Source organism: Ranitomeya variabilis, chromosome 4, assembly GCF_051348905.1.
Source record: "Ranitomeya variabilis isolate aRanVar5 chromosome 4, aRanVar5.hap1, whole genome shotgun sequence".
NCBI lineage: Eukaryota > Metazoa > Chordata > Amphibia > Anura > Dendrobatidae > Ranitomeya > Ranitomeya variabilis.
The window spans coordinates 664,908,093-665,052,271 of record NC_135235.1 but is presented as its reverse complement, the minus strand read 5'-3'; the positions used below and the strand labels follow the sequence as shown (position 1 = coordinate 665,052,271).

General features: G+C 44.5%; 1 protein-coding gene across 2 annotated transcripts; it reads right to left on the bottom strand.

Annotated features, from left to right (window-relative positions):
• Positions 1-38,211: 38,211 nt before the first annotated feature.
• LOC143766241 (uncharacterized) lies at positions 38,212-140,667 on the bottom strand. Of its 2 annotated transcripts, none has more exons than XM_077253758.1 (7): positions 140,637-140,667; positions 61,078-61,228; positions 60,774-60,953; positions 60,567-60,690; positions 60,386-60,483; positions 60,096-60,186; positions 38,212-41,950 (listed from the first exon to the last, which is right to left on the bottom strand). In XM_077253758.1, exons 2-7 carry the CDS (start codon positions 61,147-61,149, stop codon positions 40,662-40,664), a joined length of 1,854 nt encoding a protein of 617 aa, XP_077109873.1. In that variant the 5' UTR covers positions 61,150-61,228; positions 140,637-140,667; the 3' UTR covers positions 38,212-40,661. The 2 variants fall into 2 exon arrangements, with proteins under 2 accessions (XP_077109873.1, XP_077109875.1); XM_077253760.1 differs by lacking the exon at positions 140,637-140,667 and adding an exon at positions 91,577-91,634.
• Between the last annotated feature and the right edge of the window lie 3,512 nt (positions 140,668-144,179).

Here is a 144,179-nt window from a genome sequence, read left to right as displayed (position 1 = left end):
ATCCACTCCGATCTAGTCACCTCAGTAGTGAGCCGTCTAGACTGGAGTTGATATAATGAGACCTCAAAAAATCAACTCCGATCTAGACGGCTCACTAGTGAATCAGCTAGAATGGAGTTGATTTTTTGAGGACCACAAAAAAATCAACTCCGAACTAGACGCAACCCTGACAGGACAGCATCCGCGCGCACAATCACGGACAGGGGCCGCGCTCACGCACTGATGCGGGCCGACGCGGCCCTTGTCAGCTCCTGCAATGAGAGGGAGAGCGCACACAGGGCATAGTCAAAGGTTTTAAAGGGCCCAGTTCATAGTTCAGAGCCGCCGGCCCACCTGGAATCTGCCCTGCTTGGCAGATTAGCAATCTGGGCCTGGTTCTTGTGCTGAATAACAAATACTTTTGCCACTACTCCAGCTCATTTTATTACAGTGCTGGAATGGTGATACAAATGTATTTACCCTGACCTACTGAACAGCCGCCATCTATATTTATTCCTGGTGATCTTCCCACCCTACACCACCATCTTTTGACCAATACTTGTGACTGAGCAGAATCAGTCACAATGAAATCTAAAATGGATGATAGCCATGTCCTAGCCTTGTTATGGCTGTCATGGACTTACATTAAAGGGAACCTGTCACCCCCAAAATCGCTGGTGAGGTAAGCTCACCGGCATTAGGGGCTTATCTACAGCATTCTGTAATGCTGTAGATAAGCCTCCGATGTATCCTGAAAGAGGAGAAAAAGACGTTAGATTATACTCACCCAGGGGCGGTCCCGCTGCGGTCCGGTCGGATGGGTGTCTCCGGCCCGCTCCGGCGCCTCCCATCTTCGTTCCATGACGTCCTCTTCGGGTATTTACGCCGCGGCTCCGGCGCAGGCGTACTTTGTCTGCCCTGCCGGAAAGGTCAGAGAGGCCCGGTGCCTGCGCACTGCAGTACTTTGCTCTGCCCTCAACAGGGCAGACAAAGTACGCCTGCGCCGGAGCCGCGGCGTAAATACCCGAAGAGGACGTCATGGAACGAAGATGGGAGGTGCCGGAGCGGACCGGAGACACCCATCCGACCGGACCGCAGCGGGACCGCCCCTGGGTGAGTATAATCTAACTTCTTTTTCTCCTCTTTCAGGTAGCATCGGCGGCTTATCTACAGCATTACAGAATGCTGTAGATAAGCCCCTGATGCCGGTGAGCTTACCTCACCAGCGATTTTGGGGGTGACAGGTTCCCTTTAAGATCATGGCCGGCGTTATGGGCAGGCAGACCAGGCAGCCCATCTCCTCTAGGGGCACCCAGCATGCCTCTATGGGGTCCCTGAGAAAGAGTGTCCCGGCGCCGCCCCTCACCCCCCAATAGTCTATTCAATTTATCGGCATCATAGAAGCTGATACAGTTAGAAAGCAGTGATGGAGGAAAGAGAGTCATGTGATGCTCCCTCTCCCTTCACTCATAATTAAAAGCAATTAAAATAAAATAAACACAAAAAAAATGAACATTCAGTTATGGTTTATTTATGAACATGAACACAGATAATTAACAACGTTGTTTGCAAAACCCCAAAAAATATTTTCTTAGGTATCTTTCTTTTTTCAATTTACTTCCGTCCTTGTCTGCTGGTCAGGCTGCACATCACCAACACAGGAGTATTGCCAGTGCACGGCACCTTCCGGACTCATAAAATGGTCAGTAAAGGTTTCTCGCACACAGGCACCAGAGTTGGATGGCCTTCCCAGACCCATGTTGACCACTGGAGTAAATACTGTCTGCTGTGACTACTCATCTACCTCAGCACTGTACTCATGAGCATAGTTATGGAGTACACAGCATGCCTTAATCACAGTGTCAACTGTGTCTGTATCCAACTGGATGGGTGCGTTAAAGATCCTTCACTGACTACTCATGATTCCGAAGGTGCATTCCACATATCTGCATGCACAACTCAGCTGATAATTAAAAATCCTCCGCCAGGAACCCTGTCCCCTTCGTGGGTGTGGGCGCAGCATGGTTGGTCATTAAGGGAAATGCCTCATCCGATACCATCACAAAGGGAACTGGATATGTGTAACCTGGCAAAGGTCGTGAGGCTGGAAGCGTTCCGCAATCTTGTCCCCAGTACTGCCATAGGCACCAACATCAATGGCAACAAATTTGTAATGTGCATCAGCCACCGCCATCAGAACCACAGAAAAATACTTCTTAGGCCGGAGACACACTGGTGCGAGATACGGCCGAGTCTCGCTGGTTAAAAGCAAGCTGTGGCACCGGCACTCCGGAGCGGAGCGTGCGGCTCCATGTATTGCTATTCAGCAGCACGCTCCGCTCCGGAATGCAGGTGCCACAGCTTGCTTTTAACCAGCGAGACTCGGCCGTATCTCGCACCAGTGTGTCTCCGGCCTTATAATTAAAGAAGCGTGATCCTGATTGTGTTGGTTGCTGAACCTTTACATGTTTTCCATCAACGTCACCTATGCAGGGTGGGAAATTGGCCACAGTCTGAAAGCCTGCTGCAACCTGCAGCCAAGTCTCCTCGGTTGGGAAAGGCATCACGATGGGCTGCAGCTTCTGGCAGATTACGTTACATGTGCACCTCACAATTTGTGAAATGGTGGATTTACCAACTCTAAATTGGAGGTGTAGGGATGTATAGCTCTCTCCTGTGGTCAGAAATCTGCAAAGGAAAAGAAAAGGTGATTAGAAAAGTCAACAAAATATTGGCATACAAACAAAAAAATTGTACTTACCTCAAGGTGATGAGCAGCCTTTCTTCAGCAGAGATCACCTTTCTCATGACCGTATTGGAATAGTTGAGCTCAGGTGATAAGATCAGTAACAGCCTGTCAAATCCTTGGATGGGTATGCGGCAAAAAGCGATAAATTTATCTGGATATTTGTAAAAAAAAATTGACATGAAAAAAATGGTTAGGTAATATATGGTGATATTTTTGGGGGACACATTTTACGTACAGTTAACTTACCTCCTTAAATCTCGGTATAACACATTAAAGTGCCCCTTCTCACTTGGCGCCGAAACTATAGGGTGCACCCACAGCTTATTGTTTCTCCTTCTGGACCGCTCATATTAAGATAAAATAATTGGGTAGTGCACAACACAGTGAAAAAAGAAAAACATGTGTGATATTATTTACATATATTTTAGCTTACCTGCTCTCTGCGACTATGCAGAATATTTAGCACCAATCCTAAAAGCATGTTTCTATAGTGCCTACGGAGCCGTAATGGCTGCTGTGTGTCATCTCTTTGCCCATCTTTCCAAAATGGAAAATTAAACAAAAAGAGGTTGGACAAGGAAATTACATCACAATTCTTTTTTTTTGCTAAATAATATATCTATATTTAGCTTACAAATCCACAGAGAAAAACGCATGAAAATCCGCAACAAAAATGCATCAAAAACGCATCAAAAGCGCATGGATTATCAACTGCGTTTTCTGCAAAGAGATGTGTTTTCTCTTCCCCCAGATGTCCCCTCAAAACATGTGAATGAAAATAGGCCCTTCACAGTCTGGTTTCCGCCCTCTACATTTGACAGAAGGTCGTTGGTCACTTTGATGAGTGCAGTTTCTGACAGCAAAATGTAACGGTGACCACTCTCTGCTCATTCTTCTTGACCTATCTGCAGCTTTCGACACTGTTGACCACCGTCTCCTACTCTCTAGGCTCCAGTCACTAGGCATTAAGGACACTGCTCTCTCCTGGTTCTCTTCCTATCTTTCGCACCGCTCTTTCAGTGTTCTGTTCTCTGGCTCCACTTCATCTCATCTTGCTCTCGCTGTTGGGGTACCTCAGGGCTTAGTCCTTGGCCCACTTCTCTTCTCTCTCTACACGGCCCCAATAGGTCAGACCATCAGCAGATTTGGCTTTCAAAACCATCTTTATGCTGATGACACACAACTATACACGTCATCCCCTGACCTTACCCCCGCTGTACTACAGAACACCAGTGACTGTCTGTCTGCAGTCTCCAACATTATGCCCGCTCTCTATCTGAAACTCAACCTATCCAAAACCAAACTTCTTTTACTCCTGCTGTCTACTGACCTCCCTAAAACTGACATTTCCCTCCCCGTGGGTGGCACCATAACAACGCCCCGGCAGGAGGGGCGCTGTTTGGGTGTTATGTTTGACACCAATCTCTCCTTCACCTCTCATATACAATCTCTTGTATAAGCAGCTCATGCTGCTTATACCTCACGATCATTTCTAGAATCTGTCTTTTTCTCACCATGGAAACAACAAAAACCCTCACTGTTGCCCTGATCCACTCCCGCCTGGACTTCTGTAATGCTCTATTAATTGGCCTCCCCCTTACTCGACTTTTCCCTCTCCAGTCCGTCCTTAATGCATCAGGCAGGGTCATCCACCTGGCTAATCGTTACTCGGACGCGTCCGCTCTTTGCCAATTGTTACACTGGTTGCCCATTCATTATAGGATCCAATTCAAAGTACAAAGTACTTGTTCTCACCCACAAGGCTCTCCACAGTGTGGCACCCTTTACATCTTCTCTCTCATTTTTGTCTATCGGCCTAGCCGATCCCTGTGCTCTGTAAACGACTTTTGACTAACCTCTGCACTAATCCATACCTCCCACTCCCGACTCCAAGACTTCTCTGGAATGCTCTACCCCAAGAAATTAGGACCAGCCTCAACTTGCACAGTTTTAGGCGCTCCCTCAAAACACATTTGTTCAGAGCGGCCTATCACGTTCCCTAATCAAAGTCATTTTATGTGTAAGTGTGCGTGTGTAGCCCATTCACTATCTCCACCTATCCCCCACCCCCTGAAGATGGCCGGACCTTCACTGTAAATACACACATGTACTTTGTATCTCATCCACCTTATTGTAGATTGTAAGCTCTCACGAGCAGGGTTGTTTTATTTTGCTTTAAACGTTATATTATTGTTAATGCTGTTACTTATGACTGTTGTGTTTGAAACTGTTTAACTGTAAAGCTCTGCGGAATATGTTGGCGCTATTTAAATAAAGATTATTATTACTATAAGGGTATGTGCACACGACAGGATTTCTTGCAGAAATTTCCTGAAGAAAACCGTTTTTCGTTTCGTTTTTTTCCCGTTTTTTTCGCGTTTTTTTTAGCATTTTGCAAGCGTAATTAGCTTGCAGAATGCTAAGTTTTCCAAGCGATCTGTAGCATCGCTTGGAAAACTGATTGACAGGTTGGTCACACTTGTCAAACATAGTGTTTAACAAGTGTGACCAACTTTTTACTATAGATGCAGCCTATGCAGCATCAATAGTAAAAGATAGAATGTTTAAAAATAATTTAAAAAAAATAAAAAAATGGTTATACTCACCTGCAGACAGCCGATCTCCTGAGCGGCTTCCATTCCTATAGATGGTGTGTGTGTGCAGGACCTTCGATGACATCGCGGTCACCTGACCGCGACGTCATCGCGGTCATGTGACTGCGACGTCATCGCAGGTCCTTCACACACACAATCTATAGGAACGGAAGCGGCAGCATGCACCGATGAGAGGTGGGAAGACTCCGGGGGCCATCGAAGGTGAGTATAAGACTATTTTTTATTTTAATTATTTTTTTTTTACCAATTATATGGTGCCCAGTCCGTGGAGGAGAGTCTCCTCTCCTCCACCCTGGGTACCAACTGCAAATTATCTGCTTACTTCCCGCATGGTGGGCATAGCCACATGCGGAAAGTAAGCAGATCAATGCATTCCTAGATGTACGGAATCCCCGCAATTCCGCAAATTTAATGAACATGTTGCTTTATTTTCCGCGATGCGATTTTTTTGCGGAAAAAAATGCAACATTTGCACAAGAAATGCGGAAAACACTGAAAATAATGGGAGGCATATGTAAGCGTTTTTTTTGCGGTTTTTTCGCGTTTTTATAGCGAAAAAAAATACTGAAACTGTGCACATGGCCTTATTATTATTGTCTAAAACCCTCCGCTGGTAGGGTCCTGGAACCAACAGCTGCTCCACTATCTCCCCTCCCCTCTGTGTGCTCACCCAATACAGTAACTCCCCATTGACTGCAAAGTGTGTGAACCTGATGTCAGCCCCTGGCTCTTGAGTAACCTCATCCTTCACAGATACATTTTTTAATGCCCCTTTTAGGATAAGATCCCTAATTTGAACAATCCGAAAATTTTTCCCAGAAACCCCCAATCCAGGAACCTCGGCTTCACTGGCCACCGTCTCTTCCTCGTCACCCGCGTGGACGAACTAATTGTGAGACTTGGAACCGCAAGGTACATTACAACCCTCAACCTGATGAAGGGCTACTAGCAGATCCCCGTGTCCCAGAATGCCAAGGAGAAGACGGCCTTCTCAATGCTGATGGGTGTTTCCAATACAACAGACTGCCCTTCGGACTGCAGGAGGCCCCAGCAACCTTCCAGAGGGCTATGGATCAGATCCTAGCTCTGCAAAAGTAGTATGGCATGGCCTACCTAGATGACATTGTGGTCTTCAACCCTGACTGGGGTAGTCATCTATGAAAGGTACAGGCAATCTTGGATGCGTTGAGAAATGCGGGGTTCGCCATAAATCCCAAAAAAGTGCCATAGGCAAGGAAGAAGCCAAGTACTTAGGTTATGTCATTAAGAGGGGCGAAATCAAGCCACAAGTAATCAAGATTGAGGCGATTTAGAAGTGTCCACAATTGCTTTCGAAGAACCAAGTGAGGGCATTTCTTGGAATTGTGGGATATTACTGGCAGTTTATCCCAAGTTTCAACATAATTGCCACACTGTTGACGGATCTCCTTAAAGGCACAAAATCAATGATGATTAAATGGTCTGCTGAGACTGAAGGCCCCATCACACACAGCGACGCTGCAGCGATACAGACAACGATGCTGATCGCTGCAGCGTCGCTGTTTAGTCGCTGTGTGGTCACTGGAGAGCTGTCACACAGACCGCTCTCCAGCGACCAGCGATGCCGAGGTCCCCGGGTAACCAGGGTAAACATCGGGTTGCTAAGCGAAGGGCAGCGCTTAGTAACCCAATGTTTACCCTGGTTACCAGTGTAAAATGTAAAAAAACCAAACAGTACATACTCACCTTCGCGTCCCCCGGCGTCCGCTTCCCACACTGACTGAGCGCCGGCCCTAACAGCAGAGCGGTGACGTCACCGCTGTGCTGTACTTTCACTTTACGGCCGGCAGTCAGTCAGTGCGGGAGGCATACGGCAAGGGACCTGACGGACACCGAAAGGTGAGTATGTAGTGTTTGGGTTTTTTTACATTTACGATGGTAACCAGGGTAAACATCGGGTTACTAAGCGCGGCCCTGCGCTTAGTAACCCGATGTTTACCCTGGTTACCAGTGAAGACATCGCTGAATCCGTGTCACACACACCGATTCAGCGATGTCAGCGGGACCTCAACGACCAAAAAAAGGTCCAGGCCATTCCGACACGACCAGCGATCTCACAGCAGGGGCCGGGTCGCTGGTACGTGTCAAACATAGCGAGATCGCTACTGAGGTCGCTGTTGCGTCACAAAACTTGTGACTCAGCAGCGATCTCGCTATGTGAGACGGGGCCTTGAGATGATTTTCCAGGAACTGAAGCATGCTCTGTGTAAACATCCGGTTCTGGTCGCACCAGACTTCAGCAAAAAATAAGTGGTCCACACAGATGCTTCAGAAGTCGGCTTGGGAGCCATGCTGTCTCAAAAAATAAATGGGGAAGAACATCCCATCCTGTATCTGAGCCGGAAGCTCTCTTCATACGAGAGAAACTATGCAATCATCGAAGAGTACTTAGCCATAAAATAGGCAGTAGACACACAGAAATATTACCTGCTATCAGGGCCGGACTGGCCATAGGGCACTTCTGGCAAATGCCAGAAGGGCCGGTGCCAGTGGTGGGCCGCTCAATCCGCCGCCCCCGCCGTCGCATTCAACTATACCGGCGTATAGACGCCGGTACAGTTGAATGCAATGATGGAGGAGAGAGCGTCTACAGACGCTCCTCTCCCATCATTCCCCGCTCTGCCTCTGACACTGCGGGTGCGCGATGATGTCATATCATCGCGCACCTGCTGTGTCCCGGGCAGACTGCAGCTGCTGAGACAGGAGCAGGAACCAGGAAGCAACGCTGGGCACGAGGAGAGGTGAGGAGAGTTTTTTTTTTTCTGGACTGTGGGGCCATTCTCGGAGGAGGTGAGGGGAGGAAGAGAAGAGATGTGGGCTGTATATAGTTCTCTGTGGGCTGTGCTCTGTGCTGTATACTGCTGTGGGCTGTATATAGTTCTTTGTGGGCTGTGCTCTGTGCTGTATACTACTGTGGGCTGTATATAGTTCTCTGTGGGCTGTGCTCTGTGCTGTATACTGCTGTGGGCTGTATATAGTTCTCTGTGGGCTGTGCTCTGTGCTGTATACTGCTGTGGGCTGTATATAGCTCTCTGTGGGCTGTGCTCTGTGCTGTATACTACTGTGGGCTGTATATAGTTCTCTGTGGGCTGTGCTCTGTGCTGTATACTGCTGTGGGCTGTATATAGCTCTCTGTGGGCTGTGCTCTGTGCTGTATACTACTGTGGGCTGTATATAGTTCTCTGTGGGCTGTGCTCTGCTGTATACTGCTGTGGGCTGTATATAGTTCTCTGTGGGCTGTGCTCTGTGCTGTATACTACTGTGGGCTGTATATAGTTCTCTGTGGGCTGTGCTCTGTGCTGTATACTACTGTGGGCTGTATATAGTTCTCTGTGGGCTGTGCTCTGTGCTGTATACTGCTGTGGGCTGTATATAGCTCTCTGTGGGTTGTGCTCTGTGCTGTATACTACTGTGTGCTCTGTGCTATATATAGTTCTCTGTGGGCTGTGCTCTGTGCTGTATACTGCTGTGGGCTGTATATAGTTCTCTGTGGGCTGTGCTCTGTGCTGTATACTGCTGTGGGCTGTATATAGTTCTCTGTGGGCTGTGCTCTGTGCTGTATACTGCTGTGGGATGTATATAGTTCTCTGTGGGCTGTGCTCTGTGCTGTATACTGCTGTGGGCTGTATATAGTTCTCTGTGGGCTGTGCTCTGTGCTGTATACTGCTGTGGGCTGTATATAGTTCTCTGTGGGCTGTGCTCTGTGCTGTATACTGCTCTGTGCTGTATATAGTTCTCTGTGGGCTGTGCTCTGTGCTGTATACTGCTGTGGGCTGTATATAGTTCTCTGTGGGCTGTGCTCTGTGCTGTATACTGCTCTGGGCTGTATATAGTTCTCTGTGGGCTGTGCTCTGTGCTGTATACTACTGTGGGCTGTATATAGTTCTCTGTGGGCTGTGCTCTGTGCTGTATACTGCTGTGGGCTGTATATAGCTCTCTGTGGGCTGTGCTCTGTGCTGTATACTACTGTGTGCTCTGTGCTATATATAGTTCTCTGTGGGCTGTGCTCTGTGCTGTATACTGCTGTGGGCTGTATATAGTTCTCTGTGGGCTGTGCTCTGTGCTGTATACTGCTGTGGGCTGTATATAGTTCTCTGTGAGCTGTGCTCTGTGCTGTATACTACTGTGGGCTGTATATAGCTCTCTGTGGGCTGTGCTCTGTGCTGTATACTACTGTGGGCTGTATATAGTTCTCTGTGGGCTGTGCTCTGTGCTGTATACTACTGTGTGCTGTATATAGTTCTCTGTGGGCTGTGCTGTATATAGTACTCTGTGGGCTGTGCTGTATATAGTACTCTGTGGGCTGTGCTGTATATAGTACTCTGTGGGCTGTGCTGTATATAGTACTCGCTGTGCTGTGTATAGTACTCTGTGGGCTGTGCTGTATATAGTACTCTGTGGGCTGTGCTGTATATAGTACTCTCTGGGCTGTGCTGTATATAGTACTCTCTGGGCTGTGCTGTATATAGTACTCTCTGGGCTGTGCTTTATATAGTACTCTGGGCTGTGCTGTATATAGTACTCTGGGCTGTGCTTTATATAGTTCTCTGGGCTGTGCTGTATATAGTTCTCTGTGGGCTGTGCTGTATATAGTTCTCTGTGGGCTGTGCTGTATATATTACTTTGTGGGCTGTGCTGTATATATTACTTTGTGGGCTGTGCTGTATATATTACTCTGTGGGCTGTGCTGTATACTACTGTGTGGACTGTGCTGTATACTTCTACGTGGGCTGCGCTGTATACTACTGTGTGGTCTGTGCTGTATACTACTGTGTGGTCTGTGCTGAATACTGCTGTGTGGGCTGTGTTATCTACTACGCGAGCTGTGCTATAGTATGCAGGCTGTGCTGTATACTATGCGGTTTGTGCTATATAATATGCGGGCTTTGCTATATACTATGGGGAGTATATTATATTCTATGGGGGAGGCCATGTTATGTACTATGTGGCTGTGTTATATACTATTGTGGGGGTATATTATATTCTATGGGGGAAGCTGCGTTATATACTATGGGGGGCTGCATTATATTCTATGGGGGGCTACATTATATATTATGGGGAGGTGGGCTGTATTATATTCTATGGGGGTTACATACTCTGGGGTGGCTGCATTATACTCTGTGGGGTGGCTGCATTATACTCTGGGGTGGCTGCATTATACTCTGGGGTGGCTGCATTATACTCTGGGGTGGCTGCATTATACTATATGTGGGCTGCATTATACTGTATCGAGGACTATGGGGAATACGTTATACTATATGAAGAACTATGGGGTGCATTATACTATGGGAAGTGAATTGTACTACATGGATGACTGTGGCGGTGCATTATACTATATGGAGCACTATGAGGATTGTATTATGCTATATGGAGGACTATGAGGATTGTATTAGGCTATATGGAGGACTATGAGGAGTGTATTATACTATGTGGAGGACTGAGCAGTGTATTTTAATATATGGAGGACTATAGGGAGTGTATTATACTATATGGAGGACTATGGAGCACATTATAATATATGGAGGACTATGGGGTGTATTTTACTAAACAAGTAAAATGCTGCATATTCGGATTGTTTTTGCTGGAACAAAAAGCCTTGTTGTCAGCAGCACATTGCCAGTGTAAACTGTAGATGTGCTGCTGAAAACATGATACTGTATGGTGATCTATTAGTGATCGTTCTGTCTCATCATTATTCCTCAGCTGGTGGAAAGAGGCCGGGAAACAAGCGTTGAACAACTTCAGTATTGTCGATCAAACTCGTTTAGCGGCCTGAACTCAGCGCACGTAAATACAACAGAAAGGCTTCTGTGTGATGTGCAATATGTTAGCATTTGGGGACCCATTTTAAACTTTGCCTAGGGCCCCACTTTGCCTAAAACCGGCCCTGCCTACAAGTGTACAAAGATATTATACAGTCACCATGTGACAAGTGGGCCTGTGTAACTTCAAAGGCCAGGGCTGAATTTTAGTCCCAGTCCGGCCCTGCCTGCTATGTCATAGGTTTAAGCTAGCCTCACACCATGTCCATCTGAGATGATTGAGGGAAAAGAAGACTAAGAATGCCTTGGTGACTATGTGGTTCTTAGGCCTCCAAGATTTAAATTTTCACGTCGCGCACAGGCCAAGGAAGCTGCATGGGAATGCAGATGCCCTGTCCAGACTCCCCAGATTAGGCTACGTTCACATTTGCGGTCGGCACCGCAGCGTCGGGCGCCGCAGCGTCGCCGCATGCGTCATGCGCCCCTATATTTAACATGGGGGCGCATGGACATGCGTCGCACTTGCGTTTTGCGCCGCATGCGTCCCTGCGGCGCCCGCGTCCGGGCGCAGAGGACGCAGCAAGTTGCATTTTTGCTGCGTCCAAAATCAATGAAAAAAAGGACGCATGCGGCGCAAAACGCAGCGTTGTGCATGCGTTTTGCTGCGTTTTTGTTTGCGTTGTGCGTTGCGGTGCCGACGCTGCGGCGCACAACGCAAATGTGAACGTAGCCTTAGGGTACCGTCACACATTGAAATTTCCATCGCTACGACGTTACGATTCGTGACGTTCTAGCGATATCGTTACGATATCGCTGTGTCTGACACGCTACTGCGATCAGACACCCTGCTGAGAATCGTACGTCGTAGCACATCGTTTGGAACTTTCTTTCGTCGCTTGATCACTCGCTGACATCGCTGGATCGTTGTGTGTGACAGCGATCCAGCGATGTCTTCGCTTGTAACCAGGGTAAACATCGGGTAACTAAGCGCAGGGCCGCGCTTAGTAACCCGATGTTTACCCTGGTTACCCGGGGACTTCGGCATCGCTCCAGCGCCGTGATTGCAACGTGTGACCGCAGTCTACGACGCTGGAGCGATGATCATACGACGCTGCGACGTCACGAATCGTGCCGTCGCAGCGATGAAAATTTCAATGTGTGACGGTACCCTTAAGGCCCCGTCTCACTAAGCGATTTACCAACGATCACGACCAGCGATACGACCTGGCCGTGATCGTTGGTAAGTCGCTGTGTGGTCGCTGGGGAGCTGTCACACAGACCGCTCTCTCCAGCGACCAACGATCGGGGGAACGACTTCGGCATCGTTGAAACTGTCTTCAACGATGCCGAAGTCCCCCTGCAGCACCCGGGTAACCAGGGTAAACATCGGGTTACTAAGCGCAGGGCCGCGCTTAGTAACCCGATGTTTACCCTGGTTACCAAAAAAAACAAACAGTACATACTCGCCTTTCGGTGTCCAGGTCCCTTGCCGTCTGCTTCCTGCTCTGACTGAGCAGCCGTACAGCGAGAGCGCAGCGGTGACGTCACTGCTGTGCTCTCACTTCTCACTGTACGGCCGGCAGTCAGTGAGAGCAGGAAGCAGACGGCAAGGGACCTGACGGACATCAGAAGGCGAGTATGTATTGTTTGGGTTTTTTTACATTTACGCTGGTAACCAGGGTAAACATCGGGTTACTAAGCGCGGCCCTGCGCTTAGTAACCCGATGTTTACCCTGGTTACCAGTGAAGACATCGCTGGATCGGTGTCACACACACCGATTCAGCGATGTCAGCGGGACCTCAACGACCGAAAAAAGGTCCAGGCCATTCCGACACGACCAGCGATCTCGCAGCAGGGGCCTGATCGCTGGTACATGTCACACATAGCGAGATCGCTATGGAGGTCGCTGTTGCGTCACAAAACTTGTGACTCAGCAGCGATCTCGCTAGCGATCTCGCTATGTGAGACGGGGCCTTTAGCGAGTGAAGGTGCCAAAACCCCCAGCTTTGGGCAGAGGGGGAGGAGATATATTACAAAGTCACTGGTAATGTTCTGGTGGGGAGATATGTTTTACTGCGCTTAATGGAGTCAGTGATGTGAAACTCAGAGATTTTCCTCCAGCACACTAAGTGCTGTGAGGGATTAACAGCTAATTTACACAATGGGCTGGGCTTTTGAGGACAACCATAGAGTGGGTGGAAGGTTGTTCACCTTATCTCTGCCCCTGGGGCTTAAATAGCTGGACTCCTAGGCAGTCTGTGTTCAATAGGGCTGGAAAGAGGATCTCCAGTGGTTTCCTAAGGAGGAAAGATTGAACCCGTGTTACTCCAGAGCGTGAAGCACCCCGCAAATGTATGAACTGTGTTACATCTTTTTTTTTTTTTGCTTTCCTGTTTTGCATGAAAGGCTGTGTTTACTTTTCCCTTCATGTAGGTCTATGCAATCTATATAAGAAACCAACAGAAGATTTAAAAATACAGTGTTCCTGTTTACTAAATCTGTGTACCACCGAGTGAGTTGAACTAACACAATACACACAACACTGCACTTTTTAAAATTTGTTTAACCCTTTAACATCTTTTAACTGTCACTGCGTCATGATGAACTCCAAGTCACCAAGGTACAGAAAGCTTCTGAGACCATGCTCACAGCATGGTGTCAGAACCTTTCAGTATAGGTGTAGTGCACTGCATAAAAATAGTGAAAGTCCCATAAAGGGACTAGGTAAAAAAGGAAGATTTATTAAAAAAAATCTGTAGAAAAAAATTACAAAATAATAATAATAATAATAATAAATCCACTAATAAATACACATTTTTATGTAAAAAAAATTTAAATAAACAAAAGAAGCACACGTTTGGTTTTGCCACGTCAGGAACAATCTGATCTATAAAAGTTTCATGCTAGTTAAGCCCTTCAGTGAATGCCGTGGAATAAAACGCGATCAAAAAGGCAAATGCAAATAAAAATAGTATCACTGAAAATACCATCTAGTCCCGCAAAAAACAAGCCGCCATACACCTCCATAGGCAGAAAAATAAAAAAAGCTCTCAAAATAAAGCTTTTATTGTGTAAAAGCGTCAAAACATAAAAAAACCTATATAAATGTGGCATCGTTGCAATTGTAATGACCCGAAGAATAAAGCTGCTTTATCAATTTTACCACAAGTACAACAGAGAAAAAAAACAACAAAACAACAATTCATGAATTGCTTGCTTTTGTTCATTCTGCCTCCACAAATATCTGAATAGAAAGTGATCAAAAAATGTAATGTGCCCGAAAATGGTACCAATAAAACGTCAACTTGTCCCGCAAAAAAAAATCCCTCACATGAATCTGTGGGCCGAAATATGGAAAAATTATAGCTCTCAAAATATGGTGGTGCAAAAACTTCTTCTTGCAAAACAATTGTCTTTTAGTGTGTGATAGCAGCAAACATAAAAATCGGATATAAATCTGGTATCTCTGTAATTCCACCAACCCGAAGAATAAAGGTGCCTAATTACTTATACCACATGAGGAACGACGTAAAAAATAAATAAAACCAATTCTTCAGCTGCTGTGGATTTGTTCATTCTGCCTCCCAAAGATCGCAGTAAGGCTCGGCGCACATTTATCTTGCTCTCTACACTGAGCGCTTTCACTGGGGTTTCCGTGTAAACCTCTGAAATATGTGATTCAGACAGAACCGCCGGCAGACAATTCCTTATAATGAGGCAGATGGAGGCACTGTGAACACCAAAGGACCTGTGATCCAGTGGCGTCCGTCTTTTTAGGTGTGCATAAATAGACGGTCAACCATAGTTTTGTGCACCTCTGAAAGGAAGGACAAAACTCAACAGAGGCCAGATAGAGTCCAGAGTAATTCTGCTGCCTCATTTTAGTGATTGTATCCCTTGGGGATTTCATATGTCACGCCACTTGTGAAACCTCAAAGTAAGTGCCCAGCATAGAGCAGAGCACCAGATAAATGTGATTCCATATGTTATGAAAAATGTACCCAATAAAAGCTTCAACTAAATCCACAAAAAAAGTAAGTCCCCACTCAGGTCCATCATCTGTTAGTGGAAATATAGGAGGCTTCCATGTTACTGGTAACACAGAGGCTCTGGAAAAACAAAATGGCTCCTTGCCCCCCAAAAGAAACTCAACGAATTCTGCGCTCCCAAATCCAACTGCCCCCTCCCTTCTGAGCCCCAGTATGCTTAAGCCACCTTTAGCGTTCACATTTGGCAGGGATGTAATCTCCAAAATGGGATCATTTGAGGGGGGAATTCTGCTCTCTAGCACTTAGGGAGTCTGTATATGGAGTCTGCAAACTATTCTAAGAAAATCTGAGTTCCAGGAGGCAAATAGCGCTCCGTTCCTCCCGAGTCTCTCCGTATAGCTAAGCAGTATTGTGCTGCCAAATATTTATATATTCAGCAAAAATTGTGGGACAAATTCTGATGCCAATTTTCCCCACTTTTTGTGTGAAAATGTAAAATCTGGGACTATAACACAATTTTTGTGGTAAAAATGTAATTATTTTTTCTTCACTGCCCAATGATATAAAATTCTGTGACCCAACGATGGTGTCAAAATGATTACTGCACCCCTAAATTAATTCATCGAGAGGTATATTTTGTAAAATGGGGTCACTTATGAGGAGTCCTGCTGTTCTGGCACCTCAGGGGCTCTCCAAGTGGGTAATGGTTCCCTCAAATCATAATAGTAAAATCTGCACTATAATATGACGCTCCTTCCCATTTGAGCTTTGCACTGTGCCTCAAAGGTAGTTTTCACCCACACATGGAATATCAGCGTATTCAGGAGTTATTGCACAACAATTTTTGAGGTCCATTTTTTCCTGCTACCTTTGTTAAAATAAAAAATTGGTGCTAAAAGATGATTTTTGTGGGAAAAAAATTGATTTTTAATTTTGACGGTTCTACGTTAGAAACTTATTTGAAGCACCTGGGGGTTCAACGCGCTCACCAAACATCTAGATAAGTCCCTTGAAGGGTCTAGTTTCCAAAATGGGGTCACTTGTGCGGGGTTTCCACTGTTTAGGCACATCAGGGGCTCTCCAAATGCGACATAGCATCCGCTCTCGATTCCAGACAATTTTGCATTCAAAACATGAAACGGTGCTCTTTCCCGTCCAAGCCCTGCCATGCGCCCAAACAATGGTTTTCCTCCACACATGGTGTATCGGCGCACTCAGTAGAAATTGCACAACAAATTTTGGGATCCATTTTCTCCTGCTAGTTTTGTTAAAATAAAAAAATTGGTGTTAAAAGATGTTTTTTAAAAAAAAAAACAAAACTTTTTATTGAAAGATTCCACAGAATAAGGTTACAAACATATAATATCGCAGGGTAAGGTCAGAATGATCCATACAGTCACCTTCCACAATAACATGTAAATAACATTACACTCTCAATAATAAACAAATAAAGAAAAGCGAACAAACAGAATGGAACTGAGCCTATTGAGACAATTTCCATTACAAAGCATTGCACACTCAGATTAACAGGTTCTTTATCAGAATTCAGAACTCGTACCAGTTTGGGTCATAATTAGTGATGAGCGAGTATATTCGTTGCTCCGGTTTTCCCGAGCATGCTCAGGTGGTCTCCGAGCATTTGTGACTGCTCGGGAATTTAGTTTTTGTCCACTGCAGCTGCATGATTTACGGCTGCTAGCCAGCCTGAGTACATGTGGGGGTTGCCTAGTTCCTAGGGAATCCCCACATGCATTCAAGCTGTCTAGCAGCCATAAATCATACAGCTGCGTTGACAAAAACAAAATCTCCGAGCACTAACAAATACTGGGAGACCACCCAAGCATGCTCGAGGAGATCCGAGCAACAATGCTATTCGTTCATCACTAGTCATAATACATAAAAACACACTCCTTAAGTCTACATATACCATATATTGGAAGGTATATACATCAGGGTTCATGTCGTAAGATAGATGAAGTCATGGCATTAGAAGATAGGTGCGTTAAGCATCTCTCCCATATCCTATGGAACTTCTGGGGACAGCCTCTATTTCTATATAATATATTCTCATATGGTATTACGTCATTCACTAGTTTTTTCCATTGATTAATAGTAGGAGACTTCCCCCTATCCACCTTAATGCTATTGCTTTCCTAGCAATAAATAGAACCTCCCAGAGAAATATCCTGTCATAGTGCAACCATAGTTCTTCATCCACAAGTTCCAAGATACATAACTCTGGACGTTCAATTGGTATCCCAAGTATCAGGTCTTAATGTAGTTATCACTTCACTCCAGTATCTTCGTATTATGCCACAATTCCAAATAAGATGTCAGAAGTCCGCTCCCGAGTCCCCATAACTATGACATTCATCAGTTAGTAGTCTACCAAATCTATGTAGTCTAACTGGGGTCAGGTAGGATTGATGTAGGATATATAGTTGAATTATCTTATTATTTGCAACCGGTGACACCATTGTATGTGTCTCTAGTGCATCATTCCACTGATCATCAGTGATAGAAGGGAATAACTGCCACCATTTACTCTCTACAGCAAATTGAGTAGAAGCAATTCTGGAATTTAGGAGAAAGGTACATAGGCAGGATATTACGCCCATAGATCCTTGAGTTGCTAGCACTCCTATCAATGGATATCTGGATATTCACATCCTAAGAAATGGGAACTGGTGCGTTATGGCATGTCTCATTTGCAAATATCTATAAAAATCCCTATGAGGGATCCCAAACTTTATATGAATTTGATCAATTGATAATAAAACTTCATTTTCAAAAATCTGATTACCGTATTTTTCCGACCATAAGACGCACTTTTTTTCCTCCAAATTTGGGAGGAAAGTGTGGGTGCGTCTTATGGTAGGGATGTAGCATGTGGGGAGGGAGGCAGCAGTGAGTGGGATCGCACTGTTATCACACTTCAGGATGTCCCTGCTGCCCGGAATCAGCTGGGAAAACCATGTGGTCCCGATGATTAAGTGCAGTGAATATTCATTAGCGGCTCCCCACCCACCGATCAGCTGAGCGGTGAGCCGGGAGCAGCAAATGAATACTGCACTTAAGCAGGGACACGCATGGCTTCCTCACTGCTGATTGCTGCAGCAGCTAGGGAGATTTGTGTGTCCTGGGGAGGAGGAGGCAGCAGCAGCAGCAGGGGCCAGAGCGGAGAGGAGATTGCTGTATACCTGCCTGCCATGCCTGGATGCCCAGTGCTGTGCACAAACAGGACCTGTGTGATGTCAGAAGTGGGCGGGCTGGAGCATCACATGGCAGCTCAGAGCCCTCTCTTTTCTTGACATCATCACAGGTCCTTCAGACTCCCCACTAGAATCTGCTGGCTTCCATTACCTGTGCTGTGGAAAGGCAACAAGAGGGAGGGCTCTGTGTGCAGCCATGGGACGCTTTTACCTCACCACAGTGGCTGGCTGCCACAATTAAGAGGTTAGTCTTTACAATACACAATAAAGCACTCTGCCACTCCTGTGGTGAACTATAACTCCCAGCATGTCATAGGATCTGCAGGACATGCTGGGAGTTATAGTTCTCCCATGGGATTTTAAAGCAGCACTCCAGTGCTATTTTGCAGTGCTGGAGTGGTGCTTTCAATATCAGCCCTGTGCCCCCATTCTTATACTCACCCTCCAGCATCTTCATATAGTACTTCACAGACACCACACTGGTCCCGCAGCTTCCAACATAATAACATACTATTATATATAATAACACCACATATGATAGTATGTTATTTATGTTATTAAATATTTTACCACATTTTTTTGGCTTCAAATATTTTTTTTCCCTATTTTCCACCTCTAAAACCTGGGTGCGCCTTATAGTCTGGTGCGTCTTATAGTCCGAAAAATACGGTAAGTGTTGTTATTCCATATTGCTTCCAGAAAATTGGGTCTTGTAAATTTTTGAGGTGTGAGAATTCAGGATTATCCCCTATCTGAGTCTCTCCTACTTGATCAGTGAATTTCATAATACGCTTACTTTCTCGCCACACCTGTATCGCCGAGCTGTGTGCAAATAATAATCCTTGCGATGGTCTGTAGGAACCCTCTAATATTGCCCATGGTGTATTCCCACCCAAAAAGTGTATGAGATGAGCTTCTGCATTAGTAAGCTTGTCACTAACTAATAGGTCAGGTACTGCGTATCCATCCTGATATTTGGGTCTCTACAGGGATCCAATACTTAATTTAGACCCTGAGGAACCTCATATAAATGTCGCCATCATGCAATGCATTTTCCTAAAAAAACTCTTTGGGGACCTTAATTGATGAATGTTCCAATACATATAAACATTTTAAAAGAATTATCATCTTGATTAAGCCAATTCTGCCCCACACAGATAGGGGAAGCTGAGACCAGACCTCAAACCTTTTATTCGTCATATCATATATAAGGGGTATTCATTATCCCTAAGGTCTTTAATTGGATTTTAATTATAATGCCTAAGTATTTGAACTTCTGCACTACTTGTTGTCCACACAGCACAGGTTCAGTTATGTTATCTATAAGTGGCATGACCACAGATATGCTCCAATTAATTTTGAAACCTGACAATTCTCCAAAACAGTTAATGAGGTCAATTGCTCTCAGGATTGTTCCACTTTATTTAGGAAGAGTACCAGGTCATCTGCATATAATCCCACCTTGTCTATTCTGGAATTTATATTGATGCCCTCTACCAAAGGTCTTGTCTAATCTTAACCCCTTAATCCCGTATGATGTACTATCCCGTCAAGGTGACCTGGGACTTAATTCCGGGTGACGGGATAGTACGTCATACGCGATCGGCCGCGCTCACGGGGGGACATCCGGCACTATGTGCCAGGAGCGGTCACGGACCGCCCCCGGCACATTAACCCCCGGCACACCGCGATCAAACATGATCGCAGTGTACCGGCGGTATAGGGAAGCATCGCGCAGGGAGGGGGCTCCCTGCGGGCTTCCCTGAGACCCCCGGAGCAACGCGATGTGATCGCGTTGCTCCGAGGGTCTCCTACCTTCTTCCTCCCTGCAGGTCCCGGATCCAAGATGGCCGCGGCATCCGGGTCCTGCAGGGAGGGAGGTGGTTTACCGAGTGTCTGCTCAGAGCAGGCGCTGGTAAGCCTGCAGCCCTGCACAGCAGATCGTCGATCTGACAGAGTGCTGTGCACACTGTCAGATCAATGATCTGTAATGTCCCCCCTTGGGACAAAGTAAAAAAGTAAAAAAAAATTTTTTCCACATGTGTAAAAAAAAAAAAAAAAAATCCTAAATAAATAATAAAAAAAATATATATATTATTCCCATAAATACATTTCTTTATCTAAATAAAAAAAAACAATAAAAGTACACATATTTAGTATCGCCGCGTCCGTAACGACCCAACCTATAAAACTGCCCCACTAGTTAACCCCTTCAGTAAACACCGTAAGAGAAAAAAAAAAATAACGAGGCAAAAAACAACGCTTTATTACCATACCGCCGAACAAAAAGAGGAATAACACGCGATCAAAAAGACTGATATAAATAATCGTAATAATGGTACCGCTGAAAACGTCATCTTGTCCCGCAAAAAACGAGCCGCCATATAGCATCATCAGCAAAAAAATAAAAAAGTTATAGTCCTGAGAATAAAGCGATACCAAAATAATTATTTTTTCTATAAAATAGTTTTTATCGTATAAAAGCGCCAAAACATAAAAAAATGATATAAATGAGGTATCGCTGTAATCGTACTGACCCGTCGAATAAAACTGCTTTATCAATTTTACCAAACGCGGAACGGTATAAACGCCTCTCCCAAAAGAAATTCATGAATAGCAGGTTTTTGGTCATTCTGCCTCACAAAAATCGGAATAAAAAGTGATCAAAAACGGTCACGTGTCCGAAAATGTTACCAATAAAAATGTCAACTCGTCCCGCAAAAAACAAGACCTCACATGACTCTGTGGAGCAAAATGTGGAAAAATTATAGGTCTCAAAATGTGGAGACACAAAAACTTTTTTGCTATAAAAAGCGTCGCTGGTTTCACACTTGCGTTTTTGTCTGCAGCGTTTTTTGCACAAAAAAAGCATGCGTTTTTTCCCTATATTTAACATTGAAAACGCATGCGTTTTTTTTCTGCATGTGTTCATTTTCAGAAATACAGCCTGCAGTATTTTCTTGCGTTTTTAAACACATGCGTTTGTTTGCGTTAAAAACGCATGCGTTTTTATCGGAAAAAAACTGAAAACACACTGAAAAGCCACCCACCACCATCAAGGTGATAAAGGGATCCAAACCCTAACCCTAACTCTAACCCTAACCTCACCCCTAACCGTTTAATGAACATTTTCTGACAGTCATAGTGCCACGTATTTCAGTGCCACGTATTTCAGTGCCACGTATTTCAGTGCCACGTATTTCAGTGCCACGTATCACGTATTTCAGTGCCACGTGTTTCAGTGCCACGTATTTAAGTGTCACGTATTTCAGTGCCACGTATCACATATTTCAGTGCCACATATTTTAGTGCCACGTATTTAAGTACCACGTATTTCAGTGCCACGTATTTCAGTGCCACGTATTTCAGTGCCACGTATTTCAGTGCCATGTATTTCAGTGCCACATATCACGTATTTCAGTGCCACGTGTTTCAGTGCCACGTATTTCAGTGGCACGTATTTCAGTGCCACGTGTTTTAGTGCCACGTATTTCAGTGCCACGTATCACGTATTTCAGTGCCACGTATTTCAGTGCCACGTATTTCAGTGCCACGTATCACGTATTTCAGTGCCACGTATTTCAGTGCCACGTATTTCAGTGCCACGTATTTCAGTGCCACGTATCACGTATTTCAGTGCCACGTATCACGTATTTCAGTGCCACGTATTTCAGTGCCACATATTTCAGTGCCACGTATTTCAGTCACGTTTAGGGTTAGGGGTAGGGTTAGGGCTAGGGTTGGAGGTAAAGTTAGGGTTAGGGTTGGGGCTAAAGTTAGGGTTGGGGCTATGTCATGATCTCAATGGCAAGAGAACATAGCATAAGCAGATATAGGAACTAGCTCTTGGAAGATGGGAACTGAGCTGACCATGAACTAAACCTAACGCACAACTAGCAGTGGCCGGGTAGCATGCCTACGTTGATTCTAGATGCCCAGCACCAGCCGGAGGACTAAATAAAGCTAGCAGAGGAAAATATTAGTCCTAGCTCACCTCTAGAGAAATACCCCGAAAGGAGACAGAGGCCCCCCACATGTATTGGCGGTGAGTTGAGATGAAATAACAAACGTAGTATGAAAATAGGTTTAGCAAATTTGAGGTCCACTTACTACATAGCAGAAGACAGAAAGGACACTTTCATGGTCAGCTGAAAACACTATCAAAAACACCATCCAGAAATTACTTTAAAACTCTGGCATTAACTCATAACACCAGAGTGGCAATTCCTGTTCACAAGAGCTTTCCAGACACAGTAACGAAACTACAGCTGTGAACTGGAACAAAAATGCAAAAACAAACATGGACAAGAGTCCAACTTATCTAGTAGTTGTCTAGGAGCAGGAACAAGCACAGAGAGGCTTCTGATAACATTGTTGACCGGCAAGCAACTAACAGAGCAGCAAGGTTATATAGCGACTCCCACATCTTGATGGGAACAGGTGAACAGAGAAGATGAAGACACCAGTTCAATTCCACCAGTAGCCACCGGGGGAGCCCAGAATCCAAATTCACAACAGTACCCCCCCCTCAAGGAGGGGGCACCGAACCCTCACCAGGGCGATCAGGACGGGCCCTATGAAAGGCACGAACCAGATCGGAGGCATGAACATCAGATGCATTCACCCAAGAATTATCCTCCTGGCCGTATCCCTTCCACTTGACCAGATACTGGAGTCTCCGTCTGGAAACACGAGAGTCTAAGATTTTCTCCACAACGTACTCCAACTCACCCTCAACCAACACCGGAGCAGGAGGCTCAACGGAAGGCACAACCGGTACCTCATACCTGCGCAATAATGACCGATGAAAAACGTTATGAATAGAAAAGGATGCAGGGAGGTCCAAACGGAAGGAAACAGGGTTAAGAATCTCCAATATCTTATACGGGCCGATAAACCGAGGCTTAAACTTAGGAGAAGAGACCCTCATAGGGACAAAACGAGAAGACAACCACACCAAATCCCCAACAGAAAGCCGAGGACCAACACGACGGTGGCGGTTGGCAAAAAGCTGAGTCTTCTCCTGGGACAACCTCAAATTGTCCACCACCTGCCCCCAGATCCGATGCAATCTCTCCACCACAGCATCCACTCCAGGACAATCCGAAGATTCCACCTGACCAGAGGAAAATCGAGGATGAAACCCCGAATTACAGAAAAACGGGGACACCAAAGTGGCAGAGCTGGCCCGATTATTGAGAGCGAACTCCGCCAATGGCAAAAAAGCAACCCAATCATCCTGGTCAGCAGACACAAAACACCTCAGATATGTCTCCAGGGTCTGATTAATCCGCTCGGTCTGGCCATTCGTCTGAGGATGGAAAGCGGACGAAAAAGATAAATCTATGCCCATCCTAGCACAGAATGCCCGCCAAAATCTAGACACGAATTGGGTCCCTCTGTCAGAAACGATATTCTCAGGAATACCATGCAAACGAACAACATTTTGAAAAAACAGAGGAACCAACTCGGAAGAAGAAGGCAACTTGGGCAGAGGAACCAAATGGACCATCTTAGAAAAACGGTCACACACCACCCAGATGACAGACATCTTCTGAGAAACAGGCAGATCTGAAATAAAATCCATCGAGATGTGCGTCCAAGGCCTCTTAGGAATAGGCAAGGGCAACAACAATCCACTAGCCCGAGAACAACAAGGCTTGGCCCGAGCACAAACGTCACAAGACTGCACAAAGCCTCGCACATCTCGTGACAGGGAAGGCCACCAGAAGGACCTTGCCACCAAATCCCTGGTACCAAAAATGCCAGGATGACCTGCCAACGCAGAAGAATGAACCTCAGAGATGACTCTACTGGTCCAATCATCAGGAACAAACAGTTTATCAGGTGGGCAACGATCAGGTCTATCCGCCTGAAACTCCTGCAAGGCCCGCCGCAGGTCTGGAGAAACGGCTGACAATACCACTCCATCCTTAAGGATACCTGTGGGCTCAGAGTTACCAGGCGAGTCAGGCTCAAAACTCCTAGAAAGGGCATCCGCCTTAACATTCTTAGAACCCGGTAGGTATGACACCACAAAATTAAACCGAGAGAAAAATAATGACCAGCGCGCCTGTCTAGGATTCAGGCGCCTGGCGGTCTCAAGATAAATCAAATTTTTGTGGTCAGTCAATACCACCACCTGATGTCTGGCCCCCTCAAGCCAATGGTGCCACTCCTCAAAAGCCCACTTCATGGCCAAAAGCTCCCGATTCCCAACATCATAATTCCGCTCGGCGGGCGAAAATTTACGGGAAAAGAAGGCACAAGGCCTCATCACGGAGCAGTCAGAACTTTTCTGCGACAACACTGCCCCAGCTCCGATCTCAGAAGCGTCGACCTCAACCTGAAAAGGTAGAGCAACATCAGGCTGACGCAACACAGGGGCAGAGGAAAAACGGCGCTTAAGCTCCCGAAAGGCCTCCACAGCATCAGGGGACCAATCAGCAACATCAGCACCCTTCTTAGTCAAATCGGTCAATGGCTTAGCAATATCCGAAAAACCAGCAATAAATCGACGATAAAAGTTAGCAAAGCCCAAAAATTTCTGAAGACTCTTAAGAGAAGAGGGCTGCGTCCAATCACAAATAGCTTGAACCTTGACAGGATCCATTTCAATGGAAGAGGGGGAAAAAATATATCCCAAAAAGGAAATCCTCTGTACCCCAAAAACACACTTAGAACCCTTCACACACAAAGAATTAGACCGCAAAACCTGAAAAACCCTCCTGACTTGCTGGACATGAGAGTCCCAGTCATCCGAAAAAATCAGAATATCATCCAGATACACAATCATAAATTTATCCAAATAATCGCGAAAAATATCATGCATAAAGGACTGGAAAACTGACGGAGCATTAGAAAGACCAAAAGGCATCACTAAATACTCAAAGTGGCCCTCGGGCGTATTAAATGCGGTTTTCCACTCATCCCCCTGCCTGATTCGCACCAAATTATACGCCCCACGAAGGTCAATCTTAGAGAACCACTTGGCCCCCTTTATGCGAGCAAACAAATCAGTCAGCAACGGCAATGGGTATTGATATTTAACAGTGATTTTATTCAAAAGCCGATAATCAATACATGGTCTCAAAGAGCCGTCTTTTTTTGACACAAAGAAAAAACCGGCTCCTAAGGGAGATGACGATGGACGAATATGTCCCTTTTCCAAGGACTCCTTTATATATTCTCGCATAGCAGCATGTTCAGGCACAGACAGATTAAATAAACGACCCTTTGGGTATTTACTACCCGGGATTAAATCTATGGCACAATCGCACTCTCGGTGCGGAGGTAACGAACCAAGCTTGGATTCTTCAAAGACGTCACGATAGTCAGACAGGAACTCAGGAATTTCAGAGGGAATGGATGATGAAATGGAAACCACAGGTACATCCCCATGAGCCCCCTTACATCCCCAGCTCAACACAGACATAGCTCTCCAGTCGAGGACTGGGTTGTGAGATTGCAGCCAAGGCAATCCTAGCACCAAATCATCATGTAGATTATTCAGCACCAGAAAGCGAATAATCTCCTGGTGATCCGGATTAATACGCATAGTTACTTGTGTCCAGTATTGTGGTTTATTATTAGCCAATGGGGTGGAGTCAATCCCCTTCAGAGGAATAGGAGTCTCCAAAGGCTCTAAATCATACCCACAGCGTTTGGCAAAGGACCAATCCATAAGACTCAAAGCGGCGCCAGAGTCGACATAGGCGTCCGTGGTAATAGATGACAAAGAGCAAATCAGGGTCACAGATAGAATAAATTTAGACGGTAAGGTGCAAATGGAAACAGATTTACCAAGCTTTTTAGTGCGCTTAGAGCATGCTGATATAACATGAGTAGAATCACCACAATAGAAACACAACCCATTTTTCCGTCTAAAATTCTGCCGCTCGCTTCGGGACAGAATTCTATCACACTGCATACTCTCTGGCGACTTCTCAGTGGACACCGCCAGATGGTGCACTGGTTTGCGCTCCCGCAAACGCCTATCGATCTGAATAGCCATTGTCATGGACTCATTCAGACCCGCAGGCACAGGGAACCCCACCATAACATCCTTAATGGCATCAGAGAGACCCTCTCTGAAAGTCGCCGCCAGGGCGCACTCATTCCACTGAGTAAGCACAGACCATTTACGGAATCTTTGGCAGTAAATTTCCGCTTCATCTTGCCCCTGAGATAGGGACATCAAAGTTTTTTCTGCCTGAAGCTCCAAATGAGGTTCGTCATAAAGCAACCCCAAGGCCAGAAAAAACGCATCCACATTGAGCAACGCAGGATCCCCTGGTGTCAATGAAAAAGCCCAGTCTTGAGGGTCGCCCCGGAGCAAGGAAATCACAATCCTGACCTGCTGTGCAGGGTCTCCGGCAGAGCGAGATTTCAGGGACAAAAATAATTTGCAATTATTTCGAAAATTCTGAAACCCGGATCTATTCCCCGAGAAAAATTCCGGCAAAGGAATTCTCGGCTCAGATACAGGTGCATGACAAACAAAATCTTGCAAATTTTGTACCTTCGTGGCGAGATTATTCAAACCTGCAGTTACACTCTGAAGATCCATTACAAACAGGTGGACACAGAGCCATTCAAGGGTTAAGAGGAGGTAAGAAGCAGCTAGACAGCAATTAAGGGCTAGGCAGCAAAACTCTGAGGGGAAAAAAAAAAAAAAAAAATTTCCCTTCAACACTTCTTTTTCTCCTGCTTCAGCCCAAACAATTAACACTTTGAGGGCCGGTCAAACTGTCATGATCTCAATGGCAAGAGAACATAGCATAAGCAGATATAGGAACTAGCTCTTGGAAGATGGGAACTGAGCTGACCATGAACTAAACCTAACGCACAACTAGCAGTGGCCGGGTAGCATGCCTACGTTGATTCTAGATGCCCAGCACCTGCCGGAGGACTAAATAAAGCTAGCAGAGGAAAATATTAGTCCTAGCTCACCTCTAGAGAAATACCCCGAAAGCAGACAGAGGCCCCCCACATGTATTGGCGGTGAGTTGAGATGAAATAACAAACGTAGTATGAAAATAGGTTTAGCAAATTTGAGGTCCACTTACTACATAGCAGAAGACAGAAAGGACACTTTCATGGTCAGCTGAAAACACTATCAAAAACACCATCCAGAAATTACTTTAAAACTCTGGCATTAACTCATAACACCAGAGTGGCAATTCCTGTTCACAAGAGCTTTCCAGACACAGTAACGAAACTACAGCTGTGAACTGGAACAAAAATGCAAAAACAAACATGGACAAGAGTCCAACTTATCTAGTAGTTGTCTAGGAGCAGGAACAAGCACAGAGAGGCTTCTGATAACATTGTTGACCGGCAAGCAACTAACAGAGCAGCAAGGTTATATAGCGACTCCCACATCTTGATGGGAACAGGTGAACAGAGAAGATGAAGACACCAGTTCAATTCCACCAGTAGCCACCGGGGGAGCCCAGAATCCAAATTCACAACAGGGCTAAAGTTAGGGTTAGGGTTTGGATTACATTTACGGTTTGGATTAGGGTTGGGATTAGAATTACGGGTGTGTCAGGGCTAGGGGTGTGGTTAGGGTTACCGTTGGGATTAGGGTTAGGGGTGTGTTTGGGTTAGGGTTTCAGGTAGAATTGGGAAGTTTCCACTGTCCAGGCACATCAGGGGCTCTCCAAACGGGACATGGCGTCCAATCTCAATTCCAGCCAATTCTGCGTTGAAAAAGTAAAACAGTGCTCCTTCCCTTCCGAGCTCTCCCGTGCGCCCAAAAAGGGGTTTACCCCAACATATGGGTTATCAGCGTACTCGGGACAAATTGAACAACAACTTCTGGGGTCCAAGTTCTCTTGTTATCCTTGGGAAAATAAAAATTTGGGGGGCTAAAAATCATTTTTGTGGGAAAAAAAGATGTTTTATTTTCACGGCTCTGCGTTATAAACTGTAGTGAAACACTTGGGGGTTCAAAGTTCTCACAACACATCTAGATAAGTTCCTTGGGAGGTCTAGTTTCCAATATGGGGTCACTTGTGGGGGGTTTGTACTGTTTGGGTACATCAGGGGCTCTGCAAATGCAACGTGATGGCTGCTGACCAATCCATTTAAGTCTGCATTCCAAATGGCGCTCCTTCCCTTTCGAGCTCTGTCATGCGCCCAAACAGTGGTTCCCCCCCACATATGGGGTATCAGCGTACTCAGGACAAATTGGAAAACAAATTTTGGGGTCCAATTTATCCTGATACCCTTGTGAAAATACAAAACTGGGGGCTAAAAAATCATTTTTGTGAAAAAAAAAAAGAATTTTTATTTTCACGGCTTTGCGCTATACACTTTAGTGAAACACTTAGGGGTTCAAAGTTCTCAAAACACATCTAGATAAGTTCCTTGGGAAGTCTAGTTTCAAATATGGGGTCACTTGTGGGGGGTTTGTACTGTTTGGGTACATCAGGGGCTCTGCAAATGCAACGTGATGGCTGCTGACCAATCCATTTAAGTCTGCATTCCAAATGGCGCTCCTTCCCTTTCGAGCTCTGTCATGCGCCCAAACAGTGGTTCCCCCCCCACATATGGGGTATCAGCGTACTCAGGACAAATTGGAAAACAAATTTTGGGGTCCAATTTATTCTGTTACCCTTGTAAAAATACAAAGCTGGGGGCTAAAAAATCATTTTTGAGAAAAAGAAGAAAAAAATTATTTTCACGGCTCTGCGTTATAATCTGTAGTGAAACACTTGGGGGTTCAAAGCTCTCAAAACACATCTAGATAAGTTCCTTAGGGGGTCTACTTTCCAAAATGGTGTCACTTGTGGGGGGTTTCAATGTTTAGGCACATCAGGGGCTCTCCAAACGCAACATGGCGTCCCATCTCAATTCCAGTCAATTTTGCATTGAAAAGTCAAATGGCGCTCCTTCCCTTCCAAGCTCTGCCATGCGCCCAAACAATGGTTTACACCCACATATGGGGTATCAGCGTACTCAGGACAAATTGCACAACATTTTTTGGGGTCCAATTTCTTCTCTTACCCTTGGGAAAATAAAAAATTGGGGGCGAAAAGATCATTTTTGTGAAAAAATATGATTTTTTATTTTTACGGCTCTGCATTATAAACTTCTGTGAAGCACTTGGTGGGTCAAAGTGCTCACCACACATCTAGATAAGTTCCTTAGGGGGTCTACTTTCCAAAATGGTGTCATTGTAGGGAGTTTCAATGTTTAGGCACATCAGGGGCTCTCCAAACGCAACATGGCGTCCCATCTCAATTCCAGTCAATTTTGCATTGAAAAGTCAAATGGCACTCCTTCCCTTCCAAGCTCTGCCATGCGCCCAAACAATGGTTTACACCCACATATTGGGTATCAGCGTACTCAGGACAAATTGCACAACATTTTTTGGGGTCCAATTTCTTCTCTTACCCTTGGGAAAATAAAAAATTGGGGGCGAAAAGATCATTTTTGTGAAAAAATATGATTTTTTATTTTTACGGCTCTGCATTATAAACTTCTGTGAAGCACTTGGTGGGTCAAAGTGCTCACCACACATCTAGATAAGTTCCTTAGGGGGTCTACTTTCCAAAATGGTGTCACTTGTAGGGGGTTTCAATGTTTAGGCACATCAGGGGCTCTCCAAACGCAACATGGCGTCCCATCTCAATTCCAGTCAATTTTGCATTGAAAAGTCAAATGGCGCTCCTTTCCTTCCGAACTCTGCCATGCGCCCAAACAGTGGTTTACCCCCACATATGGGGTATCAGCGTACTCAGGACAAATTGTACAACAACTTTGGGGGTCCATTTTCTCCTGTTACCCTTGGTAAAATAAAACAAATTGGAGCTGAAATAAATTTTGTGTGAAAAAAAGTTAAATGTTCATTTTTATTTAAACATTCCAAAAATTCCTGTGAAACACCTGAAGGGTTAATAAACTTCTTGAATGTGGTTTTGAGCACCTTGAGGGGTGCAGTTTTTAGAATGGTGTCACACTTGGGTATTTTCTATCATATAGACCCCTCAAAATGACTTCAAATGAGATGTGGTCCCTAAACAAAATGGTGTTGTAAAAATGAGAAATTGCTGGTCAACTTTTAACCCTTATAACTCCGTCACAAAAAAAAATGTTGGTTCCAAAATTGTACTGATGTAAAGTAGACATGTGGGAAATGTTACTTATTAAGTATTTTGTGTGACATATGTCTGTGATTTAAGGGCATAAAAATTCAAAGTTGGAAAATTGCGAAATTTTCAAAATTTTCGCCAAATTTCCATTTTTTTCACAAATAAACGCAAGTTATATCGAATACATTTTATCACTAACATGAAGTACAATATGTCACGAGAAAACAATGTCAGAATCGCCAAGATCCGTCAAAGCGTTCCAGAGTTATAGCCTCATAAAGGGACAGTGGTCAGAATTGTAAAAATTGGCCCGGTCATTAACGTGCAAACCACCCTCGGGGCTTAAGGGGTTAAGCGCAATAGGCTCTATTCCAAGAGCAAAGACTATGGGGACAGGGGGCAGCCCTGTCTGGTTCCTTTACCCAGATGAAAGTACTCCGACAGTATTCCATTTACAAAGATATTAGCTTTCGATGTGCAGTAAAGTAATTTAATCCTTGCAAAATTTGTCAGAGAAAGCAAATTTCAGAAGCAAACACTAAAAAATTTCATTACAAGGAATCAAAAGCTTTTGCCGTGTCTAAAGAAGCTGTCGTCCAGGGTTCCCCACTCTTGTGACCTGTCTGCATTAGAACCTGTACTCTTCTAATATTAGAGGAGGTGGACCTTCCTGGCATGAAGCCGGATTGATCCTCATGTATAATGCTTAATATTATTGTTTTCAATCTGCGAGCTATAAGTTTCATAAGTATTTTGTAATTCGTATTAAGTAAGGATATCGGGCGATAAGAGCTACACTCCTCAATCGCTTTATCTGGCTTTGAAATTACCACTACAATGGCATCATAAAAGGATTGAGGAAGCGAGTGCCTTGCAAGTGCCTCAGAAAGGGTTTGCAAGAGAACCGTGCCTATCTGATCTATATATCTTTTGTATAGTTCTATAGGCATGCCATCAGGCCCCGCAGCTTTTCCATTAGAGAAAGACATAGCTGCTTCCTGAATTTCTTCTAGTGATATCTCTATCCAACAACGTCTGGTTTTCACAAGAAACTTTGGGAAATTCTATTTGGTTTAACCCCTAACATCTGATGTAATATTCCGTCCATGTGACCTGGGCCTGTTTGACCATGCGACACTGCAACCGAAGTCGAGGTAATCGCATTAAAATTCCGGCGCCATCTTACTTGTGGGTAAATGGTGCCGTCATCCTGGGGGGGTGTCGCCGCCCACCTGCATCCACGATCGCTGTGATTGGTTGTTTTTTTTAACTGCCAATCGCAGCATTTCTCAGTCTTTCAGCCAATTAGATTGCCTGAAACACTGATGTCTCAGCCTAGGATCGAGCACTGTTCCTAGGCTGGTGCCTGGCAATGCCAGGCATCGCAGAAAATAACTGATTGGCGTGATCACATTGATCACACCAATCGCAGGGCACAGCAGCAGTGTGACAGAGCTGTGCCCTGCTAGTGACCTGCCTAGGATCGGAGCTGTAAGAGCACCGATCCTAGGCTGGTGCCTAGCAACGCACTATCCCCCCACATAGAGTTAAAAATATAGTATTGACACAATCATCATAGTCATAAAAAGTAGTCCCACCGGTCCCATTTGTCCCAACAACGCTATTCAGTGGAAGAGGCATATGCTTTCCTTGCCTCCGACACTGGTAGCAAGGGAGAGGATCCAACTTTTTTTATTTTTCAGATTCGTTGTCCTCTTCCTCATCTTCCTTCTCAGGTCCTGCTGAACCGCCACGCAAATGTCCCAGGACAGAAGATGAAGCAGCACCCCCTATTCCAGTAGCTGAACCAGCGCACCTCACTATGGACCCCTTAAGGACCTGGCCCCCAAAAAAATTATGAGCCACTGATTCCTGATTTTGCAGCTGAATCAGGAATCAAATTTAATACCATCGGCCTCACAGAACTAGACTTTTTCAAAGTCTTTTTCTCTAAGGATTTTGCTAACCTCATGGTGGGCCAAACTAATATATGTTCATCAATTTTTGGCACAAATCCCCGGTTCAACATTATCCAACAGGTCTCTTGTAGACGCAGTTGAAATGATGCAGTTTTGGGGATCCTGAAGAAGTCAGAACTTCGGCAATATTGGAGTGTTGATGTTTTATACAACACTCCAGTGTTCTGAATGGTCATGGCCCGGACACGTTTTGAGGCAATCCACAAATTCCTGCATTATACTGATAATGCACAGTGTTCCCCACGAGACTACCCCAAGTTTGACCGTCTGTTCAAAATTTGTTCGGTCATGGAACACATTTTAAGGGAAGGCTCCGATTCAGTCAGTACCTGCCCAAACTCTATAAGCTGTGTGAGAGTACCTCAGGGTACACCCACAGGTTTAGAGTTTACGAAGGGAAGGACACCCGGATTGAACCCCCTGAATGTCCTCCTGTCCTGGGAGTGAGTGGAAAATTGTGTGGGATTTGGTGCACCCACTGCTGGATAAAGGTTATCACCTCTACACGGATAACTTTTATACCAGCATTTCCTGGGGGAGGTCCCTCAGACTGGAAAAAAGGTACGTCGCAAAAAAGGTGCCGAGTGTGTTACAAAAGAGGAATATACAGGGACACCATTTATCAATGCGACACCTGCCCCGAAAAACCTGGCCTGTGTATGAAAGAATGCTTCAAACTGTACCACACCTCCATGCGGGCATTGCCACTGTTTAGGCACACTTAGATAAGTTCCTTGGGGTCTAGTTTCCAAAAATGGGGCACTTGTTGGGCACTGCTACTGTTTAGGCACATCTACATAAGTTCTTTGGAGGTCTAGTTTCCAAAATGGGGTCACTTGTGGGGGAGTTTCTACTGTTTAGGCACATCAGGGGCTCTGCAAACGGAACATGACGCCCGCAGGCCATTCCATCAAAGTCTGCATTCCAAATGTCAGTACTTCCCTTCCGAGCACCGACATGTGGTCAAACAGTAGCTTTCTCTCACATATGGGGTGCCAGTGTACTTAGACTTAGGACAAATTGGACAACTTTTGGGGTCCAATTTTTCCTGTTAACCTTGAAAAAATAAAAAACTGGGGGCTAATAAATCATTTTTGTGGAAAAGAAAAATGCTTTTTTTTTTTCACGGCATTATAAATGTTAGTGAAACACTGGGGAATTCAAAGTTCTCACCACACATCTAGATAAGTTCTTTAGGGGGTCTAGTTTCCAAAATGTGGTCACTTGTTGGGAGGTTTCTACTGTTTAGGCACATCAGAGGCTCTCCAAATGCGATATGGCATCCGATCTCAATTCCAGCCAATTTTGGTTTGAAAAAGTCAATTGGCGCTCCTTCCCTTCCTAGCTTTGCCATGCGAATGGGGTTTTGAACACCTTGAGGGGTGCAGTTTTTAGAATGTTGTCACTTTTGGGTATTTTCTGCCATATAGGCCCCCAAAGTCATTTCAAATATGAGGTGGTCCTAAAAAAAATGGTTTTGTAAATTTTGTTGGAAAAATGAGAAATCGCTGATCAACTTTTAACCCTCATAACTTCCTGACAAAAAAAATGTTGTTTCAAAAATTGTGCTGATCTAAAGGAGACATATGGAAATGTTACCGTACGCCGAGATTTTCAGCCCAAATTTTTGGGCTGAAAGTGCCCCTCTCGGCTTATACTCGAGTCATGATCGGCGGCAGGGTCAGCGGGTGAGGGGGAGAGAGGATTGTCGCATACTCACCTAGTCCCGGCGCTCCTGGCGCTCCCCCTGCCTGTCACACGGTCTCTGGGTGCCGCAGCTCTTCCCCTGTTCAGCGGTCACGTGGGACCGCTCATTAAAGTTATGAATATGGACTCCACTCCCATAGGGGTGGAGCCGCATATTCATTTCTCTAATCAGCGGTAACGGTGACAGCTGACAGAGGAAGAGCTGCGGCACCCGAAGACAGTGTGACAGGCAGGGGGAGCGCCAGGAGCGCCGGGACTAGGTGAGTATATTATATTCACCTGTCCACGTTCCAACCGCCGGGCGCCGCTCTGTCTTCCCGTCCTCTTGTTCTGACTGTTCAGGTCAGAGGGCGCGATGACGCATATAGTGTGCGCGCCGCCCTCTGCCTGATCAGTCAGTGCGGAGAGACGCCAGGACGGGACGCTGAGGAGCTGCAAGCAAGAGAGGTGAGTATGTGTTGTTTTTTTTTTATTGCAGCAGCAGCGTTATATATGGCACTGCTTTATAAGGAGCATCTATGGGGCAACAATGAACAGTGCAGAGCATATATGGCACTGCTTTATAAGGAGCATCTATGGGGCAACAATCAACAGTGCAGAGCATATAAGGCACAGCTTTATAAGGAGCATCTATGGGGCCATAATGAACAGTGCAGAGCATATATGGCACAGCTTTATAAGGAGCATCTATGGGGCCATAATGAACAGTGCAGAGCATATATGGCACAGCTTTATAAGGAGCATCTATGGGGCCATAATGAACAGTGCAGAGCATATATGGCACTGCTTTATAAGGAGCATCTATGGGGCCATAATGAACAGTGCAGAGCATATATGGCACAGCTTTATAAGGAGCATCTATGGGGCCATAATGAACAGTGCAGAGCATATATGGCACTGCTTTATAAGGAGCATCTATGGGGCAACAATGAACAGTGCAGAGCATATAAGGCACTGCTCTATAAGGAGCATCTACGGGGCCATAATGAACAGTGCAGAGCATATAAGGCACTGCTTTATAAGGAGCATCTATGGGGCAACAATGAACAGTGCAGAGCATACTGTATATGGCACAGCTTAATAAGGAGCATCTATGGGGCAATAATGAACAGTGCAGAGCATATATGGCACAGCTTAATAAGGAGCATCTATGGGGCCATAATGAACAGTGCAGAGCATACTGTATATGGCACAGCTTAATAAGGAGCATCTATGGGGCCATAATGAACGGTGCAGAGCATATATGGCACAGCTTTATAAGGAGCATCTATGGGGCCATAAGGAACAGTGCAGAGCATATATGGCACAGCTTAATAAGGAGCATCTATGGGGCCATAATGAACGGTGCAGAGCATTGTATATTGCACAGCTTTATAAGGAGCATCTATGGGGCCATAATGAACAGTGCAGAGCATTGTATATGGCACAGCTTTATATGGAGCATCTATGGGGCAATAATCAACGGTATGGAGCATTATATATGGGGCAGCTTTATATGGAACCTCCTTTGGGGCAATAATGAACGGTATGGAGCATCTATTTTTAGTTTTTGAAATTCACCGGTTGCTGCTGTATTTTCCCCCCTAGGTTTATACTCGAGTCAATAAGTTTTCCCAGTTTTTTGTGGCAAAATTAGGGGGGTCGGCTTATACTCGGGTCGGCATATACTCGAGTATATACGGTATTTATTAACTATATTGTGTGACATAGTGCTCTTACTTTAGGGGCATAAAAATTAAAAGTTAAAAAATTGCGAAATTTTCTAAATTTTTGTCAAATGTAAATTTTTTCACAAATAAACACAAGTAATTTTGAAGAAATTTTACCACTATCAAAGTGATAGACGCCCCCTATTTGAGGAAGTCAGTCAGGCGAAACGGCGCTGTCAGGGTTGCTGTGGAACGCTCCCTGTTAGGCGTTTACATTCATGTAAGTTTTACCATTTTGGTAATAGCTTTAGGCACGGTTCACTTCTATAGCACGGTGCACTTTATTTTAGCCCGATATGTTATTGGGAGGTGATTAGCATTTCTGTTCATAGCCCTTATTGTGGTCATAGGAACTTAGTTTCCATGGTAAATTTCTCTCATTGAATACACCACATAGGTAATTTTTATTAGGGGGCATAGAGCATTATTGTATTATTTGTTTATATTTTGACCGTTATGCCTTATACCACATGTATTTGCTACATTGATATTTCTCCTACTTGGATGCTGTTCCCAGCTATTTTTTATGAAGAGGATTTCCTGTTGAATATCATTGTTTTTTAATCTATTTTTTATTAAAAATATATTTTTATGATATTTGTAAATTTAGCCTAAGCCTCTTTTTCCCTTATAATTCATGAATGCAGTGGCGTTTCCAGGGGGGCAGCCGGGGCATGTGCCCTGGGCGCAGCCGACAGGGGGGCGCCAGCGGGCCGCCTGATGATGCGGTGGTCCAAGGAGGCTCTTCATCCTGTACTGAGCAGTCACATGATACCGCTCATTACAGTAATGAATATGCGGCTCCACCTCCCATAGGGGTGGAGCCGCATATTCATTACTGTAATGAGCAGCAACGATGACCGCTCAGTACAGGAAGAAGCTGCCAGTGCCGGGGAAGCAGGGACTGCACAGCGCCAGGAGCAGGTGAGTATAACGGGGAGGGGAGCGCTGCGCGATATTCATCTACTCCCCGTTTCGGGGCCACTGTCTTCAGCAGTGACGCTGAGGTCAGAGCGCGCGGTGACATAGTTAGTGCACGCCCTCTGCCTGAACTTCAGTGCTGAAGATGGAGCGGCGGCTGGAACGAGGAGCAGGTGAATATTGAAAGTGCCGGGGGCCTGAGCGACGGAGAGGTGAGTATGTGATTTTTTTTTTTTTTAAATGGGGCAAGTGTCTGTATGGGGCATCTTATGGGGCCATAACGCAGCACTATAATGGGGCAGGTGTCTGTATAGAGCATCTTATGGGGCCTTAACGTTTGTGCAGCACTATAATGGGGCAAGTGTCTGTATAGAGCATCTTATGGGGCCATAACATTTGTGCAGCACTATATGGCGCAAGTGTCTGTATGGAGCATCTTATGGGGCCATAACATTTGTGCAGCACTATAATGGGGCAAGTGTCTGTATAGAGCATCTTATGGGGCCATAACATTTGTGCAGCACTATATGGGGCAAGTGTCTGTATGGAGCATCTTATGGGGTCATAACATTTGTGCAGCACTATAATGGGGCAAGTGTCTGTATATAGCATCTTATGGGGCCATAACATTTGTGCAGCACTATAATGGGGCAAGTGTCTGTATAGAGCATCTTATGGGGCCATAACGTTTGTGCAGCACTATATGGGGCAAACATCTTTATGGAGCATCTTATGGGGCCATAATCAACGTTTCTGCAGCACTATACGGGGCAAATGTCTCTATGGAGCATCTTATGGGGCCATTATTAATCTTTATGCAGGATTATATGGGGCTCCAGATTCAATATGGGTATTCAAAAACAGTTAACCTACTGATGGCTCAATTAATTTTACTTTTATTGGTATCTATTTTAACATTACGGGGATTCAGGAATGTACCTTGGCTTGGTCATACAGTTTCAATAGAGTTAAGGTTCAAATGGGGGAGGTTTGGGGGGGCGCCAAACTGATCCTTTGCCCCGGGTGCAGGAAAGGCTAGATACACCTCTGCATGTATGGGGAGTTTGGTCTGACATGATTATTGTGAGGTGTGCACAACACTGTTCATGGACATATGATAAAACACTATCATAAAGTACAATATGTCATGAAAAAACAATTTCAGAATCAGTGGGATCCGTTGAAGCGTTCCAGAGTTATGACCTCATAAAGTGACTGTGGTCAGATTTCAAAATTAAGGCCTGATCATTAACCTACAAAGTGGCTTGGTCCTTAAGGGGTTCATTAAACAGTTTTGCAACAAATACAAATCATTATAAACCATCCAGATTACTGCATATTATTAGATATCTTGTAACATTTGTTATCAAGTAAGACATATAATATCAATAAAGAAGAAAAAACAAGATGTACACGTGCCTTTTGTTATACCAGCGCTATTTATTCTGAATAAATGAGTAATAGAATATGACAGTAACAAAACTTCGGTTTAACTCAGACTTAAAACCTACATCAATAACATCAATTTCAACTTTGCTGCCAACATTACCTCCATACTGATATCATATCTTATGGTATACTTGACTACGTACACATACACAAATTTTCCCTGTCTCCATTAAAAGTAGTACCTTATCTTATTCACATACCAAATGTAGAAATTTCCCACCACTTGTACCTTCATCGACAGATAGAGACTGTGAGAAATGAAGAGTTCCAAAACTCTCAAATTTTGGAAAACTTTAATGTACATCCTCTATTTTGATAGACTATTTTTTTCATATGGAATTATTGAATTAACCAGTGTGATCCAGGATCGCAGTGTTGGTTGTGAGGTACCCAGCCGATGCATTGCTAGTAGCTTCTTACCCAGAAACAAAGTCTCACGCAAGAAAATCTTAATATAGTGACCCATATTTCTTCTTCTGGTATCCCAAACAGACAGATTAATGGATCACATGAGCTTTGAATAGATATTACGAAGGATAATAGAGTAGTCACCTCACGACAAAATGAAACTATTGGGCAGACTATATCATATATACAAATTCTACATCAGGGGTATAACACAGTAGACATTCCGAGGTAGGAGAATGTTCCTTTCAGAATAGCTTGAGAGGAGAAAGAGATTGGGCAGATGGGACTGAAGTGCCGCCTTGGGCTGAAGATACCTTAAGAATTGGGACCTTGGAATTTAAGCGGCACATGCTCAAATGACATTAATACATTTCCCTCATAAATGTCTTTCAACAATCGGACATTACGGATGTGTCATCAATGTCAAGAAATATGGATTCCCTCATATCAACATTTCAGCTATGACATGGCTAAAACCAACTCGTTTCTTTACCTGTGTCCACACTGAGCAGCTAGTTTAAGTAATGGTAACAAATTGGGGGCAATAAATTTATTTTGTTCCATAAACCACAGCAAACAGTCAGTTCCAACTGCTCGAGACAGATGATTCTCTGAGTTAACTGGTAACTAAGAATCCGGCATCCAGATATGGAGTGCCTTGAGTTGACCCAACAGAAAAAATCAGCCAGTGCAGCCCTCCCATATTCTTAGACACTGCACATTTACCTACATACAGCTCTATTTTTTATTATGCATTGCTTATGTTAGTGCCATCATGTACTGCAGCCCTTTACATATTATTTATTATTATCATCACTGTCCCCAATGGGGCTCATAATATAAATTGCATATCAGTATGTCTAAGGGGTGTGGGAGGAAACCGCCGAACCTAGAGAAAACCCATGCAAACAGGGGGAGAACATACAAAATCCTTGCAGATGTTCTTCTTGGTGGGATTTGAACCCAGAACTCCAATGCTGCAAAGCTGCAATGATAACCACTAGCACACTGTGCTAGCCCACGCTGTAGCTCTTCTACATATACACACTTACATACACATACACTGCGCATACATTAGCCCATTTTGACTTTACTTCCAGGTCATGTGAAAGATCCTAGAGCTAGTCAGGTGGAAGGTTCTTCAGCTGCTCCCCCAGAACGAGCATCCTCTGTGCAGGTCCCGGTATTTTCCTCCACTGCTCTGGTCCAATCACATAGATCGGTGTGGGGTAGGAGGAGAGAGCAGTTCTCTCAGTGATCGGGAAGAACACTGTGTCAGCATTCTTCTCTGCTACTGGAAGCTGCCGCCAGACTATAAGAGGCAGTCGCTTATTGGGATGAAGTTTACATGTTAAAATTGCATCTAATAGTAAAAAAAATACAGTGAGCTTTAAAGTAATTTCCCTTTCTCGTTTAACTACACGACTGTCTGTTGTATGGTTTTTGTGAGAAGATAGAAATAATTTGTGGTTATCTCCAACAATGCTGTATATGGAAGACATCAATTCTGAGGGATTTATTCAAACATGTAGTTTTTATTGAACTTGTTTCAAAGTGTCAAGCTCTTATTCTTCAGGAAATGTGATAAGTCAAAACACAGCAGCGTCGGAGATATCCACAAATTATTCCTATCTTCATGCTTGTTGGTTTTGCAACCGGAGGATCGACAGCAGCTGTACAATAAATTAAAAACCCATTTTAAGTCATAAATTAGGTAAGTACAGACTGATAAATAACTCCAATAGTATATCCGAAAATACCCTATTTTCGCTACTTTCTGCTTAGTTTTTTATAAATGGTTTTAGTAAAATTTGTCAATAAAATATATAGTTTCTCCCCGTGTGCGTTATTTTTGATGTTTAATAAAATGTTTTCTAGTAATTCATTTTTCACGTTCCAGGTATGATAATGGCTTCTCCCCTTGTGGGATTTTAAATGTTTAAGAAAATAGCATTACTGTTCAAAATATTTCCCCATTATTAATATGAACATTTATTCTCCCCAGTATGAGTTCTCTGGTACTTAACAAGACTTGATTTATTTACTCAACATTTCCCATATTCTGAACATGAATTCTCACTGTGTGAGTTCTCTGGTGTCTAACAAACTGTGATTTCCACGCAAAACATTTGCCACATTCTGAACATGAAAAAGGCTTCTCTCCTGTGTGAATTCTCTGGTGATTAACAAGCAATGATTTATATGCAAAACATATTCCACATTCTGAACATGAAAAAGGTTTCTCCCTTGTGTGAGTTTTCTGGTGTCTATCAAGGCGAGATTTCTCTACAAAACATTTCCCACATTCTGAGCATGAAAAAGGCTTCTCCCCTGTGTGGGTTTTCTGGTGACTGACAAGCGATGATTTATATACAAAACATATTCCACATTCTGAACATGAAAAAGGCTTCTCTCCTGTGTGAGTTCTCTGGTGACTGACAAGCGCTGATTTCCGTATAAAACGTATTCCACATTCTGAACATGAATATGGCTTCTTCCCTGTGTGAGTTCTCTGGTGTCTATCAAGGCATGATTTCTCTCCAAAACATTTACCACATTCTGAACATAAAAAAGGCTTCTCCCCTGTGTGAGTTCTTTGATGTATAAGAAGATATGATCTCTGTCCAAAATATTTTCCACATTCTGAACATGAAAAAGACTTCTCCCCTGTGTGAATTCGCTGATGTTTAACAAGATGTGATTTCTCTACAAAGCATTTTCCACATTCTGAACATAAAAAAGGCCTCTCTCCTGTGTGAGTTCTCTGATGCATAACAAGATTTGATTTCTCTACAAAACATTTTCCACATTCTGAACATGAATATGGCTTCTCTCCTGTGTGAATTCTCTGATGTGTAACAAGATGTGATTTCCGTACAAAACATTTCCTACATTCTGGACATGCATATGGCTTCTCCCCACCAGTATGAATTCTCTCGTGCTTAACTAAATCTGATTTCTGGTTAAAATATTTCTTACATTTGGAACAAGATAAACTCTTCTCCTCTGTGTGAATGTTTTGATGTTTAACAAAAGATATTTCAAGGGGACAACTATTTCCATATTCTGAATGTGTAATTGGCTTCTTTTCTTTAAGAGCAGTTTGTTTTTTAATGCTTCTTTTCTGACTTTTATTTTTCTTAGTAGCCTGTAATGAATCAGAAGATAAGACCTGTTTCGAAGGCTCAGATGTAAGATTTTTGCTGTGAAAGGATAATGGTATATCTGAAGTAATGACATTTTCTTCAGTTATATTCCGTGTGACCTCAAGGTCATTAGATTTCAAAATTGAAGCTGATAGTTGTCCTCCTGATCGCCTGGTACAGTCAACTGCCAAGAAATAAAACCAATTATTATTTTTGAATAGAATATTCTTGAAACTTATTTTTTTGAACATTTCTACTCAAACTGTCCATAAAATGGGAAGTTATTTAGCAAAATTGAATTACTCACTAAGACAATGATAGTTCACAGTCTAATAGTAGATGTCATAGCATGAACCATTAGAGCATGGTGTCCAACTGTTTGTTCATTCTGCCTCCACAATATTGGAATAAAAACCCATCAAAAATATTACGTAGGTGAAAATGATACTAATAAAAATTTATATTCTTCTCGTAAAAAACAAGCCCCCCACTAAGGTCTCAAAATATTTATGACTCCTATAGACAAATTCACTGATGGTAATAATTTACAAAATAAGGTCACTTTATGGGGTTTTCTTCTGCTCTAGTTTTCTGGTGTGTCACTTCTCCTCCGGCTTCTCCTCCTGCGATGTCTACTTCTGTCACCAGTCGCCGCCATCATTAATTCTGCATGGATGAGACACTGTACCCAGAGAATCTTGGCAGCACAGTCTCTGTTTAGCCACTAAAAATAGGGTAGCTGGGATCAGTACTACCACCCAGTCAGGCAGTATGGAATAATCAGCTCCCTGCTTAGTTAATTGGAAAGCACCATACCTTACTAAAGCTCAAAGCATATTGTTAGAAGCTGCATAATTAGTGATGAGCGAGTATACTCGCTGCTCGGGTTACTCGTGGAATGCGATTAGGGATCAGCTGACGCCGCACAGTCTGAAGAAGGCGGAGGGAGATGAGTGAGAGGCTTAGATATGCACTGCGCATGCCCAGGAATCCCAGCCCCGCAGTGAGAATAAATCAGAAGACACTGCGGGGCGTGATCTCGGGCAGGGTGGCTGCACAGGCGCAGTCAGCTAGACTGCAAATGAGGACAGGATGGGCAGCGCTCACTGCGCATGCCCAAGGCATAAGAAAAGAGCTCAGGCGCCAGCTCATTTGAAAACAGCCCTGAGGAGGCGGCGCCCAGCGCCAAGAGGACATGAGTGATGGCGGTGCTGCGTTTGCAGTAGGGGGGGGGGGGGAAGACCTGCCTCCAGGACTGATTCAAGGTATTTGGGACAAATTATAAAATGGATTATTTCTGAAGTTACAGCACCAATAACTAAAAGAGCCACCTTGTCAGAATGCAGCATTAGTGCTGCACAAGTGGCTCTTTTAGTCACAAACGCCTGGGGGGGGGTGACAGGTTCCCTTTAACCCCTGGAGCTTTTTTCAGTTTTGCGTTTTTTTGTTTCACGATCCCATCCTTCCCAGAGCCAAAACTTTTTTTATTTTTCTGTCAATAAGCCATGTGATGGCTTGTTTTTTTGTGGGACGAGTGGTACTTTTGAAAGACACAATTGGTTTTACCATATCGTGTACTAGAAAATGGTAAAAAAATTCCAAGTGCGGTGAAATTTGAAAAAATCCTACACTTGTTTTTTTGTTTGGCTTTTTTTGCTAGGTTTACTAAATGCTAAAACTGACCTGCCATTATGATTCTCCAGGTCATTACGAGTTCATAGACACCAAACATGTCTAGGTTATTTTTTTATCTAAGTGGTAAAAAAAAATTCCAAACTTTGCTAAAAAAAAAAATTAAATTGCGCAATATTCCGATGCCCATAGCGTCTTCATTTTTCATGATCTCGGGTTGGTTTAGGGCTTATTTTTTGTGCGGCGAGCTGATGTTTTTAATGATAGCATTTTGGTGCAGATTTGTTCTTTTGATCGCCCCTTATTGCATTTTAATGCAATGTTACAGTGGCCAAAAAAACGTAATTCTGGCGTTTTTCATTTTTTCTCGCTACGCCATTTAGCAATCAGGTTACTTCTTTTTTTCTATTGATAGATCGGGCGATTCTGAAAGCGGCAATACCAAATATGTGTGGGTTTGATATTTTTTTGTACTGTTTTATTTTGAATGGGACAAAAGGGGGGTGACTTGCATTTTTATGATTTTTTAATTTTTTTCATATTTTTAAAACACTTTTTTTTTTTTTTTTTACTTTTGGCATGCTTCAATAGCCTCCATGGGAGGCTAAAAGCTGGCACAACTCGATCAGCTCTGCTACATAGGAGTGATGCTCAGATCGCTCCTATGTAGTAGAATTACAGCATTGCTATGAGTGCCGACCACAGGGTGGCGCTCACAGCAATCTGGCTTCAACAACCATAGAGGTCTTCAGGAGACCTCCGGTTGTCATGCCGATGCACTGCTGACCCCCGATCATGTGATGGGGTCAGCAGTGCGGATATTTCTGGCCCGATGGCTGGAAGCGCTTGTTAAATGCCGCTGTCAAGAGATTGACAGCGGCATTTAACTGGTTAATAATTGCGGGTGGATCGCAATTCTGCTGGCACCTATTGCGGGCACATGTCAGCTGTTGAAAACAGCAGACCTGTCGCGGCTTTGAGGTGGGCTCACCGCCGGAGCCCACCTCAAAGCGGGGGTACTGACGTCGGACGTACTATTCCGTCCGACGTCAGTAAGGGGAAAATAGCTTTTGCAAATTTAATTGAACGTATCAAAACTTGTTACTAAACTTGTAATCCTTCTATCATCCCCCAAAAAATAAAAGCATGTTGAAAAAATAAAACGGGATATTGGAAAAATGCTGCCGACCTAAAGTAGAAATACGGTAAATGTTATTTAATAATTATTTTGTCAGGTATCACTATCTGATTAAGGAGCATACAAATTTAAACTATGAAACTATGAAAATGACAAATGTTTCTAAATTATTTGGCAATTTTCAAATACAAAGGCAAAATAGATTAACCTAAAATTACCAGAAACAAAGTACAATGTGTCACACAAAAAAAATATTTCAGAATCACTGGAATCAGAAGAAGCATCCAAAGTTATCACCACATAAAGTTTCAGATTTGAAAAATGGGGCCTGGTTAGGAACAAAAAACTGGTTGCGGGAAGCAGTTAAGAGTATTTTGGGCACTAACTATTGCAGTCAAAAACTGTGACTCTAAACAATAACACATCTACTGAAATGATCAAACTCAACAGTCTTCATCAGTAAAAAATTAGTAACTAGTGGGGAAACCTCTCTGGAGTATGTGGCTCGGTGTCTCTTAGCAATTAAACCATCTTGGGGTCGATATTTTCTGTAACATGAGTCTCTTGATAAAATATATATTTTCAGGAACATTTAAAAACAATGCAATCATCAACATTAGCAGAAATAAACACTTGAAATAGATCACTCTGTAATGACTCTATATAATATATGAGTTTCTCTTTTTGTATTGAAGAACTGAAATAAATTAACTTTTTGATGATATTCTAATTTTGTGAGAAGCACCTGTATAAGCTTGGATATCTAGACCTGAGTGAGGAGAGATTCTCATCTCCAACAGCAGCGCTCGGAAGAAAATGAGTGCCAACTGGCTGGGACTACTAACCCCATGTTGCATTTGCAGAGCCCCTGATGTGCCTATACAGTGGAAACCCCCAACACGTGACCTAATTTTGGAAACTATACTCCCCAGGAAATTTATCTAAAGTTGTGGTGAGCACCTTGAATGCAGGTGCTTCACAGAATTTTATAAAGTTGAAAATGCAAAAATAAAATTATCCCACAAAAATGTTGCTTTAGCCCCAAATCTATCCTTTTAACAAGGTTATCAGGATAAATTGCACAACAGATTTTGGGGTCCAATTCCTCCTGAGTACACTGATAGCCCATATGTGATGAAAAACTACTGTTTGAGAGCACAACACAACTCGAAAAGCAAACAGTGCCAATTGAATACAGGAGCACAATTTTGGCTGGAATATATTGCAGATACCATGTCATATTTGAAGAGCCCCTGACATGCCAAAACAGCAGAAACCAAAACAAGGGACCCCTCTTTGAAACCTACACTTCTTGAGGAATTCATCTAGTGGTGTACTGAGCATTTTTAACCCTCAAGCGAATCACAGAATTATATAACAATAGGCATTGGAAAATTACTATTTTTCCACTAAAATGTTGCTTTGGCCCCAAGTTTTCAACTTTCAATAGAGACAACAGGAGAAAATAAATGGTAATATTTGTTACATATTTTCTCCTGAGTATGACAATACCCAATATGTGGTCAAAAAGTACTTTTGAGGCACATTTAAAAGCTTAGAAGGGAAGGAGTGTCATACTGAAATTCAGATTTTGCTGGAATCGTAGTGCCATGTAAAATTAGAAGAGCTGAGGTGCCAAAACAGAAAGAACGCCCCACACAACTGACCCCATTTTACAAACTACAGCTCTCGGTGAATTCATCTAAAGCAGGGGTCCCCAACCTGTAGCTCGGGAGCCACATGTACCTCGCGGTCCCATGAATTGTGGCTCACGGCTATCTGCCAGCTTGGTGCATTAGCTCCAGTTCTAGCAAACAGGTATGAAGAGCACATCTGAAAATGGTGAATTTTGTGAGCAGCCCTGCACAGAAGAGCAGATCTGGATGCACACATACTGATCTTAGGGGGTTTTAAAATTATTAAAGTACGGTACGCTGGAGACGAGATGACACCACCTGTCAGAGGAGGTGCTTGAACCAGGATGTGACACTGTCTTGAGAGTCCTTATCGGAGAATTCTGATTGGGGGGTATTGTAGGAACCCCTGGATGTTTGTATACTGCTTTGGGGTGATTGATTTTTGAGGAAAAGCTTTGGTTACCATAATGCCTGTAATGGGGACTTTGCTTGCCACTATTGTGAGGTGGGGGGGGGGGTTGACAGCTGAATGTGGCTCGTGACCCTCTCTCAAGGCTGGATGTGTCTCACGACCCTCTCTCAGAGCTGAATGTCAAGGTCAGAAAAGTTGGGAACCTCTGATCTAAAGGTTCAGTGATCATATTGACAGATGTGTCACAGAATTTTCTACCATTGAGCAGTGAAGAAAAAATAATTACATTTTTACCACAAAAATTTAGTTTTAGTCCCAGATTTTACATTTTCACTTGGGTAAAAATGGTACCAAATTTGTCACACAATTTCTGCTGAATGTGGAAATACCCCATATTTGACTGTACAGTTCTGCTTAGCCATATGGAGGGAATCAGAAGGGCTGGAGCACTATTTGGCTCTCACAGAACAGATTATCGTAGAATAGTTCGTGGACTACATGTGGAGAGCCCCTAGGATCTGCAATAGGATTGCAGAATTGGCCTCTGAAGTCACCCCCATTTTGGAAATTATATCCCTCTGGGAATTTATCTATAGATGTAGTGACTATTTTGATTCCATGAGCTCTTTCCAAAAACAAGCAGCAGTCTATGTTGCTGACGGAAAATTAAAAATCTGCTATCGTAGTGACCGTACATTGCAGTACCCAGTATGTTGTAGTGCCAATACATTGTAGTGCCCATATATTGTGCCGAGTTTGTGCTTCTGGAGACAAGCACCCTGTCAATTAAGCGGGCTCACATTGCTACAGAAATGCCAAACAAGTGGACGCTAAATGCTGTGGTGAATCAGCTCACTCAGCTGCTTAATGAGGTACACAGAGGAATGCTTTTTCATTAAAAACCTTTAACCAGCTTGCTAAAAACATGCTTCATAAACCAGTCCAAAAATAACACAACAATCTCAGTCATGGTCACACAAAAAAATCAGCATTACCCTCATTATAACTGCAGGGTCCAACCGCTCAGAAAACAGGGTTCAGCTCTGTTTAACAAGAGCACAGCACTGGAGGTCAGCTCCCCTTTAGATTACCCAGGACTCTTACAGAGTTCAGAGGTTAAACTTTTATCTGCTGGACCACACCCAGAGGTGGAGATATGGTGAACAGCCATTATACCCAACTCTTTAGCTGTTCACAACAAACCTGGCCTTGTCATGGACGATTCACCCCTCTCAGCACATAACATGCTCAAGCAAACTTCCAGGTTCATATCATTGAAGCCTAAAAACCTTAGTAAATTATTGTCCCCCCAATATGCAACCAGTGACCCTCTTACATATCCCCCCTGCCCAAAGCTGGGGTGGTTTGGCACTTTAAGTCACTAGGGAAGCCTCGACAGAGCATCTACGTTAGCATGTAGTTTCCCTTGCCTATGCTCCAGATAGAAGCTGAAGCTAATGTCCGAAACCACCTAGTCACCAGAGCATTCTTTCCGTTCTTTTCCCTCATCCATCTCAAAGGCGCATGGTCTACCATTAACCAGAACTTTTGGCCCAGCAGGTAGTACTTCAAAGTGTCAATTTGATGGCCAAGCATTCTTTTTCCACAATGGCATAATTGTTCTCAAAAGAGAGGAGTGGATGTTCCTTCACATTTGTTTCTTGTGACAACAAGTATCCAAACCAAACATCTCAAGCATATGTCTGGACCATGAAATCCTTCATGAAGTCTGGCGAGACCAATACCGGTCGTTTACACAGGGCTAACTTCAACTTCTGGAAATCCGTCTGTGTTTCGGAAGTCCACTTGGCCGTCATTGACTTTGTGCCCCTACGTAGGTTGGTCAAGAGTGCAGTTATGGCAAAATTTGGGATAAAGAATAGAAAAAAAATATTTCCAGGTACTGGTAAAATGTCTTTAAACTTTGTTCCATCATAGATTAAAAAGTATCATTCTGATACAAAGCAGAAATGCAGAAAACGATGCATTTCAAAATTATGCACCTGTTCTTTGTCAAAGCTTTTTTTCTACTTACAAAATTCGGGATAACCGCTGATAGTATTCCACAATTCCTAGAAACGCCCTATCCAGTTTCTTGAATAGTGATTGTGGCCAATTTTGGATCACCTCCAGTTTGTTGTCCTGTGACTTGATTTCGCCCCACCGAAGTATTTGGCATCCTCCTTCCCAATGGTGCACTTCTTCAAATTTATGGTAAATTTCGCTTTCCTCAGTGCATTCTGTACCACCTGGACCATCTGCAGATGATTTTCCCAATTCTTGCTGAAGATCACAATATAGTCTAGGTAAGCTGCACAGTATTTCTTGTGAAAAGCTAGGACATGGTTCATGGCCCTATGGAAGGTGGATGGGACTCATTACCGCCCAATAGACCTCCTGGTGTAGTGGAAGCAACCATTAGTTGTAGAGCAGGCCATCTTTACTTCAGTCTTTTGGGACATGGGAATATGCACGTACCCTTTCATTAGGTCAAGAGTGGTGATGTACCTTACTGATGCTAGGTTCTCAATGAGCTCATTGATCCGGGGGATCGGATATACATCGAACTTGGACACCTCATTCACCTTACGATAATCAATTACAAAACAACAATTTTTTATCTGGCTTCGGCACAAGGAGAATGGGGCTGGACTAGCCGCTCCTTGACTTTTCAATAACACCCAAGCTCAACATTCTCCTCACCTCCTTCAAGATCACATTATGGTGGGCTTCAGGGATTCGTTATAGATTAAGGTTTACGCGGACGTGCGGTTCCATCAGAACTTCAAGCTCCACGGTCTGAGTACATCCCAGCAACTCTGAAAACAGGTCTTGGTTTTGCTGGACAAGTTCTTGGCAATGTTATTTCTAGATCAGTGATATCACCTCAACATTGGCTCTTGGAATGGCCCCGGGGCGCATAACTTTTACCGGCTATCTATCTCGCTATGGCTTGAGCAGGTTGACTTATGCTTTTTTTGATCAAAAACAGTGTTTGCTGGGTACCCTATGTTAATTGTTTGATGCACTTGCTTTTTTGCTTGGTTGTTTTCATTGGGATATGTGCACATATTGTTTTTTCTTTGGTTTTGTTTGTTTCCGTGGCCAGAGTGGGCATGTTCTTGCATCATGCATGTTTTCAAGTCGTACTCCACTCAGTTTTCTGTTTTTCTTCAGTATTTTTGTATTCAGTACAAATAGGGTGTGGCCCCCTTTTCACTGAAGTAGCAGTCCATATATAGTTCCACCAAAGCTGGGTGTCCGGTTGAGACCCTGTGACTCTCTGCCACAATTCAGACTAGGTAGGTTTTAACATTAGAGAGTGTAGTTACTGTCCCAATTGGGTAGACCTTGCCACAGTGGTACAGCTTTATGCATTTTTTGATAAAAAACAGTGTTTGCTGGGTACCCTATGTTAATTGTTTGATGCACTTCCTTTTTGCTTGTTTGTTTTCATTGGGGTATGTGCACATATTGTTTTTTCTTTGGTTTTGTTTATAAATAAAAACAGACCTAGTCAAAGTCTTTGCATTTCTCTGGATACTACGCAGGAGCCGTCAATACATGGAGTCTATATTTTTTCAAATTTGGAGATGGCCTTCCTTTTCAAATATATGCTTTGTTCCAGATTTAATAATCAATTAATTTTATTTATAAATTTTGTTACTATGGGTGAGAATGGACCATTTCTAACATCCTAAGTTTAGGGTTCTGGTACTACCAGTTGTTGCAAAACCTTCCCCCCTCCCCGCTTAGTCACCCGATTTAGCAAATCCCCATCTACTGCAAAGTATGAAAACATAGTGTCGGCCCGCGGCTCTTGAGCCACCTCATTTAACACGGTTATCAAAACGCCCCTTCAGTTGAGCAGTACCAAAGTTCTCCCCAGAAGCCCTACAACTCATGGATATTGGTCTCATGGGTCATTGTCTCATCCTCATCGCCATCAAGCACACAGGGGGAGCTCACCTGCCTCTGACTGCAATGGGTAGTTTTTAAGGACAAACTTGTTTTTATCTAAGTAACTTGGCACCCCACCCTTTTCTCAATAAGTCCCAGAAAAAGGTAAAGTCCAGCCCTATTATAACCAGATGTATCAGGTCAACCACTTCGACCTCATGAGACTCAGTGCCACAGTTCTTTTCTATAGTTATTATGGCGACATGGCATTCCTTAGCATTGCCGCGAATACAGCGGATAATCACAATCCTTGCAATGATCAACCAGTGGGGGAGTGTGGCCATTACTAGGGTTACCAGTAGGGTTGAGCGATACCATCCGATACTTGAAAGTATCGGTATCGGAAAGTATCGGCCGATACCGGCAAAGTATCGGATCTAATCCGATACCGATACCCGATACCAATACAAGTGAATGGGACTCAAGTATCGGACGGTAAATCAGCCCTTTCTGTCCTTCTATATGGGGTTCTGGAGGGGGGGGGAGAGTGTGGGCGGTGCGTGGGCGGAGACTGCGTGTCTCTGTGCGGGCGGGGTCTGTGCGGGCCTGCCAGGGATCTCATTCTATGCGGCCGGCGCTGTATGCCCAGGCTTGATGCGGCGTGGGAGGGCTCTGCGGCGTGCTGGGGGGGTCTATGCGGCGTGAGGGGCTCTCTGCGGCGTTCTGGGGCGTCTATGCGGCGTGCTGGGGGATCTATGCGGCGTGAGGGGCTCTCTGCGGCGTTCTGGAGCGTCTATGCGGCGTGCTGGGGGGTCTATGCGGCGTGCTGGGGGGTCTATGCGGCGTGCTGGGGGGTCTCAGCGGCGTGCGGGGGTCTCTGCGGCGTGCTGGGGGGTCTCTGCGGCGTGGGGGGGGGGTCTCTGCGGCGTGGGGGGGGTCTCTGCGGCGTGCGGGGGTCTCTGCAGCGTGGGGGGGGGTCTCTGCGGCGTGGGGGGGTCTCTGCGGCGTGCGGGGGTCTCAGTGCGGGCATCGTCCGATGGGACTACAAGTCCCATCGGGCTATGCCTGCTACACTGACAGTGATTGACACATTAGCCAATGATGGGACAGTAGTAGTCCCATCATCCGGCTAATGTGTTGAATGAAAAAAAAAAAAATACTCCATACATACATTCTACATACATAAATACATATAGACATACAGTACATTCATACATTACATACATGACATACATTACATTAAACATAGATTACATACTCACCATTACTTGTCATTTTGATCCCCGAAGCCAGTGTCATCTATAAAAAATGTGAAAAAAACAAACAACCAATATACTCCCTGTCCGCAGAAATCCACGAGTGTCCCACGACGATCTCCCGTGGAGAGCAGCAGCATCAAATAATGCGACCGCTCTCTAGGGGCTCAGAAACACAATGACGGGAGGAAGGTATCCTTCCGCCACTGTATTCCTCCGCCGCTGTAAAAAAAAAAGTCCCTAGTCTCACTTTATGGCATTGCTGTATGAGACATTTTCCCATGCAGCAATTATATAAAGTGACACTTTGAACTCAGGTAACCTCAGTGATGCACTGCAGGAGCCATTGTCTCCTGTCAGTGTGTCACTGAGGGTCCTATAGAGCAGTGACGTCACCCGATGTCACTGTTCTATAGGGGAGATCGTCGTGGGACACTCGTTATTAATTGGACTACGGCGGACAGGTAGTATGCGGTTTATTATTTTACGTTTTTTGCAGGCGCTGAAGTATGGTAAGTATGGTGAAATGAAGAATATTAAAATACTTTTTCCTAATGTGTGCGTGTTTTATTAACCCTTTTCTTACTATTGGATTAATAACGGATAGGCGTCTTATTGACGCCTCTCCGTTATTAACCCGGCTTAATGTCACCTTACGATAGCAAGGTGACATTAACCCCTTATTACCCCATATCCCACCGCTACACGGGAGTGGGAAGAGAGGGGCTAAGTGCCGGAATTGGCGCATCTTACGGATGCGCCATTTTCGGGGCGGCTGCGGACTGGTATTTGTAGCCGGGGGGGGGCCAATATCCATGGCCCCTCTCTAGGCTATGAATATCAGCCCGCAGCTGTCTGCGTAGCCTTTCTGGCTATAAAATATAGGGGGACCCCACGTCATTTTTTTTGGGGGGTCCCCCTATTTTAATAGCCAGTAAAGGCTACGCAGACAGCTGCGAGCTGATATTCATAGCAGGCTACAAATATTGGCCCCCGGCCGTCGGCTTTCCCCCTCTGGCGCAGAAAATTGCGCGGGAGCCCACGACGTTTTTTTCCATTTTTTTTTTTTTTAATTCAACGCTCATAAAGGCCTCTTTCACCCTTGCGTCAGTACGGGTCCGTCGCTATGCGTCGAGCCGACGTACCGATGCACGTTGTGAAATTTGTACACGACGTGGGCAGCGGATGCAGTTTTTCAACGCATCCACTGCCCATTCTGAAGTGCGGGGAGGAGGGGGCAGAGTTTCTGCTGCGCATGCGCAGTAGAAAATGGCAGACGCGACGGACAAAAAAACGTTCACTTGAACGTTTTTTCGTGCCGACAGTCCGCCAAAACTCGACGGATCCGTTGCAGAACGGACGCGACGTGTGGCCATTCGTCGCGATCCGTCGCTAATACAAATCTATGGGGAAAAAAATGCATCCTGCGAGCACATTTGCAGGATCCGTTTTTTTCCGCCAGATCCGTTTTTTCAGTCGGATCCGTTGTTTTCCGCCAGATCGGTTTTTTTCCACCGGATCCGTTTTTTTCCGCCAGATCCGTTTTTTTTACATTGGATCCGTTTTTTTCTGCCAGATCTGTTTTTTTCCACCGGATCCGTTTTTTTCCACCAGATCCGTTTTTTTTCCGCCAGATCCGTTTTTTCCTGCCGGATCCATTTTTTCCCGCCAGATCCGTTTTTTCTCATAGAGTTGTAATAGCGCCGGATTGCGCCTGATGGCCACACATTTCATCCGTTTTTTGCAGGATTCGTAAAAAAAAACTTTCCGCCGGACGGAAAACTCATAGGAACGTTTTTTGTCCGTTATTTTTCATGCATGTTTCCATTCAAATCATGCACATTTTCCGTTTATTTATTTTCCAAAAACCTCATCAAAACCTGCATCAAAACTGCATGAAAAACCGCACCAAAAACCTGCATCAAAAACAGCATCAAAAACCGCACCAAAAACCTGCATCAAAAACCGCACCAAAAACTGCATCAAAAACCGCACCAAAAACTGCATCAAAAACCGCACCAAAAACCTGCAGCAAAAAAGCACCAAAAACTGCATCAAAAACTGCATCAAAAACCGCACCAAAAAACTGCAGCAAAAAACTGCAGCAAAAAAAGCACCAAAAACTGCATCAAAAACCGCATCAAAAAGCTACATCAAAAACAGCACCAAAAACTGCATCAAAAACAGCACCAAAAAACTGCAGCAAAAAAAGCACCAAAAACTGCATCAAAAACCGCATCAAAAAGCTACATCAAAAACAGCACCAAAAACTGCATCAAAAACCGCACCAAAAACCTGCAGCAAAAAAGCACCAAAAACTGCATCAAAAACTGCACCAAAAACTGCATCAAAAACCGCATCAAAAAGCTGGAGCAAAAAAAGCACCAAAAACTGCATCAAATACTGCACCAAAAACTGCATCAAAAACCGCACCAAAAACCTGCAGCAAAAACTGCATCAAAACTGCACCAGTTTTTTATGCAGGTTTTGATGCAGTTTTTGGTGCAGTTTTTGATGCGGTTTTTGATGCAGGTTTTGGTGCGGTTTTTGATGTAGCTTTTTGATGCGGTTTTTGATGCAGTTTTTGGTGCTTTTTTTGCTGCAGGTTTTTGGTGCTGTTTTTGATGCAGTTTTTGGTGCTTTTTTGCTGCAGGTTTTTGGTGCGGTTTTTGATGCAGTTTTTGGTGCAGTTTTTGATGCGTTTTTTGATGCAGTTTTTGGTGCTTTTTTGCTGCATGTTTTTGATGTAGTTTTTGGTTCAGTTTTTGATGCAGTTTTTGGTGCTTTTTTTGCTGCAGGTTTTTGATGCAGTTTTTGGTGCTGTTTTTTATGTAGCTTTTTGTTGAGGTTTTTGATGCAGTTTTTGGTGCTTTTTTTGCTGCAGGTTTTTGATGCCGTTTTTGATGCAGTTTTTGGTGCTTTTTTGCTGCAGGTTTTTGGTGCAGTTTTTGATGCGGTTTTTGATGCAGTTTTTGGTGCTGTTTTTGATGTAGCTTTTTGATGCGGTTTTTGATGCAGTTTTTGGTGCTTTTTTTGCTGCAGGTTTTTGGTGCTGTTTTTGGTGCTTTTTTTGCTGCAGGTTTTTGATGCCGTTTTTGATGCAGTTTTTGGTGCTTTTTTGCTGCAGGTTTTTGCTGCAGTTTTTGGTGCAGTATTTGATGCAGTTTTTGGTGTTTTTTGCTGCATGTTTTTGGTGCGGTTTTTGATGTAGTTTTTGGTTCAGTTTTTGATGCAGTTTTTGGTGCTTTTTTTGCTGCAGGTTTTTGGTGCGGTTTTTGATGCTGTTTTTGATGCAGGTTTTTGGTGCGGTTTTTCATGCAGTTTAGTTTTGATGCAGGTTTTGATGAGGTTTTTGGAAAATAAATAAACGGAAAATGTGCATGATTTGAATGGAAACATGCATGAAAAATAACGGACAAAAAACGTTCCTATGAGTTTTCCGTCCGGCGGAAAGTTTTTTTTTACGAATCCTGCAAAAAACGGATGAAATGTGTGGCCATCAGGCGCAATCCGGCGCTATTACAACTCTATGAGAAAAAACGGATCTGGCGGAAAAAAATGGATCCGGCAGGAAAAAACGGATCCGGCGGAAAAAAACCGGATCTAGCGGAAAAAAACGGATCCGGTGGAAAAAAACCGATCTGGCGGAAAACAACGGATCCGACTGAAAAAACGGATCTGGCGGAAAAAAACGGATCCTGCAAATGTGCTCGCAGGATGCATTTTTTTCCCCCATAGATTTGTATTAGCGACGGATCGCGACGAATGGCCACACGTCGCGTCCGTTCTGCAACGGATCCGTCGAGTTTTGGCGGACCGTCGGCACGAAAAAACGTTCAAGTGAACGTTTTTTTGTCCGTCGCGTCTGCCATTTTCTACTGCGCATGCGCAGCAGAAACTCTGCCCCCTCCTCCCCGCACTTCAGAATGGGCAGTGGATGCGTTGAAAAACTGCATCCGCTGCCCACGTCGTGTACAAATTTCACAACGTGCGTCGGTACGTCGGCTCGACGCATAGCGACGGACCCGTACTGACGCAAGGGTGAAAGAGGCCTTTATGAGCGTTGAATTTAAAAAAAAAAAAAATGGAAAAAAACGGCGTGGGCTCCCGCGCAATTTTCTGCGCCAGAGGGGGAAAGCCGACGGCCGGGGGCCAATATTTGTAGCCTGCTATGAATATCAGCTCACAGCTGTCTGCGTAGCCTTTACTGGCTATTAAAATAGGGGGACCCCCCAAAAAAATGACGTGGGGTCCCCCTATATTTTATAGCCAGAAAGGCTACGCAGACAGCTGCGGGCTGATATTCATAGCCTAGAGAGGGGCCATGGATATTGGCCCCCCCCCCCCGGCTACAAATACCAGTCCGCAGCCGCCCCGAAAATGGCGCATCCGTAAGATGCGCCAATTCCGGCACTTAGCCCCTCTCTTCCCACTCCCGTGTAGCGGTGGGATATGGGGTAATAAGGGGTTAATGTCACCTTGCTATCGTAAGGTGACATTAAGCCGGGTTAATAACGGAGAGGCGTCAATAAGACGCCTATCCGTTATTAATCCAATAGTAAGAAAAGGGTTAATAAAACACGCACACATTAGGAAAAAGTATTTTAATATTCTTCATTTCACCATACTTACCATACTTCAGCGCCTGCAAAAAACGTAAAATAATAAACCGCATACTACCTGTCCGCCGTAGTCCAATTAATAACGAGTGTCCCACGACGATCTCCCCTATAGAACAGTGACATCGGGTGACGTCACTGCTCTATAGGACCCTCAGTGACACACTGACAGGAGACAATGGCTCCTGCAGTGCATCACTGAGGTTACCTGAGTTCAAAGTGTCACTTTATATAATTGCTGCATGGGAAAATGTCTCATACAGCAATGCCATAAAGTGAGACTAGGGACTTTTTTTTTTACAGCGGCGGAGGAATACAGTGGCGGAAGGATACCTTCCTCCCGTCATTGTGTTTCTGAGCCCCTAGAGAGCGGTCGCATTATTTGATGCTGCTGCTCTCCACGGGAGATCGTCGTGGGACACTCGTGGATTTCTGCGGACAGGGAGTATATTGGTTGTTTGTTTTTTTCACATTTTTTATAGATGACACTGGCTTCGGGGATCAAAATGACAAGTAATGGTGAGTATGTAATCTATGTTTAATGTAATGTATGTCATGTATGTAATGTATGAATGTACTGTATGTCTATATGTATTTATGTATGTAGAATGTATGTATGGAGTATTTTTTTTTTTTTCATTCAACACATTAGCCGGATGATGGGACTACTACTGTCCCATCATTGGCTAATGTGTCAATCACTGTCAGTGTAGCAGGCATAGCCCGATGGGACTTGTAGTCCCATCGGACGATGCCCGCACTGAGACCCCCGCACGCCGCAGAGACCCCCCCCACGCCGCAGAGACCCCCCCCACGCCGCAGAGACCCCCCCCACGCCGCAGAGACCCCCCCCACGCCGCAGAGACCCCCGCACGCCGCAGAGACCCCCCCCACGCCGCAGAGACCCCCCCCCACGCCGCAGAGACACCCCCCCCACGCCGCAGAGACCCCCCAGCACGCCGCTGAGACCCCCGCACGCCGCATAGACCCCCCAGCACGCCGCATAGACCCCCCAGCACGCCGCATAGACCCCCCAGCACGCCGCATAGACGCCCCAGAACGCCGCAGAGAGCCCCTCACGCCGCATAGATCCCCCAGCACGCCGCATAGACGCCCCAGAACGCCGCAGAGAGCCCCTCACGCCGCATAGATCCCCCAGCACGCCGCATAGACGCCCCAGAACGCCGCAGAGAGCCCCTCACGCCGCATAGACCCCCCCAGCACGCCGCATAGACCCCCCCAGCACGCCGCAGAGCCCTCCCACGCCGCATCAAGCCCCGGCACGCCGCATCAAGCCGCATACAGCGCCGGCCGCATAGAATGAGATCCCTGGCAGGCCCGCACAGACCCCGCCCGCACAGAGACACGCAGTCTCCGCCCACGCACCGCCCACTTTACATTATAGTGATTTTAGCACTGTGGGGACTTCCGATTCCGATACCCGATACCACAAAAATATCGGATCTCGGTATCGGAATTCCGATACCGCAAGGATCGGCCGATACCCGATACTTGCGGTATCGGAATGCTCAACACTAGTTACCAGACTTCCAGTGTCCATGAAATCAGACACCAGTGTGATAGAAATATATATATCATGTAGATCTCACTTGCATGTATACCCCTCTATAATCATATATACTCATATGCTCACAGCTAATATATACATTATAATAAATGGTTTAAAATGGCTGACACGAACTGATATAAGCCAGACAGATCATATGGGGTTTTCCATCCCAAAAAGCGGAAGTTGGGTCAGATGTCTGAAATAATGCCTAGAATATAGCTGAATCTTGCTGAAACGGCAGACCAACAGTGTCAGATGTCTCAACTCTGTCCTACATGCAGAGAGCTCAATTCTAGTTGCTTAATCAGCTTAATCAGCAGTCATATGAGCATTAATCACAATATTCCATATATGTTTAGATAACCAATGACAGAGGAGCTAGACAATATGGTAATTAACCCCTGACAACCCCTAACCACTCCTTTCTATGTGAAAATATAAAACTATGTATGTACAATAAAGTATCAGTATTGATGGAATGTTGTTCTGTCAAAGTTGTGTACAGTCCATTCTTGATGAGCGCTCAAAATACTCAGTCTAATTGGGAGCGGCCGCAGCACACACAGAGGGATACATTTATCCAACCCAAATATTTCCATAACACCAGTACACCACTTACCATCACGGGACATGTCTGTGACCTATTCCTGGGTTGACAGTCCTCACTAGAAGACAGATAGGCATATTATGAACCGTGCCTCACTAGGCTTAGGTCCATAAGTTTGTGGACATGGGACAACTTCTACATAGTCACCCGGGGTCATCTTTTGCATAGCACGTCTTACTGCCTTTCAGATGTGTGCGTTATCATCTCTACTTGGGATAGGGCGGTCACCCTACCATGAAATGCATCTGCAAGGAGTTACATTTGCTGCGTAAGCACCGTGTGTTGCTGCCTCTGTTGCAGTTGCTGAACTTGGACCAGGTGCTTGATCAGCTCCTCCATTTTGTCCGACCACTCTTCTATACTTATGGCCGCCTTCACCCAGAACATGTAGTTTGTCCACAGCCATCACACTTACCTACTGGGGATCTTGCCTGCACTTCTAGCTTCAACTATGGTAGATCAGCTCACTCAGCTGCTTAATGAGGTACTCAGAGGAGTACTTTATCATTTAAATCTTTAACTGGTTTATTAAAAACATGTTTCAAAAACGAGTCCAAAAGAAAAATAGACATCAATAGACTCAGTCTTATTCGCCTAAAAAAACCACCACTCATTACCTTCCACATAAGTGTGGGGTCCGCAGGGTTCAGCTTTGTTTGACAAGAGCACAGTTTTGGAAGTTAGCTCGCATTCCTCACATTCAGAGCACAGACTCAGTCTGAGGTTAAACTTTTGCCTGCTGGACCACACTGGATAATGGAAGGTGAACAATCCGTCCTGCCTAATTCTTTAGCTGTTTACAATAAACTTGGCCCTGTGATGGGCGATTATCCCCTCCCAACACATAACATGCTAGAGCCAACTTTCAGGCTCAAATGACTGAAACTAACTAATAACCGCAGTGAAACATACTGTGTCTCCTCTCCAGTATGTTACCAGTGAAAATTCTCTTTGAAGTTAGTAGGTTTTAAAAGAATTAAAAAATTCAGGATGAAGGAAACTCTGCTGTTATTGTAAAGAAATTCACACTTGGTCCTCACTGAACATTTTATGTTGTCAATCATAAAAGCAAAGTTTGGCCACAAAGACTAAACCTGGTCTTGTAGTGACCATATGAGCACATTCAGCAGCACAAAGGGGAGAAAATGTTGATTTATCCAAAAAGATATTAGGGTTCTAGGAAGCCAACAGCATCATTACCCTCCGCTTTCTCTTACAAGACATTCATAATAATTTTTCTTCAAGTGATTTTCTAACTTGTCAGCACATTTTATATACGCTGTTATTTGGCTTTGTAGTTTACAGATCTGGGCAGGCAATGGTCAGTGTCTTCTAATTCCATGAGGTAGGTGGAACCTCTAGGTTGTAAGCTCTATAAAAGAAGGGCTTTCATTGCCCAAAGTAATTTGAAAAGTATAGGGTGGAGTAAAATACAGGGGTCTAACGGCAGAATGGTAATCACATGATTGTGATATGTCCGGACTACACCACTGATAAAGCAGAGAAAGCTGATGACTGAAAAGAATATGTGAGTCTGTATTTATTTGTTATTACTCACCTTGGTGGTTATCTGTAGGAATCTCCTCTTTGCACCCCTCATCACTCCTCACATATGTCTCTGTATTATTAATATGGGTCAGATCTTCACCCTGAAAAAGATATTGTAAAAGTCATAGACAGATGGAGAAGTCACATCTATGATCAGCTCTAATCCTGCCATCTCCATCGCTGTCATTACACAAGTATAACACATATAATACTGGTGGATAAAAACATGGCTGAGCACAAGACCTTCACAGCCGTCTACACATCATAGGGGAGATCTCATGACACCTTCTCTCCATCTACCTGATGATCCTGAGGAACATTGGGATCTTCTTGTTTACAGTCCTGTGGAAGAAGAGGATGGGGACATCTCTCTGGTGTTGTCCTCTTACTGGATAGATCTGCAGGAAACACATACAGGGACTGAATTCATTCTTTACATGCAGATAATTATAGGCCTTGTGTATTTAGTCCTGTCTATTACCTGGCGATGTGAGGTACTGGGGAACCTCAAACAAGACATCCTTGTACAGGTCTTTGTGTCCTTCTAAATACTCCCACTCCTCCATGGAGAAATAGACGGAAACATCCCGACACCTCATAGCAACCTGAAACATACAATGATGCAGTTAACACCCTATTCCCTTCATAACGTTTCTGTATAATATCCCAGCATTCCCAGCAGTGTCACCTCTCCAGTCAGCAGCTCAATCATCTTGTAGGTAAGTTCTAGGATCTTCTGTTCTTTGATGTCCTCATGTATCAGGGGGTGAGGTGGAGGCCCTGTGATTGGACTCAGGGGTCTTCCCCATCTCTCACACACAGGGGCCTGACAGCGCTCACTAGAGGTATTTTTCACTACTGTGTAATCCTGGTTATGAAGAGAAACATTAGTAAATCTCACTACAGACACTTCCAGAGTCCTCACCTCTCCAGTTCTGTCCATCTGTTATTCCCATAGATAAGAATGATGTAATGTAATCAGAATCTCTCACCTCTCCAGTAAGCCGGAAGAGGATCTCTAGGGTGAGTTGTAAAAGCTTATCAGCCGTTTTGTTCTTGTCCATATCCAACCTTGATGAGTAAACCAGAAAAATTGCCTAAATATAGATGATCTCCACTGAGAGAATCTGGTATCGTAGTGACCTGAATGTGAAGAAGATGAGACCAATGTAACATCATAAAGAATCCAGTGTAAAAATACAATTACTGGAGATAATATGAGGAAATAAATGATGAGATATAATTTGTAAATGTTGTATTCTCTAAACTTGCACAGAGTGGAACATAAGTTGAATTACTGACCAAGTCATCTCCTCTGTGCCCCCAATCACTAGCTATGATGGCTATTGCTTCGGCAACTAATTGGCCATAGGTATCATAAGTAGAGATGAGCGAATATTTCAATATTGGGTTTGGATAACGATTGCCAAATTTACAATATTCGCCAAGTCATTCGTCGAATGTTCATCGAACACAGCAAACCACCATTGAAATCAAGGGGAGACAAAAAAACACATACACAGCGCCTTCTAACGGGCCCAAAAGCTGTCAAAACACATGAAATAAGGGGGCAAACAACAGGAAAGTGGCCTCAATTGACCCACAGTACAAATTTTAGAATGACACAGCAACAATCAGCCATGCATGAGGTATCAAGGTCTGGGCCAGTATTTACAGCTTTGAATTGAACTTCAAATTAAGACGAGGTGGGTGAGTGTAGGTCTGCCATGCTGGGAGCCCTGATACTACATGCAACAGGTCAACCTGCTTTGATGCTCAGCCACGCTTAAGTGGCACAGACATCAGTTTCGTGGACTACTATTGTCAGAAAAAGTTAAGGATAGTAACACGGGTCGTTGACTCAGGAGAGTAGAGGCCTGATGGTTTAAGAAGCCTACTGCTACAGGCAACACATATAAAGGTGACTCAACCAGTAATCTACACATTTACAAAAATTAGTGGCACACACCACCAAAGTGGCATCAATTTCAACAGAGTATAACTAGTATAATGGGGAGCAAAACCCTCTTCCACTGCAGCCAACCCAGCAGATGGAGACCCAATCAGGAGTCTTCATATTTAAAATAATTAGGTGCAGATGCCGAAAAGGCGTTCGATAGGATTAGCTGGGGCTTCATGGCCAGCACCTTGGAAAGATTTCCTTTTCCACCAGCAATTATAAATGGAATTCTAACACTCTTCTCCCAACCCACAGGAAGAGCTAGAGTTAATGGTTCTTTCTTTAGAGTTTCAAGATCCAAAATGGAACCCACTAATGCTGCCCTCTCTCACTTTCTCTCTTTATAATAGTCATGGAAACCCTTATACAGAAAATTAGGCAGGAGACGGACATTCAGGGACTCCATGTTGAGCGTTTAGAACAAAAAGCTGTGGTCTTTGCAGACAATCTCTTGCTTTTACTCACAAACCCCAGAGAATCGTTCCCTAAACTAACACAAATCTTTGAGCAATTTGGGGAGCTGTCAAACTTTAAAAACCAACTTGGATAAATGAAAAGCCCTACATATCTTAGCCCAAAAAAACATATTATAACACTTCAGAATAATACACCTTTTAAACGGCCCTCAAAATATATTAAATATCTAGGAGTTAAAATCACCAATGACCCTAATTCCTTATATCAAAATAATTTTGTACCCACCCCTCCTATCAATACCATCAAAACCCTTTTAAAATCCTATGACATACCCTATTTGTCATGGATAGGGAGGATAAACGTAAAATCTTACGTACTACCAAAAATATTGTACACAATGAACATGTTACCCATCAGTCTCCCGAACAATTTTCTTTCAACGATTAAACAAATCATTTCCCTCTTTATTTGGAAATATAAAAAAGCAAGATTACAGTACAACTTTCTAACTCAACCTAAATCTTTAGGAGGTCTGGGGCTACCAGATATTCATTCCTACTATAAAGCAATCCACCTGGGCAGTTGGATAAGACTAGCAGACTCTTTAAAACACAGCAATAAACCAGACCTGGAACTTCTATTTGGAAAGCAACCGCAGAAATACATCTGGACAGACGATCCTCCCTCAACTGATTTTGAGCTAGATGGAATCACCTCCACTACCCTGAAAATTAAAAGGATGTTAAATAAAGCCCTTCTTTTTCAAAACACTCCCTCAGCTTTAGCTCCTATCTGCTTAATTCCATACTTTCTAGACCCCAACTACCTAGATATATATGACCTATGGTCCAATATGCCTAACTATACCATATCCCAGTTCTTAAATAATAAAGTTCCCATGACAAACTCCTGGCCATCAGAATCCACAAAACACCCTATTAACTTTCTACAACAAATCCATGTCACCCACATTCTCAAACAAGTTAAACTTAAAGGGAACCTGTCACAAGGTGTTTTTAACTAAAAGAGCCACCTTGTGCAGCACTAACGCTGCATTCTGTCAAGGTGGCTCTTTTAGTTCTGGTCCCTGCCAACGCTGAAATAATTGCTTTTATAATATGCCCCTCATACCTCGAATTAGACCTGGGGGCAGGTCTTTCCCCCCCTGACACAGATGCACCACAGCAGTCACTCAGGGCCTCTGCGCGCCGGGCGCCGCCTCCTCTTCCTTCATTAGGGTTCCCAGCGCCTGCGCTGTTAGTTTGTTTTCGGGCATGCGCAGTTGCGCTGCCCTTCAAACTTAAAGCGCAGGTGCCGGGGACGCTAATGAAGGAAGAGGAGGCAATGCTGATGATGGCAAGGTCATCAATAACCATTTTAGTAGCCATTTAGAATCTGTGCAGAGGTCCTTAATCTGTGACCACTCCGTGAAAGTGATATGCGCCACGTCCATACTGCGTTGGCCCAGGCTATACAACATGACATACTGCGTCAGGGCTCATTGCTGCTGCCACAGTCACTGCAACATGGGCAGAGTGGAATTCCACCATGTCGGCACATCGTATATCAACCTGTTAACTGGCATGGACAAAGACCTCTGTATCGATGGAAGTCAATGACCTGAGGGGTGCAACGGCGGAAGTGAGCACACAGCTTCAGTGCGTTCTGCAGCAGCTCACCCAGGCCAGGACAGTTTTGGATAAAATGCTGTACTACCAGGTTGAGGACGTGAGCCATGCAAGGCACGGGTGTGAACTTGCCTTGGTGTAGGGCCACCCCCAGGTTTGCACCATTATCGGACACGGCCTTGGATCCACATTTAGCGGAGACAGCCATTGCTTAAACTCGCCATGCAGAGATGTCCACAACTCTTCAGCTGTATGACTGCGATCTCCAAGACATATCAATTTTAACACTGCCGATTTGCTGTGAGCACTAGCTGCGCCATACCGAGGTGGTGAGGATTCACTCTGCATTGTTGGAACGCGTGTCTAATTAAGGCAGAGGTTGAGGGCGCAGATGGAGGCAATAGAGGTGGTTGAGAAGGCAGAAGCAGTGGAGCAAGTGTGAAATACAGAGGTTTGTCCTGCAAGCCTTGGGGATTCCAAGACTTTTGGAGCAGCCCCCTCCCCCACAGCCACCGGAGTCAAGCAGGTTCCAGTCAGCGAGATGTAACTCCCTGGGCCATGCTTAATCGTCCAATTGTCTGTGGTGAAGTGCACCCTGGCAGACATAGATTTAGTCAAGGAATGGGTGATGTTGTTTGCGACATGCTGCTGTAGCCCACGCACAGCTTTCTTAGAGAAGTTACGGCAACTGAGCAACTGGTACTGGGGGACTGCGACGGCCATCAACTTTCGGAAACCATCTGTATCTACCAAACGGAAAGGCAGCATTTCCGTGACCAACACATTGGAGATGGTGGAGTTAAAGCTCTTGGCTTTGCCATGTGTATTAGAAAACATTCTTTTATATGACAACTGTTGTGAATTCCGTTCTTGGGCTCCCTCCTGTGGTTATGAATGGTACTTTTGTGAGTTCTGCCCTTGGGCTCCCTCTGGTGGTTTCGAGTGGAACTGCTGCTCCTTGAGTTTAGCCGTAGCAGCTGCTTTCACTAATCGGCTCCCCTGGCCTTGCTATTTAACTTGGCTCTGGTCTGTAGTTCATGCCAGCTGTCAATGTTCTCTGGGTTGGATTCAGATCTCTCCTTGGATTTTTCTGATGGCCTGTCCATTTCAGCATAAGATAAGTTCTTGCTAGTTCTTTGGTTGTTCCTTTGCTTTGGACTTTACTGCTCAGTTTAAGTTATGTTTCTTTTTGTCCAGCTTGCCATTATGAAATATTCAGGCTAGCTGGAAGCTCTGGGGAAGCAGATTTGCCCCTCCACACCGTGAGTCGGTGTGGAGATCATTTTTGTAAACTCTGCGTGGATTTTTAGTTTTTAATACTGACCGCACAGTATCCTTTTCTATTTCTGTCTATCTAGATTAGAATTGGCCTCCTTTGCTGAAATCTGTTTTCATTTCTGTGTGTCATTTCCCTCTCCACTCACAGTCAATATTTGTAGGGGGCTATCTTTCCTTTTGGGAATTTCTCTGAGGCAAGATAGTTTTCTGTTTCCATCTTTAGGGGTAGTTAGTTCTTAGGCTGTGACGAGGTGTCTAGGGAGAGTCAGGAACACTCCACGGCTCTTTCTAGTGTTGGTGTTAGGAGTAGGAACTGCGGTCAGTAAAGCTACCACCTCCTCAGAGCTTGTCTCATGATTCATTTTACCCACCAGGTCATATCAGTGCTGCTCTGTAACCACCAGGTCATAACAGTACAGCTGGCCCACAATGTGTTGAATGCATCTCAAAAGAGGGAAAAGAAAGTTCTGAGTCATTTTTTTTCCTTTGCAGCTTGTTTTGTCTTTTTTTCCCCCTTAATCTTTGGGTGGTTCAGGATTCTGGTGCTGATATGGAGGTTCAGGGTCTGTCCTCACGTGTCGATCATCTCGCTGCAAGGGTACAGAGTATCCAAGATTATGTTGTTCAGACTCCGGTTTCTGAGCCTAGAATTCCTATTCCTGATTTGTTTTCTGGGGATAGATCTAAATTTTTGAACTTTAAAAATAATTGCAGATTGTTTTTTGCTCTGAGACCCCGTTCCTCTGGTGACCCCATTCAGCAGGTGAAGATTGTCATTTCTCTGCTACGTGGAGATCCGCAGGACTGGGCATTCTCCCTTGAGCCAGGGAATCCTGCATTGCTCAATGTAGACGCATTTTTTCAAGCACTCGGACTGCTGTATGACGAACCTAATTCTGTGGATCAGGCAGAAAAAATCTTGCTGGCTCTGTCAGGGTCAGGAAGCAGCAGAAGTATACTGCCAGAAATTTAGAAAGTGGTCTGTGCTCACAAAATGGAATGAGGATGCCCTAGCAGCTATTTTCAGAAAGGGTCTTTCTGAAGCCCTTAAAGATGTTATGGTGGGGTTCCCCACACCTGCTGGTTTGAACGAATCAATGTCTCTGGCCATTCAGATTGATCGGCGCCTGCGCGAGCGTAAGGTGGTGCCCCATATGGCGGTGTCCTCTGGGCAGAGTCCTGAGCCTATGCAATGTGATAGGATTTTGACTAGAGCAGAACGGCAGGAATTCAGATGTCAGAATGGGCTGTGTTTTTACTGTGGTGACTTTTCTCATGCTATTTCTGATTGCCCGAAGCGTACTAAGAGGGTCGCTAGGTCTGTTACCATTAGTACTGTACAACCTAAATTTCTCTTGTCTGTTACCCTGATTTGCTCATTGTCGTCCTTTTCTGTAATGGCATTTGTGGATTCTGGCGCTGCCCTGAACTTAATGGACTTGGAATTTGCCAAACACTGTGGTTTTTCCTTGGAGCCTTTGCAGAGCCCTATTCCCTTGAGGGGGATTGATGCTACGCCATTGGCCAAGAATAAACATCAGTACTGGACACAGTTGACCATGTACATGGCTCCAGCACATCAGGAAAATATTCGCTTTTTGGTGTTGCATAATTTGCATGATGTTGTTGTGCTGGGTTTTCCATGGTTACAGGTACCTAATCCGGTGCTGGATTTGAAATCTATGTCTGTGACTAGTTGGGGTTGCCAAGGGATGCATTGTGATATTACTTTGGTGTCAATTTCCTCTTCCCCCTCTTCTGAAGTTCCTGAGTTTTTGTCGGATTTCCAGGATATATTTGATGAGCCCAAGTCCAGTTCCCTACCTCCTCATAGGGACTGTGATTGTGCTATTAACTTGATTCCTGGCTGTAAGTTCCCTAAGGGTCGACTTTTCAATCTGTCTGTGCCAGAGCATGCCGCTATGCGGAGTTATGTAAAGGAGTCCTTAGAGAAGGGGCATATTCGCCCGTCTTCGTCACCGTTGGGAGCGGGGTTCTTTTTTGTTGCCAAGAAGGATGGCTCCTTGAGGTCCTGTATAAATTATCGCCTTCTCAATAAGATCACGGTCAAGTTCCAGTACCCTTCAGAAATTGAAGAAACCAATCGCACTCAATTTGTATATTTGCATCATAAATGTGAAGAATCTTTAATAGGAACACCACAGTGATATAGACAATTGCTGAGGTAACGTTTCGACCCTTATGAGCCTTTGTCAAACCTCACTGAAAAAATGCAAAAAAACATAATATTAGAAATCATGTATAACATAAAACAAATTTGTACATGTACAGTTACAACATACTGAGTAGAGAAATGGGAGAACAAAGGGGGGACATTTAGGCAGCATATGCAAGGTGGCAGAAAACCCATACAATAAATTGCACAATAACACAATCTAATATATAGTATATACAAAATTTACAAAAATTGCCCTGAAGCGGAATATCAAAAATCAAGATGTACCGCTGCGAGACAAGGAGGCGAGGGCGAGGGAGGTAGACGATGATGTCAATCATATACCAAAATTACGAACAATGTGCAAACTCACATCACTCCGACAAACTTATCCCAATTAGGGGATTCTTCACTTGCGAATCCAATAACGTGGTCTACGCCGTGAAATGCTCATGTGGGCTTCTGTATGTGGGTGAAACGACGCAACATATCCGCAAACGTATATCTAGCCACAAGTCCACTATTAGGTGCAAGAAAACCTGGCTCCCCCTCCCATATCATTTCATAGCGGCCAATCACTCAGTGTCCCAACTACGCTTTCAGGTGCTCGAACAGGTCGAGCGCCCTAGACGAGGTGGGAACCACATAAAATTACTACGCCAACGTGAATCTTATTGGATTTTTACCTTACAGACACTCACGCCGAAAGGTCTCAATAGGGAACTTGACTTGGTTTAATCAATGTTTCTTCTTTAGGTGGCCACGTGATCTCCTGCTGTGCCATATGTTATTGCATACCATATTGCTTTGCATTTATTGTATGTTTCCAGCAATAATTCTACTTTACTTTCCTTATGTAGGTGTTAGCATGCTGACCTTCTTTATCTTCAATTCACTAACCTATCATCCCACTTGCAGGTAGCCTGAATACCGTTATCCATTACGCTCTACTGGGGTAAGTACCCAGACCAATTTTGTTTTTGTTTTTATTTTTATTTTTTCCTTTTTTTCCTTTTTTTCATTTTTATTTCCTACTCTAAATATTATTTTTAGTTTTCATTTATTTTTATTCTCTATTTTTATTTTTTTATTTTTTATTTTTTTTATTTTTATTTTTACTTTATTATTTTTTACTTTATTTTCCCCCCAAAATTTTTTCTTTTCTCTTTTTCTATTTTACTTTATTTTCATTTTTATCTCTATTTTTACTTTTATTTTCATCTTCATTTGCCTTATTTTGCTAAATATCAGCTCCTTCACATTTTCATTTTTTTTTTTTTTTTTTTTAATTTATTTTTTTATATATATATATTTTTATTTTTCTGGCATATTTTTCCAATATTAATTTTCCGGTTTCAGTTTTATTTTTATTCATTTTATTATTATTTCATTATTTATTATTATTTTTTTATTTTTTCATTTTTATTTATTTTATTCATTTTTTCCTATTTTCTCCCTTATCATCTCTTTTGTCTTGTTCGGTCAGCTTTATTTCCTCATTTATTTCCTCCTTTTCTTCTTCTCCATATCAGGCTCCCTTTCTTGCTTCTTACTATATGGCTCCCTCGGCTCTAATACAGCTGAGCCACCGCTACCATAGCAGCATTCACTCCGCGCATGCGCCGCTTCCCCCCTTTTACCTAAACGCCTTGCCTCTAGCTTCTCACCGCCGGGCTACTGCCGCTGCGCGCACGCGCATTGAGCTTGCCCTCTGTGCGCACGCGCTCTCATCCTGGCTCTGATACAGCTTGACCGCCGCTGCTGTGCGCACGCGCGATGTGATCTCCCCTTGTGCGCCGGCGCCCTGCACGTCGCAGGAGCGCTGACTTCTTGGCGCCAGCGCTCTCTTGCGTTCCACCCTGACCCCTTTACACACATTGCGCAGGTGCCTGCCTCCTTCCCGCCCCATCTCATTTACGGCCCCGTATGTACTTATATCGCAGCCACCACACATGGGCCACACCACCGCTGCTCCTCCTGACATAGGACCCACCAGGTACGCTTCATGCTGCTACGTACTTGCGTACCCTTTCTAACACTGCCTTATCCAATAAGCCCTCCATTCTCAGTTTTTACAGGGACCCCATTCCCTATCCGTGCTGTTCCGGATCATTTCAGTGTCTTTCTCCTACAAGTGGTACGTAGTACTGTTGTGTCTATTATCTCTCCTTGCCCTTTCTCTGGCTCTCCCTGACTAGTCCTGCTGTGGTGCTGCTTTTATCCGATCTGCCATTTTGCTCTAGTTTCTGCCTCCCTCAGTACTTTATCTTCATTGTACATTCTTCTTTTCACCTCCTCAGGAGCCTACGTATCCCTCTGGACGTTTGCTCACTTTTCCTTCTTGAAGGTCAGTTATGTCTAAACAATTTGCATGTTGTTATTATTAATCGCTGTGTGTACTTATCCACAAATGGTAACTGCATCACATTGTTCGTAATTTTGGTATAAGACTGACATCATCGTCTACCTCCCTCGCCCTTGCCTCCTTGTCTCGCAGCGGTACATCTTGATTTTTGATATTCCGCTTCAGGGCAATTTTTGTAAATTTTGTATATACTATATATTAGATTGTGTTATTGTGCAATTTCTTGTATGGGTTTTCTGCCACCTTGCATATGCTGTCTAAATGTCCCCCCTTTGTTCCCCCATTTCTCTACTCAGTATGTTTTAACTGTACATGTACAAATTTATTTTATGTTATACATGATTTCTAATATTATGGTTTTTTTGCATTTTTTCAGTGAGGTTTGACAAAGGCCCATAAGGGTCGAAACGTTACCTCAGCAATTGTCTATATCACTGTGGTGTTCCTATTATAGATTCTTCACATTTATGATGCAAATATACAAATTGAGTGCGGTTGGTTTCTTCAATTTCTGAATGGTCTGGATCTTTCCAAGTTCAACCAGCACCTACTTCATTAAAATCCAGAGTGCACGTCATTTTCCCTTTATTGTGTATCCCTGTGGACGACTGCACCTGGGCCCTCAATGTCTACTGATACCTTCGCCTTTGATGATACTGCTGCTACAAGGATACTTGGTAAAGTCACCAGCTCAGGAGAATTCCTGAAGACTCCGGCTCAGGAACTTCGCACCAAGGATTATGAGCGTGAGTGGAGGAGGCTGACTTCGTTCGATCTACACTCTGTCACACTAGCTGAATACTATAGACTCAGCAGGATCCCGCGTGGTCTCAGGAGCCACCTAAGGCCTACGCTTTTTTCTGACAAACCTGACTTTTGTGAGAAATTTCAAAAGATTTTGAATAAGTGTTCACTGGATATTATTCTATTGACTATCGATTTTCTTCAAACAGCTATCGTTGAATCTGAGAAAAAGCTTACAGCCATTGAAGAACAATTGTCCACTACTCTTACAGCTACTGATTGGAACTCTCTCAAGGTTAAAACCGACAAAGCCATTGACGAACATCGTAAGTACCTACAGGACAAAAAGAGGTCTAAGTTCCAACGGGATTCAGAGGACTAGGCCTCGGGCCGAGTCTACAGATGGAACGACTCTGCATCTCCATATACCAGGCGAGGCAACAATGGACCTCGACAATACGGGTCTTACAGTTCGGACAGCGACAGCTCCACAAGCGGCTCACAGAATCGTTTTTTATTCGGACGTTCCAACCCGAGACCCAACACACGACCCGGAGGCGACCGACAAGGAGGGCCGCCAGGAAATCGAGAATGTATGACCACGAGGTCGCAGGTAAGGCCCCTAACTCAGTCATCAACATTTCCTCCTATACACTGAGTCCCGCTGAACTGTCAGTCCTACAAAAGGGCTTATCCTTTTGTCCCACTCCATTATGGGACAAATTCAAATTGACCCAGGACTTACAATGGTTTTACCGTAACCTTCGCCTCAAGACACACTTCGGATTATCCCAGGACTATGCTAGGAATAGGACCCCCACGGCAGTGGTGGATCCTATCCCTGAACTCAGTATTGTGAACTTAGGGCTGCGCACCACCAGTAGCTTTAATCCTCCACGTACTAATCATGCTACTGAGGCCTACATTGATTTAACCCAAAGAGAAATCAATGCTGTATTAGAACAACATCGTTTGGGTAATTTCCCCACACATAGCAACACCTCCCCTGTTGAAAAACAAGCCATCGAGTCACTCAGGACTAATAAGAATATCACCATTAAGCCGGCCGATAAGGGTGGAGCTATTGTCGTTCAGAATACAGCTGATTATTCGGCTGAGATACTGAGGCAATTATCAGACACTACTACATACCATAAAATCCCTTTTGATCCTACTTCTAATATAAGATCCCAAATTACCAAGGTACTTCACAAATATCAAACTCTCAAAATCCTGGATTCCAAAACCTGTCTTTTTCTCACCAATCCACATCCGGTTACCCCAGTCATCTACACATTACCAAAAATTCATAAGTCACTTCTCAATCCACCTGGTCGACCCATAGTCGCTTCAACCGATTCCATATTGGCCCCCATCTCCATCTATTTGGAGAAGATTCTCACTCCCCTCACTAAAAAAATGAGATCTTTCATTCTTGACACTGGACACTTCCTCCAAATCTTAAAGCAATTTGCCATTACCCCGTCTGAATGTCTCCTCGTCACGTTTGACGTCAAAAGCCTCTATACCTCTATTAGGCATGATCTAGGTTTAGCAGCGGTTGGGGATCTCCTTGAGCAATCCTCATTTTCACACCACTCCAAACAGCTATGCCTTGATCTTTTGTCTCTGGTTTTATGCAATAATTTTTTTCTTTTTGGCGATCAGTTTTACCTCCAAACCCAAGGTACGGCTATGGGTGCTAACGTAGCTCCAGCATACGCAAACACCTACATGGATGCTTTTGAACAAAACTATGTCTACAATAATTCTCTGTTCCAGTCCCATAATCTCTGTTGGCTTCGCTACATAGATGATGTTTTTTGTCTATGGACAGGCCCACAGGATTCCCTCATCACCTTTACTGATCAGCTCAACTCTGCTCGTACTGAGCTTCAATTTACATTGAACTTCAGTGCATCCCAAATTTCATTTCTAGACACTCTGGTCATCAGAAACTCCGACGGAGGCCTCAGCACTGACCTCTTCTCAAAACCCACTGACACCAACAGCCTTTTGCACTACCACAGTTGTCATCCGGCCTCCACCAAGAATAGCTTGCCCCGGTCGCAATTTAAAAGGGTGGCACGCATTGTCTCTAATCCTGATCTACTGACCACACGTCTTGATGACATGTCGCGAAAATTCACAGCAAGACAATATCCTAGCAATCTACTTGCCAGAGAAAAGACGCTGGCTCTTAGTCCATCTCCTAACCCTACATCATCAACTAAACCAGAACGGATTCCCTTTGTCCACACCCATCACCCGGTCATGCCCATAGTCTACAACACCATCCGCAAACACTGGTCTCTACTGCATAATGCATATCGGCACATAGAAGCCTTTCGGACACCACCTCTCATGTGTAAACGTAGACCGAACAATATCAGGGACCGAGTTGTTAAGGTAGACCTCGGCAGTTCCTCCAGGTTACCACGCCAAACCTTTTTGGGCACTGAAAGGCGAGGCACATATCCTTGTTTAAATTGCGCCTGTTGCTCCAATGTGATCAAATCTAGTACTATCACCTGTCATGATCTCCATGGCCAGAGAACTAGCATAAGCCTCAATAGGAACAAGCTCTTGGAAGATGTAACTGTACTGACCATGAACTAAACCTACCGCATCATCTAGAAGTAGCCAGGTAGCATGTCCTACTTTTTATCCCTATATGCCCAGCGCCGGCCGGAGAACTAAATAATGCTAGCAGAGGGAAATATAAGACCTGACTCACCTCTAGAGAAATGCCCAAAAAGGAGACAGAAGCCCCCCACATATATTGGCGGTGATATGAGATGAAACAACAAACGCAGCAGGAAAATAGTTTTAGCAAATTTGAGGTCCGCTTTCTAGATAGCAGAAGACAGAAAGCATACTTTCATGGTCAGTAGAAAACCCTAACAAAACACATCCAGAAATTACTTTAGGACTCTGGCATTAACTCATAATACCAGAGTGGCAATTCCTGATCAACAAGAGCTTTCCAGACACAGTAACGAAACTGCAGCTGTGAACTGGAACCAAAATACAAAAACAAAACATGGACGAATGTCCAACTTATCTAGTAGATGTCTGGGAGCAGGAACAAGCACAGAGAGGCTTCTGATAACATTGTTGACCGGCAAGCATCTAACAGAGAAGCCAGGTTATATAGCGACACCCAGATCTAATCAGAACAGGTGAACAGGGAAGATGATGTCACAAGTTCAATTCCACCAGTAGCCACCGGGGGAGCCCAGAATCCAAATTCACAACAGTACCCCCCCCTCAAGGAGGGGGCACCGAACCCTCACCAGAACCACCAGGGCGATCAGGATGGGCCCTATGAAAGGCACGAACCAGATCAGAGGCATGAACATCAGATGCAGTGACCCAAGAATTATCCTCCTGGCCGTATCCCTTCCACTTGACCAGATACTGGAGTCTCCGTCTGGAAACACGGGAGTCTAGGATTTTTTCCACAACGTACTCCAACTCACCCTCAACCAACACCGGAGCAGGAGGCTCAACGGAAGGCACAACCGGTGCCTCATACCTGCGCAATAACGACCGATGAAAAACGTTATGAATAGAAAAGGATGCAGGGAGGTCCAAACGGAAGGAAACAGGGTTAAGAATCTCCAATATTTTATACGGACCGATGAACCGAGGCTTAAACTTAGGAGATGAGACCCTCATAGGGACAAAACGAGAAGACAACCACACCAAATCTCCAACACAAAGCCGAGGACCAACACGACGGTGACGGTTGGCAAAAAGCTGAGTCTTCTCCTGGGACAACTTTAAATTGTCCATCACCTGCCCCCAGATATGATGCAATCTCTCCACCACCGCATCCACTCCAGGACAATCCGAGGATTCCATCTGACCGGAGGAAAATCGAGGGTGGAACCCCGAATTACAGAAAAACGGGGACACCAAAGTGGCAGAGCTGGCCCGATTATTGAGGGCGAACTCCGCCAATGGCAAAAAAGCAACCCAATCATCCTGGTCAGCAGACACAAAACACCTCAGATATGTCTCCAGGGTCTGATTAGTCCGCTCGGTCTGGCCATTAGTCTGAGGGTGAAAAGCAGACGAAAAAGACAAATCTATGCCCATCCTAGCACAGAATGCCCGCCAAAATCTAGACACAAATTGGGTTCCTCTGTCAGAAACGATATTCTCAGGAATACCATGCAAACGAACAACATTTTGAAAAAACAGGGGCACCAACTCGGAAGAAGAAGGCAATTTGGGCAGGGGAACCAAATGGACCATCTTAGAAAAACGGTCACACACCACCCAGATGACAGACATCTTCTGAGAAACAGGCAGATCTGAAATAAAATCCATCGAGATGTGTGTCCAAGGCCTCTTAGGAATAGGCAAGGGCAACAATAATCCACTAGCCCGAGAACAACAAGGCTTGGCCCGAGCACAAACGTCACAAGACTGCACAAAGCCTCGCACATCTCGTGACAGGGAAGGCCACCAGAAGGATCTTGCCACCAAATCCCTGGTACCAAAAATTCCAGGATGACCTGCCAATGCAGAAGAATGTACCTCAGAGATGACTCTACTGGTCCAATCATCAGGAACAAACAACCTATCAGGCGGACAACGATCCGGTCTATCCGCCTGAAACTCCTGCAAGGCCCGCCGCAGGTCTGGAGAAACGGCTGACAAGATAACTCCCTCCTTAAGAATACCTGTGGGGTCAGAGTTGCCGGGTGAATCAGGCTCAAAACTCCTAGAAAGGGCATCCGCCTTAACATTCTTAGAACCCGGTAGGTACGATACCACAAAATTAAACCGAGAGAAAAATAATGACCAGCGCGCCTGTCTAGGATTCAGGCGCCTGGCGGTCTCAAGATAGATCAAATTTTTGTGGTCAGTCAATACCACCACCTGATGTCTGGCCCCCTCGAGCCAATGGCGCCACTCCTCAAACGCCCACTTCATGGCCAAAAGCTCCCGATTCCCAACATCATAATTCCGCTCAGCGGGCGAAAATTTACGGGAAAAGAAGGCACAAGGCCTCATCACGGCGCAGTCAGAACTTTTCTGCGACAACACTGCCCCAGCCCCGATCTCAGAAGCGTCGACCTCAACCTGAAAAGGAAGAGTCACATCAGGCTGACGCAACACAGGGGCAGAAGAAAAACGGCGCTTAAGCTCCTGAAAGGCCTCCACAGCATCAGGGGACCAATTAGCAACATCAGCACCCTGTCTAGTCAAATCGGTCAATGGCTTAACGACATCCGAAAAACCAGAAATAAATCGACGATAAAAGTTGGCAAAGCCCAAAAATTTCTGAAGACTTTTAAGAGAAGAGGGCTGCGTCCAATCACAAATAGCTTGAACCTTGACAGGATCCATCTCAATGGAAGAGGGAGAAAAAATATATCCCAAAAAGGAAATTCTCTGAACCCCAAAAACGCACTTAGAACCTTTGACACACAGAGAATTAGACCGCAAAACCTGAAAAACCCTCTTAACTTGCCGGACATGAGAGTCCCAGTCATCCGAAAAAATCAGAATATCATCCAGATACACTATCATAAATTTATCCAAAAAATCGCGGAAAATATCATGCATAAAGGACTGGAAAACTGACGGAGCATTTGAAAGACCAAAAGGCATCACCAAATACTCAAAGTGGCCCTCGGGCGTATTAAATGCGGTTTTCCACTCATCCCCCTGCCTGATCCGCACCAAATTATACGCCCCACGGAGATCAATCTTAGAGAACCACTTGGCCCCCTTTATGCGAGCAAACAAATCAGTCAGCAACGGCAATGGGTATTGATATTTAACCGTGATTTTATTCAAAAGCCGATAATCAATACATGGTCTCAAAGAGCCGTCTTTTTTTGACACAAAGAAAAAACCGGCTCCTAAGGGAGATGACGATGGACGAATATGTCCCTTTTCCAAGGACTCCTTTATATATTCTCGCATAGCAGTATGTTCAGGCACAGACAGATTAAATAAACGACCCTTTGGGTATTTACTACCCGGAATTAAATCTATAGCACAATCGCACTCCCGGTGCGGAGGTAATGAACCCAGCTTGGGTTCTTCAAAGACGTCACGATAATCAGACAGGAACTCAGGGATTTCAGAGGGAATAGATGATGAAATGGACACCAAAGGTACGTCCCCATGAGTCCCCTTACATCCCCAGCTCAACACAGACATAGCTCTCCAGTCAAGGACTGGGTTGTGAGACTGCAGCCATGGCAATCCCAGCACCAAATCATCATGTAGATTATACAGCACCAGAAAACGAATAGTCTCCTGGTGATCCGGATTAATACACATAGTCACTTGTGTCCAGTATTGTGGTTTATTATTAGCCAATGGGGTGGAGTCAATCCCCTTCAGAGGAATAAGAGTCTCCAAAGGCTCTAAATCATACCCACAACGATTGGCAAAGGACCAATCCATAAGACTCAACGCGGCGCCAGAGTCGATATAGGCGTCCGTAGTAATAGATGACAAAGAGCAAATCAGGGTCACAGACAAAATAAATTTAGACTGTAAAGTGCCAATGGGAACGGATTTATCAAGCTTTTTAGTACGCTTAGAGCATGCTGATATAACATGAGTAGAATCCCCACAATAGAAACACAACCCATTTTTCCGTCTAAAATTCTGCCGCTCGCTTCTGGACAGAATTCTATCACACTGCATGTTTTCTGGCGTCTTCTCAGTGGACACCGCCAGATGGTGCACTGGTTTGCGCTCCCGCAGACGCCTATCGATCTGAATGGCCATTGTCATGGACTCATTCAGACTTGCAGGCACAGGGAACCCCACCATAACATCCTTAATGGCATCAGAAAGACCCTCTCTGAAAGTAGCCGCCAAGGCGCACTCATTCCACTGAGTAAGCACAGACCATTTACGGAATCTTTGGCAGTAAATTTCAGCTTCATCTTGCCCCTGCGATAGGGACATCAAAGTTTTTTCTGCCTGAAGTTCCAAATGAGGTTCCTCATAAAGCAAGCCCAAGGCCAGAAAAAACGCATCCACATTGCGCAACGCAGGATCCCCTGGTGCCAATGCAAAAGCCCAATCTTGAGGGTCGCCGCGGAGCAAGGAAATCACAATCCCAACCTGCTGTGCAGGGTCTCCAGCAGAACGAGATTTCAGGGACAAAAATAACTTACAATTATTTCTAAAATTCTGAAAGCTAGATCTATTCCCTGAGAAGAATTCCGGCAAAGGAAATCTCGGCTCTGATACCGGAGCATGAACAACAAAATCTTGCAAACTTTGTACTTTCGTGGCGAGATTATTCAAACCTGTAGTTACACTCTGTAGATCCATTATAGACAGGTGAACATAGAGCCATTCACAACTAGAGAAAAAAAAAAAAAAAAAATTCTCAGCAGACTTCTTATTTCTCTCCTTTCTCAGCCAAGGATTTTAACCCTTTAGTGGGCCGGTCAAACTGTCATGATCTCCATGGCCAGAGAACTAGCATAAGCCTCAATAGGAACAAGCTCTTGGAAGATGTAACTGTACTGACCATGAACTAAACCTACCGCATCATCTAGAAGTAGCCAGGTAGCATGTCCTACTTTTTATCCCTATATGCCCAGCGCCGGCCGGAGAACTAAATAATGCTAGCAGAGGGAAATATAAGACCTGACTCACCTCTAGAGAAATGCCCAAAAAGGAGACAGAAGCCCCCCACATATATTGGCGGTGATATGAGATGAAACAACAAACGCAGCAGGAAAATAGTTTTAGCAAATTTGAGGTCCGCTTTCTAGATAGCAGAAGACAGAAAGCATACTTTCATGGTCAGTAGAAAACCCTAACAAAACACATCCAGAAATTACTTTAGGACTCTGGCATTAACTCATAATACCAGAGTGGCAATTCCTGATCAACAAGAGCTTTCCAGACACAGTAACGAAACTGCAGCTGTGAACTGGAACCAAAATACAAAAACAAAACATGGACGAATGTCCAACTTATCTAGTAGATGTCTGGGAGCAGGAACAAGCACAGAGAGGCTTCTGATAACATTGTTGACCGGCAAGCATCTAACAGAGAAGCCAGGTTATATAGCGACACCCAGATCTAATCAGAACAGGTGAACAGGGAAGATGATGTCACAAGTTCAATTCCACCAGTAGCCACCGGGGGAGCCCAGAATCCAAATTCACAACAATCACCCATCCTCACTCCGGCAAACTTATCCCAATTAGGGGATTCTTCACTTGCGAATCCAATAACGTGGTCTACGCCGTGAAATGCCCATGTGGGCTTCTGTATGTGGGTGAAACGACGCAACATATCCGCGAACGTATATCTAGCCACAAGTCCACTATTAGGTGCAAGAAAACCTGGCTCCCCCTCCCATATCATTTCATAGCGGCCAATCACTCAGTGTCCCAACTACGCTTTCAGGTGCTCGAACAGGTCGAGCGCCCTAGACGAGGTGGGAACCACATAAAATTACTACGCCAACGTGAATCTTATTGGATTTTTACCTTACAGACACTCACGCCGAAAGGTCTCAATAGGGAACTTGACTTGGTTTAATCAATGTTTCTTCTTTAGGTGGCCACGTGATCTCCTGCTGTGCCATATGTTATTGCATACCATATTGCTTTGCATTTATTGTATGTTTCCAGCAATAATTCTACTTTACTTTCCTTATGTAGGTGTTAGCATGCTGACCTTCTTTATCTTCAATTCACTAACCTATCATCCCACTTGCAGGTAGCCTGAATACCGTTATCCATTACGCTCTACTGGGGTAAGTACCCAGACCAATTTTGTTTTTGTTTTTATTTTTACCTTTTTTTCATTTTTTTCATTTTTATTTCCTACTCTAAATCTTATTTTTAGTTTTCAATTATTTTTATTCTCTATTTTTATTTTTTCATTTTTTATTTTTTGTTTTTTATTTTTTACTTTATTATTTTTTACTTTATTTTCCCCCCAAAAAATTTTCTTTTCTCTTTTTCTATTTTACTTTATTTTCATTTTTATCTCTATTTTTACTTTTATTTTCATCTTCGTTTGCCTTATTTTGCTAAATATCAGCTCCTTCACATTTTCTTTTTTTTTTTTTCTTTAATTTTTAATTTTTTTATTTATATATTTTTTTATTTTTCTGGCATATTTTTCCAATATTAATTTTCCGGTTTCAGTTTTATTTTTATTCATTTTATTATTATTTCATTATTTATTATTATTTTTTTATTTTTTCATTTTTATTTATTTATTTTATTCATTTTTTCCTATTTTCTCCCTTATCATCTCTTTTGTCTTGTTCGGTCATCTTTATTTCCTCATTTATTTCCTCCTTTTCTTCTTCTCCATATCAGGCTCCCTTTCTTGCTTCTTACTATACGGCTCCCTCGGCTCTAATACAGCTGAGCCACCGCTACCATAGCAGCATTCACTCCGCGCATGCGCCGCTTCCCCCCTTTTACCTAAACACCTTGCCTCTAGCTTCTCACCGCCGGGCTACTGCCGCTGCACGCACGCGCATTGAGCTTGCCCTCTGTGCGCACGCGCTCTCATCCTGGCTCTGATACAGCTTGACTGCCGCTGCTGTGCGCACGCGCGATGTGATCTCCCCTTGTGCGCCGGCTCCCTGCACGTCGCAGGAGCGCTGACTTCTTGGCGCCTGCGCTCTCTTGCGTTCCACCCTGACCCCTTTACACACATTGCGCAGGTGCCTGCCTCCTTCCCGCCCCATCTCATTTACGGCCCCGTATGTACTTATATCGCAGCCACCACACATGGGCCACACCACCGCTGCTCCTCCTGACATAGGACCCACCAGGTACGCTTCATGCTGCTACGTACTTGCGTACCCTTTCTAACACTGCCTTATCCAATAAGCCCTCCATTCTCAGTTTTTACAGGGACCCCATTCCCTATCCGTGCTGTTCCGGATCATTTCAGTGTCTTTCTCCTACAAGTGGTACGTAGTACTGTTGTGTCTATTATCTCTCCTTGCCCTTTCTCTGGCTCTCCCTGACTAGTCCTGCTGTGGTGCTGCTTTTATCCGATCTGCCATTTTGCTCTAGTTTCTGCCTCCCTCAGTACTTTATCTTCATTGTACATTCTTCTTTTCACCTCCTCAGGAGCCTACGTATCCCTCTGGACGTTTGCTCACTTTTCCTTCTTGAAGGTCAGTTATGTCTAAGCAATTTGCATGTTGTTATTATTAATCGCTGTGTGTACTTATCCACAAATGGTAACTGCATCACATTGTTCGTAATTTTGGTATAAGACTGACATCATCGTCTACCTCCCTCGCCTCCTTGTCTCGCAGCAGTACATCTTGATTTTTGATATTCCGCTTCAGGGCAATTTTTGTAAATTTTGTATATACTATATATTAGATTGTGTTATTGTGCAATTTCTTGTATGGGTTTTCTGCCACCTTGCATATGCTGCCTAAATGTCCCCCCTTTGTTCTCCCATTTCTCTACTCAGTATGTTGTAACTGTACATGTACAAATTTGTTTTATGTTATACATGATTTCTAATATTATGTTTTTTTGCATTTTTTCAGTGAGGTTTGACAAAGGCCCATAAGGGTCGAAACGTTACCTCAGCAATTGTCTATATCACTGTGGTGTTCCTATTATAGATTCTTCACATTTATGATGCAAATATACAAATTGAGTGCGGTTGGTTTCTTCAATTTCTGAATAGTCTGGATCTTTCCAAGTTCAACCAGCACCTACTTCATTAAAATCCAGAGTGCACGTCATTTTCCCTTTATTGTAAATTCCAGTACCCTTTACCTTTGCTTTCTGATTTGTTTGCTCGGATTAAGGGGGCTAGCTGGTTTACCAAGATCGACCTTCGAGGGGCGTATAATCTTGTTCGTATTAAACAGGGTGATGAATGGAAAACAGCATTTAATACGCCCGAAGGCCATTTTGAATATCTTGTGATGCCTTTCGGGCTCTCTAATGCTCCATCTGTGTTTCAGTCCTTTATGCATGATATTTTCCGGGATTATCTGGATAAATTCATGATTGTATATTTGGATGATATTTTGGTTTTTTCCGATGATTGGGAGTCTCATGTGAAGCAGGTCAGGATGGTATTTCAGATCCTTCATGCTAATGCATTGTTTGTGAAGGGGTCTAAGTGCCTTTTTGGAGTTCAGAAGGTTTCTTTTTTGGGTTTCATTTTTTCTCCCTCGGCTATTGAAATGGACCCTGTTAAGGTCCAGGCCATTCATGATTGGACTCAACCCACATCTATGAAGAGCCTTCAGAAATTTTTGGGCTTTGCTAATTCTTATCGCCGCTTCATTGCTAATTTTTCTACTGTGGTTAAACCTCTGACCGATTTGACGAAGAAAGGTGTTGATGTGGTGAATTGGTCCTCTGCGGCTGTGGAGGCCTTTCAGGAGCTTAAACGTCGTTTTACTTCTGCCCCTGTGTTGCGTCAGCCAGATGTTTCTCTCCCTTTTCAGGTTGAGGTTGACGCTTCTGAGATTGGGGCAGGAGCCGTTTTGTCTCAGAGAAGTTCTGATGGCTCTTTGATGAAACCGTGTGCTTTCTTCTCCAGAAAGTTTTCACCTGCTGAGCGTAATTATGATGTCAGCAATCGGTAGTTGTTGGCTATGAAGTGGGCATTTGAGGAGTGGCGACATTGGCTTGAGGGAGCTAAGCATCGCGTTGTGGTCTTGACCGATCATAAGAATCTGATTTACCTCGAGTCTGCCAAGCGGTTGAATCCTAGACAGGCTCGATGGTCTCTGTTTTTCTCCCGTTTTGATTTTGTGGTCTCGTATCTTCCAGGATCTAAGAATGTGAAGGCTGATGCCCTTTCTAGGAGTTTTTTGCCTGATTCTCCGGGAGTCCTTGAGCCGGCTGGTATTCTCAAGGAGGGGGTGATTCTTTCTGCCATCTCCCCTGATTTGCGGCGGGTGCTTCAGGAGTTTCAGGCTGATAGACCTGACCACTGTCCAGTGGGGAAACTGTTTGTTCCTGATAGATGGACTACTAAGGTAATTTCTGAGATTCATTGTTCTGTATTGGCTGGTCATCCTGGGATTTTTGGTACCAGAGATTTGGTTGCCAGGTCCTTTTGGTGGCCTTCCTTGTCGCGGGATGTGCGTTCTTTCGTGCAGTCCTGTGGGACCTGTGCCCGGGCCAAGCCCTGCTGTTCCCGTGCTAGTGGGTTGCCTTTGCCTTTGCCGGTCCCTGGGAGGCCCTGGACGCATATTTCCATGGATTTTATTTCTGATCTTCCTGTTTCTCAGAAGATGTCTGTCATCTGGGTGGTTTGTGACCGGTTTTCTAAGATGGTTCATTTGGTACCTTTGCCTAAGTTGCCTTCCTCCTCTGATTTGGTTCCATTATTTTTTCAGCATGTGGTTCGGTTGCATGGCATTCCGGAAAATATTGTGTCTGACAGAGGTTCCCAGTTTGTTTCTAGGTTTTGGCGGTCCTTTTGTGCTAGAATGGGCATTGATTTGTCTTTTTCTTCAGCATTTCATCCTCAGACAAATGGCCAAACGGAGTGTCATGAATCCCCAATGGCTAGGGATAGCACAGGACAAACAAAGTACAAATAAATAACGGACGAGCTCTAGGGTGATGGAACCTGGGCTGACCGCTGCCCTACGCCTGACAAACGCAACTAGAGATAGCCAGGGAGCGTGCCTACGTTGGTTCTAGACGCCACGCACCAGCTTAAGAGCTAACTAGTACTGCAGAGAAAATAAGACCTCACTTGCCTCCAGAGGAATGAACCCCAAAAGGTATAGTTGCCCCCTCACATGTATTGACGGTGAAATGAGAGGAAGGCACACACATAGAGATGATATATATAGCTTTAGCAAATTGAGGCCCGCTGTAAACTAGAAAGCAGAACGATACAAAAGGGGACTGAGCGGTCAGCAAAAAATCCTAATCAAAAATACCATCCTGAGATTACAAGAACCCATGTGCCAACTCATGGCACATGGGGAGAACCTCAGTCCACTAGAGCAACCAGCTAGCATAGAGACATAATAAGCAAGCTGGGCAAAAAACCAAACAACTGAAAATCAGCACTTAGCTTATCCTGAAAGATCTGGGAGCAGGTAGGCAGGAACCAAACAGAGCACATCTGAATACATTGATAGCCGGCAAGGAAATGACAGAAAGGCCAGGTAAAATAGGAAACACCCAGCCGCTGATGGACAGGTGGAAACCAAAGGCCGCAACCCACCAAAGTCACCCAGTACCAGCAGCAACCACCAGAGGGAGCCCACAAACAGAATCCACAACAGTACCCCCCCCTTGAGGAGGGGTCACCGAACCCTCACGAGAACCCCCAGGGCGATCAGGGTGAGCTCTATGGAAGGCGCGGACCAAATCAGTCGCATGAACATCGGAGGCGACCACCCAGGAATTATCCTCCTGACCATAACCCTTCCACTTAACCAAATACTGGAGTTTGCGTCTGGAAACACGAGAATCCAAGATCTTCTCAACAACATACTCCAATTCTCCCTCCACCAGCACCGGAGCAGGAGGCTCAACCGAAGGAACAACGGGCACCTCATACCTCCGCAACAACGACCGATGGAACACATTATGAATAGCAAACGATGCTGGGAGATCCAAACGAAAAGATACAGGGTTAAGAATCTCCGAGATCCTATAAGGACCGATGAACCGAGGCTTGAACTTAGGAGAAGAGACCTTCATAGGGACAAAACGAGAAGACAACCACACCAAATCCCCAACAAGAAGTCGGGGACCCACGCGGCGACGGCGATTAGCAAACTGCTGAGTCTTCTCCTGAGATAACTTCAAATTGTCCACCACCTGATTCCAAATCTGATGTAGCCTGTCCACCACCACGTCCACTCCAGGACAATCCGAAGACTCCACCTGACCAGAGGAAAAACGAGGATGAAACCCCGAATTACAAAAAAAAGGAGAGACCAACGTGGCAGAACTAGCCCGATTATTAAGAGCAAATTCGGCCAGTGGCAAAAAAGCAACCCAGTCATCTTGATCAGCAGAAACAAAACACCTCAACTAAGTTTCCAAGGTCTGATTAGTTCGCTCCGTCTGGCCATTCGTCTGAGGATGGAATGCAGACGAAAAAGACAAATTAATGCCCATCTTGGCACAAAACGTCCGCCAAAATCTAGACACAAAATGGGATCCCCTGTCAGAAACGATATTCTCCGGAATCCCATGCAAACGAACCACGTTCTGAAAAAATAAAGGGACCAACTCAGAGGAGGAGGGCAACTTAGGCAAGGGCACCAAATGAACCATCTTAGAAAAGCGGTCACACACAACCCAGATAACGGACATTTTCTGTGAAACCGGGAGATCAGAAATAAAATCCATGGAAATGTGCGTCCAAGGCCTCTTCGGGATGGGCAAGGATAACAACAACCCACTGGCCCGAGAACAGCAAGGCTTAGCTCGAGCACACACTTCACAAGACTGCACAAAGGTACGCACATCCCTAGACAAGGAAGGCCACCAAAAAGACCTGGCCACCAAGTCTCTAGTACCAAATATTCCAGGATGACCAGCCAACACAGAAGAATGGACCTCGGAGATGACTCTACTGGTCCAATCATCCGGGACAAACAGTCTTTCTGGTGGACAACGATCCGGTTTATCCACCTGAAACTCCTGCAATGCACGTCGCAAGTCTGGGGATACGGCGGACAATATTACCCCATCCCTAAGGATACCAGTAGGCCCAGAGTCTCCAGGAGAGTCAGGCACAAAACTCCTGGAAAGAGCATCTGCCTTCACATTCTTTGAACCTGGCAGGTATGAAACCACGAAATCGAAACGAGAAAAAAACAACGACCAACGAGCCTGTCTAGGATTCAAACGCCTGGCAGACTCAAGGTAAATGAGATTCTTGTGATCAGTCAAGATCACCACACGATGTTTAGCACCCTCAAGCCAATGACGCCACTCCTCAAATGCCCACTTCATGGCCAAAAGCTCCCGATTACCCACATCATAATTGCGCTCAGCGGGCGAGAATTTTCTAGAGAAGAATGCACATGGCTTCATCACCGAGCCATTAGAACTTCTCTGTGACAAAACCGCCCCCGCTCCAATCTCGGAAGCATCAACCTCAACCTGAAAAGGAAGTGAAACATCTGGTTGACACAACACAGGAGCAGAAGAAAACCGGCGCTTAAGTTCCCGAAAGGCCTCCACAGCCGCAGGAGACCAATCAGCAACATCAGCACCCTTTTTAGTCAAATCAGTCAAAGGTTTAACAATACTGGAAAAATTAGCAATGAACCGACGATAAAAATTAGCAAACCCCAAGAACTTCTGAAGGCTCTTAACAGATGTAGGTTGTGTCCAGTCACAAATAGCCTGAACCTTGACGGGATCCATCTCAATAGTAGAAGGAGAAAAAATGTACCCCAAAAAAGAAATCTTCTGGCCTCCGAAGAGACACTTTGAGCCCTTCACAAACAGAGAATTGGCCCGCAGAACCTGAAACACCTTCCTGACCTGTAGAACATGAGACTCCCAGTCATCAGAAAACACCAAAATATCATCCAAATACACAATCATAAACTTATCCAGATATTCACGGAAAATATTGTGCATAAAGGACTGAAAGACTGACGGAGCATTGGAGAGTCCAAAAGGCATTACCAAATACTCAAAATGGCCCTCAGGCGTATTAAATGCGGTTTTCCACTCATCACCCTGTTTTATCCGCACCAGATTATACGCACCGCGAAGATCTATCTTAGTGAACCACCTAGCCCCCTTAATGCGAGCAAACAAATCAGTTAATAATGGCAATGGATACTGATATTTGACTGTAATCTTATTCAGAAGGCGATAATCTATACAAGGCCTCAGGGAACCATCTTTTTTTGCCACGAAAAAAAAACCTGCTCCCAGAGGGGACGAAGATGGACGAATATGTCCCTTTTCCAAGGACTCCTTAATATAATTCCGCATAGCAGTATGCTCTGGCAGTGACAGATTAAATAAACGACCCTTAGGGAACTTACTGCCAGGAATCAATTCCATAGCACAGTCACAGTCTCTATGAGGAGGGAGCGAATTGAGCTTAGGCTCCTCAAAAACATCCCGATAGTCAGACAAAAACTCAGGGATCTCAGAAGGAGTAGATGAAGCGATTGAAATCGGAGGTGCATGATCATGAACCCCCTGACATCCCCAGCTTAACACAGACATTGTTTTCCAGTCCAGGACAGGATTATGAGTTTGTAACCATGGCAGACCAAGCACTAGTACATCATGTAAATTATACAGTACAAGGAAGCGAATCACCTCCTGATGAACGGGAGTCATGCGCATGGTCACTTGTGTCCAGTACTGCGGTTTATTCATAGCCAATGGTGTAGAGTCAATTCCCTTCAGAGGAATAGGAACTTCCAGAGGCTCCAGACTAAAACCGCAGCGTTTAGCAAATGACCAATCCATAAGACTCAGGGCAGCGCCCGAATCCACATAGGCATCGACGGAAATGGAAGACAGTGAAAAAATCAGAGTCACAGACAAAATGAACTTAGGCTGCAGAGTACCAATGGCAAAAGATTTATCAACCCTTTTTGTGCGTTTAGAGCATGCTGATATAACATGAGCTGCATCACCACAATAAAAACACAATCCATTTTTCCGCCTATAATTTTGCCGTTCACTTCTGGACTGAATTCTATCACATTGCATAGTCTCAGGTGCCTGTTCAGAAGACACCGCCAACTGGTGCACGGGTTTGCGCTCCCGTAAACGCCGATCAATCTGAATGGCCATAGCCATAGACTCATTCAGACCTGTAGGCATAGGGAACCCCACCATAATATCCTTAATGGCCTCAGAAAGACCATTTCTGAAGTTTGCAGCCAGGGCGCACTCATTCCACTGAGTAAGCACCGACCATTTCCGAAATTTTTGACAATATATTTCCGCTTCATCATGCCCCTGAGAGAGGGCTAATAAAGCCTTTTCAGCCTGAATCTCCAGGTTAGGTTCCTCATAGAGCAATCCCAATGCCAGAAAAAACGCATCCACACTGAGCAATGCAGGATCCCCTGGTGCCAATGCAAATGCCCAATTCTGAGGGTCGCCCCGCAGGAAAGATATTACAATCTTGACCTGTTGAGCAGGGTCTCCAGAGGAGCGAGATTTTAAAGAAAGAAACAATTTACAATTATTCCTGAAATTCAGGAAGGTAGATCTATCTCCAGAAAAGAACTCTGGAATAGGAATTCTAGGTTCAGACATGGGAGTGTGAACAACAAAATCCTGTATGTTTTGAACTTTTGCCGCGAGATTACTCAGGCTGGAAGCCAAACTCTGGACATCCATGTTAAACAGCTAAGATCAGAGCCATTCAAGGGTTAAGAGGAGGTAAGAAGCAGCTAGACAGCAATTAAGGGCTAGGCAGCAAAACTCTGAAGGGAAAAAAAAAAAAAAAATTTCCCTTAAACACTTCTATTTCTCCTGCTTCAGCCCAAAATATTAACACTTTGTGGGCCGGCTATACTGTCATGAATCCCCAATGGCTAGGGATAGCACAGGACAAACAAAGTACAAATAAATAACGGACGAGCTCTAGGGTGATGGAACCTGGGCTGACCGCTGCCCTACGCCTGACAAACGCAACTAGAGATAGCCAGGGAGCGTGCCTACGTTGGTTCTAGACGCCACGCACCAGCCTAAGAGCTAACTAGTACTGCAGAGAAAATAAGACCTCACTTGCCTCCAGAGGAATGAACCCCAAAAGGTACAGTTGCCCCCTCACATGTATTGACGGTGAAATGAGAGGAAGGCACACACATAGAGATGATATATATAGCTTTAGCAAATTGAGGCCCGCTGTAAACTAGAAAGCAGAACGATACAAAAGGGGACTGAGCGGTCAGCAAAAAATCCTAATCAAAAATACCATCCTGAGATTACAAGAACCCATGTGCCAACTCATGGCACATGGGGAGAACCTCAGTCCACTAGAGCAACCAGCTAGCATAGAGACATAATAAGCAAGCTGGGCAAAAAAACAAACAACTGAAAATCAGCACTTAGCTTATCCTGAAAGATCTGGGAGCAGGTAGGCAGGAACCAAACAGAGCACATCTGAATACATTGATAGCCAGCAAGGAAATGACAGAAAGGCCAGGTAAAATAGGAAACACCCAGCCGCTGATGGACAGGTGGAAACCAAAGGCCGCAACCCACCAAAGTCACCCAGTACCAGCAGCAACCACCAGAGGGAGCCCACAAACAGAATCCACAACAACGGAGCAAACCAATCAGACCTTGGAAACCTATTTGAGATGCTTTGTGTCTGCTGATCAGGATGATTGGGTGACCTTCTTGCCGTTGGCCGAGTTTGCCCTTAATAATCGGGCTAGTTCGGCTACCTTGGTTTCGCCTTTTTTTTGTAACTTCAGTTTTCATCCTCGTTTTTCTTCGGGGCAGGGAGCCTTCGGACTGTCCTGGTGTGGATTCTGTGGTGGACAGGTTGCAGCGGATTTGAACTCATGTGGTAGACAATTTAACGTTGTCTCAGGAAAAGGCTCAACGTTTTGCTAACCGTCGTCGGTGCCTTGGTCCCCGGCTTCGTGTTGGGGATTTGGTCTGGTTGTCTTCTCGTCATGTTCCTATGAAGGTTTCTTCCCCTAAGTTCAAGCCTCGCTTTATTGGTCCTTATAAGATTTCTGAAATTATCAATCCGGTGTCTTTTCTTTTGGCCCTTCCAGCTTCTTTTTCTATTCATAATGTGTTCCATAGATCTTTGTTGCGGAGATATGTGGTGCCCATGGTCCCCTCCGTTGACCCTCCTGCTCCGGGGTTGGTTGAGGGGGAGTTGGAATATGTGGTGGAGAAGATTTTGGATTCTCGTCTTTCGAGGCGGAAGCTTCAGTATCTGGTCAAGTGGAAGGGTTATGGCCAGGAGGATAATTCTTGGGTTGTTGCCTCCGATGTCCATGCTGCCGATTTGGTTCGTGCTTTTCATTTGGCTCGTCCTGATCGACCTGGGGGCTCTGGTGAGGGTTCGGTGACCCCTCCTCAAGGGGGGGTACTGTTGTGAATTCCGTTCTTCGGCTCCCTCCTGTGGTTATGAATGGTACTTTTGTGAGTTCTGCCCTTGGGCTCCCTCTGGTGGTTTCGAGTGGAACTGCTGCTCCTTGAGTTTAGCCGTAGCAGCTGCTTTCACTAATTGGCTCCCCTGGCCTTGCTATTTAACTTGGCTCTGGTCTGTAGTTCATGCCAGCTGTCAATGTTCTCTGGGTTGGATTCAGATCTCTCCTTGGATTTTTCCGATGGCCTGTCCATTTCAGCATAAGATAAGTTCTTGCTAGTTCTTTGGTTGTTCCTTTGCTTTGGACTTTACTGCTCAGTTTAAGTTATGTTTCTTTTTGTCCAGCTTGTCATTATGAAATATTCAGGCTAGCTGGAAGCTCTGGGGAAGCAGATTTGCCCCTCCACACCGTGAGTTGGTGTGGAGATCATTTTTGTAAACTCTGCGTGGATTTTTAGTTTTTAATACTGACCGCACAGTATCCTTTTCTATTTCTGTCTATCTAGATTAGAATTGGCCTCCTTTGCTGAAATCTGTTTTCATTTCTGTGTGTGTGTCATTTCCCTCTCCACTCACAGTCAATATTTGTAGGGGGCTATCTTTCCTTTTGGGAATTTCTCTGAGGCAAGATAGTTTTCTGTTTCCATCTTTAGGGGTAGTTAGTTCTTAGGCTGTGACGAGGTGTCTAGGGAGAGTCAGGAACACTCCACGGCTATTTCTAGTGTTGGTGTTAGGAGTAGGAACTGCGGTCAGTAAAGCTACCACCTCCTCGGAGCTTGTCCCATGATTCATTTTACCCACCAGGTCATATCAGTGCTGCTCCGTAACCACCAGGTCATAACAGACAACATCGGGACCGAGGGCTGGCTGCTGAGCTGAGAGACGACGGAGTATAGAGAACTGGACAAACTCCTGGACTGTGAGTGAGGTTCAGGCGGAGATGTTATGGTGGATTGAGAAAGATGTCTTGCGCTTGGTGACACAAAAGCAGCACTCATGTCTACTTTCGTAACAGCTGATCGGCTCTCACTCACCCCAAGTGTGGTGGGTAAACAACTGTAGTTTCTGCAGCCAGAGACCTGTGTGAGAAGACTTGGAATAGTGACGGGGAAGGAAGAAGCAGCAGATGGTGATGATGGGACAGCCGGAGGTTGGCATAACGTTGTCAAATTATTGCAATTTTTACCTCTATGGAGCTTTTTTAAAATTTTTCAGATAACATGTGTTGGGTCATCCTTTGTGGTGTCAAAAAGTGGCCCAGGCTAGGCAACCCTTGCCACCCCTGCGAACTGCACACTTGTAACTTGTGATGGCAACAGCCAGAGTTGGGGCTGAGTTTGGAGAAATTGTCGTGGTTGCATTACTTTGTGTTTGTGTGGGAAGCCGCTACGCAACCTCCTCATTATACTGTAAGGAGCATTATATGGGGCTCATTATATATGAAGCATCATATGGGGCCCATTATAAATGGAGCATTATATGTAGCCCATTATATGTAGAGCATTATATGGGGCCCATTCTGTGTGGAGCAATATATAGGGCCTATCATATACTATATGGAACATTACATGAGGCCCATTCTGTTTGGAGCAATATATGGGGCCCATCATATACTGTATGGAGCATTATATGGGTCTCATTATTCTGTATGCAGGACTAATCTGTTTCTGAGCTATTGTAGAATTTACAATAGATGTCACTCATGTAAAGTAAGAAGTAAGTGAAATCTTTCGCATTGTACTATCCCTGTATTTCTCTGCCGTATCTGTGCATCATGAATTGTGGTATGTGTTAAAGGGGCCAACTAAGACTCTTTTGCCCGGGGCCCACGAAAACCTGGAACCGGCCCTGTGCCCAGTAATGGGGAATCTCCAGCACCTACCTCCACCTGCAGAGCCGCACTCCTCATATATGGCTGTTCTGTGCGCACAGGACCTGTGATGAGGTCACAGGAGGGGAGGAGTCAGGGGTCACATGATCAGGGGCCTCAACGTACGTATGCAGGACTCTGTGCTCGTATTCATGGTGCTGGATGAGGGGAAGTTTATGTGTGGGGTCAGGAGGGGTTTACAGTGTGGATGTAGCAGAGCCATGTGTGTACAAGGTGTACGGAGCGGAGCCGTGTGTGTACAAGGTGTACGGAGCGGAGCCGTGTGTGTACAAGGTGTACGGAGCAGAGTCGGGTGTGTACAAGGTGTACGGAGCAGAGTCGGGTGTGTACAAGGTGTACAGGGCGGAGTCATGTGTGTACGGGGTGTACAGAGCGGAGCCGTGTGTGTACGGGGTGTACAGAGCGGAGCCGAGTGTGTACGGCATGCCACCGCTACAGGGCAATGGGAAGAGAAAGTCTAAGTGCCGGAATAGGCGCATCCTAGGGGGGATGCAATAACCATGATCCCTCTCTAGGCTATTAATATCTGCCCTCAGTCACTGGCTTTCCCTCTCTGGCGGAGAAAATTGCGCGGGAGCCCACACCAGTTCTTTCTGTGAATTAATCCTTTAACACCTACAAATCCAAGATTTTACACACACTACTAACTATTACTACTATTATTAGTAAGGTACATATAAAAATCTAATGGATATGCAATGGTTTACTGTATGTAAACCATGTCTCACATCCTGTCGGGTTTCGTAATGATTTTACAGAACCTGACGATTAAATTATCGGCTATTCTGCTATCTAGCTCTGTATGAAATATAAAGATATATATATATATATATATATATATATATATATATATATATGTCTCACTGACCTATATATATATACTGCTCAAAAAAATAAAGGGAACACTAAAATCCAACATCCTAGATATCACTGAATGAAATATTCCAGTTGTAAATCTTTATTCATTACATAGTGGAATGTGTTGAGAACAATAAAACCTAAAAATGATCAACGTAATTATAGTGCTTTGGAACAAAGCACTATACTGTTATTCCATCGTGGTAAACTTTTTCTTATTCTTCTTATTATTAGGCTTTTTTCCGCAATTAATGCGGCCCGAACCGCTGAACGCACAGACTCCAGTTAGGTGTCATTTCGAAGCCAGCGTCCACGAGAGGTGTGCTAACTATTTTCCGTGTCGATCGGATTTGTAGTTTTGGCGCAATTTGCGTTTGAAAATTGTTTTCCCCTCATTGGAAAGCATTGTCTTAATGCGTTTCAATAGGGAAATTTCCTCATAGGGTATAATGGCCTGGTTTCTGAGGCAATTTCAACATAACTGTCAACTGCCACCTGGCTGATTAGCTCATTGATATGTGCAGTCAGACCAAGTTACTATGCCAACGCCTATGAACTGTACATGACCCCAGCAGGACAGTTTTGCCAGATAATATCAGCTCTTAAAGTGACCCGCCCACCAAATCGGCCCCTGAGGTGCCCCGCCCACCAAATCGGCCCCTGAGGGGCCCCGCCCACCAAAACGGCCCCTGAGGGGCCCCACCCACCAAATCGGACCTAGAGTGGCCCCGACCACCAAATCGGCCCGAGGGGCTCCGCCCACCAAATCGGCCCCTGAGGGGCCCCGCCCACCAAATCGGACCCTGAGTGACCCCGCCCACCGAATCGGTCGTGAGGTGCCCCGCCCACCAAATCGGACCCAGAATGGCTCTGCCCACCAAATCGGACCCAGAGTGACCCCACCCACCAAATTGGACCCTGAGGTGCCCCGCCCACCAAATCGGACCCAGAGTGGCTCCGCCCACCAAATTGGACCCAGAGTGACCCCGCCCACCTAATCGGTCCCTGAGGTGCCCCGCCCACCAAATCAGACCCAGAGTGGCTCCGCCCACCAATTTGGTCCCAGAGTGACCCCGCCCACCAAATCGGACCCAGTGTGACCCCGCCCACCAAATCGGACCCAGTGGTGCTCCGCCCATCAAATCGGACCCTGAGGTGCCCCGCCCACCAAATCGGACCCAGAGTGACCCCGCCCACCAAATCGGTCCCAGAGTGACCCCGCCCACCAAATCTGTCCCAGAGTGACCCCGCCCACCAAATCTGTCCCAGAATGACCCCGCCCACCAAATCTGTCCCAGAGTGACCCCGCCCACCAAATCGGACCCAGAGTGACCCGGCCCACCAAATCGAACCCAGAGTGACCCCACCCACCAAATCGGACCCTGAGTGACCCCATCCACCAAATCGGACCCTGAGTGACCCCGCCCACCAAATCGGTCCCTGAGGTGCCCCGCCCACCAAATCGGACCCAGAGTGGCTCCGCCCACCGAATTGGTCCCAGAGTGACCCCGCCCACCAAATAGGACCCAGATTGACCCAACCCACCAAATCAGACCCAGAGTGACTCCGCCTACCAAATCGGACGCCTGAGGGGCACCCAAGTGTGAAAGTCTTGCAGGGGCAGCCCGGGCACCATTCCAAAGCACTATCTGTAGTTCCTTCAGGAAATACCCATCTAGTTTACAACTAATATCCCACGGAGGTCTGGAGTTGGAATGATGCTCAAAATCACAGTGGAAAATGAAGTTACAGGCTGATCCAACTTTAGTGGAAATGCCTCAAGACAAGGAAATGATGCTCAGTAGTGTGTGTGGCCTCCACGTGCCTATATGACCTCCCTACAACGCCTGGTCATGCTCCTGATGAGGCGGCGGATGGTCTCCTGAGGGATCTCCTCCCAGACCTGGACTAAAGCATCCGCCAACTCCTGGACAGTCTGTGGTGCAATGTGACATTAGTGGATGGTGCGAGACATGATGTCCCAGATGTGTTCAATCAGATTCAGGTCTGAGGAACGGGCGGGCCAGTCCATAGCTTCAATGCCTTCATCTTGCGGGAACTGCTGACACACTCCAGCCACATGAGGCATTTATCTGGCATTGTCCTGCATTAGGAGGAACCCAGGGCCAACCGCACCAGCATATGGTCTCACAAGGGGTCTGAAGATCTCATCTCGGTCCCTAATGGCAGTCAGGCTACCTCTGGCGAGCACATGGAGGGCTGTGCGGCCCTCCAAAGAAATGCCACCCCACACCATTACTGACCCATTGACAAATCGGTCATGCTGAAGGATGTTGCAGGCAGCAGATCGCTCTCCACGGCATCTCCAGACTCTGTCACATGCGCTCAGTGTGAACCTTTTGTCTGTGAAGAGTACAGGGCGCCAGTGGCGAATTTGCCAATCCTGGTGTTCTGTGGCAAATGCCAAGTGTCCTGCACGGTGTTGAGCTGTGAGCACAACCCCCATCTGTGGACGTCGGGCACTCAGACCATCCTCATGGAGTCGGTTTCTAACTGTTTGTGCAGACACATGCACATTTGAGGCATGCTGGAGGTCATTTTGCAGGGACCGATTTTTTTTATACATAGTGTGTGACTCCAGCCTTAAACGGACTCTCAGTCCCGGGGGTCTTGCGCTCTCTCTCGCTTACAGATTTGTGGCATCTTGGTAGAAGTCTCTCCTGGTCTCTAACTTAGGCCTGCGTCACACTACTATAGAACACGGCCGAGTGCCATGTGAGAAAACCTCGCATAGCACTCGGCCCAGTGTTAATCTATGGGGCAGCTCACATCACCTTATTTTTTCTCAGGCATATTCGATGTGAGTGTACGATCGCAGTGTTCTGCGATTGTACGCATATATCGTTTGAGACTCACCAATGCAAGCCTATGGGTGCGAGAAAAACTCGGATGCCACATGGACCATCCATCTAGCTTGCGACAAATATGCACACATTTTCCTCATTTCAGCCCATTGAGCAATTTAATTCAATGGGGGAAATCAGTGAGAAATGTAAAGCTATACTCATTTCATTCGGATGTCATATAGATACATGTGTGGGAGAAAATCACATTGCAAACGCATTGCACATGGATGACCATAGAGAATACTCGTGCGACTCTCAGCAGAGAGACTCAGACCAATTTTCTATACGCTTACTGTGACTCCGGCCTTACAAGGTCTCTCAGTCCTGGGGGTCCGACGCTCTCACTTACAGATTTGGAGCATCTTAGTAGAAGTCTCTCCCGGTCTCTTACTTAGGCTGGGGTCACACTTGCGAGTGTGATGCGAGAAACTCGTGCATCAATACCCGGCACTTGGACCTCAGCGTGCGGCTGCATGTATTTCTATGCAATCACATGCTCCGGTCCGAGTGCCGGTGGCAGTGCCGGGTATTGATTTGAGAGACTAGAATCACACTCGCAAGATGACCCCGGCCTTACACGGACTCTTGGTCCCAATTCCAGCATTATTTGTCCCTCACTATGAGCACAATTACCCCGCACCCCTTTTCTATACTGTTTTATGTGTGGAATCATAAAGCATGATTTCTTTGCTTACAGACAAACAGACCCCATACAGAAATTAATCATCACCAGTCACCAGAAGTCTATTATACTGCATGGTGGCATTAGATTTTTCAATGTCCTCCTATTTATTTAGGACCTTAGAAGGATTTTAAATTTAGCAGGAAATTTGCACAGTGGATCTGTCATTTTTGTGATTTGTTTCGGAAGTGTCTTTTAGGGGCCAACTATTATCCTGCAGTAAATGCTTCACCTCTGGGAGTTTTCATCATCGCACTTAGTTAAGATTGTTATAGGGGCTGTCAGGAGCCTCCGCTTCAGATGTGAGCGGCCCAACAATGTTATGCTCCCACACACATGCACCATCAGCAGGTATAGTTATTCGGTATTGATGACATGTAGATTTATGTATGAGCCATGAGTAGGGGGGTCCGGAGTCACAACACCATACAACACGGCCGAATGCTATCTGATAAAACATGGCATAGCACTCAGCCCAGTGATTGTTGTGAACTGTGTTTCTGGGCTCCCTCTGGTGGTCACTAACGGTACTGTGTTAGGCATGTCTTGTTGCAGGCCAGGGCTCCAGCTGGGTCATTAAGCAGCGGGTGTTCCCTATTTAGGTCTCCTCTGGACTCAGTCTCTTGCCTGGCATCGTTGTATCCAGTCCTATAAGGTTTCCTCCTTTCCGTCTGTCTCATGCAAGAAAAGCTAAGTCCGTTTTGAATACTTTGGATAATTTGCATTTTTCAGTGTTTTTGTCCAGCTTGCTTAATATGTGATTTTCTGGCTCGCTGGAAGCTCTGGGGTGCTGATATTCTCCCTCCGCACCCTCAGTCGGTGTGGGGGTTCTTGAAATATTCAGCGTGGATGTTTTGGCAGGGTTTTCTGCTGACCGCATAGTTCACTTTCTATTTTCTGCCTATCTAGACTAGTGGGCCTCACTTTGCTGAATCTAGTTCATCTCTGCGTTTGTGTTTTCCTCTTGCCTCACCGTTATTATTTGTTGGGGGCTTTCTATATCTATGGGGTTCAATTTCTCTAGAGGCAAGTGAGGTCTTATTTTCCCTCTAGGGGTAGTCAGTTCTCCGGCTGGCTTGAGACGTCTAGAATCAACGTAGGCACGTTCACCGGCTACTTCTAGTTGTTGTGTTAGGATCAGGTATGCGGTTAGCTCAGTTTCCACCTCCCTAGAGCAGTTCCTTTGTTTTTTGTTTACCTTGCCGGAATACCAGAGATCCTCTACCACTGGGATCATAACAAGTGATACTCTATGGGGCAGCTCAGATCTGCGATTATATTCTCATGCCGAACCGGCATGCGATAACAATCGCAGCATGCTGCGATTGGCGGCGAGACTTGGCTCACTCGCACCCATATCAGTCTATGGGTGCAAGTGACACAACGCACAGCACTCAGATATCAACCAAATGCGGGGTGATATATGCCGGCAGCAGATAAGATGGAGAAATTAATTTCTCTGCCCCCACCACAGCTGTGCGAGAGGATGACACTCGGCTCCTGCTCGCCGCAGAGCAGGAGCAGAGAGTCATTAGCATCTTGCATCGGATGCCATACGCTGGTGTGACTCCATCCTTAGTAACATTATCTGAGCAGAGCCCAGAGAAGACCATAATATTTCCATTGTGAGAGAACAGACTCCATTTTGTGTCTGTATTATCAATCTTGTCCTATAACTTCTGTGTCATTGTGATCGAATAAGGCCACAATCACATGTTCAGTATTTAGTCAGCATTTTACATCAGTATTTGTAAGCCAAAACCAAGAGTGGAACAATCAGAGGAAAAGTATAATAGAAAAACATCACCATTTCTGTATTATTCACCTAATCCTCATTTTGTCACACTGCAGCAGGGTTTTTGATCCACTCCTCCATACAGATCTTCTCCAGATCTTTTATTTTCTGGGGCTTTTGACGGGCAACATTGCGGTTCAGCTCCCTTCAAAGATTTTCTATTGGGTTCAGGTCTGGAGACTGGCTAGGTCACTCCACGACCTTGAAATGCTTGTTATGCAGCCACTTCTTTGTTGCCCTGGCTGTGTGTTTCGGGTCATTGTCATGGTGGAAGACCCAGCTACAATTCATCTTCAATACTTTTACTGAGAGGAGTTTATTGGTCAACATTTCATGATACATGACCCCATGCATTCTCCATTCAATACGGTGCAGTCATCCCGTCCCCTTTGCAGAAAAGCACCCCCAAAGTAAGATGTTTCCCCACCATGCTTCATAGTTGATATGGTGTTCTTGGGGTTGTACTCATCCTTCTTCTTCCTCCAAAAACGATGAGTGGAGTTGATACCAAAGAAATTGTTTTACTTTGGTCTCATCTGACCCCATAATCTTCTCTTATGCCTCCTCTGGATCATCCAGATGTTCGTTGGCAAAATCCAAACGGCGTGGACATGTGGTGGCGTGAGCAATGCGATCTTGGATGCCCTGCAGGATTTTAATCCATGGTGACATAGTGTCTTACTAATGGTAATGTCTGAGACTGTGGTCCCAGCTCTCTTCAGGTCATTGACCAGGTTCCCCATGTAGTTCTGGGCTGATTCCTGATCTTTCTCAAAATCATAATTACCCCACAAGGCGAGATCTTGCATGGAGACTCAGACCGAGGAAGATTTACCTTCATCTTGTCTTTCATCTATTTTCTAATAATTGCGCCAACAGCTGTTGCCTTTTCATCAAACTTCTTGACTATTCTGTAGCCCATCCCATCCTTGTGCAGTTCTACAATTTTGTCCCTGGTGTCCTAAGACAGCTCTTTGCTCTGGGCCATGGTGGAGAGGTTGGAGTGTGATTGAGTGTGTGGACAGGTGTCTTTTGTACAGGTAACGAGTTCAAATAAGAGCAATAAATATAGGTAGAGAGTACAGCGTAGGAGGGCTTCTTAAAGAAAAACTAACAGGTCTGTGAGAGCCAGAATTCTTGCTGGTTGGTAGTGTCACAACACAGCTGTCGGGTGACCTGGGACCAGGGGCTCCTGTCCTATCCCTAACATTAGGGGGAACTCTAGCCCACCCTGCTCCCCGGGATACTTCAGATGGCAAAGATACCGGGGCCTCCACCCTAGCCTTTTCTCCTAAGTTTAGCCCTCTGTTTGTTCTCTTCCCCCACCCAGGGAAGAGGGGGTGTAACTGTGCACTACAGTACATCAACCCGATGAACAGAGTAACACAAACAAGGTTTAAAAGAAATACAAAATGTTCACTCACATATAACAGAGGAATCCACCTGGGTGTGCAGGAAGGGGGAAAAAACAAAATAGAGAAGGATAACGCATAACCACGCATACAAACCAAATAACAGTCGTTAATTACTCCTACAACTCTCCTTCTCATACCAACTCCTTTTCCTCAGTTAGCCATGCAGCAATAAGTCTAGCTCTGACGAGGATTAGTAACAGAGCCCAGATTATAAAGGGAAAAGGAGTGGCTAATCGAGCACAGGGATTTCCAACATGGGCGATTAACCCCTGTTCTGCCAAAAGAAATAAACACATTTAATATGACAGAGAAGTGGTTTTCCTCAGCGCCGGAGTAGAAGCAAACAGACGCTGCAGTCTTCTGGCTCAACGCTGTTGCGATAACCCCGTGACAGTATGCCCTCTTCTACGAGGGACCATCGAAACCTCAGGACCAGGCTTATTATGGTGTGCCACATGAAAAGCCTGGACCAGTCTGGCCACATAAACATCAGATGCTGGTACCCATATCCTCTCCTCAGGACCGTACCACCTCCAATGTACCAAATACTGAAGCGATCGACGGACAAGACAAGAGTTCAAGATCTTCGCAATCTGAAACTCCAGATTACCATCGACAATCACAGGAGATGGTGGTAGAGGCAATGGTACTGAAGATGCAACATACTTCTTGAGGAGAGAATGATGAAATACATTATGGATCCTAAAGGTAGATGGCAAAGCAAGGCAGAACGCCACGGGTTTGACGATGGCTATGAACTTATAAGGACAGATAAACCTGGGACCCAGTTTCCAAGACAGAACCTTCAGCTTAATGTTCCTAGAGGACAACCACACCAAGTCACCAACACACAGGTCCGAACCCACCAAACGTTTCCGATCAGTCATACTCTTATATTTGGATCCCATCTTCCTCAAATTATTTGTAACCCCCTGCCATATAGTTGAAATGGAAGATGAAAATAGTTCTTCCTCCGGGAATCCAGAATGGTGATTATCATTAAAAGAACTAAACTGAGGATGGAACCTGTATGCCCTGAAAAATGGGACTTACCAGTTGATTCCTGACCATTATTTACCGAGATATCAGTAAATAGGTAACCCAGTCCTCCTGATTTTCAGAGACAAAATATCTGAGATACGTCTCTAGATTTTGGTTAACCCGTTCAGTCTGCCCATTGGACTGCAAGTGAAAAGCGGAAGAAAATGACAAATTGATCCCCAAATGGGTGCAAAACGCCATCCAAATCTTGGAGACAAACTGCACCCCTGATGCATAGGCAGCATCAATAGTTAAAAGTTGGTCACACAGGGTTAATAACAGCGTTAACAGAGTGCGTTACACCGCGACATAACGCAGTCTGTTAACGCTGCCATTAACCCTGTGTGAGCGCTGACTGGAGAGGAGTATGGAGCAGGCGCCAGGCACTGACTGGACGGAAGTAGGGAGGGACTAATTCTCGGCCGGGCTGTGCCCGTCGCTGATTGGTCGCCGCCTGGCGGCCGCGACCAATCAGCGACCCGGGATTTCCGTGACAGACAGACAAACAGACGGAAGTGTCCCTTAGACAATTATATATATAGATTGTGGTAAAGAAGTATATCTTATAGGATGTCCTATTAAAGGAGAGAATTTATACAGTCAATGTGTCCACTAGTACAGGTATTTGGTACGTGATTCAACCATCAAGGTAATGCCACATTAGTATATATAAAGGGTTAATAATTACCTATCTCTCATAATTGGGGATCTTGTAAATGGGGTGGGTGGATCCGGTATCCACCGGTTATCCGTACAAGCACCGTCTATTGTGGAGACAAATATAATTAGGTGGACATGAAATACCATATATCCAGAAAGATAAGGTCACTGCTTACCAGTGGTGACAGTGGAGGATAGATCATCTATAGGGTGAAGCGCCCGCCGTAAGTGATCCAGACCTAGGCTGCTGTTTTTATGCCGCCGGTCTGTGTACTCAGCGGGAGTCATTGGAGTGAGCGCAGCGGAAGTGACGTGGATGGATGCATTACGGTCTGTGCTTCGTGGACCGGAAGTGCGTCATGTGCATTCCACCAGACTCCTAGCGGGGAGTTTGCGTTCCACTGTCCCACGCTAACAAAAGCATGCATTCCACATTAACCGGAATAGTAATAATATATAACAAAGTGTGCATTGCCGCATACTCTAGGCATTGTAATAAAATGGTAATAATTAAAGATAAAAATAAGTGATGTTTTGTGAACTAAGATTCTAGCAGTCGGATAGGGAAAGAGAAATCCGTGGAAGGGACCAAAAAGATATTTGCAAGTAGATTTTCAGTATAATCGACTCTGTGAAGAGGAATCACAGAATTAGTACTTAATGTTATAGAGTGGAATAATCATATACAGTATATAGGACAAATTAACTTCTCTTATATAGACAGATTGATGGCTATAGTAAGCGAGGGTTATCATAATTCATGAAAAAGACATCAAATCGTATTCCCTGTTCAAACCTTTGGGGCTAAGAGTTTGTAGTTCATGATTCCAGAATGCTTCCCTTTGTTTAAGCATCTGAATTCTATCTCCCCCTCTTCTTGGAATAGGTATATGTTCCACTACCTGGAATTTAAGTTGGGAAACATTGTGGCTCGCTGCATGAAAATGTGCAGGCAATGGCAGAAGGAGATTTTTACAATGTATAATCGATTTATGTTTGGAAATTCTGTCCTTAATAGGTTAAGTTGTTTCGCCAATGTAGGCCAGGCCGCATAGACATTTAATCAGATAAATCACGTACGTAGTATCGCATGTGAAAAAATCCCTGATATTATATTTCTTCCCTGAATAAGGGCGATAAAAAACATTACCCCTCATAACGTTATTACACTGATGGCATTGTAAGCAGGGGAAGGTGCCCATCTTTGGCGTTTGTAAAAAACGTTGGGTTAGTATGAGATCACCAATATCAGCCCTAACCAGAACATCCCGTATATTAGAGGATCTCTTAAAACAAGGTAAAAATGGATTACACAATTCAGGAATGTCCGGTTGGGCCGTATGCAGGAGATTCCAATGCCGTCGTATGGTCTTATGTAAAATAAAAGCATAAGGATGAAATGTATGAACAAAAGGGATACTTTTTCAATCTTAGGACGTCTAGTAGTCACTGGGTGCATAGACTGGGAAAGTAGATCAGATGGATAACCCCTTTCTGTAAATTTAGAACGCATTTCATCCAACCTTTGTGTTCGGCATGTTGTGTCCATTACAATTCGATTAACTCGTTGAAATTGAGATTTGGGAATAGATCATTTTACTGTGGTAGGATGTGAGCTAGTGAAGTGAAGCAGACTATTTCTGTCTGTAGATTTTGTATGTAGGTCAATAGGCAGTTTACCTCCAATATCCTTACATACTAAAGTATCAAGGAAACTGACCTTCTGCTCATCTTTAATCACGGTAAAATTAAGGCCTGTCCAGGCAGTGTTAAGAGTATTAAAAAAAGGTTTCTAAAGTGTCAATAGTACCGGACCAAATGCAAAAAATATTGTCTATATAACGTTTCCAGACAATGACATGTGTCTGGAATAAGATGTTATTGTAGACAATTTCATCCTCGAAGGCAGCCATGTAGCCATTTGCACATGGAGGCGCTACATTTGAGCTCATAGCGGTGCCTTTTAACTGAAGATAAAAACTGTCCTCAAATAGAATTTTTTTTTTTGTTAGGACTAACGTCAGAAGTCTCAAGATAAAATCTATAATTTCTTCTGTCATGTCCGTTTGGCATAATAGACGATGTATACATTCTATGCCCAAATTGTGTGGGATGGACATATAGAGGTCCTTGACATCTAAAGAAACCAATATAGTCCAGCTTGGAACTGTGTCAATCTGCTGTATAATTTGAAGAAAATCACCTGTATCTTTCAAGTATGATCTCGTTTTTTTGTTTAAGAGGAGTGAGGATTTTCTCTAAAAATATCGAAAGTGGGCACAGTATAGATTCCGTAGATGCCACAATTGGGCAGTCAGGGGGATGTTGCATGTCTTTTTTTGGGCAGAGTGTAAAACACCGGTGTAATGGGGTGATGTTTCGTGAGATATTCACAAGTCTTGGAGTCAATCACCCCTCTGCCCGACAATTCTCTGAGAATATCTTTGATAAGATCTCTAATTTGCATAATATGCAACCATCCTCCCCAAATCAGTCCCCAATAAAACACCAGAGGGCAAGTTATCGGCTAGCCCCACTTTCTTCACCCTGCTCTCAACACCCCAATCTATATACACCCAGGCCATTGGCAGGGGACAGCGGATGCCCCAGTCCCGGTGACAGTCAGGGTTTTCCCCACAATAATCTCTTCAGGGGCTGCCAGTTCGAGTCGGATGAGGGTTTGTTCAGCGCCGGTGCCCTTGAGGCCTGTAGCGACATGGCCCCCCACGGCGATATGCTGCACGTTGTCATACACCCTCTCAACCGCCCCACCCACCAAAAGAACTGCTGCATTAGGCCCTGGGGCCTTGGCTGGGGGGGTTGCTTTGCTTCTCCCGACAGTGGGCGCTGATATGGCCAGCCCGTTTGCAGGAAAAACACTGGCGAAGGTCGGTGGTAGGTCTGATCCTGTTGGCAATGGGGACAGGGCGTCTGGTGAGTTGGCTGGCATGGGTACTGGCGTTTGTTGCAGGCTTACCCCCTCTCCAGTTGGCGGTGACTGGCTTCCGCACGTCCATTTTACGGTTGGCCTCAATCTGCACTGCTTTAGTCACGTCTTTGCGCTCTCTGTCCATCACAAACTGTCGCACCTCAGCTGAGCAAAGATGTAAGAACTGGTCTTTGATCATCAGGTCCCGCAGCTGTGCAAAGGTGGTCACTGACAGTCCTTGGGTCCACTGGTCAAAATGGGTCCCGAGTCCATGCGCCACATCGTCGTAGCTGTCGTGTGGGCCACAATGGAGGTTGCGGAACTTTCTACGGTAGACCCCTGGCGTAAGCTGGTACTTGGTTATCAGGGCCTGCTTGATAGCCTCATAGTCTTCATCTTGGTCTGGCGGGAGAGAAGCAAACACCTCCAGAGCTTGGCCTTTTAGCCCTGGGGGCAAGTATCGGGCCCATTGGTTATCCGGCAGCCGGTTCTGTCGGCAGGCTTTCTCAAACGCCTGCAGAAAAGTGTCCAAGTCCCCATCCTTTTCCATCAGAGGAAAGTGCTCTGGCCGGGGTTTGAGCGCTGTTGGGCTCACTGTTGGACTGGGACGATCTCGGCACCTGGAGTCAGGCTAACTCCAGCTAGTACTCCCGCTCCACTTGCCGCTTGGCTCTCTCTGCCTCTCGCTCGGCTCTCTCGTGGTATTGCTGGATCAGCTGCAGATGTCCATCATGGTCGTCAGCAGGGAGTTGTTCCAAGGTCGCCAACAGGTGGGGGGTCCAATCCGCCCTGGTTGCAAGTAGGGCCAGCGTTCAGTGGTTGGACCTCTGCTGCAGCACCACTTTTGCTTTGGCCGGCTTCTGCATCCACTGGGCTCTCAGAGCGGTTTTGAGCGGTTTCCCATTGCACCAGATCCGCGACCAGTTGGTCTTTGTTTTTGCCAGCAGAGTCAATCTGCTTCGATATGCACAAGACCGTGAGAGGGTCCTTGGTCTGCTTCTTATAAAAGGTTTCTCCGAGCATAGCCATGGTTGCCAAATAAAAGATAGGATAGAAAAACAAAGAGAAAGGGAGGGGGTACTCGCAAGTACACACCGTATCGTCTCAGGACTAGTAAACACTGAGCTTGTTCTCCAGCACTTATTTGCTCAGAGTCTTCTCCAGAACTGTGCAAGTTTTTAGTGAAAAGAATGATTGCTCAAACCAGATCACTAATGCTGTTATCCCACCGCTCTGCCACCAATATGTCACGGTTCATGGGGAGGATACTTTTATCATCCCCACCACTCACACCAATTTGTCATGAACCGGGGTTGTTTGGTTGCCCCTGGTTCTTTCTGAAGGGGATTTATCTATATCCCACTTTCCAGTTCCGGTTTGGAACTTGCAGCTTTTTGGCACCCCCTTTACCATCAGGTCAGATAGGGTACTGCACCTAGTTTAATTAGTCGCCAGAATGGCTGCCTTACTTTGTACTGGCTAATGGGCACACTGCAGAGAGGGTGATATAACTACTCCCACTCAGGCAGGAACAGTAATTATCAAAGCCACTAGTCGCTACACAGACTCCAAAACGTACAGGACAAATCCGCTGCCACCAGGTCCGATTTCTTAATTAATAACAGGCCCGGAGCCCACCCAAATTAGTAGCATAATTCACTTTAGAGGATGTGACAGTACGTTATAGAGCAAGGAGAGACAAAGTTGGTAATTTTATATATTTTACTCCAAAAAAAAGTAGCCAGTGCTTACAGAAGTATAAAAAGATATTATAAAGAAGACAAGTATCGTATGTACAGTACAAGTACAAATAAAATGGGATTAAAGTTGAAAAAACACTTACATTCATTTAATCTCATGGCTGACCATGTGCTCATGGGACACATCAAGATGCTTCACATATCTGTATGGCAACTAGACCCCGGACAAAAGACACACAAGACTGATGTCCCACTCAGTTATCTCCCAGCCCAAAACCAAGGCACCCCCTGTGGTGACCTCACTCAGAGGCTGAATCCTCCCCTTTCTTAGAGTTATGACAAAACATTTCGATACATAACTCGCTGTATGAACCTCGTGTATGAATGACACCATGATCAGGACATTCACCATGTCAGGGGGGTTCTTTTAAGTATAAACAAGGCATAGTTACATGACCCGCTTACGGAGAAACCCGCTCCTTGCACTCGTTGGGTTTAGCTCCAATCGATTTCAGTGAGCTATAGATCTCTAATTGGACATCCGGAATATATAATCTTTATATCTCTAGCCCTGATCGGTGCCATTATCCATAACTTTAAAAGAACAAAGAGTCCCATGCAGTTTCTGCACCAGTTGTGGCTGGTATTAGGCGGGAAGGGAGAACGAGGAGTTTAAGGACCATGGCTTTCGCAACACAAGCCATATAAATTCCTGAAAGAGGAGGGAAGGGGTATAGGATTACACACACATGCAGAGTGAGAAGGAGAAAAGCTGATTTTTCCTCAGGGGAAGGGGGGCTGTAATCACCCACAGGCATGTGCCTGCCATAGGGCTTTGCTTTTATAACAGCAAATGCAGTAGAAAGTTCCGGAACTGCAATTGGGACAAGACATTCTTCAGATTTCCTGACACAACTCCGTTCACTGCGTTAGCCATGCAGCAATAAAGCTACCTCTGACAAGGATTAGCAACAGAGCCCAGATTATAAAGGGGAAAGGAGTGGCTAACCGAGAATAGCTGAGCATAGGGATTTCCAACATGGCCGATTAACCCCTTCCCGACCTTTGACGCCACGTAGGCGTCATGAAAGTCGGTGCCAATCCGACCCATGACGCCTATGTGGCGTCATGGAATGATCGCGTCCCTGCAGATCGGGTGAAAGGGTTAACTCCTATTTCACCCGATCTGCAGGGAGAGGGGGAGTTGTACTTCAGCCCAGGGCTACGATCGCTCTGATTGGCTGTTGAAAGTGCAACAGCCAATCAGAGCAATTTGCAATATTTCACCTATGAAAATGGTGAAATATTGCAATCCAGCCATGGCCGATGCTGCAATAGCATCTGCCATGGCTGGAAATCATGTTCTGCCCCCCCCACCGCCCCCGATCTCCTCCCCAGTCCTCCGTTCTGTCCAGTACCCCCCTCCGTCCCCCTGTCCACTCCCCCGTGCTCCTGTCCGCTCCCCCCGTCCTCCGATCCCCCCCCCCTGTGCTGCGATCCACCCCCCCACCACCCCCTCATACTTACCGAGCCTCCCGAAGTTGGTCTGTCTTCTCCCTGGGCGCCGCCATCTTCCAAAATGGCGGGCGCATGCGCAGTACGCCCGCCGAATCTGCCGGCCGGCAGATGCGTTCCATGTACATTTTGATCACTGTGGTAAACTTATCACAGTGATCAAAATAAAAAAAATAGTAAATGACCCCCCCCCCTTTATCACCCCCATAGGTAGGGACAATAATAAAAGAAAATATTTTTTTTTCCACTAGGGTTAGAACTAGGGTTAGGGGTAGGGTTAGGGTTAGAACTAGGGTTAGCGTTAGAATTAGGCTATGTGCACACGGTGCGGATTTGGCTGCGGATCCGCAGCGGATTGGCCACTGCGGATTCATAGCAGTGTTCCATCAGGTTTACAGTACCATGTAAACCTATGGAAAACCAAATCCGCTGTGCCCATGGTGCGGAAAATACCGCGCGGAAATGCTGCGCTGTATTTTCCACAGCATGTCAATTCTTTGTGCGGATTTACAGCTGTTCCTCAATAGGAATCCGCATGTGAAATCCGCATAAAAAATACTGGAAATCCACGGTAAATCTGCAGGTAAAACGCAGTGCCTTTTACCTGCGGATTTTTCAAAAATGGTGCGGAAAAATCTCACACGAATCCGCAACGTGGGCACATAGCCTTAGGGTTAGGGTTGGAATTAGAGTTAGGGTTGGAATTAGGGCTAGGGTTGGAAATAGGATTAAGAATAGGCTTGTGGTTAGGGTTATGGTTAGGGGTGTGTTGGGGTTAAAGATGTGGTTAGGGTTGGGGTTAGGGTTGGGATTAGGGTTAGGGTTGTGGTTAGGGGTGTGTTGGGGTTGGGTTGTGATTAGGGTTATGGCTAGAGTTGGGATTAGGGTTAGGGGTGTGTTGGGATTAGGGTTAGGGGTGTGTTGGAGTTAGAATTGAGGGGTTTCCACTGTTTAGGCACATCAGGGGTCTCCAAACGCAACGTGGCGCCACCATTGATTCCAGCCAATCTTGCGTTCAAAAAGTCAAATGGTGCTCCCTCCCTTCCGAGCCCCGACGTGTGCCCAAACAGTGGTTTACCCCCACATATGGGGTATCAGTGTACTCAGGACAAACTGGGCAACAACTATTGGGGTCCAATTTCTCCTGTTACCCTTGGGAAAATAAAAAATTGCTTGCTAAAACATCATTTTTAAGGAAAGAAAAATGATTTTTTATTTTCAGGGCTCTGCGTTGTAAACTTCTGTGAAGCACTTGGGGGTTCAAAGTGCTCACCACATATCTAGATAAGTTTCTTGGGGGGTCTAGTTTCCAAAATGGGGTCACTTGTGGGGGGTTTCTACTGTTTAGGCACATCAGGGGCTCTGCAAATGGAATTCGACGCACGCAGACCACTCCATCAAAGCCTGCATTTCAAAACGTCACTACCTCCCTTCCGAGCCCCGACTTGTGCCCAAACAGTGGTTTACCCCCACATATGGGGTATCAGCGTACTCAGGAGAAACTGGACAACAACTTTTGTGGTCCAATTTCTCCTGTTACCCTTGGGAAAATAAAAAATTGTGGGCTAAAAAATCATTTTTGAGAAAATAAAAATTATTTTTTATTTTCATGGCTCTGCGTTATAGACTTCTGTGAAGCACTTGGGGGTTCAAAGTGCTCACCACACATCTAGATTAGTTCCTTGGGAGGTCTAGTTTCCAAAATGGGGTCACTTGTGGGGGAGCTCCAATGTTTAGGCACACAGGGGCTCTCCAAACGCGACATGGTGTCCGCTAACGATTGGAGCTAATTTTCCATTCAAAAAGTCAAATGGCGCTCCTTCCCTTCCGAGCCTTACTATGCACCCAAACAGTGGTTTACCCCCACATATGAGGCATCGGCGTACTCAGGAGAAATTGCCCAACAAATTTTAGGATCCAATATCGTAGACAAAAAGAAAAAAACACTCTCAAGCGGCACTGTCCTACTGAATTCCGACCTCTCAGTGGGGATCACAGACGCACATCCTACTATGCCGTACAAAAGAAGACTTCAGGTGCTCCTTCATGGAAAAAAAGTCTCTATATTCAAAAACGTCCAGTAAGCACAATAATGAGGGCACTCACCCGTCTTCTTTAAATGATTCCTTTATTTACGAAAAAACATCCAGAGGGCCGTGATGGCCGGGGGAGAGAGAGGGCCTCAGCCCGTGTGAGCAGAGGAGATCGACGACGGCCGTTTCGCGCTGTCCTGCGCTTCTACGGGTCAAATTGTGTGTGGAACCGACGGCGGATATAGTGTGCCAACCAGACACACCCCTCCACTAAGTTCCTCCCACAAGACAAAACGATACAATGAACACACATTAAAACCATTTGTTAAAAACAAAAGAGCTAATACATAGGCTTCTGGAATAAATATGTGACACATGGGGACTTTTCTTTCCAAAGAATTATTAAGCAGACAGACCAAATAAAACACCTTTGCCACGGCTATCATCTATTTCATTACATCTAGCCGGGCGATACAACGCCCTCTATAGGAATATGGACATATCGACCCTGTCGTTGAAGCCAAGCGGACCCATTGCATTACTGCGCAGAATCCACCTGGCTTCACTCCTCAACAGCAGATTGTCCAAATCTCCTCCCTGTACCGGTAGAACCACCCTTTCAATACCAGCAAAGGTAAGGCTATCCGTCCTACCCTCATGCACTTCTCTCATATGTGTAATGAACCGCGGAACTCCTTTCCCAGACACTACGGATCTGCAATGTTCCCGAAATCGCACATACATCGGACGGATAGTCTTACCGATGTAAAAGAATCTACAAGTACAAAATATAACATAGACAACATGATCAGTTTTGCATGTGATGAAGTCTTTGACTACATGCGACACTGCCCCTATTCTGAGACAGCGATCGGTCAGATGTTGTTGGCAGCAAGAACAGTGGCCACATTTGAAGTTCCCCCTAGGGGGCATCCCCTTTAACCAATTAGCGTTAGGTTTAGTTATACGGTTTTTCACTAGTTTATCCCGCAATCTTATACTTTTCCTGTTCGCTATTAAAGGGCCTCTGGCCGCCACCTCTGTCAACTCTTTGTCTCTTTCTAAAAGGTGCCAGTTCTTTTTTATGGCCAGCCTAATCTGCTGGTCCATGCTGCTGAATTTGAAACAGAAATTGAACCTCTTCTTCATATCCTGTCTATGAGGGGATGATAAATTGGTACCACATTGTGTGATTCTCTCATTACGTACCCTATCTAGGGCTGAAGCCAATAGTCTCTCCGGGTAACCTCTCTCCCTAAATCGATCCGTCATCTCTCCAGTCTGTCGTGAAAAGCCTTCCTCTGTATTGTTGACTCTACTGACTCTTAAAAACTGGCTATATGGCAATGCCCGTTTAGTATGTACAGGATGATAACTTTTGTAGTGCAGCAAAGTGTTCGCCGACACCGGCTTACGATAAAGAGAAGTACAAATCCTCCCTTCTTTGACTTCTATTTTAGGATCCATTTTATCCTGTTGCCCATGTGAAAATGAAAGAATTGAGGCTAAAAGAAATTTTGTGTCAAAAAGAAAAGTACTTTTTCATTTTTGCGGATCAATTTGTGAAGCACCTGAGGGTTTAAAGTGCTCACTATGCCTCTAGATAAGTTACTTGGGGGGTCTAGTTTCCAAAATGGGGTCACTTGTGGAGGAGCTCCAATGTTTAGGCACACAGGGGCTTTCCAAACGCGACATGGTGTCCGCTAACGATGGAGATAATTTTTCATTCAAAAAGTCAAATGGCGCTCCTTCCCTTCCGAGCCCTGCCGTGCGCCCAAACAGTGGTTTACCCCCACATATGAGGTATCAGCGTACTCAGGACAAATTGGACAACAACGTCCGTGGTCCAGTTTCTCCTTTTACCCTTGGGAAAATAATAAAATTGTTGCTAAAAGATCATTTTTGTGACTAAAAAGTTAAATGTTCATTTTTTACTTCCATGTTGCTTCTGCTGCTGTGAAACACCTGAAGGGTTAATAAACTTCTTGAATGTGGTTTTGAGCACCTTGAGGGGTGCAGTTTTTAGAATGGTGTCACTTTTGGGTATTTTCAGCCATATAGAACCCTCAAAATGACTTCAAATGTGAGGTGGTCCCTAAAAAAAATGGTTTTGTAAATTTTGTTGTAAAAATGAGAAATCACTGGTCAAATTTTAAGCCTTACAACTTCCTAGCAAAAAAAAAAATGTGTTTCCAAAATTGTGCTGATGTAAAGTAGACATGTGGGAAACGTTATTTATTAACTATTTTGTGTCACATAACTCTCTGGTTTAACAGAATAAAAATTCAAAATGTGAAAATTGCGAAATTTTCAAAATTTTCGGCAAATTTCCGTTTTTTTCACAAATAAACTCAGAAATTATTGACCTAAATTTACCACTAACATGAAGCCCAATATGTCACGAAAAAACTATCTCAGAATCGCTAGGATCCGTTGAAGCGTTCCTGAGTTATTACCTCATAAAGGGACACTGGTCAGAATTGCAAAAAACGGCAAGGTCATTAAGGCCAAAATAGGCTGGGTCATGAAGGGGTTAACCCCTGGTCTGCCAAAAGAAATAAACATGTTTAAGACACTGTGGTCTTCTGGCTCCACGCTGTCGTGGTATCCTGTGACAGGTAGGTGATCAAATACTTCTTTCATGCAATACAATGCAATTTAATTATTTAAAAATCATACAATATGATTTTCTGGTATTTAGTTTTAGACTCTGTCTTTCACAGTTGAAGTGTACATACAATAAAAATTACAGACCTCTCCATTCTTTTTAGTCTTGAAAACTTGCAAAATCGGCAGTGTATCAAATACTTATTTTCCCCACTATATTTGCTGGATGCCTAAGATTCACATTTCCAGACTTAAGGAAACTGACTTAGGAGGTTGGTGCTATGTCCTGGGTTTATCTGTATCACTAACCCTTGTATTGCTACTACATGTACTACTAGATCCCTTATTTTGTGACTTGAACATTTAGCTTCCCATCTAAAGGGGAAACCTTCTGAGGATTAGATTCTGGACATATATGACCCCTATGTTTCTCCACAATGTCAAAATATGTACAGAGACCAAAGATTCATTGTGCTTAGCAGAAGCTTCTTATCTTATACACATGCTGAGGGATTATAAATACATTTTGGAAGTAAAGTTATTACAATTGTATAATCAAAATTAGCAGGTTTGGTCGAAGACACCATGGTATTTTATTAGGGAACATAGAAGAATTGACACTGGACACACACTGTGAAACTGCGGTAGTTTTTAACTTTTTTAATAAATTTGCAAAAATTACTACATTTCTGTTTTTTTTGCAGTCAAGATGAGGTGCAGAGTGTACATTAATGAGAAAAAAATGAACTTTTTTAATATAACAAATGGCTGCAATGAAACAAAGAGTGAAAAATTTAAAGAGGTATGAATACTTTCCATACCCACTGTATATTGATAACATTTAGATGTATTTAAACATCTAAGTTGTAGGGACTCCTCTATTCTTCATAACCAGCCATGATAAAGCTGACAGCTGAGGTTTGCATCCCTCAGCTGTCAGTTATGCCATGCTGGTTATCAAAAATAGAAAGACCTCATGTCATTTTTTTTCTATTTATAGCGCAGGCACTGGCTGATGAATACTCCCATCAGTTGCACCTGCTCTTGCTGTCATTAGCGGCAGCAGGCGTAGGCTGATGGAAGTAGTACTCTCTCATCAGCTGACGCCTCTGCGACCTGAGGTAAACTTTTTACTTCCGGTCACAGCTGCTGGTTCATGCTGTCATCTGACAGTGTGGGAACCGCTGCTCTCTGACTGGCAATAATAATCTTACCACCGATCAGAGGCAGCGTTTTCCGCGATGTCATACAGATGACATCTGAATGTGGACTGGGTTCGGGTACTGTTCTGGTACCTGAACTAAACCTTTGTTAAATGTTTGTTCGAACCTGCCAGACCTGAACATCCAGGGGTTTGCCCATCACTATTCTAAAGATTTCCCACATTCTTAAAATGAACATTGCTTCTCTCTTGTGTGAATTCTAAGACTTGATTTGTATGCCCAATATTTCCCACATTCTAAACATGAAAAAGGCTTCTCCCCTGTGTGAGTTCTTTGGTGACTAACAAGCGACGATTTCTGTACAAAACATTTTCCACATTCTGAACATGAATATGGCTTCTCCCCTGTGTGAATTCTCTGGTGAATGAGAAGATCTGTTTTCTGAGCAAAACATTTTCCACATTCTAAACATGAATGTGGCTTCTCCCCTGTGTGCGTTTTCTGGTGTCTAACAAGATGTGATTTAAGTCCAAAACATTTTCCACATTCTGAACATGAGTATGGCTTCTCCCCAGTATGAATTATCTCATGCCTAACAAGATCTGATTTCCATTTAAAACATCTCCCACACTTGCAACAAGTAAATCTCTTCTCGGTTTGAATTTTTTGATGTATAACAAAAGATGTTTTTTGGGGAAAACTATTTACATATTCTGAATATGCATTTGGCTTCTTTGCTATAACAGCCATTGGTGTTTCTATGTTTATTTCATTTTTCTTAGAAGTTTGTAATGAAATAGAAGTTTGGACCTCTTTCATAGGATCAAATGATAGATCTTTGCTGTGAAAGGATGATGGTATATCTGGAGTAACGACATTCACTTCAATTATATCCTGTGTGATCTCAAGGTCATCTGATATAAAAATTGAAGATGTCAGCTGTCCCTCTGATCTCCTGGTACAGTCATCTGTTAAAAATAAAACTAATTATTATTTTTGAATAAAATATCCTTGAAATTTATATTTTTGGACATATCTACTCAAAATGTCCATAGAAATAGGACGTTATGTAGTCAAATTGAATTATTCATTAAAATAATAACAGTTCATAGTCTAATAGAAGACCTCATCGCATGAATAAAAGGAGCGTGGTTTTTAACTGTTTGTTGATTCAGCTTCCCAAATATTGGAATAAAAAGCCACCAAAAATTGTTATGTAGGCGGAAATGATAGCAATAACATTTTTTACTCATCCTACAAAACACAAGCCCCCACTCAGGTGTAAAAAAAGAGTCACTACTCCTATAGATTAATTTACTGAAATTAAAAAATGGAGTCACTTTATGAGGTTGTCTACTGCTATGTTTTTGTGCCATTCTGTAACATTAGTGCTTCTGCAAATGGTGTGTCATATCTCCTATGGGATCTTCTCCTGCGATGTCTGCTTTTATCACCAGTCGCAGCCATCATTTATTTTTCGGGCGTCGCTGGTGATGGAGGAGACATTGGAACCAGAAGCTCTAGGTGGTGCAGGCTATGTCCAGCCACTTAAAGTAGGGTGACCAGGATCAGTAGTATCATCCAGTATGGCAGCTCCCCGCTTCAGGTAATTGAAAAGCACCACACCCTCCTACAGCTCGAAGTATATTGCCAGAAGCTGATGGATACAGCCTTATTCTCCTCTGGTTCAGTCCTATGTGCTCAGCTCCCGGTTTGTGTATTTGATCCCACTGTAACTCCGGCCTTTTTTCTGGCTTCTCTGGGGTTTTTTGATTTTGTATTGTCTCCTACCGTAGGTCCCTCAAAGTATTTTAAAAAGTGATGTGTTACTCAAAAAATACGCTTATTTTTTATTTTATTTTTATTATTTCAATTTATTTTATTATTCATTTATATTTGGCAACATTCAAGCATTTTCAAAAATAAATGCAAAATATATCAACCTAAAATTACTAGAAACATAAAGTACAATGTGTCACATAACAAAAAACATTTTAGAATCCATGGAATCAGAAGAAGCATCCAAAGTGACGCATGTCAGATTAAAAAAATGGGGCCTGGTTAGAAGTACCAAAAATCTGGCTGCAGAACTGGTTAAATCATAGAATTTTGGGCAGTAACTGTTAGTCTAAAAACATGACATGACAATAACGCATCTACTAAAATGATCAAACTCAACAGTCTTCAACAGTAAAAAATGAGTAACAAGTAGCGAAACCTCTTTTGAGTAATAAATAAAAAGTGATGAGCTTCAGGTTGTTTGGGCTTGCTCGCTACTCAGCTGAATATTGCACGATGCTCAAGAACATGGTTGAGTCCCTGTCCTGCATGTTTCGCGGCTGTTTTTAAGCCACTAAATATGCGGGATTGCCAGTCAATCATTTTTATGCCATAGCCATGTTGCCTTTTGGTATTACTGTGATTGGTAAAAAAGAAGAAAATGCAAGCTCACCAGTTGCAGTAATATTATGAGAGAGCACGGAAGTTCGTCTTTAACAGACATAGGGAAAATCAGAAATGTTGGAGAATCCAGCTCCGGTTTAAAAGTAAAATTATTGATTAAAAATGCCAACTCCATGATGGTGATTAGTGATGAGCGAATATACTCGTTATTCGAGATTTCCCGAGCACGCTCGGGTGACCACCGAGTATTTTTTAGTGCTCAGAGATTTAGTTTTCATTGCCGCAGCTGAATGATTTACATCTGTTAACCAGCATAAGTACATGTGGGGGTTGCCTGGTAGCTAGGCAATCACCACATGTAATCAAGCTGGCTAAGAGATGTAAATCATTCAGATGAGGTGAGGAAAACTAAATCTCCGAGCACTAAAAAATACTCGGAGGTCACCCGAGCGTGCTCGGGAAATCTCGAGTAACGAGTGTATTCGCTCAGCACTAATGGTGATACGTCAAAACTTTTGTTAAATGTGAACAGACATGTTATAGCTAAGTGTTTCAGACGCAATTCTTTTCCTTTGTCAAACCTAATGAGTCCAGAAAGAAAAAGCTCTATAAGAAGCTCCGGCTAGTTAAGAAACAGATGGATAAGAAAATCATGTGACACTTAACATATGTAGTCGACATAAGCATGTCAGCATAATGAGCGTGAAATACATACACAAAATTATATGCAGTATAAAAACAATTAACAGAAAATACTAAAAACAACAGAAATATACATACAGTGGCATGTAAAACTTTCGGCACCCTTCGTCAAAATTATTGTGAACAGTTAAGCAAGTTGAAGATGAAATGATCTATAAAAGCCCTAAATTAACAGAGGACACATTTCATTTGTATTTTAGGCAAATATATATATATATATATATATATATATATATATATATATATATATATATATATATATATATATATATATATATATTTTCATCTGTTACATTCTAAAAATTACAAAAAGGAAAATGGGCCTATGCAAAAGATTGGGCACCCTGCATGATTAGTACCTAGTAGACTCACTACTGAGCATGTACATAAAGTGCAGCACAGATTCATCTTAACTAAAAGAAGAAATCCTTAGATCAGGAACAGAACAGATATTTAATGGACATTTCATAACTTTCCCAAATTCTTGTGAAAACGTTTACAGCACATCGTGCATTGTACTACTGTACCCAATGTATTGTATATTTAGGAGTCAGTCCACTTTATACCGACTCCAACTCTACCAAAATGGACACAGACTCTACAGCCCTGATTTATTGCAATCCTGTTTTAAGTTAGTCAGTTTAAAAAGAAATTAAAAATTGAGGATGAAGGGAAACGCTGCTGTTATTGTACAGAAATTCACACTTGGCCCTAACTGCACATTTCATGCTGTCGATCATAAAATTGAAGTTTGGCCAGACAGACTGGACCTGGTCATATAGTGACCATATGAGCACATTCAGCAGCACAGAAGGGAGAGAAGGTAGATTCATCCAATAAGATATCAGGATTCTAGGAAGGTAACAGCATCAATACCCTCCGCTTTCTCTCAGAGGCCCATTATAATACATTTCTTTGAATGATTTTCTCTTGTCAGCACATTCTACATTTGGCTTTGGAGTCTACAGATGATGGCAGATAAGAGACAGCATTTTCTAATTTCAGGGAGTAGATGGATCCTCCAAGTTGTAACCTTTGAAAAGTTTCAGGTGGAGGACCATTTAGGAGTCTATTGGCAAAATGGTGATCACATGATTGTGATATGTCCAGACTACACCACCGAAAAAGCAGTGAAAACTGATGACTAAGAACAATCTGTGACTCTGCATTTAGTGGTTACTACTCACCTCGGTAGTCATATGTAGGCATCTCCTCTTTACACCATTCATCACCCCTCACATATGTCCCTGTAGTATTAATATGGGTCAGATCTTCAACCTGAAACAAATATTGTAAAAGTCACAGACAGATGAAGAAGTCCCATCTATGATCAGCTCTAATCCTGCCATCTCCACCGTTCACATTACACAAATATAAAACATATAATACTGGTGGAGAAAACAAGACTGAGCACAAGACCTTGTGACACCTTATCTCCATCTACCTGATAATCCTGAGGAACATTGGGATTTTCTTGTTTACAGTCATGCGGAAGAAGTGGACAGGGACAACTCTCTGGTGTTGTCCTCTTACTGGATAGATCTGGAGGAAACACAAACGGGGACTGAATTAATTCTTTACATATAGATAATTATAGGCCATGTGAATTTAGTCTTTTCTATTACCTGGTGATGTGAGGGGCTGGGTAACCTCTGTCATGACGTTTTTGTACAGATCTTTGTGTCCTTCTAAATATTCCCATTCCTCCATGGAGAAATAGACAGTGACGTCCTGAAACCTTACAGGAACCTGACACATACAATGATACTGTCATCCCCCCCAATTCCTTCATAGCGTTACTGTATAATGTCCCAGCATTCCCAGCAGGGTCACCTCTCCAGTCAGCAGCTCCATCATCTTGTAGGCGAGTTCTACGATCTTCTGGTCATTGATGCCCTCATGTATCAGAGGGTGAGGTGGAGGCCTTGTGTTTGGGCTCAAGGGTCTTCCCCATACATCAGACACAGGGGTCTCACAGCACTCGCTAGAGGTCTTCTTCACTACTGTATAATCCTGGTTATGGAGAGACACATTAATAAATCTCACCACAGACACTTCCAGAGCCCTGACCTCTCCAGTTCTGTCCATCTGTTATTCCCATAGATAGGAATTATGTAATGTGACATCATGAGAATCTCTCACCTCTCCAGTCAGCCGGAAAAGAATCTCTAGCATGAGTTCTAATATCCTCTCCGCCATTTTGTTCTTGCCCATATTCAACCTTGATGGGTAAATCAGAAAAAGTGTCTAAATATAGAAACTCTCCACTGGGAGGATCCGATATAGTATGGGCCTGAATGAGAAGAAGATGAGACCAATATAACATCATAAAGAATGCCATGTAATAATACAATTACTGGAGATAAGGAGATATAATTTGTAGATGATTTATTCTCTTTTCTTGTACAAAGTGGAACAACAGCTGAATTGTTGATCAAGTCATCTCCTCCATGCTCCATGCTCAATCACTAGCTATGATGGCCATGCCTCCGGCAACTAACTGGCCATAGGTAACTCAAGTTTGTTGGAACTGACACGGATATACAGACACTGGTGAATGACTCAAGCAGTGGTGGCAGAGAAGTAGTGTGGAATCATTATTGTGTTACTATATTTACTACATTGTGTTTTATTTTCCTGACATCTATTAATAAGAAATGGTCATGCTACAATGCTAGAGGGCTTATACAGAGAGAAAAAAAAGTGTTCCCAAATGGTGTATAGCTCATGTACGCCGGCAACAGGACCTTCCAGGGCGCATGTGCAGGTATTCCAGACACAAGAGGTCAAGATTGCTATTCAACAATGTGTCCTGGGTCTCAGATAATGTCAGGATGCCTAAAACAGTGCCCCGTACTGGTGCATGCGCAGTACGAGTCCATCGATGGCGAGCGGACGCCTCCGCTGTCACAGCAACAGTCAGTTGCCCGGAGGAAGCGCTCGCAAGGCGTAGCAAATGATGAGATATTGCGGCAGTTTACAATTAATAAGCCACAGCGGGAACCAACAGATGTCACAGCAGGTGCAAAATTATCACCTATAGGGGAAACATATAATGCAAGAGATTCATATAAGATACTGCACATATTTAATATCTTATTAGGAGCTAAAATAGATATAATCAGAATCAATATATATAGTTACAATGGCTCTGCAAAAGCCCCAAATAGGCAGATTAGCATAATGTAGTTACATATATCAGTCAGTGCAATATTGGAGGCACGAGAGTGCGGAATAAAAACTGGGGCTCACAGAACAGTAGATATCACCAGTGGTATACACCATGGTAAGAGATGTCAGTAATGCAAAACGTGGCTCTACTGTATGGAGCCAGAAGTAATGTAACAGACTTACAGGAGAAATCCCATATACAGATCCTAAATAACACAACCAAGGCCATCTGTTCATTCAGAGAGTCCAAACGGAAAACCCACTGGCATTCTTTTTGGAGGATTAGTTTAATCAAATCTTCTTTTCTCACATTTTGTCTGACAACCTCTAAAATACAAAAGGAGACAGCTTTGTTGTCACCCTGATGATACTCTCTAATTTGTCTACCAATGGAGTATCCCTTTAATGTCCAATATCTCCGACGGTGTTCACTGATGCTTCTTCATAATTCCCTTTTAGTTTTTCCCCCAAAGTCTAAATTTAGGGACAATCTTACTAGCATTTTGGTTGAGGGTCTGGATACAAAACTAATCTCAAATAATGAATTTGAATTTATGGCACCTAATTGTCACCATTCCCACTGTTTATGCTCTCCATAAAGTTCACAAAGGATCAGACCCACTCAGAGGACAACAAAACTCAAGATCGAAATAAAATTAACATATAGAACATTGGGTTCTATTTTGTCTCCCAGCCTGTTTACCTGTGATCCCAGAAAGTCCTCAAAACAAGAAACTTGGCTTCATATTAAAGTTTTGTTTTAAATGCGGAGCAAACCGCAGCAAAGCATGTGAACATACACAAAAAGCCAACAACTTTTATTCCACCCACTATACGTAGCTTCATAAATTGTAATACCCTGTATGTTGTGTATCTAATAGAATGCATGGTGTGCAAATTACAATATATTGGATGCACATCTTGTCCATTAAAGATCCTTTCAGATGCAGAGAACCCCACCGCAGTTGCAATACCAGAAGCATCGAGACACTTTGAGAACATACTGTACATAAAGGTAATACAACACATTTCAAATTTACTGGAATAGAGAAAGTACAAAAACCATTTAGGGGAGGAAATTATAAAAGAAAATTACAAAACAGAGAATCATACTGGATGCTAGACACTCCAAACGGGCTTAATGCGAGGCATGATTTAATTACACAGTATTAAATTTACTCCTATTCATTGTATATATTATGCTGTTGAGTCGTTGATTTTAATTGTCTTTTTTGTATATATTGTATACTCACCACATATGTCTGCATAATGATCCCTGAACGACATGCAAATCTGCATGCTAATTTCTTAAGAGACAGACTAATGAGAGATTTCAGGATATATAAAATCAGCAACAATTTGTTCCCAGGTTAGATCATGATTAAGACGCAATGCGTAGATCGCTGGTTCTGCCTGCTAATGTGCTACAGTGCTGGATGCCATATGTTGGTTAAAGGGAACCTGTCACCCCGTTTTTTCAGTATGAGATAAAAATACCGTTAAATAGGGCCTGAGCTGTGCTACAATAGTGTATTTTTTGTCCCGATTCCCCACCTATGCTGCCGAAATACCTTACCAAAGTCGCCGTTTTCGCCTGTCAATCACGCTGGTCTGGTCAAAAGGGCGTGGTGAAATGGCTGTTTGCGTGCGCAGATGGAGTGCTCTGCTGCCCGGGGCTTCAGGAAAATGGCCACGGGATGCCGCACGTGCGCAGATGGAGATCGCGGCGGCCATTTTCCTGAAGCAGAGATGCGAACTCGGCTTCAGAAAAATGGCCGCCGCGATCTCCATCTGCGCACGTGCGGCACCCTGCGGCCATTTTCCTGAAGCCCCAGGCAGCAGAGCACTCCATCTGCGCACGCGCGGCCTCAGGAAGATGGCCGCCGCCACGGAAAAGCCGGTGAGTAGCGCAGATCGTGCTCTTTGTCTGCCGCTGCGCAGTGCATTCGGCAGTTGCGCATGCGCAAAACACTACGCCAACGCCGGGAAGATAAGCAAGAGGTGGGGGAGAAACAGCCATTTCACCATGCCCTTTTGACCAGACCAGCGTGATTGACAGGCGAAAACGGCGACTTTGGTAAGGTATTTCGGCAACATAGGTGGGGAATCAGGGGACAAAAAATACACTATTGTAAAGCACAGCCAGCTCAGGCCCTAATTAACAGTATTTTTATCTCATACTGAAAAAACGGGGTGACAGGTTCCCTTTAATTTTACCCACAAGGAATAAAAGTTAATTTTAGCTACCTTTGCCATTCGCTGGATTTTTTTCTACTTGGATTTTGCTGTGGTTGTCTCACCCTCATCCCTGCGTGGCATGGGTCTGCAAACAGGAGGTCTAAACACTAGGTCTGGTAAGCTGACTTTTCTCTATTTTTCTATAAAATTAACATACACCCTACTATGAGTAAAAGGCAAAATTGCATATAAATAACACAGGGTACTTAGTAAACACAGTTTTTATCAAATAAAAATGCAAAATCCATCTATGCTTTAGGTTCTTGCACTCAGTGCACACAAGGATGATGCCTCCCTTTCTTTGAGCTGGACATTATGTCTATACAGCCTCCCATTGCTGGGTGTCCACAGTTAGGCCCCGGTAGTTATTTTTTATCTTTTTATTTTACTAAAAACAGTGCTTACTAAGTACTCTGTGTCATTCACTTTTGTTTTTTACTTATAGTAGGGTATATGTTCATTTAGTTTCTTAAGTATTGCCTGTTGTGGTGCAGTGACCAATGTTACAGCCAGGGGGTGCTGTGTGTGAGCTGCAGGATGCGCTTGGATGTATAACTGTGGCGATGAGACAAAGTCCGGCAGGATTATAAATGGCCAGTATGTGTGTAGCAGAGGAAGACACTCTGCTGTCAGTCTAAAGTTATGTTGTGTTCTGGGACCTGTAGTCCCACAAGTAATTGTATAGTTCTAATGGGAGACTGGCAGGGCTAGTTATGAGAGATGGGAGGGTCAATCTAGCCACACACACCCACACTGACCAGGGTGTGGGTCACATGTTCAGAGTGTATGGATCCGTTTGGTCCATGTGCAAGGTCCTGGACGGTCGGTGTTGGAAGCTCCTGTGAGTGGAGTCGTCCTGGAAGCACCTGAGACCGTGGACCTAGTGGACGTCCAGTGTTGGAGTCTCCTGGCAGTGGAGAAGTCCTGGAAGCACTGAAGAGTGTGAGTCCTGCAATAGCCTATGTGTTGGATTGTCCTGAAGTGGGCTGGAGTCCTGGAAGCACTGCTGAGGCTATGGACTGAATGCTCAAGGTGTTGGATTATCCTGGTATGGACTGGAGTCCTGCAAGCACCTGGTAAGAGTGTGAGTCCTGGAATGGTCAGGGTGTTGGATTGTCCTGGGATGGACTGGAGTCCTGCAAGCACCTGGTAAGATCATGGACTGATGGCCTGTGTGTTGGAAGTGCTTGTGATTGGACTTCTTGGAAGCACATGGAAAGGCTGCATCTGCAGTGCCTGGGACGGCTACTGTGTTGGGGAAGCTACAGGTCCTACTGTGGGTCTGGACTATCCAAGGTGCCTGGTCACAAGGACTGTGATCCCAGTGAGGCAGTTTCCCCTGTGAACAGCAGGTGGAGCAGGAGCTCCCGTCAGGTACCTAAACAGACTGTCGGTGGTTAATATGTTCCATTGATGCTTACAATGAACTGTGCGCTAACATATGACAGTTGCTGAACTGTGCAGTCACGTGGTGACTAGAGAGTTAAGGCGTGCCTATCGTATGCTTTGTAAAGCCACATGTGTTGAAGCAATGGACTATGTGTAAGCTGATGAAGTGTAACCTGGCTTACGGTGCGGTTTATGACAAATAAATAAACCTTATGGACGGATTTGTGTGAGATACGTGCCTGAGTGCTTGAATCCTATGCCAAGCGAGTGTCCCCCAAACATACTCAGGTAGCGTATCGCTACATTGTGTAATGGCCAGTGTGAACATACTCCTATACATTGCATGTATACCAACTTATACTCCAGTTCATTTTTTTCGGTTTGGCTCCACTTTGAGGACAACCAATAGGGTCAGGTGGAGTAACTGCCATTTGTCAGTACACAGGGATCTAAACAGGCAAGATACTCCACCCCTTTTGTTATTTTGATGCCTTCATATGCCAAGGATATAGCTGATCTCTTGGGGAAATTGGATGGTATGGTCATAGAGAACAATACTATGTGGCTTCCATAGATGTATAGGCACAATATAGCAGTATTCCCCATAAAGAAGGAATCATGGCGGCTAATTATGTCCTTAAATACAGAACCATACAATGTAATGAACATAACCAATTTATTTCCAAATTAATTAGATTTATACTTACCAATAACTATTTCCTATTTAATGGGAAGATATTCCACCAGCTCAGAGGGGCCGCAATGGAGGGTCACTGTGCCCATCATATGCAAATCTACTTCTAGGCTGGTGGGAAGAAATGGTTATCTTCCAGGAGCTTGATGGAATTCCAAGATAATGTTCTAGGCCATATATAGATGACAAGTTCATTCTATGGTTGGAATCCACTAAAGCAGTGTTTCCCAAACTCCAGTCCTCACGGATCCCACAGGTCATGTTCTCAAAATTTCCTTAGTATTACACAGGTGGTGGAAGTTTCATCAAGCCCTCAGAAATTCTCTCACCTGTGCAACACTATGGAAATCCTGAAAACATGACATGTGGGCTCCGTGAGGACTGGAGTTTGGGAAACACTGCACTAAAGAGTTCAATTAATTTGTTGTGTGTCTGAATATCAGTCAAATGTTCAAAGATGTACCAATAAGGTCAAAAAATTCAACAACATAACCTTATACCAAAGTGATAAATGAGATAAAATTTTACTTTTAATAAGTATCTCTTAAAACATACACCACATATAAAAACAATCACCGTACAGTCAACCGTGCTGGCTACTTGCACCCTGCACAGCAAATCCTGTTTCAAAGCCTACCCTACCAGTGGAGGTTGGCACCCCAAACACAAAAAACGAGAAATGGCGCCCCCACTCCTTGGCGGCTCTCCCTGAATCTCCTGGATAACCCTGTGCTGGTGAGTCACATATTCATTCAATCATACATACAGGAAAAAGGAGTAACAAGAGGATTGCCAGTTAGAGGACTAATAAAAAAAAAGTAGACAATGATGATGATGGCAATGTGCAATAGGGTGACAGTGCCACAACAACAAAGTGATAAGTGCAATTAGTACCTCGCTATGCTGTTCCCTGCTGATGTAAAACCTGCCTGACAGCGGAGGTAGGCACCCTACTTGTCAGCTGTTATGGCGCCCCCGCTCCACGACGACTGTCCCCAAGAGTCCCTAATTATTGTCTAGTAGATCCAGATGATAAACTCATCGGGTAGCCATATATTCAATAACAGGCAGTCAGAAAAACACACACTGGCAATATACACTGTGTTCCAAATTATTATGCAAATAATATTTCCTCATATTTTCTCTAAATTACCTATCTGAATTGCAGTCATTGTTATTTTCCAGTCATCTACTATTCTAGTATAATTGCAATGTTTTGGAACAAACTGCCTATGAAAACAATATTTTTTTTTTTAAAATAAACACTCAAAATGCATGTTCCAAATTATTATGCACAGCAGAGTTTTCAACCTTTTTTTATTTTGAACAAAAAAATGGTCAATTGTGAAGCTATAAGCATTATCAACTTATTACAAAATGAAATCAAACAGTTTTCAAGTGAGAACTTTATTCTAGGTGATGTTACATTTGCACATAGGACCCCTTGTTCGAAAGAAGCTTCTGAACTCTCTTGTCCATTGAATTTGTCAGTTTTTGGATGGTTTCTGCTTCAATTGTTTTGCATGTGGACAGAATACTCTCCCAGAGCTGTTGCTTAGATGTGAACTGCCTCCCGCCATCATAGACACTCCTTTTGATGATGCTCCAGAGGTTCTCAATGGGGTTGAGGTCAGGTGAAGATGGTGGCCACACCATAAGTTTGTCCTCTTTTATGCCCATAGCAGCCAGAGATGCAGATGTGTTTTTTGCAGCATGAGACGGTGCATTATCATGCATGAAAATTATTTTGATGCGGAAAGCATGGTTCTTCCTCTTGAACCATGGCAGGAAGTGTTGTTTTAGAAACTCCACATAGATTATGGAGTTCATCTTTACCCCTTCAGGGATCATAAAGGGGCCGACAATCTCTCTCCCCATGATTCCAGCCCAAAACATTACTCCACCTCCTCCTTGTTGGCGCCTTAGCCGTGTTTTCATGGGGTGTCCATCAACCAGCCATCCTCGACTCCATCCATCTGGACCATCGAGCGTTGCACGGCACTCATTGGTGAACAAAACAGTTTGGAAGTCATTCTTCATGTATCGTTTGGCCCACTGGAGCTGTTTTTGCTTGTGTGCAGTGGATAGAGGTGGTCGACAGGATGGCTTACGAACAGCTGCAAACCTCTGAAGGACCCTGCATCTTGTTGTTCTGGGGATGTTGGAGGCACCAGCAGCTTCAAAAACTTGTCTGCTGCTATGACAAGGCATTTTTGCAGCTGCTCTTTTAACCTTACGCAATTGCCTGTTGGAAAGAGTCCTCAATTTTTCCTTATCAGCACGCACACGTGTGTGCTGGGAATCAGCTACATACTTCTTGATTGTGCGATGATAACGATGAAGTGTCTTGGCAATGTTCATAGTAGTCATGCCTTGACCTAAATACTCCACAATTTGTTGCTTCTCAGCAGCCGACACATCCTTTTTCTTTCCCATTTTGGCAAAAAATGTAGGCTGCTTAATAATGTGGAACAGCCTTCTTAAGTAGTCTTGCCTTTATTTGGACACACCTGCCAAACTAATTTGCACAGGTATCTGCAATTGCTTTCAGTGATATAAAGAGCCCTGACACACATCACCATCAATGAGTTTAAATGACAAACAAAAAAATTCTAACCTTATCACTCCTAAACTTTTTGTGCATAATAATTTGGAACACAGTGTAGAACAGATGAAAGTTCGATGACACATGGTGATAGTTAACTAGATAATTCTGATAACAGCAAGCAAAAAGACGTACTTATGGTTTCAAATGCTCTCAGTGACCTCTACGCGTTTCACCATATCAGATCATCAAGAGGTGCATAGTAGCCATCCACCTTCCTTCTAAATATAGGTATCCCCATTGCTCGAAAAAAGGGATTTGTACTTCCCCACTCACTAGAGGTAAAGCAATATTGCCTCCCAAAATGGAGTCTACTCCACCGACCACCGATACTCATAGGTGGAGAAGTGACATGTGTTTACCTTTGGTTATTGCAGAGCCGGAAGCTCCTCATATATTCTCACCGCATGCGGGCCAGCTGGAACACACGAGCAGCTCCCGCACGCCGACCACGCATGTCCGGAAGTTGCGCAGTGTTCCAAACGAAGCACATCACTGGCAGACACAGGAACTACATCATCGGCCGCAGACCAATGCATTCTACTGTGGAACGCAAGCCTATGCTATCAGCATGGTGATTAGCCATGCAGAATATATTAACCCCTCACAACCATAACGGGACTGCACGATACTTATAAATAGAGCAAATTATCTGCTAGTATATCTCACGGAGCCAGAAAAAGATATGTGAAGGAAAGCAGATGTTTAAAATAAACCTTATAAAGATAATTGCTTAAGATTGATTTGATTATCACAATGATTTGTGAACCCCTGGAATAATCATGGGGAATAAAATTGAGAATGGAAAGATTTTTTTTTTTTATAAAAAAGACCCTGAATTAAGCATAACAGCTGGATTATAGTCAACCATGGCTACAAGAAGCACACAAATGAGAGACTCTCATTGAGACTCGATGGTGCCAATGAATCCAAGCGATGGATCCATGCACATTCTTTTTGGAGTAACAGTCTGTCATAGTTACCTCCTCGAGGGTTTTGATTTATAACATCAATGACACTAAATGAAATCTCACGTGAGCATGTTCGTGACAAAGTTCTTTGCATGTAATGATCAGACTGAATGTGAGCGTTTGGGACTACAAGATGATGATTTAGAGGGTTATAGAGCATTGGTGGGTTTATTGGAGGAAAACAACAATGGGGCAGGACAGGGTCCCTACACGAACCTGAGGAAGAAGAGTACCAAAATGCCACCACCGGGTGACATTACCATTATTGATATCTTCCTCTGACTAGGGGAAAGGGATTTACGCAAAATTCCATACTGTATTTCAGACTCTAATTTAACACAAGGTGAACAAGAGGCATTAGCAAGATTAATAAAGGTTAATGGATTGAAAATCAAACCCTCTGATAAAGGAGGAAATCTGGTAATAATGGAAGAATCTGATTATTTAAAGATGTATTATACTAAGAGATTCTGATACCTATGAAGTGTTGCGATCTGATCCTTCAGTAACTTTTAAAACTGAATTGAAACATCTACCTGAGCCAGCTAAAACTAAGGGTCTGATGTCTAAAAATGAGTTTGAGTTCCTTTTTCCATTGCAACCTTTAACTGCCACGTTTTACACCTTACCAAAGGTGCATAAGGGACTCAGTCCCATTAAGGGACGTACTATAGTCTCATGGTCTGATTCATTGATTCAAAACTGTGGTGTCTATATCAATGAGATACTCCGTCCCTTTGTGCTCACCCTTCCCTCCTATATTAGGGATACCTCTGATCTCCTTCTCAAATTGGATGGCATCCATGACATGGAGGGTTCCTTTTTGGCCTCCATTGATGTTGAGGCTTTGTACAGTAATATACCACATAGTTTGGGCCTAACAGCTGTTGAACACTTTTTGAAATCTAAGGCTGTTCAATGTAGGACTCACAGTCAATTTGTACTGGACCTATTACAATTCACGCTTACAAAAAACTTTTTCATCTTTGACAGGAAGTACTTCCACCAGCTCAGGAGCATGGCGAGGGGCAGTCCCTGCGCCCCATCCTATGCCACCCTGTTCCTGCACTGGTGGGAGGAAACCATAGTCTTTCCAGATAAACCAAGATGGTGGCATCAACATGTGGGGGTCTGGTACAGATTTATTGATGACGTGTTTGTCATCTGGCAGGGTACTGAAACCAGCTTTCTTAAGTTTGTAAAGGAGTTGAACAATAACTCCATTAATATGAGATTTACATTTGAATTGAATAAAACTGCCATTCTTGATGTTCAGATTAAAAAAAACAGGGATGCTCTTTAAAAACTCAGATCTATCGTAAACCCACAAGCACTAACAGCTTGCTCAGGTGGGATAGCCACCATCCAGAAGCTTTAAAGCATGGTATTCCTAGAGGTCAATTTATGAGGCTAAGGAGGAACTGCTCTGACATGGATGTATTTATGCAACAAACAACGAAAATGAAGAGGAGATTCTTTGAAAAAGGGTATCATAGGGGGACTGTCGAGATGGCATTTAACCATGCCTTATCTCAAGAGAGAAGTACTTTATTACAAACCCACATGAGGCGCCCCACTGAGAATATAGATGCCACTAGGATCATTTGTACCTTTGACTGACAAAATAAGAGAGTGATGGGGATCTTCAAAAAATATTGGGACATTTTAACAGCTGATCCTGACTTGGCAGGCAGTATTGGACCACGACCAATGGTCACTTTCAGGAAGGGGCGATCCCTTAAAGACAAAGTGCTACATAGTCTGTTCAAGAGATCGGGGTTGGAGGGTACCTGGCTGGATCTGAAAACCTGTGGTTTCTTCAAAAGTGGTAGCTGTGTCAATTGCAGGTTTATGAAACCATGAAAATATGTGGTCAGTTCATCTACTAGCAAGAAATTTTATCTTCGTGACTTTTCTAATTGTAAGACCACTGGACTTATATATGTGGCAACCTGCAATTGTCCCAAAGACTATGTCGGTAAAACAATAAGGGAATTTAGGAGAAGAGTGGGCGAGAACATTGCTGACATAAGGCACAAAGGTGACACATCTATAGCCAGACATTTTAATGAGATACACCAAGGCAACATTGGTGAGATTTCATTTAGTGTCATTGATGTTATAAATCAAAACCCTCGAGGAGGTAACTATGACAGACTGTTACTCCAAAAAGAATGTGCATGGATCCATCGCTTGGATTCATTGGCACCGTCGGGTCTCAATGAGAGTCTCTCATTTGCGTGCTTCTTGTAGCCATGGTTGACTATAATCCAGCTTTTATGCTTGATTCAGAACATCTTGCCATGTTCAGTTTTATTCCCCATGATTATTCCAGGGGTTCACAAAGCATTGGTTTATTTTAAACATCTACTTTCCTTCACATATCTCTTTTCTGGCTCCGTGAGATATACTAGCAGATAATTTGCTCTATTTATAAGTATCGTGAAGTCCCATTATGGTTGTGAGGGTTTAATATATTCTGCATGGCTAATCACCATTTTGATAGCATAGACTTGCGTTCCACAGTGGAATGCATTGGGTGCGGCCGATGATGTAGTTCCGGTGTGTGCCAGTGATGGGCTTCGGGCGGAGCACTGCGCAACTTCCGGACATGCGCGGTCGGCGCGCGGGAGCGGCTCGTGTGTTGCAGCTGGACCGCACTCTGTGAGAACATAAGAGGAGCTTCCGGCTCTGCGATAACCAAAGGTAAACACATGTCACTTCTCCACCTATGAGTATCGGTGATCGGTGGAGTAGACTCCATTTTGGGAGGCAATATTGCTTTACCTCTAGTAAGTGGAGGAAGTACAAATCCCGTTTTTCGAGGAATGGGGATATCTAGATTTAAAAAGACCAAAAACCAATATAAATGGAATCCTAGACTACAAAACAAAACCACAACACAAGGATTCCTAAAATATAACTTTTAATATATAAAGTTAAAATAACAAAGTTCTAAAATTGAAGACACCAATAAAGATAAATAATCAGCAGGGGGAACAACTAACCCCTACCCAATTCCCTACTCTTGTCCACTACCTACTTGTGGGGGTAGGCACCCTAAGTTACTGCGGTTGGCGCCCCCGCTCCATGAAGACTGGCCCTATTCGCCCTACAAATACCCTTACAGTTCTTATAGGATAGTGTCCCGGATACAAATTCACCCAAAAACAAAATTAGCATAAAAAATAAGCAAAATGATTCATATAAAGAATGAGAAAAAATTAGAAAAAATAAACCAAACAAAAAAACACAAAAGTGGTAGTATAGCAAAAGGGGCTGAGGTCCCTCAATAGGGTACTAATACACAAAAAAATAAAAAAAATAAATAAAAAAAAAATGATTCTTATAGAATATACAAGAAGGAACTATTACACAGTGTATAGTTTTTCATTATCCTGTCCATTAATAAGGGCAAGTCCCAATAGTACCATAATAAACATATTATAAAAAAATATCAAAATGGATAAAGCAATATGAAAAAATTAGAAAAAATCAAAAAAACAAAAAATATTTGTATCGCCAAAAGGCTGAAGGCCCTTAATATGACATTCATACATAAATGAAGAATGTTACAAAGATAAGGAAGATATATTTTTCACAGTTACACACAATAGATCCATCAAGTCGAGCCCCTCTAGGCACATATTTGTTGGCTTGGTAGCCTACTAATTTTTCCACCTAGAAAAAAATAACATATCATAAAAAATTAGCAAAAAATCGTATAAACATAAATGAAAAAAATAATGAAAAAAGAACCAAGCAAAAAAACTGAAAAAATAGTCTCATAAACCACAACCTTTCTTGTCCTTAATAGGAAGTTCGAGCAAAACTATATCCTCTTCTTTGGGACAAAAAAATAGAGAGGGAAAAATTAATGTCCCATTTATGCATAGCTCTCAGTTATGGGGAACCACTCAAATGCCAATAGTATTGGTATATAAATCTCACACAATGGTGGAATCAACCAAATTAGAATACACAAGGCCAGTCTTTATAAATTAACTAATGTTCTTCCATAGTATGGTCATTATGTAGAGTGAAAACCCCAGAGTATGATGTAAAATTCTTATCCCAGGTAGATGTATAGCTAATAGTCACTTTGGTGGCCACAACTTGTGCGGTTCAAACAGCTCTTCAGCCACATGGAGCACTTCTCCATAAAGAGAGAGATTAGTCCGATCATCATCAAGATATCCATATCACAGCAGCTGGAGCGACATTAATAAATACCAAGCACTGTGCATATCCATTCAATAATGATTATAGTAACAAAGTCCTCTGGTAATCATACTCCAAACAGTCACAGTATTTACTATGCTGCAACAAGCGCTTTTATTCATCTGCTTAATCAGAGTCCTTCAGTGACATTTCAGATCCATTCAGCCACCAGCAAGTTTCTTCACAGAATAGCTCCTGCGGCCAGGTTCAGCCGTCTTGCTCATCTGATACACGGAAGTCCTTTAGCCCACATTGTAGACATCAGCCTGGCCACTGACAAACATCTTCACCTGGGAAAACTTCCCTATAATACCCAACGCGTTTCCCCCCCGTGGGAAGATCGGGGGTTCATCAGGGGGTACGACCGTCCGGGTGGTGCAAGAATGGTAACACACCACTCACAGCCACTTCCTATAAATAGCCTCATACCGGTTAGCATTCCACGTGGAGACAATCTCCACCCACCGAAATATACGCCCACCGTCGCTCATTACAATGGAGCGCAAATGCGCTCCAGTCCCCATGGATGACGTACAATCATCAGCATTAGTATGGGACCAGGCACCGCCCAACGAGCGTGCGCCATCATACCTCAGGTTAGAGCGCCGTAAAAAGACACAAACAAAGCCCTACGATACTGCATACGACAGCGCATGCGCCAGGTGGACCGCATCTGCGCTCCAGCCAAACAACCAGCCGAGAGGCGATATTAATGAAACTACCGAAAAATACTTAATAATACCTTTGGGCTTCCTCCATAAGACAATATCTAATATATAGGACTGCTAAATTGCTAAAATTAGCAAAACCAGGCACCCTACAAGAAGCCGAAAAAAACGGCCTATCAAGTATACACATTGTACCGGTTTTAGATTGAAAAAGTACCAATAATCCATATACCAGGAGATTACCTGAGATTATCATAAATTAATGCAAACAGGATTTAATCACCCAAGATATAATATTCAAAGCAGTACCTATACCCAAATGTAAATATAAGAAGTGGGTAGATTTAATGCATAAAAAACAAAAAAAGAACTATAATGTACCATTCATAGAAATTCTCCATTATACACAACAACAGAGAAAAAAAGGGCCACACATAACCCTAGCAGTTACCAATACGATACTTCAACCGTGTTAAATGAAACTGACAAAGGACAGCTGTTCATTAAGGCCAGAGGGACTCACCGACCCCATCAAATAGATCCACCTCGTCTCCCGTTGAACAATTCTCTGATCCCAATCTCCCAATCTAACAGACGGAGAGATAACTTCCATAGCCATAAAGGTCAGGGACCCGGGGTCACCACCATGTACTGTATTCACATGCCGAGCCAGAGGGGTTTCTCTCTTGTGTCTAATGTCCCCCAGATGTTTTCCTATACGGACGCGAAATTCGCGTTTAGTTTTTCCCACATAATCCTTGGGACACCCACAAGTACACAGATATACCACCCCCTTTGTTCTGCAGTTCGCAAATTGTCTTGTCCGAAAAACTCTACCAGTTGCTGAGCTCCTGAACGTGTTTGTAACCCTAATGTGTTTACAGTAGGAACAGTGTCCACATCTAAATGTTCCAAGGGACCTGTTTTCCAACCAGGTACCTGGCCTCCTAGGAGGTTCAAAATGGCTACGTACCACTATATCCCTAATTGACCTACCACGTCTATATGTAACCGAAGGATAGGCGGATATGTGCTCACCAATCTCAGGGTCAGACCTCAAAATCTGCCAATATTTCCTCAAAATCTGAGAAATACGACCAGATTGATCATCATAGGTCCCTATTAGACGTGTAATCGGTGCCTCATTTTCATTCCTTCTCTGTACCAACAGAGAGGTCTATATTTAGAAGGAAGGTGGATGGCTACCATACAGCATCGTTACATCTGAACCTCCTGATGATCCGATATGGTGAAACGCGTAGAGGTCACTGAGAGCATCTGAAACCATAAGTACCTCTTTTTGCTTGCTGTTATCACAGTTATCTAGTTAACTATCACCTTGTGTCATCACACTTTCATCTGTTCAATATTGACAGTGTGTGTTTTTCTGACTGCCTGTTATTGAATATATGGCTACCCGATGAGTTTATCATCTGGATCTACTAGACAATAATTAGGGACTCTTGGGGACAATCGTCATGGAGCGGGGGCGCCATATCCGCTGACAAGTAGGGTGCCTACCTCTTTTGTCAGTCAGATTTGACATCAGCAGGGAACAGCATAGCGAGGTACTAATTGCACTTATCACTTTGTTGTTGTGGCACTATTCACCCTAATGCACATTGCCATCATCATCATTGTCTACTTTTTGTTATTAGTCCTCTAACTGGCAATCCTCTTGTTACTCCTTTTCCTGTGTGTATAATTGGAGGAATATGTGTCTCACCAGCACAGGGATATCCAGGAGATTCAGGGAGAGCCGCCGAGGAGCGGGGGTCCATTTCTCATTTTTTGTGTTTAGGGTGCCAACCTCCACTGGTAGGTAGGCTTTGAAACAGGATTTGCTGTGCAGGGTGCAAGTAGCCAGCACAGTTGGCTGTACGGTGATTGCTTTAATATGTGGTGTCTGTTTTAGAAATAAGTATTACAAGTTAAATTTTATCTGAGTTGTGTCTGAATATCAACAACATTGGCCTGAAATTCAAGCCAGAAATGAGCAGCACAGAGTTGCCATTCCTGGGCCTCACCATTAGATGGGATAGGTAAGGAAATCAGCCACAAAAAGTTTACTCAAATAGGAAAGTCATCGCCCTGTCTTTTCTCAAAGTTTTACTTAAGGGACTATATATCCGAATTAGGAGAAATTGTTCACAAATTGATGAGTTTAGGATGCAGACAATGGACTTAAGGAATAGATTCATCCAGAGATGGTGGCCCAAAACAACTATGGGTTCAGCTATGTAGAATGCTCTTTATCACGATAGACAATCACTCCTACACACCAGGGAAGAGGGGACAATAAAAGAATAGTAAGGATTATAGCTACAGTTTGCAATCAAATCAGGTCTATCGGATAATTAAAAAACATAGAGGTATTCTTCAAGCAGATCCTGAGGTTAGGGATATCATTCCAACTAATCCAGTCCTAGTCCACAGGTTTTATAAAAAAATGACACAGTAAGGTATCTGCCTAGACCATAGAACCTGGGTTACATTTATACGTGGTGACTGTGGTTTCTGTAATTGTATTAGACACTGTAGGAGATTCACTGGGGCATCTTCCAAAAGTCTTTTATCAAAGGATCATTACCACGGGAACATTATACTGTGTGTGGTGGGATGGCGGTACTGGGGGAACATTATACTGTGTGTGGGGGATGGCGGTACTGTGGGAACATTATACTGTGTGTGGGGGGGATGGCGGTACTGGGGAAGCATTATACTGTGTGTGGGGGATGGCAGTACTGTGGGAACATTGAACTGTGTGTGGGGGATGGCGGTACTGGGGGAACATTATACTGTGTGTGGGGGATGGCGGTACTGGGGGAACATTATACTGTGTGTGGGGGATGGCGGTACTGTGGGAACATTATACTGTGTGTGGGGGATGGCTGTACTGAGGGAACATTATACTGTGTGTGGGGATGGCGGTACTGGGAGAACATTATACTGTGTGTGGGGGGGATGGTGGTACTGTGGGAACATTACACTGTGTGTGGGGGATGGCGGTACTGTGGGAACATTATACTGTGTGTGGGGGATGGTGGTACTGGGGGAACATTATACTGTGTGTGGGAGATGGCGGTACTGTGGGAACATTATACTGTGTGTGGGGGATGGTGGTACTGGGGGAACATTATACTGTGTGTGGGGGATGGTGGTACTGGGGGAACATTATACTGTGTGTGGGGGATGGCGGTACTGGGGGAACATTATACTGTGTGTGGGGGATGGCTGTACTGGGGGAACATTACACTGTGTGTGGGGGATGGTGGTACTGGGGGAACATTATACTGTGTGTTGGATGGCGGTACTGTGAACATTATACTGTGTGTGGGGGATGGCGGTACTGTGGGAACATTATACTGTGTGTGGGGGATGGTGGTACTGGGGGAACATTATACTGTGTGTGGGGGATGTGGTACTGGGGGAACATTATACTGTGTGTGGGGGATGGCGGTACTGGGGGAACATTATACTTTGTGTGGGGGAAGGTGGTACTGGGGGAACATTATACTGTGTGTGGGGGATGGCAGTCCTGGGGGAACATTATACTGTGTGTGGGGGATGGCTGTACTGGGGGAACATTATACTGTGTGTGGGGGGATGGCGGTACTGGGGGAACATTATACTGTGTGGGGGATGGTGGTACTGTGGGAACATTATACTGTGTAGGGGGGATGGCGGTACTGGGGGAACATTATACTGTGTGGGGGGGGGATGGCGGTACTGTGGGAACATTATACTGTGTGTGTGGGATGGTGGTACTATGGGAACATTATACTGTGTAGGGGGGATGGTGGTACTGTGGGAACATTATACTGTGTGTGTGTGTGGGATGGTGGTACTGTGGGAACATTATACTGTGTAGGGGGGATGGTGGTACTGTGGGAACATTATACTGTGTGTGTGGGATGGTGGTACTGTGGGAACATTATACTGTGTAGGGGGGATGGTGGTACTGTGGGAACATTATACTGTGTAGGGGGGATGGTGGTACTGTGGGAACATTATACTGTGTGTGTGGGATGGTGGTACTGTGGGAACATTATACTGTGTAGGGGGGATGGTGGTACTGTGGGAACATTATACTGTGTGTGTGGGATGGTGGTACTGTGGGAACATTATACTGTGTAGGGGGGATGGTGGTACTGTGGGAACATTATACTGTGTGTGTGGGATGGTGGTACTGTGGGAACATTATAATGTGTATGGGGGGATGGCGGTACTGTGGGAACATTATACTGTGTAGGGGGGATGGTGGTACTGTGGGAACATTATACTGTGTGTGGGATGGTGGTACTGTGGGAACATTATAATGTGTGTGGGGGGATGGCGGTACTGTGGGAACATTATACTGTGTGTGTGGGGGATGGTGGTACTGTGGGAACATTATACTGTGTGTGGGGGATGGCTGTACTGAGGGAACATTATACTGTGTGTGGGGATGGCGGTACTGGGAGAACATTATACTGTGTGTGGGGGGGATGGTGGTACTGTGGGAACATTACACTGTGTGTGGGGGATGGCGGTACTGTGGGAACATTATACTGTGTGTGGGGGATGGTGGTACTGGGGGAACATTATACTGTGTGTGGGGGATGGCGGTACTGTGGGAACATTATACTGTGTGTGGGGGATGGTGGTACTGTGGGAACATTATACTGTGTGTGGGGGATGGCTGTACTGAGGGAACATTATACTGTGTGTGGGGATGGCGGTACTGGGAGAACATTATACTGTGTGTGGGGGGGATGGTGGTACTGTGGGAACATTACACTGTGTGTGGGGGATGGCGGTACTGTGGGAACATTATAATGTGTGTGGGGGGATGGCGGTACTGTGGGAACATTATACTGTGTAGGGGGGATGGTGGTACTGTGGGAACATTATACTGTGTGTGGGATGGTGGTACTGGGGGAACATTATACTGTGTGTTGGGGGATGGCGGTACTGTGAACATTATACTGTGTGGGGGGGATGGCGGTACTGTGGGAACATTATACTGTGTGTGGGGGATGGTGGTACTGGGGGAACATTATACTGTGTGTGGGGGATGTGGTACTGGGGGAACATTATACTGTGTGTGGGGGATGGCGGTACTGGGGGAACATTATACTTTGTGTGGGGGAAGGTGGTACTGGGGGAACATTATACTGTGTGTGGGGGATGGTGGTACTCGGGGAACATTATACTGTGTGTGGGGGATGGCGGTACTGGGGGAACATTATACTGTGTGTGGGGGATGGCGGTACTGGGGGAACATTATACTGTGTGTGGGGGGATGGCGGTACTGGGGGAACATTATACTGTGTGGGGGATGGTGGTACTGTGGGAACATTATACTGTGTAGGGGGGATGGCGGTACTGGGGGAACATTATACTGTGTGGGGGGGGATGGCGGTACTGTGGGAACATTATACTGTGTGTGTGGGATGGTGGTACTATGGGAACATTATACTGTGTAGGGGGGATGGTGGTACTGTGGGAACATTATACTGTGTGTGTGTGTGGGATGGTGGTACTGTGGGAACATTATACTGTGTAGGGGGGATGGTGGTACTGTGGGAACATTATACTGTGTGTGTGGGATGGTGGTACTGTGGGAACATTATACTGTGTAGGGGGGATGGTGGTACTGTGGGAACATTATACTGTGTAGGGGGGATGGTGGTACTGTGGGAACATTATACTGTGTGTGTGGGATGGTGGTACTGTGGGAACATTATACTGTGTAGGGGGGATGGTGGTACTGTGGGAACATTATACTGTGTGTGTGGGATGGTGGTACTGTGGGAACATTATACTGTGTAGGGGGGATGGTGGTACTGTGGGAACATTATACTGTGTGTGTGGGATGGTGGTACTGTGGGAACATTATAATGTGTATGGAGGGATGGCGGTACTGTGGGAACATTATACTGTGTAGGGGGGATGGTGGTACTGTGGGAACATTATAATGTGTGTGGGGGGATGGCGGTACTGTGGGAACATTATACTGTGTGTGGGGGGGATGGTGGTACTGTGGGAACATTATACTGTGTGTGGGGGATGGCTGTACTGAGGGAACATTATACTGTGTGTGGGGATGGCGGTACTGGGAGAACATTATACTGTGTGTGGGGGGGATGGTGGTACTGTGGGAACATTACACTGTGTGTGGGGGATGGCGGTACTGTGGGAACATTATACTGTGTGTGGGGGATGGTGGTACTGGGGGAACATTATACTGTGTGTGGGGGATGGCGGTACTGTGGGAACATTATACTGTGTGTGGGGGATGGTGGTACTGTGGGAACATTGTACTGTGTGTGGGGGATGGCTGTACTGAGGGAACATTATACTGTGTGTGGGGATGGCGGTACTGGGAGAACATTATACTGTGTGTGGGGGGGATGGTGGTACTGTGGGAACATTACACTGTGTGTGGGGGATGGCGGTACTGTGGGAACATTATACTGTGTGTGGGGGATGGTGGTACTGGGGGAACATTATACTGTGTGTGGGGGATGGCGGTACTGTGGGAACATTATACTGTGTGTGGGGGATGGCGGTACTGTGGGAACATTATACTGTGTGTGGGGGATGGTGGTACTGTGGGAACATTATACTGTGTGTGGGGGATGGCTGTACTGTGGGAACATTACACTGTGTGTGGGGGATGGCGGTACTGGGGGAACATTATACTGTGTGTGGGGGATGGCGGTACTGGGGGAACATTATACTGTGTGTGGGGGATGGCTGTACTGGGGGAACATTACACTGTGTGTGGGGGATGGTGGTACTGGGGGAACATTATACTGTGTGTGGGGGGATGGCGGTACTGTGAACATTATACTGTGTGTGGGGGATGGCGGTACTGTGGGAACATTATACTGTGTGTGGGGGATGGTGGTACTGGGGGAACATTATACTGTGTGTGGGGGATGTGGTACTGGGGGAACATTATACTGTGTGTGGGGGATGGCGGTACTGGGGGAACATTATACTTTGTGTGGGGGAAGGTGGTACTGGGGGAACATTATACTGTGTGTGGGGGATGGTGGTACTCGGGGAACATTATACTGTGTGTGGGGGATGGCGGTACTGGGGGAACATTATACTGTGTGTGGGGGATGGCTGTACTGGGGGAACATTATACTGTGTGTGGGGGGATGGCGGTACTGGGGGAACATTATACTGTGTGTGGGATGGTGGTACTGTGGGAACATTATACTGTGTAGGGGGGATGGTGGTACTGGGGGAACATTATACTGTGTGGGGGGGGGATGGTGGTACTGTGGGAACATTATACTGTGTGTGTGGGATGGTGGTACTATGGGAACATTATACTGTGTAGGGGGGATGGTGGTACTGTGGGAACATTATACTGTGTGTGTGTGGGATGGTGGTACTGTGGGAACATTATACTGTGTAGGGGGGATGGTGGTACTGTGGGAACATACTGTGTGTGTGGGATGGTGGTACTGTGGGAACATTATACTGTGTAGGGGGGATGGTGGTACTGTGGGAACATTATACTGTGTAGGGGGGATGGTGGTACTGTGGGAACATTATACTGTGTGTGTGGGATGGTGGTACTGTGGGAACATTATACTGTGTAGGGGGGATGGTGGTACTGTGGGAACATTATACTGTGTGTGTGGGATGGTGGTACTGTGGGAACATTATACTGTGTAGGGGGGATGGTGGTACTGTGGGAACATTATACTGTGTGTGTGGGATGGTGGTACTGTGGGAACATTATAATGTGTGTGGGGGGATGGCGGTACTGTGGGAACATTATACTGTGTAGGGGGGATGGTGGTACTGTGGGAACATTATACTGTGTGTGGGATGGTGGTACTGTGGGAACATTATAATGTGTGTGGGGGGATGGCGGTACTGTGGGAACATTATACTGTGTGTGTGGGGGATGGTGGTACTGTGGGAACATTATACTGTGTGTGGGGGATGGCGGTACTGTGGGAACATTATACTGTGTGTGTGGGATGGTGGTACTGTGGGAACATTATACTGTGTAGGGGGGATGGTGGTACTGTGGGAACATTATACTGTGTGTGTGGGATGGTGGTACTGTGGGAACATTATACTGTGTAGGGGGGATGGTGGTACTGTGGGAACATTATACTGTGTGTGTGGGATGGTGGTACTGTGGGAACATTATAATGTGTGTGGGGGGATGGCGGTACTGTGGGAACATTATACTGTGTAGGGGGGATGGTGGTACTGTGGGAACATTATACTGTGTGTGGGATGGTGGTACTGTGGGAACATTATAATGTGTGTGGGGGGATGGCGGTACTGTGGGAACATTATACTGTGTGTGTGGGGGATGGTGGTACTGGGGGAACATTATACTGTGTGTGGGGGATGGCGGTACTGGGGGAACATTATACTGTGTGTGTGGGATGGTGGTACTGGGGGAACATTATACTGTGTAGGGGGGATGGTGGTACTGGGGGAACATTATACTGTGTGGGGGATGGTGGTTCTGGGGCATCATTATATTATGTGTGGGGAGAAAGAAAGCATCATTGTACTATGTGAGTAATCCGTATTTCCTTAGTTCCCGTCTTTCATAGTTGGGTCGTAACTATCAGAGGAAGAGGAACAAAACGTTATTGATTCTTACAAGGAGACAAAACAAAGACACCAAAATAGTCTCAGCACTGAAGGGGTTAATGTCCCCCCCCCCAGTAATGGGGAACCTCCAGCACCTACCTCCACCTGCAGAGCCGCACACCACATATATGGCTGCTCTGTGCGCACAGGACCTGTGATGAGGTCACAGGAGGGGAGGAGTCAGGGGTCACATGATCAGGGGCCTCAGTGGAGGCAGGATTCTGCTGTGCTGGTTGTCATGGTGCTGGATGAGGGGACGTTTATGTGTGGGGTCCGGAGGGGTAAGGGCTATGTGCACACGTCAGGATTTCTGGCAGAAATTTTCCTGACAAAAACCGGACATTTCTGCCAGATATCCGCATGCGTTTTTACCGCGATTTTACCGCATTTTTTATGCGTTTTTCCCAAATGCATAGAATTGCGGGAAAAACACAGAAAATCCGCAAAATTAATGAACATGCTGCTTTTTTTTACCGCAATGCATTTTTTCCGCAGAAAAAAAAACGCACCATGTGCACAAAACATGCAGAATGCATTCTAAATGATAGGATGCATAATGTATGCATTTTTAATGAGTTTTTATAGCGTTTTTATGGCGAAAAAACGCGAAAAAACCTAAACGTGTGCACATACCCTTACAGTGTGGATGTAGCAGAGCCGTGTGTGTACGAGGTGTACAGAGCGGAGCCGTGTGTGTATGAGGTGTACGGAGCGGAGCCGTGTGTGTATGAGGTGTACGGAGCGGAGCCGTGTGTGTACGAGGTGTACGGAGCGGAGCCGTGTGTGTACGAGGTGTACGGAGCAGAGCCGTGTGTGTACGAGGTGTACGGAGCGGAGCCGTGTGTGTACGAGGTGTACGGAGCGGAGCCGCGTGTGTACGAGGTGTACAGAGCGGAGCCGTGTGTGTACGAGGTGTGCGGAGCGGATTCATGTGGGTACAGGGTGTACGGAGCGGAGCCGTGTGTGTACGAGGTGTACGGAGCAGAGCCGTGTGTGTACGAGGTGTACGGAGCAGAGCCGTGTGTGTACGAGGTGTATGGAGCAGAGCCGTGTGTGTACGAGGTGTACGAAGCGTAGCCATGTGTGTACAAGGTATATGGAGCGGTGTGTGTATGGGGGTGTACGGAGCGGAGCCGTATGTGTACAAGGAGTACAGAGCAGAGCCGCGTGTGTACGGAGCGGAGCCACACGTGTACGAGGTTTACAGAGCAGAGCACACATGTGTGCGGAGCAGAGCCGTGTGTGTATTATTGTATAACTGTTCCCCCCTTAGCTCACCCAGTATTAGGCCGGCGTCACACTGGCGAGTTTTACGGACGTAAGAGCGCAGAAATTACGTCCGTAAAACTCGCAAAATAAACGGCACAATTATTCTCAATGGGGCTGCTCCTATTAGCCGTATATTACGGTTCAGTATTATACGGCTTTCTAGGGCCGTACAAAATCGCAGCATGCTGCGTTTGTCAGCGTATTGCTCAAATAAATCGCCAATGAAAGTCTATGGGGGCGAGAAAAATACGGATTACACACGGACCAGCAGTGTGACTTGCGAGAAAAACGCAGCGGTGTTAGTGAAAAGTCAGTAATTCAATTGCCGGCTTTTCATTTCTCCTTCACAAACCCGACAGGATATGAGACATGGTTTACATACAATAAACCATCTCATATCCCCCTTTTTTTTGAATATTCCACACTACTAATGTTAGTAGTGTGTATGTGCAAAATTTCAGCGCTGTAGCTGCTAAAATAAAGGGTTAAATGGCGGAAAAAATTGGCGTGGGCTCCCGCGCAATTTTCTCCGCCAGAGTGGTAAAGCCAGTGACTGAGGGCAGATATTAATAGCCAGGAGAGGGTCCATGGTTATTGGCCCCCCGTGGCTAAAAACATCTGCCCCCAGCCACCCCAGAAAAGGCGCATCTGGAAGATGCGCCTATTCTGGCACTTGGCCACTCTCTTCCCACTCCCGTGTAGCGGTGGGATATGGGGTAATGAAGGGTTAATGCACCTTGCTATTGTAAGGTGACATTAAGCCAGATTGATAATGGAGAGGCGTCAATTATGACACCTATCCATTATTAATCCAATTGTTTGAAAGGGTTAAAAAACACACACACGCATGATTTAAAAGTATTTTAATGAAATAAACACAGCGGTTGTTTTAATAATTTATTGCTCTCTCAATCCATCAGCAACACCCTCGCTTGGCAAAATAATAAACGCACAAGATACATACCCTCAGCTGAACCGTCACGTCCCACGATGTAATCCATCTGAAGGGGTTAACTAATATTACAGGCACGAGCTGCGATAAACCACTCGCTCGTGTCTGTAATCCCCGGGTGCTGAAAGGAAAGCTGGATCTGTACTTACATTGAGTCGCGGTGATGCGCCCCTGGTGGATGTTCTCATGAACTGCAGCCTGGGAGCTTTTTCCCACGCTCCAGGTCATATGAGGACATCCACCAGGGGGCGCATCACCGCGACTGAAGGAAATGTAGGTCAATGACCTACATTTCATTCATTCGCCGGGGAATTACAAGCACGAGCACACAGCTGCATTTGCAGGGCTCCTGCTTGTAAATTATTTTAACCCCTTCAGATGGATTACTTCGTGGGACGTGACGGTTCAGCTGAGGGTATGTATCTTGTGCGTTTATTATTTTTCCAAGCGAGGGCCTGGAAATGGATTGAGAGAGCAATAAATTATTACAACAACCGCTGTGTTTATTTCATTAAAATCCTTTTTAATCATGTGTGTGTGTGTTTTATTAACCCTTTCCTACAATTGGATTAATAATGGATAGGTGTCATAATTGACACCTCTCCATCATTAATCTGGCTTAATGTCACCTTACAATAGCAAGGTGGCATTAACCCTTCATTACCCCATATCCCACCACTACAGGGAGTGGGAAGAGAGTGGCCAAGTGCCAGAATAGGCGCATCTTCCAGATGTGCCTTTTCTGGGGTGGCTGGGGGCAGATGTTTTTAGCCACGGGGGGGCCAATAACCATGGACCCTCTCCTGGCTATTAATATCTGCCCTCAGTCACTGGCTTTACCACTCTAGCGGAGAAAATTGTGCGGGAGCCCAGGCCAATTTTTTCCGCCATTTAACCCTTTATTTTAGCAGCTACAGCGCTGAAATTTTGCACATACACACTACTAACATTAGTAGTGTGGAATATGCAAAAAAAAAAAGGGGATATGAGATGGTTTACTGTATGTAAACCATGTCTCATATCCTGTCGGGTTTGTGCAGGAGAAATGAAAAGCCGGCAATTGAATTACCGGCTTTTCACAGATATCGCGCTGAAGTAAATATAAATACAGACTATATATATATGTGTCTCAATGACATATATATATATATATATATATATATATACTGTATATATGTTTTCCCGAACATTTGAGCACATAAATCCATTAGATGTCGGTTTTGCAAGCCTGCGCGAAAATCTCGCAGTACGGATGCCATACGGATTACATACGGAGGATGCCATGCGCAAAATACGCTGCCACACCCTGACTACGGATCACTATTTTGGGAACATTTCTCCGTATTACGGCCGTAGTACGGACGTATAATACGTGGCGTATTGTCTTACGCCAAGTGTGAGGCCGGCCTTACTCTTACATC

What these genes read in the sequence shown, in the direction of transcription:
- LOC143766241 (XM_077253758.1), bottom strand. Translation starts at nt 61,149, where the DNA reads ATGGACAAGAACAAAACGGCTGATAAGCTTTTACAACTCACCCTAGAG. An exon ending in TCTTCCGGCTTACTGGAGAG is followed by an intron (nt 60,954 to 61,077) that starts GTGAGAGATTCT and finishes CTTCATAACCAG; the next exon opens with GATTACACAGTAGTGAAAAA. An exon ending in ATGTTCCTCAGGATCATCAG is followed by an intron (nt 60,187 to 60,385) that starts GTAGATGGAGAG and finishes TATCTTTTTCAG; the next exon opens with GGTGAAGATCTGACCCATAT.